Source organism: Colius striatus, chromosome 21 (genome assembly GCF_028858725.1).
Source record: "Colius striatus isolate bColStr4 chromosome 21, bColStr4.1.hap1, whole genome shotgun sequence".
In the NCBI taxonomy this organism is placed as follows: Eukaryota; Metazoa; Chordata; class Aves; order Coliiformes; family Coliidae; genus Colius; species Colius striatus.
The window spans coordinates 3490268-3616178 of NC_084779.1; the positions used below are offsets into that span (position 1 = coordinate 3490268).

At 53.8% G+C, this 125911-nt stretch overlaps 7 protein-coding genes across 11 annotated transcripts; 5 read left to right on the plus strand and 2 right to left on the minus strand.

The window, feature by feature from the left end:
* The first annotated feature begins 241 nt into the window (after window positions 1–241).
* DDI2 (DNA damage inducible 1 homolog 2) lies at window positions 242–28081 on the plus strand. Of its 3 annotated transcripts, XM_062012701.1 has the most exons (10): window positions 243–439; window positions 5962–6091; window positions 7722–7952; window positions 11249–11375; window positions 13380–13507; window positions 14816–14944; window positions 15731–15834; window positions 16895–17084; window positions 21466–21528; window positions 21615–21703. In XM_062012701.1, exons 1-9 carry the CDS (start codon window positions 302–304, stop codon window positions 21480–21482), a joined length of 1194 nt encoding a protein of 397 aa, XP_061868685.1. In that variant the 5' UTR covers window positions 243–301; the 3' UTR covers window positions 21483–21528; window positions 21615–21703. The 3 variants fall into 3 exon arrangements, 2 of the variants coding, with proteins under 2 accessions (XP_061868687.1, XP_061868685.1); XM_062012703.1 differs by lacking the exons at window positions 21466–21528; window positions 21615–21703 and adding an exon at window positions 19357–21449 and having other exon boundaries at window positions 242–439; XR_009820176.1 differs by lacking the exons at window positions 243–439; window positions 5962–6091; window positions 7722–7952; ... (3 more) ...; window positions 15731–15834; window positions 16895–17084 and adding an exon at window positions 27906–28081 and having other exon boundaries at window positions 21615–23914.
* Window positions 28082–33355: 5274 nt separating this feature from the next.
* On the plus strand, window positions 33356–62632 carry PLEKHM2 (pleckstrin homology and RUN domain containing M2). Of its 2 annotated transcripts, XM_062013131.1 has the most exons (20): window positions 33356–33435; window positions 46875–46981; window positions 47224–47333; window positions 48713–48812; window positions 49270–49357; window positions 49788–49974; window positions 52110–52169; window positions 54722–54956; window positions 55991–56755; window positions 57436–57505; window positions 57593–57683; window positions 57948–58012; window positions 58601–58689; window positions 59570–59702; window positions 59787–59977; window positions 60222–60287; window positions 60627–60786; window positions 61523–61702; window positions 61790–61906; window positions 62206–62632. In XM_062013131.1, the coding sequence occupies exons 1-20, from the start codon at window positions 33376–33378 to the stop codon at window positions 62341–62343; spliced, it is 3012 nt and encodes a 1003-aa protein (XP_061869115.1). In that variant the 5' UTR covers window positions 33356–33375; the 3' UTR covers window positions 62344–62632. The 2 variants fall into 2 exon arrangements, with proteins under 2 accessions (XP_061869115.1, XP_061869116.1); XM_062013132.1 differs by lacking the exon at window positions 52110–52169.
* Window positions 62633–64139: 1507 nt separating this feature from the next.
* On the plus strand, window positions 64140–66450 carry SLC25A34 (solute carrier family 25 member 34). The gene is made up of 5 exons (XM_062013256.1): window positions 64140–64616; window positions 65351–65416; window positions 65765–65917; window positions 66002–66136; window positions 66238–66450. The coding sequence occupies exons 1-5, from the start codon at window positions 64140–64142 to the stop codon at window positions 66448–66450; spliced, it is 1044 nt and encodes a 347-aa protein (XP_061869240.1).
* Window positions 66451–66846: 396 nt separating this feature from the next.
* Window positions 66847–73071, plus strand: TMEM82 (transmembrane protein 82). Its single transcript, XM_062013257.1, has 6 exons — window positions 66847–66940; window positions 67034–67106; window positions 67344–67518; window positions 68475–68883; window positions 72719–72906; window positions 73018–73071. The coding sequence occupies exons 1-6, from the start codon at window positions 66862–66864 to the stop codon at window positions 73069–73071; spliced, it is 978 nt and encodes a 325-aa protein (XP_061869241.1). The 5' UTR covers window positions 66847–66861.
* A 6405-nt stretch (window positions 73072–79476) lies between these two features.
* Window positions 79477–96075, plus strand: LOC104556790 (coiled-coil domain-containing protein 30). Its single transcript, XM_062013258.1, has 16 exons — window positions 79477–79546; window positions 81504–81566; window positions 82596–82711; window positions 83475–83582; window positions 83959–84053; window positions 84849–85041; window positions 85505–85600; window positions 86483–86623; window positions 90614–90787; window positions 91518–91727; window positions 92385–92542; window positions 93540–93687; window positions 94231–94352; window positions 94869–95010; window positions 95725–95861; window positions 95949–96075. Exons 3-16 carry the CDS (start codon window positions 82619–82621, stop codon window positions 96073–96075), a joined length of 1944 nt encoding a protein of 647 aa, XP_061869242.1. The 5' UTR covers window positions 79477–79546; window positions 81504–81566; window positions 82596–82618.
* Window positions 96076–106584: 10509 nt separating this feature from the next.
* On the minus strand, window positions 106585–117935 carry PINK1 (PTEN induced kinase 1). Of its 2 annotated transcripts, XM_062013021.1 has the most exons (8): window positions 117607–117935; window positions 114972–115259; window positions 113639–113742; window positions 111759–111941; window positions 110363–110526; window positions 109065–109192; window positions 107758–107988; window positions 106585–107410 (listed from the first exon to the last, which is right to left on the minus strand). In XM_062013021.1, exons 1-8 carry the CDS (start codon window positions 117910–117912, stop codon window positions 107150–107152), a joined length of 1665 nt encoding a protein of 554 aa, XP_061869005.1. In that variant the 5' UTR covers window positions 117913–117935; the 3' UTR covers window positions 106585–107149. The 2 variants fall into 2 exon arrangements, with proteins under 2 accessions (XP_061869005.1, XP_061869006.1); XM_062013022.1 differs by lacking the exon at window positions 114972–115259.
* Window positions 117936–119111: 1176 nt separating this feature from the next.
* On the minus strand, window positions 119112–121895 carry CDA (cytidine deaminase). Its single transcript, XM_010198286.2, has 4 exons — window positions 121683–121895; window positions 120981–121092; window positions 120660–120717; window positions 119112–119935 (listed from the first exon to the last, which is right to left on the minus strand). Exons 1-4 carry the CDS (start codon window positions 121855–121857, stop codon window positions 119822–119824), a joined length of 459 nt encoding a protein of 152 aa, XP_010196588.1. The 5' UTR covers window positions 121858–121895; the 3' UTR covers window positions 119112–119821.
* Window positions 121896–125911: the final 4016 nt, after the last annotated feature.

Sequence of the window (125911 nt, forward strand, 5' to 3'; positions counted from 1 at the left end):
TAGTTGTTCTCCCCCAGCACTGCCAGGTCCCTCTCCCGGCGCTGCCCGGGGGTGTGTGTCTGTCTGCAGGGGGCTGGGGCTCAGCGGCGGCGCTGGGCGCTGGAGACAGAGACGCGCCCCCAGGCACGGGCACAGGCCCCGCCCACAGCGGCGTTGGCCACGCCCCCTCCCGCTCTGATTGGCCGAGCGGCTCTGATTGGCAGCAGGCCCGTGGCTGTGGGGGGGCCGTTTGCGACGGCGGCGCTTGGCGGCCGCGGCGGTTGTCGCGGGGCCGGGGCGGGTGAGGGAGCGGCGGGCGGCCATGCTGCTCACCGTGTTCTGCCTGCGCCGCGACCGCAGCGAGCTCACCTTCTCCCTTCAGGTGGACGCCGACTTCGAACTGCAAAACTTCCGAGCGCTCTGCGAGCTCGAATCCGGGATCCCGGCTGCCGAGAGCCAGGTGAGGCCCTGCCCGCCGCGCTGAGGGCCGGGGGACGGCCCGGTCGTTACCCTCCCGCTGCCCGGGGTTGGGGCCCTGAGGGCTGCGTTGTGTCCCCTTTGGGCCCTCGGCGCGGATCCCGGAGTTCGGGGGTTGTTTCGGGTGGGGATGGTGGAGAAGTCCCTCCCCGCGCTGATCTTTCGGGTTTTTGGGGGAGAAACGCGTCCTTCCCCCCATTAAAACCTTTCTGTTCCCCTGGAGAAAGGACTCTGGATCCATAATGACTCGATCTCTTACCGGGGTCCCTGTGGGAAATGCTCAGTCTCCTCCCTCAGTGGAGCTGAAGGGGGTGCGGGGAAGGGTTGTTAGTGAGTTTTCAGAGAAATTTGGTGTTTCAATAAGGAAGGATTTGGAGGGACAGGACGGGCAGACAGAGAGTGAGGAAGGTGATTGCTCACGATCTCCTCAAACCCCAGGGAACAAGGCCGAAATGTTCAGAAAAGGGTTTATTTATCGTATCAAATCAAATTCCCACCCGGATCTGGAGCAGAAAGGGCAGATTGAGGCTTTTCCCTCCCCGTTTTTGTCGTTTCCCTGCAGGTGTAGGGGTCAGACTATACATCTGCCCAACTCCTCCCAGATCCTCCTGCAGCCCAGATTCAGGACTGGCTTGTAGCGAGTGTGCCAAAACATGAGGTGTGGGGGTGGCTCTGCTCCGTCTGTCCCGGCTTTACTCACCAGTTTGGGTTCGGTCCTGCTTCTTCATAGGGTTTCTTGGTGTGATTTCTTTTGTCTATCAGCAGGGTGAGCTGTTGCTGGACAGGGTGATGGCGGTTCCTTTCCTTGCTGTGGCGTTTTGCTTTAACCTGGGCTTTTGTCAAGCCTTTTATCTTGGGGTGGGAGGTTGAGTTTGAGGAGGGAAGTGGTTCCTAAAGCCAGAGCAGAAATTCAAGGTGAGGTAGATTCTTCTTTAGGGGAAAACCTCTTGATTTTTGGTACATGGAAAGGGAAAACCCACCAAACTTTCCCCCATATATGTGTCACGCTCACCAGCAAAGCATCCAAGTTTGGGGCTGGTGAGAGGGGCAACCTCCATCCCTGGAGCTATTGCAAAGCTGAGGTGCTGAGGGCCATGGGTTAGTGTGGGCTTGGCAGAGTGAGGGGAGTCTTGGCTGGGGGTCCAAGACTTTAAAGAGCTTTTCCAACCAAAATGATTCTCTGACTCTGGGCACACAGTGGCTTCAGTGTCTCCTTGCACATAGAGTGTAAACCCACTGCTGTTTTCCTCCTTGTCACTGTCCTCTGACAGCTCAGGGTCTATTTTAGGGTCTATTTTAAGGTAATGATGGGTCACAGACTTTGCTGTTCATATTTTCCTGGGAGTTCCCTTCTTTTGCAGTTCAGCTGCTGTGGAATTGTGAGGATTTTCCTCAGCCACAGCTCCCAGGGATCAGCACTGTGGGTTTTGTTGCTACCTCTGCTTTCCTTCTGCTCACCCACTTGCCCTTTATCAATCATCTTCCTTCATATGTGTCCAGTTTGGGGCCTCTCTCTACAAGAAGGACATGGAGGTGTTGGAGAGGATCCAGAGGCTGCTACCAAGCTAGGAAAGGATTTGGAGCACGTCTCAGATGAGGAAGGGCTGAGGGATCTGGGGCTGTTGAACCTGGAGAAAAGAAGGCTCAGGGGAGACCTTCTCACTCTCTACAACTACCTGAAAGGACAAAGGCTGGACTCAATGATCTCAAAGGTCTCTTCCAGCCCAGATGACTCTATGTCTCTATGATTTCTTCTGTTGTCTGTGTTTTAGGAGGGTTTTTTTAAACCCCACCACCAAGCATGGGTGCATTTCTGTTTTCTCCCATTTTCAGCTGGATATTTGTTGTTCCTCTACCCCCTGTTTCCACGCAGTGTTTGTGAAGTGTTTTGAGGGACCTTTCAGTGAGGAGAAAGTGACCAAAATGCAAGTTAGTGGTGAAGCAGCCTATGGCATAGCAGGTTTTTGCATGTTTAAACCATCCTTCACAAACAGACAGCATTCCTTGGACCAGACTGGGTGGTTTACTGCTGTTTTGTCATAACTGAGTTGTATATGTTGCATTAAAGGTGTCACATCAGCACAAAAGAGGATGGGTTTAACAGCCAGAGTTGTCCAGGGTGGAGTAAACCACAGCTCTGAGTGGAGGAAGGTTCATCCCAGGCTTATTTTCAACTCTTTGTGCAATTAATCCCGGGTGCTGCTGTTTGGGGTGAGCAGGGAGGAGGGCTATGAGGTCACCAAAGCTAGTGGGGAGGGAGGTGTGAGATAACAGGGATGGCTGCTGGTGTCTGGTGGTGATAAGAGGAGCTGGGTGAGGAGATGGGAAGTAGTTGTGGTTTTTTTGGAGAGTCTTTATTTTTTGTGGACTGTGTTTTTCTGGCAGCACCTTTGATTTCCTGCCCTGGTGAGACCACATCTGGAATATTGTGTCCAGTTCTGGGCCTCTTGGTTCAAGAAGGACAGGGAGAGAGTTCTGTGGCCCTGTGCTGGAGAGAGTTCAGTGCAGGGCCACAGAGATGCTGGAGTGGAGCATCTGCCTTGTGATGAAAGGCTGAGGGAGCTGGGGCTCTGCAGCTTGGAGAAGAGACTGAGGGGTGAGCTCAGTCATGTTACAGATGCATCAAGGGTGGGTGTGAGGAGGCTGGAGCCAGGCTGTGCTCAGTGATGCCAATGACAGGACAAGGGGCAATGGGCACAAGCTGGAACAGAAGAGCTTCCAAAGCAACACAAGGCAGAATTTGTTCCCTGTTGAGGTGAGGGAGCCCTGGCAGGGGCTGCCCAGATGGGCTGTGGAGGCTCCTTCTCTGGAGCCATTCCAACCCAGCTGGATGAGTCCCTGTTTGCCCTGCTCTGGGTGGTGCTGCTCTGGGAGTTGCACTGAGTGAGCTTTCCAGGTCTCTTCCAACCCTTAAGATCCTGTGATTCTGTGAGTTCCTTCATATCTCTTTCTCTGCTTGCTGTGAATCTCCTGTTTCTGGCTGTGCAAAGGAAGGTTTAACGGGTTCTGGGGCTGACTGATGCTCACTGGTCACACCTAATGCTCTCAGTCAGGGTTCCTTGCTCTCTAAGGAGATTTCACCTTGTGGCATCACACAACATCCAACTGTATTAGTGCCTGTGTCACTGCTAGAGTCCCCTCCAGAAGAGCCTGTGCCCAGTACCTAGCTAGCTTACAAAAACATGCTACAATCCAGCCCATGAAAACAGAGCAAAATGCAATCAGCTGGTTTGAACAGACGAGTGGAATGGGCCAAAAGCCTATTAAGCCACAGTGCTAATGGATGGAGAGCGAGTGTCTGGTGCCTAATTCCTAAATCCAATCCCAGCAAGATGACAGAGGTAAAGACCTCACTTAAACTGATTTAACTCATCAGTTCCAGTGTGCCTGTGCAGGGAAAGCGCCATTTGAGCTGGGCAGCTGGGATTTATCACCAGCTTGGCTTCCTCTGCGGGCAGCGGCGTGACTGAGTCAGGCGGGAGGCGTGTGGTAACGTGAGAGGATGCGCTGGGACTCTCCCAGCTCAAACCAACCTTAATTATCTCCCCAGCCATCAGAGTGTAAATAGAGCTTTACAGACAGCCCCATGTTTGCTTTGGAAGGGACTCAGTGTGCTGCCACACTGCTGAAGTGCTTGAGGTGTGTTGGTAATGACTGAGTAGGAAGCTGGTGCTTGTTTTTAATCATGTGTGTTTCTCTGTTTCTTGTGGCTCTGATTGGTGTATCAGCAGTGGGGTGGCAGCAGGAGCAGGGCAGGGATTGTCCCCTGTGCTGGGCCCTGGGGAGGCTGCAGATCCAGGGCTGTGTCAGTGCTGGGCCCCTCACTCACTGCCACAGGGACACTGAGGGGCTGGAGCTGGGAAAGGAGCTGGAGCACAAGGGTGTTGGGGAGGGGCTGAGGGAATGGGGGTGTTGAGCCTGGAGAAGAAGAGGCTGAGGAGAGCCAGCAGCACTCTCTGACACTCCCTGACAGGAGGCTGCAGGGAGCTGGGGGTCAGGCTCTGCTCCCCAGCCATGAATGACAGGACAAGGGCAAATGGGCTGCAGCTGCCCCAGGGGAGGCTGAGGCTGGTGCTGAGGCAGAACTGTTTCCCTGAGAGGGGTGTCAGCCCCTGTGCCAGGCTGCCCAGGGAGCTGGGGGAGTGCCCAGCCCTGGAGGGATCCCAAAGCCGTGGGGCTGAGGTGCTGAGGCTGTGGGTCAGTGCTGGGCTGGGCAGGGTGAGGGGAGGACTGGGACTGCAGCAGCTTCAAGGGCTTTTCCAACCAAAATTATTCTATGTCATAGTGATTTTTGGCCTTTTCTCTCTTGCCTTTTCTTGGCACCTTGGGTAGTGCCTTGCAGACATTAAAATGCTTAGGAATTGGGATGGGTTTTTTGGATCTTTTGAACATGTTGCTTGGGGTAACATCAAGTAAACCCATAGCCTGTCCACACCAGGCCTGCAAACCTTCTCCCACACAGCTCTGCCAGTCCTGACCTGTGGCAGACCTGTTCTTGCTGAACTATCCATTTGCAGACCCAGACAGATGTGGTCTTGCAACACAAAGTGGTAAATGTGAAATTCCATCGTGTGCCTGAGGGGTTTGTGCTGAGTTCTTTGGTCTCTTGCCAGGAGTAGGAGGCTGTTGTCTGCCTCCTCTCCTTGCACTCTGATGAGGGCACAGAAACCTTAACCTTTCACAGATACTGTTTCTGATAACTTTTTGTTCTTATAAACCACATCTTTATTGTGTTTTTCTTGCTTCCTTCTCACGTAGGACATCTGTGGGATTTACAGGTGTCATGGTAATAGAAAGGTTCCCATGGTGATTATTCCTTTTATCTCAATATGGTTTCATGTTTAATCTGCAGACCCCTTGTTAAATCAGATTACCATAGTAGAAAACCATGAGACTTCATGCTTTATAGTGAAAGGGAGTTATTCCCCCAGCATGGGCTGATTTCAGGCTTGGGAGTGGTGTCTGGGTAAGAGTTACACCATTGAAATCATTGAGCTAATCATGGAGATCCCTGTAAAACTGGTTATTCTGGAGAAGTGTGGTGTGGGAGAATGCAGAGATCATAGATATTGGCCCAGATCATCCATGGATCCATCCTGATTGACACTGCCTGCATGTGTGCAGTCAGTCTGTGGTCAAGAGGGACTGACTTGGGGAGTGATAACGCTGAAGAAGACTGCCATGGCTTGTGTAATTGCAGAGAGTGGATTGTGGCAATGTGTGGCTGTGGTGTAAGCTTGCTTTCCTTGGAAAATCTTGGCCTCTAATGAGGAGAGATCAGCCTTTCTCTGTGATGGTGAGAGCAGCTCTGGGTCAGTGCCCAACCTCTTCCTTGTCAGGATCTGTCTGTATCTGAGCTGCTGTGACAATTGCACACCTCCCCTGCTCAGACGGGTCCAGAACATTTTCCTAAAGAACAATAAAACCCACCCCAAAGTAAAGCTAAAAAGCAAGCTGGAAGCTACTTTGTCACGTGAGGTTTTCATCACACTTCTCTCCATGCAGATCGTGTATGCCGAGCGGCCCCTGACTGACAACAACCGATCTTTGGCCTCCTACGGCTTGAAAGATGGAGACGTGGTGATTCTGAGACAGAAAGAAGCTGTGGAGCCACGGCCCTCCATCCGATTCCCAGGTGAGAAGGGGTTTGTGCTGCCTTTGGCTCACAGCCTGCAAAAAATTCTGTGTTCATCAACCACCTGGCTAGGGAAAACACACTGTGAGGGGAGGGCAGTGGGGATGAGCTGAGGGGCTTCTGAAGTTAGCTGAAGGGGTGGTCAATTCATGAATGTGGTTTTTGGAGTTCCAAGGGAGCAAATATCATAGCTTTGGGAAAATATAGAGGAAGTGAGGAAGGGGTTTTTGGTAAAGGTGTGTGTGCTGGCCCAGGCTGCCCAGGGAGGGTGTGGAGGCTCCTTCTCAGGAGGTTTCCAACCCCACCTGGACACGTTCCTGTGCCCCCTGAGCCAGGGGAACCTGCTTTAGCAGGGAGTTGGGCTGGATGAGCTCTGCAGGGCCCTTCCAATCCCACCATTCTGGGATTCTGTGTGAATTGTCACACAAGTGCTGGTTCCCTCCTTCCTTCTGCAGCAATTCCTCACAAATCCTCCCATACAATATCACTGCAAAAGAGGATACCAGTGTCTGTGAAGGGCGTGGGACCGTTGCTCGAGGTCTTCCTCCTGCCTCAGCTGGAGGATGGGCACCTGCAATGCAGAGCTAGAACACTGGTTTGGGGTTGTTTTTTTTCCCCCTTTGCTTTTCTTTTTCCTTTTAATCTAAGAGATTCAGCAGTGCCTTAGAGACACTGGGATTAACCTGGTGATCCCTCTGTGTAGTATTTACATTTGTGACACTGGAAATAACTAGTCTGTGATTCAGTAAGTGCATTTCAGGGGATAAAAAATGGGCCAGATAGAAGGCTGGGCAAGTTACATAAATCCATGCTGGCATTCCTAACCCAGTAACCTGAGCACGTGGCTGTGCCTCTAACATGAGCTGCTGTTCAGGGCATCCTGTCTAATACTGCAGCATTAAGAGCAGCTCATCTGTCTCACAGAATCCCAGCATGGTGGGGGTTGAAAGGGACCTCTAGAAATAATCCAGTCCAAACTCCATGCTAAAGCAGGTTCCCCTGGCTCAGGGGGCACAGGAACGTGTCCAGGTGGGGTTGGAAACCTCCTGAGAAGGAGCCTCCACACCCTCCCTGGGCAGCCTGGGCCAGGGCTCCCTCACCTCAGCACCAAAGGACTTTCTCCTCCCATGTTCCAGTGGAACTTGTTGTGTTCCAGCTTGTGCCCATTACCCCTTGTCATGGACACTATGGAAAAAGCATCACCCCATCCTCTTGACACTCACCCTTTAGGTTCTTAAAATGTTGATGAGGTTCCCCCTCAGGCTTCTCTTTTCCAGGCTGAACAGCCCCAGGGCCCGAAGCCTTTCCTCCTCACACACATATTCCAGCCCCTCAGCATCTTGCTGGCCCTGCACTGGCCTCTCTCCAGCAGTTCCCTGTCTCTCTGCAGCTGGGGAGCCCAGCACTGGCCACAGGACTCCAGCTGAGGCCTCAGCAGGGCAGAGCAGAGGGGCAGCACAACCTCCCTGGCCCTGCTGCCCCCACTCTCCTTGCTGCCCCCAGGCTGCCACTGGCCCCTTGCCCACAAGGGCACTTTTCTGTCTCACCACCAGTTTTCCCACTCTGTTTTTCAGGCAGCATTGTCAACACACAGCACCAACACCTCTCACCTCTTTTTTTCCCCATCAAGGTCTACCCAGGATAGACTTCAGCAGCATTGCTGTCCCTGGCACATCCACTCAGCAGCACCAGGCACCAGCACAGCGTCCTCGTCCGTCTCCTCCCGAAGCACCTTCGTTCCCTCAGGGGTTGGACAACCCAGCCCTGCTGCGGGAGATGCTGCTGGCCAATCCCCACGAGCTCTCGCTGCTCAAGGAGCGCAACCCGCCCTTGGCTGAGGCTTTGCTCAGCGGAGACCTGGGTAAGTGGGGGTTTGAATCTGCAGGAGAGGGGTTTAAATCTGAGCTCAGTTCTAATAAAAGGCAACCACAGGGTGTTAACTACTGGGATGTTCGCTGCCAGCTCGTGATGACATTGGTGGTGACTCATTGATTGATTCAAGAAGGCCAGTGGCATCCTGGGGGCAGCAAGGAGAGTGTGGGCAGCAGGTCACAGGAGGTTCTGCTCCCCCTCTGCTCTGCCCTGCTGAGGCCTTATCTGGAGTCCTGTGGCCAGCTCTGGGCTTCCCAGCTGCAGAGAGACAGGGAACTGCTGGAGAGAGGCCAGTGCAGGGCCAGCAAGATGCTGAGGGGCTGGAACATGTGTGTGAGGAGGAAAGGCTGCAGCCCTGGGGCTGTTCAGCCTGGAGAGGAGAAGCCTGAGCTCAGGGGTAACCTCATCAACACAAGTGTTCAGAAGTGGCTGTCAGAAGGATGAGGCAGCACTTTTTTCTGCTGTCTCCAGTGACAGAACAAGGGGTGATGAACATTAACTGGAACACAACAAGTTCCACTGGAAGACAAAGTCCTTTGGTGCTGAGGTGAGGGAGCCCTGGCCCAGGCTGCCCAGGGAGGGTGTGGAGGCTCCTTCTCAGGAGGTTTCCAACCCCACCTGGACACATTCCTGTGCCCCCTGAGCCAGGGGAACCTGCTGTAGCATGGAGTTTGGACTAGAATATTTCTAGAGGTCCCTTTCAACCCCCACCATGCTGGGATTCTGTGGTGGTGATAAAAGGCACCAGTTGGGACTACTCAAGGCAGAGTTCCTCTCCTTCTAACAAGACCTTTTCTGGCAAGTTGAGACTTTTTGTCTTGCTTGGCTTTAACAAACTCAGTCCCCTACTTGTAAATATCAGATGCACAGATATGTTGAGTTGTTGTGAAGACAAGATGCTGAGTTCACAATTTGTATGCAAAGACTCCATCCCAGAGCCCACTGAGTCCTCAGGAGAGAGCAATAAGCCATAGAGCTCTGTCTGTAATAGCTGGCTGCTGTAGAAGAGGATGTCAGAAAGGGAGAAGAGAAGGAACAAGCAAATAGTCTCTTTAGGGGGCTTTTTCAATAGGAATAGTAAAACGTGGTGTAGTTGATCTCAAAAGCATTCATATATTTTGGGCACAGTTGAAACCTAGCACTGTGTCCTTCACTTCCTCTGCAGGTGAATTGCTGGTGTTGGTCCTTCATTGTTCATGTGTTGACAGCTTTGAACTCTAGTATCCTTTCAGACACAGAGTGATGTTTTGGGCTTCAGCAGATGTGCTTCTGAACCTCCCCAGGACATGTAGTAGGGAAACAAAACCTGTGGTGTTTGGCAAAATGAAGTCTTCCAGCAGGACATTTGTTTTTCCACATTCAAGGTTGCCTCCTAGTGATTTCTCTCTGTCAGAGGAAGCTGGAAGGGAACTTGTGTGGATATTGTCAGCATGTTTCATTCTTTTAATTACAACTTTAGGGCATATCCAGGGTTAAAACCACGTCCTTTATTCTCTTGAGCCTCTTCACAACTCTTGTGAGTGCAGCATCTGTAGTGCAGGAGTTTCTCCCTTTACCTTGACAAGACATGCTGCTCTTGGCACAGAAAATGAGAGGTGAAGCTTCAGACGTTCAGAACTGGCTCATCTGCTGATCTGTCTTGTCTTGTGCCTGTTAAACTTTGACTCAGATGTGCCTTTTTAGTCCCAAAATCGCTGCAGTGGACTGTCAGAAGGAAGTGGTTTGATCTGGTTATGCCCTCATTGCTTGATACAGCTCCTGTTGGTATCTGGGCACAGATCCACTTCAGCTCTGGCTCTGTTGCCCAAATATATGCTGATATGTGCTGTGTGAAGCCTGATTTAAAAAAAACCCACCAAACAAGCAAGTAAACATCCCCAATGCCCTCCTGAACCTGTAGCAGCCTTTGAGCCAGAGAGCTGCTTCATGACAACTGTGTTTCTGGATGCAAACCCACAACCTTCTGTGTTTACAGATCTTCATTTATTGCCAAGTCCTTTTGGGAATGTACATGGTTGCTTCCAAGTAGTAAAAAATAGCCAGAGGCCATCCAAAAAGCAGAGATGTAAAACCCCTGTTCTTCAAGCATGTGGCTAGACCTTGTGAAGCGATTATCCTGCTGGGAACCTCTTAGTTTCAGTGGTAGGCATTCAGCTTCAGGGATCCTGGTGTTTCTGGCTGTGTTGCTTGGGTTTTTGAAGTTCTGTTGTTAGCCTTTTTCTGGCTTACAATTCTGCTTTTGCTCTTTGCTGAATCTACAGGCTGTTACTTTACCAGGGATTGTTGAATGTAAAACACGATGGATTTTTGCAAGCTGTTGTTGTAGATGGGCCATCTTACTGAGAGCTAGGGAACTGCACTTCTGGCTCTGACTCTTCCTCAAAATAGACATGCACTTACAGAATCCCAGCATGGTGGGGGTTGGAAGGGCCCTGCAGAGCTCATCCAGTCCCAGCCCCTGCTCAAGCAGGTTCCCCTGGCTCAGGGGGCACAGGAACGTGTCCAGGTGGGGTTGGAAACCTCCTGAGAAGGAGCCTCCACACCCTCCCTGGGCAGCCTGGGCCAGGGCTTCCTCACCTCAGCACCAAAGGAGCTTCTCCTTTTGTTTAAGTGCAACTTGTTATGTTCCAAATTATGCCCATTACTGCTTGTCCCATAACTGGTCACCACAGAAGAAAGACCAACCCCATCCTCCTTACACTCACCTTTTAGACATTGATCAACACTGATAGAATCTTCCCTCAGCCTTCTCCAGGCTGGACCTGCAGCCTTTCCTCCTGATAAAGATGCTCCAGTCCCCTCAGCATCTTGGGAGCCCTGCACTGGCCTCTGTCCAACAGTTCCTTGTCTCTCTTGAGCCTTCTCATTCCAATTATGCTCTGCAGTCCTGATATCTGCTTTGGGTCTCATTTATCTGCTGCTTTTGCAGCTGAGTTGGGGTTTTTTTGAGCATTATGTAGGCAATTCTTGCTGCAATAGAAGAGATTCCTGTTTCATTTGCAGCTCTTTGTTTTAAATATTGTCTTCATGGGTTTTTCCTTTTTTCTTTCATATAAATATGTGCAAGGGAGTTAAGTTTGGTTGTGCTGAGTTTGGATAGCAGACACAAGGACAAAGAGCTCTGACCAGTTGGTTTGGATCTCAGGGGGTTCCCAAGTTTGCATGTGCTGCTGAACCTACCCCTGAGTGCGTGTTGGCAGAAAAAGATGAGTTTGCTGTGCCAGAACTTGATTTGTAAGAATAATTTCCAGTAAAAAGCATTTCTGTATCCTCCTGTTACTGCAGAGAAATTCACCAGAGTGTTGCTGGAGCAACAGCAAGACCGAGCCCGGCGGGAGCAGGAGAGGATCCGACTCTATTCAGCTGACCCTTTTGATCTTGAGGCACAGGCCAAAATAGAAGAAGACATCAGGTAGCAAACCAAAGTTGCATGGAGGCTTTGGAGGTCTCCAGGGCACTTCTTTCCACAGGCAGCTTCCATCTGTGGTGCGAAGAGTGTGTTTAGACTCTGCCTTAAGACACACGTTTGCTTGCAGGACGATGCTCCGAGCCACCTTTGCACATGGGAGGGTTGGGATCTGGGGAATTGTATCCAATTGAGTGAAGATCATGAGGTGGCAGCACTGGTGGCCATGTGTGAAGTGTCCCAGAGCTGTCTAAGCTGATCTACTCTGAAATAGGAGCCTTTGAGGAAAGCTCTTAGCCAAGATCCTCTTGGGAGGTGGCTCTTGGGTGCCTGGGGCGTGTTTTGAAGCAGAGAGCTGGGCATATGTTAGTCTCTGCTGAACTCTCTGCACAGCAACATGGTGTCACTTCTCCTAGCTGCCTTTGAGGTTTGGTTTTGTGTGCTGCTGATTGCTTTGTATCTCTGGCTGATTCCAGACTCTAGCCATGACTGCTGTCAGGTGTTCTGTAGGTACATGTTCTGCTCATCTTCTAAATGTAATTGTTTTGGGCTGAGGGTTGATTTCTTAAATGGAGTGATAAATCCTTGAGTCAGAACAGGACTGGTGGGTTTTTTTTTTCCCCCCAATAAAGTGTGTTTGTCATAGAGCTTCATAGCTGATCATAACCAAAAGTCCTTTGAAGATGTTGGCGCTGGATGAAGCTGAGCTTGGCAATGCACAGAAACATCTGTAGAGAGCAAGATATTGCTCAGTGGCACAGGAACACTTTCCTTCCTCTGTAGGTGAGGGGACAGATTGAGGTGCTGTGGCCAGGGCTGGTCAGTTGTTAGGGAACATTCTGGGCACCTAGCAGTCTCTAGATTTCACCCCTCTTTTAATTAGATGCACTTAATTAGATGTGCTTTGCCCAGGATGGATTGGAAGCTGCTCCAAACATCATTTGGGGTTTTTTTTAGACACATCTCTGCACTTCAAGGGGAGAAAGTGTCAAGCACAGAGAAAACAAAATAAGAGATTTGACAAGAAAATTGAAGATTAACCATCTAATATCCAATCTAAGCTCGAATAATGCCAGACAGGACAATGTGTGGCTGTTTCAGAGGTGTGTGAAGCAGGATAGGCTGGCAGTAGGGTACCAGGCTGCTTTATCTCCTGAACAAGCCAGGTCTCAGATGCTGTCAGCCATTTTCCTCCCTCACCGAGAAATCATGGTTACCCATCCTGTGGGAAGGCTACCACAGTCCAGAAGATGGATAAGAGTGGAGCTTGAGGCTTTCCTTTACTAAGGATGAAAAGTGAAATGGCATCCAAATTGGAAGCTCTTTTCCCTTTTTGCTAGCTAAAGCTATTTTGGATGCAGTTGCTACAGATACCCATCACATCCAGGATTACTGTAGGGGCTGTCATGGGCTTCTTCAAGAGCATTTATTCTGTAGACTGCAATTTGCAACCAAGGATTTGTGCTCACAGTGGTGTTGTCACTGCTGTTCTGCTCCCCTCTCTCCCTTCCTATGCCTGGAAAAGGAGAGATGCCAGGGAAACGTTGGAGCATTTTCATGTTCAGCTGCTGTGTGGGATTCCAGTGTTGTAGCTACTGGCAACATCTTCATTGTGTACCCTCAGCTCTTTATTTTAGAGTGACTAATAAATACACAGGTTTTTCACTCACAAGCTCTCCAGGTTAACTCTGTGGTGCCAGGTTTCTGTTCAGACAGAAGCTCAGCAGGAGTTGCAGTGTGGGTTAGACAAAGTGTTGAGAAGAGCAGTCTCCATAACTGCTGGGTTGCAACTTGGGGTCTCTGGATTAAGCCAAGATCATTACTAGCAACCCCTCTGTTAGAAGCTTTTGCTCAGCCAAGGAAGCAGTCTTTGTTGTGGCTTAAACACACTGTTTCTAAGGTGAGCTGTAGGAGATGTGGCCACAGGTCTGTGTGGAAGCCAGAGGGATGCTTGTAAGGTTTGCTTGATGGAAAGTCTGATTATTTTTTTCTTCTCTTCATCAAATTCAGGCAACAAAACATTGAAGAAAATATGACAATAGCCATGGAAGAGGCCCCTGAGAGTTTTGGGCAGGTGGTGATGCTGTATATTAACTGCAAAGTCAACGGCCATCCAGTGAAAGCCTTTGTTGACTCAGGTGAGTTGCCTCCTTTCTCGTGCCTTTCTCCACATTCTCCTTTCCCACACTGGGGGGGACAGTAAACACTCCAGAAGTTTTGCCCCAAAATTCATAATAAAGCACTGAATTGCAATGTTCTGAAGCATCAAATGAAAACCTGAGAGCAGCCTGGGCACTGCTTAAAGCAAACAGAGCAAACTGCTGGGAGAAGCAGAGCATGTGAGGGCTCGGACACCCCAGATCCAGGCTCCTGTGAGAATTTCTGGGCTGCAGTGCCAGAAAGGTCACTGCTACATGTGTGTGTCATCTCATTTTACAGAGCAGGGCAGGGATTTCACAGAATCACGGCATGGTGGGGGTTGGAAGGGCCCTGCAGAGCTCCTCCAGCCCAAACCCCTGCTAAAGCAGGTTCTCCTGGCTCAGGGGGCACAGGAACGTGTCCAAGTGGGGTTGGAAACCTCCTGAGAAGGAGCCTCCACACCCTCCCTGGGCAGCCTGGGCCAGGGCTCCCTCACCTCAGCACCAAAGGACTTTCTCCCTGTGTTTGAGTGGAGCAGCTCGTGCTCTTTGTCCTGTCACTGGCTCCCACAGAACAAAACTGGCTTCATCCTCTTAACACTCAGCCTTTAGTTAGGTATCACTATTAATGAGATCCCCTGGAGCTCAGGCTTCTCTCCTCCAGGCTGAACAGCCCCAGGGCTGCAGCCTTTCCTCCTCACACACATGTTCCAGCCCCTCAGCATCTTGCTGGCCCTGCACTGGCCCCTCTGCAGCAGCTCCCTGTCTCTCTGCAGCTGGGGAGCCCAGAACTGGCCACAGGACTCCAGCTGAGGCCTCAGCAGGGCAGAGCAGAGGGGCAGCACAACCTCCCTGGCCCTGCTGCCCACACTGTCCTTGCTGCCCCCAGGCTGCCACTGGCCCCTTGCCCACGAGGGCACATTGTTGTTCATGTTGAGTTTGTTCTCCCCCAGCACTGCCAGGTCTCTGTCCTGGAGCTGCTCTCCAGCAGGTCACCCCCAGCCTCTCCTGGTGCATGGGATTGTTCCTCCCGACTTGTCTTTACTGCTGTGCTTCCTCTCCACAGCCTTTAAGGGAAAGTACTTGGGGTTATTCCAGTCCTGCAGTACTTTCCTGTCAGTGCTGCTCAGTGTGTGTGTGCAATCAGTTCCAGGCAGTGTGCTCTGCAGGAAGCTGTGATGCCCTAATGCAGTTGCCTGATGCAGACAGGTTGGTTTCCCAGCTGCTGAGTGCAAGATCTTAAAACCTTTCCAGGAGAGAATTTGTCTTTGAGCTGTTAGGATTCAACCTGAACTCTGTTGCTGGTAGGTGCCCAGATGACCATCATGAGCCAAGCTTGTGCTGAAAGGTGCAACATCATGAGGCTGGTGGATCGGCGGTGGGCCGGCATCGCCAAAGGCGTGGGCACACAGAAAATCATTGGCAGAGTGCACTTAGGTAAGTGCTGCCATTGTTGGAGGCAGCTTTAGTAGCACTTTGACTGCATTTCCTACAGTCTTGGCACAGAGGAGTGTCTGGTTTAATGCTGTAGTTGTTAGAAACTCTGGAAGAGTCAAGTGCAAGTGCATCTGCAGTGTGTGTGTGTTTGTCTCCTGTCTCCTGGAATGCTTTTTAAATGGGATTCATTTCCTGGAGTGTTTCAGGTGAGGGAATCCTCTGCTCCTGCAGACAGAGAGCATGTGTTTGCTTTGGGTGGAATCCACAGGGCTAATGTCAAATAGTGGGATCTTTCCTGCTTGGGGTGGGACTGTTGGGCAGTGTGAGGTGCTCAGGAAGGACTCTGGTACAGGGCAGTGTTTCGTATTCCTTTGGCAAGGGAAGGTTGTCAGTGTTTTCTACATGGGGTTGTCCTTATTGCCTGAAAAATTGAGTCTTTTCACTGTTGTTGCTTCTTAGGCTTGTGTTGTCAGGAGTGGTATGCAGCTTCTGGAGCTCAGAGGGTTACATAAGCAGTACCTCAGGCTCTAGAGCAGGTCAGCTTGGCAAATAATTCAAATAATAACAATTCAACAAGAATTCCAGCTTCTTGAGACTGAGGCAGAGCTGCTGTCCCTGAGGCTTGTCCAGGGCTTAGGCTTCCTGTAACCAAATCAGGATGTGAGAGCTCTGCTTTCAGATTTGCCCAGCAGGTTTGTGCAGACCTTTCCCAGGAAATGGAAGAGCAGGATGTAGATGTCTTGCTCTGCCTTTGCTGGGTGGTACCATCTCTCCCTTGCATTTCAGCTCAGGTCCAGATTGAAGGGGATTTCCTGGCGTGCTCCTTCTCAATCCTTGAAGAGCAGCCCATGGACATGCTGCTGGGACTGGATATGCTGAAGAGACATCAGGTATCAAAACCTTCTTTTTTAACAGCTCTTCCAAGTTAATTGCAACATAAATGCCTTTCCTGTCAGCTTCTTCAGGTTTTTCTGGGGAGACTTGCTGGTGGATTACCTTCCAGTAAGTTATGGAAGAAGTTACACATGCTATGTACATCTTGGGTAGCTATAGCATGTCTACCTGCTCCCTGAGGTATTTTGCTCTTATCAGAGATGCTCAGGGCTTTCCAGTGCAATGACTTAGTATAAATTGAGTCATAGGGAGCCCTTTGCTGTATAGCTGCTGCTCTTGGCCCACTTTACATAGCTGCTCTGAGCAGTTCCCATTGGAAACAGGAAGAAGGACCTGGGAGTTCTGGTGGGTAATGAACTAAAACATGAGCCAGAAAAATGCCCTCGTGGGCAAGGGGCCAGTGGCATCCTGGGGGCAGCAAGGAGTTTGTGGGCAGCAGGGCCAGGGAGGTTGTGCTGCCCCTCTGCTCTGCCCTGCTGAGGCCTCATCTGGAGTCCTGTGGCCAGTGCTGGGCTCCCCAGCTGCAGAGAGACAGGGAACTGCTGGAGAGAGGCCAGTGCAGGGCCAGCAAGATGCTGAGGGGCTGGAACATGTGTGTGAGGAAGAAAGGCTGCAGCCCTGGGGCTGTTCAGCCTGGAGGAGACTGAGGGGGCCCCCAGTACCTAAAGGGTGGGTGTCAGGAGGGTGGGGTGACACATTTTTCTGTTGTCTCCAGTGCCAGCACAAGGGGTGATGGACAGAAGCTGGAACACAACAAGTTCCACTGGCACAGAAGGAGAAAGTCCTTTGGTGCTGAGGTGAGGGAGCCCTGGCCCAGGCTGCCCAGGGAGGGTGTGGAGGCTCCTTCTCAGGAGGTTTCCAACCCCACCTGGACACATTCCTGTGCCCCCTGAGCCAGGGGAACCTACTTGAGCAGGGGGTTGGGCTGGATGAGCTCTGCAGGGCCCTTCCAACCCCCACCATGCTGTGAATCTATGAAATGGACTGTTGCACCCAGTTTCTCCTTCTCTGAGACCTGACTCTTACACAGGCCCTAATGTCTCTTCTCTCTTTCAGTGTTCCATTGATCTCAAGAAGAACGTGCTAGTGATTGGCACCACTGGCTCTCAGACCACCTTCCTGCCCGAGGGCGAGCTGCCCGAGTGTGCCCGGCTGGCGTACGGGGCCGGGCGGGAAGACCTGCGGCCCGAGGAGATTGCAGACCAGGAGCTGGCAGAAGCAATACAGAAATCTGTAGAGGAAGCAGGTACCAGGAAGATTCCAATCAAAATGTTAATCTGCATCATGTTTCTTTGCTGTGTGTAAGATATTGTCAGCAGTGCCCCTTCTGAGCTCCTAGGAGATCAGCTCCTAGCATCAGCGAGTAAATGGTGGAGAAAAAGGACTTTTCTTGCTTGTAGCCTCTAACTGCACTTCTCTCTTCCTTTCTGTACAGCAAAATCTGTCTGCATGAAGGTATTGAGGAGTGCTTGCTGTTTGATTTGTCCTCTCTTTGCAGCTTCCTTCCCACTCTGGTTTTTTGGCTTTGGAAGGTGTGGAGATCAATGGTTGTCTCTGCACCGATTCACCTGGCTCAAGTTGTAGTGCCCACTGGGGATGTGGTTCAGCTCTGTGGTACCTGAACAGCTTTGGGGAGGCCTCTGCAGAGCCTGTCCTTAACAGGTGCAGCATATCAAAGCAGAGGAGCTGGAATTACAAATCTCAGGACAGAGGTTTATGACAACTATTAGGAGTAGTGGCCATTTCAGTATTTTCTCCATCCAGTGGTGTCTGTGCCCTGGGAAGGGAATTGCTTCTCTTGCTGAAGATTACCATTGCTCCAAATTGCAAAAGCAGCAGCTGAATTCACACCCTGATGTCTATCATGAGCCTTCAATGTGACCTGCAAAGAGGATTTCCATCCTGCCTGTTGGTTCCCTGTGCCCCTGGAATCCATAAGCTGCACAAAAGCAGGCTGCCTGGGCTGGGGAGGGTTTTGGTACCTGCAACATTTAACAGAGGGGAGATTCCAGAATAGCTGGAAGCTGAGCTGTGAGCTAAACTCTCTGAAACTCAAACTTCAGGATATGCTTTTGATTAAAGGAAAGCTTCATTCCTTTTTCCCCTGCTGTTACAGTGAAGCTGTGAATAACTCACCCCGGGCCTCTCCCAGAACTTGCATAGATAACATTTGATGTAGGTGTTTTATTGAGGCTTTTGGGCTGTATTGCTCATTTTTTTTCCTCTAGAAGCACACAGTAAGATTCTGCTTCCTACACATGTGGAAAACTCTTTGTTGGGTCACGTTTAAGCTGATAAAAGTTGATTTCTTCAGCTTTTTTATTGCTGCTTTAAGGCATTAGTGTGCTCATGTTGAACACGGATGTGCAATAACCAGGTTGAACCATATGCTTTATCTCTGTATGTGTGTATACATACACAGAATTACAAAAACAAGTTGCAAGGCACTGAAATGTTTCTTTAACACTTCCCTGTTACTGCTTGATAGTCCATAGAGTGGCTTTCCTGCAAACAGCAAACTTGTTTGCACTTAGGGGACTGCACTTACAGGTTCTTTCTCACCCAATTTTCTTCCATCCTAAGAATATAAAAACCTGGAGAGGAAGGGCTGGCTTTGACAAATGAGCAAGAAATGGTTTGCATGTCTGACTTATAAAGCCAAATTTGAATGCTTATTACCTGAAGTTAATAGCTCCTCCCAGGGAGGGTGTGGAGGCTCCTTCTCTGGAGGGCTTCAAAACCCACCTGGACACCTTCCTGTGTGAGCTGATCTAGGTGGGAGCTGCTTTGGCAGGGGAGTTGGACTGGATGATCTTTAAGGTCCCTTCCACCCCCCACCATTCTGTCATCCTCTGAAGTTGCAGCAAGTAGAGAGAAAGGCAAATGTAGATTTGGCCTTGGCCTCTGTGGAGTTTCTACAGTGCTGGAGGTCGAGACTGGGTGGTTTGAGCTCGTGTCTCTTCACATGACCTGGCACAGGAAATGTGCAGATGTAAATGTCGGTTGTTTTGGGGGTTTCTTCCCGTGAGAATTGTGCCCCTGTGTTGGTTTTTGCAATATCTCTCCATCTGTGATGAGACTTTGCAGACATTGTTTTCACTTAGTCCTGTGCTGAAAAGGTCAAAATCAAAACCAAACCTCTTGGCCCAATGAGTCTTCATGATGAAAGCATTCCAGCCCAGTGCTTTCCAATGCAAAAGGGCTTCAAATGACTCAAATCCAAGCTGCTTATGTACCAAGACAGTTCTAAGAACCCTGGCTTTGCTCAGACCACTCAGCAGTCTGCCATTCTGCAGTGATGCTGAGCCCCAAAGGAATGTGAAGGATTTATGAGAACAGAAAATCCATGTTGTTTACTCACCTGATGCCTGTAGAGCCCCAATCTGCAAAACTAAGGCAGCTCTTGTTTAGATTGCCTCTGTCTTAGACATATGACAAGCCTCTGGCCCACAGGCATTTCTTGGTTGTATCCTAAGATGTCAGAATATTAATAGATACCCTCTTCTTCTCTTCCAAAGCTGACTGCTGCTAGATGGTACCAGCAAAAAGCACGTGGAAGAACAGGAAAATGGAGAGGGAGAGAACATAATGCAGGACCAAGGAAGCTCAGCTCCCTGCAAGGCCTGTGTTCTGTCATACCAACTTGAACTTGTGATGCCCTTTGGTAGCTGGTACGACAGAAATCGCTGCATACCTCTGGAGGCTATTAAAGTTCTCAGTTGGGATGCACCTGGATTATCCTTGAGCTTTATTTAATCCCCCAAAGCTCACTTGAGCGAGCCTCAGGATTCCTGTCAGCTGACACACTGGTGTTTCAACACCTGGGGCAAGGCAGCTGAGGTGGTGGTGGAGTCCTGCTGTGTTTTACCATCATCTACATCCTTTACTTGTCTCTGAGTTTCCTTTTCTGCCAGTACACAGTGTTTGCCATCACCTCTGGGAAACTCTGGTGGTTATGGAGGAATTGCAAACCTGGCAGCAAAACTACAGGTGCCTTTGGAGGAAAGATAGTGCAGATAATTTACCAACCATACAGCTTTATATGTAGACAGCCTCAGTGTAAGGAAAGGCACTGCCACTCAGGCTTTTCTGGATATAGAGAGCAATTGATGATGCACTTTGTGGAGAAGAGTTTGTTCCAGGTGTTAGCTGGATCAATGTCCTTGGTGGGGATGGGATTCAGCTCCTGGAGACACCAAGGGAGGAGGATGACAGTCTTGGAAGGATGATTCTGAGAAGTGCTTGGCAGAATACCAGCTGCTTCCACTGTCTAAATGACTGCAAGTCCCTAATGTGTTTGGCTGATGAGACCCTTATTACCAAACCACTGCATCAAAAGGCAGCTCTGCTTCCTTGCCAAAGGACTGGCTTGGGAGCAGAGAGCATCAACATAATCCTACTGTGGAAACACAAAGATCCCTCTAGTTTTCATCCATATCTTGTGTCACCAGCCCCTTTGCTACCTGATGAATGGTCTGAAAACCTGCAAGGTTTGGTTTTTTCACCCTCTGGTGTTGCCAGGTTGTTGTGGTTGAATTAAGACCAGATGTGCAGCCAGCAGAAAGGATTGTTCTGTGCAGTAGCTGCTGTGTTTTACATCAAAGTGTATCAGTCAGAGGTGTGGTATCACAGCATGTAGGGCACCAGCTCAGTGTAACAGGATAAACAAAGAGCTGAGGTGAAAACAGGCAGATCTCTTCCATGGTGTGGAACTGAAAGGAAATCCTGGCTGTACATGGGCCAGGTTATCTGTCCCTGGGGATCTGTAAAAGGAGAAAGACTTCAGCTATAACAGTGGTATGTACTTAAGACCACTGAGTTTGGAGGCCTCTGGGAAGGGAAAGGGAACTAATGCAACAAGTCAGGCAGCCCAAACACTGGATATCTGACCCTGGACAGAGTAGAGCTTCGATGGCAGAACAGCCACTCTTACAGCAAAGGTCATGTTGGTGTTGTGAGAGCATGAGAGCTGGTACATCAGCAAGATGGGACTATTAGCAAGAGAAATTCACTTATTTAATCTCTTCTGATGACTAAAGCCAGTGTTTGGTGCTACTGACCTGAACTTAATCCTTTCTCTGTGTGGAGAAATCAAACACAGGTTTGACTTCTGGCTCTCTCTTGCTCTGCTTTGCTCTCCCCAGCCTCAGGCAGTAGTTCCTTTGGGGCATTTCTGCCTTTCTCCCTACAATCTTTACATTTCCCTTTTGCAGCAAGCTGCTGTTTGCTCACCTGCTCCTTCCTGGGATGCAATTAGCCATCAGTTCTTGGAGTACAGCCCAAGAATTGTGATGCCCTCTCAGTTTTCATTGCCCTGAAACCTGCCTCCTAAATATCTCCAGCCACACAGAGGACAAACCAGCACTGTGCTAGACTTGTGCTGGATGTTATCAAGCATGGTGTATCTCCTACAGACCACTGCAGCACAGGTAGTACAGAACAGCCTTTAAAATGACCTCCAACAAGGTTCTCTTTGAGCTGACATAAGGAATTTCCCAGGCAGAACTCCTGCTGCCTGCACACTGCCATGCTGGCCGCTTGGGAGGGGAGCAGTGGCTAGAACCATGCATGTGGTGTGCTCTGAGTGCTAACACAAGCTTGGTGTGTTTGTTTCCTAATCCAAACAGAACGTCAGAAGCCTTGATGCATGTAGTGTGTGTTTGCTGCAGCTGGAGTGGGCCACAGACCAGGTATTTATAGCCATTGGTTTGTAAGTTTTTTGCCACTGCAGTGGTTCTCCTGTGTCCTTAACCACTTTCTTTCTATCTTCTATTAGAGAATAGTGACAAAGAAACTACCTCACTGGAAATGCCCTCATTACCAGCTCCTGATGGGTTTCAAAATCCAGTCCAGTCTTCAGGACTAAATTCCAAGATCTGTAATCCCACAAATCAGTTACTTGATCGTTCTGTCTCTGCCCGTGCTTCAATCTGTTCATCCAAGTCCAGCCTCACAGAGCCCATTGATCCCAGAGCTGCCAAGTCTTTTGAGTCTTCAACTGGTTGCCAGATAACCCCAGAAAAAGAACACCCTCTCTTGTTACAGCATCTTTCCAATAATGCTTCCTTGGCAAATAAGGACCCTTCTCCCCAGGCAGGGGAGGGAACCTGTTGCAATCCAACTTGCCTTTCACAGAAGACACTCAGAGAAACATCTGCTGCTGACAGTCTACAGGAATGTAATGCTAAAGAACAAAACCAGTGTGAGGGACATCTGTTGGAAGCAAAAAGTTTGACTGACACTGCTGCCAAACACGGGCAAAATCAAGATGTCTGTCTGTCTGCAGAGCAGGAGCAAAAGCATCAGCTTCCCACAGACCATCAGACATGCAAAGAACCAGAAAAGGAACATCTGGAAGAACAAACTGAGACAACTGCCCCAGAACCTCCTTGCCATGGTGATGGGGTTGAGAAGCCTGTTGTGGAAGAAGCCAGCCAGCCAGCAAATCCTCCTACAGAAAGGAGAGGAGATGGCCAGGAGGAAGCAGGTCTTTCCCATGTGAAAGGGAGTATCCACATGTCAGCATCCCACAGCTGTGTGCACATGGAAACCTTCATGGAAACAGATGTGATTGAGCAATCCATAGCTGAAGGGCACAGCTCAGCAAGTGAAAGAAGTGTATCTGACCAGAACTCAGCTGCTTTTTCCATGGAGGTGGAGTTGCTGAAGTGTGCATCCTCCTCGAGTGCTCTGCTTTCCACTGGTGACACCCCACAGTCTAAAAGTACTGGTGAAACTCCTGCAAAGTGTGACAAATTGTCTGATTTGGTGGCTGAAGACAGCTCTTCCCCCTCCAGCATCCATCAGCTGGATGTGGATCCAGTTAGACCTTCAGAAGAGCCGTGTTTCTCTCTGGCATCAGCTTTGAAGGAGCTTCACAAACTCTTGGTTATCAGTCGCAAAGGAGAAGGTACAATCCTTGCCTCTGAAGAAACCTCTCCGCTTGCAGTGGTTGACAGAGAGCCAGCAGCACAGCAGAAAAGGCTTTCAGGAGATGAGCAGAAAGGTTCAGATCCAGCCAGCCAGGAACAGAGTTGTTCTTTCTGTGAGGTGAGGTCTGAAGGTGGAAGGGCAGAGGGGAACCAACAGCCTTGTGAGGGGAAACAGCCTCGTGATTCTGCTGTGGCAAAGCTGAGCACTGGGCCTGTCAGTGCCATGCAGTCTGCTCCTGGAGAAGGTGCTTTAGAGATTCAGAAGTCTTCAGGTAAGAGTGATTTGCTTGTGGTGAATTCTGCAGCAACATCTGACCAGCAACAGAGCTCTGAGCAGACAGAAGTTTGGGCAGGAGGTTGTCAGAGTCCAAGTGGTCTGATTTCAGAGCAAAACACACCTGTTTCCTCTGCTCCTGCTTTGGATGAAGATGCACCTGGGGCTAATCAGAGCCTCTTCACAGGAGCCCCTGGGAGAAGCAGCAGTTCTGCTCCTGAAGACCCACGGCCATTGGGTGGGTGTGAGGAGCCACTGCTGAGCCCACCAGCTGTCTCCACAGGACTTCCCCATGGTGCTCCTTCACCACCTCCTTTCCCCACAGCTGCTGTCCATCGCATCCTCAGCGCTGGTTTTACCACACAGGAAGCTCTGGAGGCTTTGGAACAAGCAGATGGAAACACAGACCTTGCCCTTCTCATTTTGCTAGCCAAGAGTATCGTTGTTCCTACATAACAACCAAGAGGTAGCTGACTGGGCTGTCTTTCAAAGGACACAGCACCATGTTACACCATAACCTACAAGCAGAATGTTGAGCCAGACTGGAGGGGTTTTAATCCTTTGCAGCCAAAGTAACTTGTCTCTTCTGTTTCACTCATTAGATTTGGCCTTCTAACAGAAATCATCCTAGGCTTGTGTGGACAGAACAAGCTTTTCATGGTGCACACTGGATTCAGATGAATGCTTGGATTTAACTGCACCATGATAGAATAAACTCCAGTGTTAACCAGTAAAAAAAGCAGAAGCCATTCATGTGGCCACCCTGTCCCAGGCAAAGCAGACTGGGAGGTGGATTTGGTTTAGCTCTCCTGTGCTTTGTAACCTGATGTCTGTGACGCTGCTGGAAGCTTGTTAAGGCAGCTGCTGAAGGTATGTCGATGCCCCCAGGTGTGGGAAGCTGTGGAAGGCAAGCTGGAGGGAGGCTGTGGGAGCACAGGGGGGTGTGTGCACGGGGAGGGTCGGTGCCTATTTTTGCCAAACCCTTTTTAAGCTCTTGGGTCAATGTGTTCAAGTTTATGATGTGGGGATAGAAGAAGGGAAGGGATAGAATTTGGTGCTATGTTTTAACTTCTTTGAAGGTGTGCTGGTGTTAACCCCAGATGGGAGGGGGGAATAGGACTATGTGACATTGGTTTTTGTCTAGCCTTGCCCACATCATGTTCCCCCATAGAAAAAGAAAGAAGCTCAACCACTTGAAGGCAAAAAAACCTCAATGCTGAAATTGTTTTACCAAACCAACTGTGTGTTATGGCTCATAGTCCCCCCCCCATGCCTGGGGAAGGGTGAACTGTCAGTGGATGCACTGTGTGTACACCGAGCAGGAGTGTTGGTCAGGAGAAGGAAGAACTCTGCTTTGTGCTGGTCTATGTGGATGTTTGGGGACGATCATCCTGTCAGCTGTGGAGCAGCAAACTGCAGGAAGCCCAGGGTGGCTGGTGGGGTGCTGATAAAATACTTCTCACAGAGCAAAGGGCTCCCCAGTAGGCTTTAGGAAGCAAATGTGCTGATGTGGCTTCTGCACAAGAACCATCACGGCCTTCTGGGAAGTCCCCAGTGAGCAGCCCAGGCGGTGGGGACTCGCCAAGGCTGTGCTCTAGGAAGCTCTGGGGGAAGGAAAACATGAGTGAAACATGAGGCCACGTTTGAAGTAGGAACTTAGTCTCACTCACAACTCTCAGAAGTGGCTCATCTGGAACATTCTGCTTTGAGCCAAGCCTGAAGTGATGGGTCGGTGATGGGTCGGCTGGAAACGTGGTTTTGTTCGTGGCTTTTGTTGTTTGTTCCCATTGTCTCAGGCCTGTGTTCCTGGGGGTTTGTTTTCCCCTCTTAGCAGATTTGCCTGTGTGTGTGCAAGGTTCTTTTTCATGCAGGGTGGCATTGCAAAACGACACAAATTTGGATTCATCTGTGAACTTGCCCCAGTTTGTGATGTCAGTGAGTGGTGGTTGTCAGGTTCCTTAGATCCTTGGGCAGCCAGGACATCCTTCAGGCCTTCCTCTGTGTATCCAGTGGAGCTTTTGTGTGAGCTGTGAAGGCACCAGCTGGGGCTGAGGCTTCCAGAAACCTTTAGTGGGTGTCCCACTGCTTGTGGTGCCAGCAGCAGGCCTTGCGCTGTGCCTGTGTGGGAAGCAGTGCTTGCCTCTTTGAGAGCTCCTTGCCACAGCAGCATCAAGCAATTCAACTGAGGCTCTGTTCAGAATGAGTTACTAAAGCAAGACTACAGCTTTATGATCTTTACTAGGCAGGTAGGCAGTTACCCCTGCTGAAATGTTTCTTAATGTTCTCCTTGGAATAAGCTCCTGAAATCAGTGAATTGTCACTGTAAGGAAAACACTGAGGGGCTGCAGCGTGGCCAGAGCCGGGCACAGAGCTGGGGAAGGGGCTGGAGCACAAGGGGCTGGGGAGGGGCTGAGGGAATGGGGGTGCTGAGCCTGGAGAAGAGGAGGCTGAGGGCAGCCAGCAGCACTCTCTGACACTCCCTGACAGGAGGCTGCAGGGAGCTGGGGGTTGGGCTCTTCTAAGTAAGGAATGACAGGACAAGAGGAAATGGGCTGCAGTTGCCCCAGGAGAGGTTGAGATTAGAGCTGAGGCAGAACTGTTTCCCTGAGAGGGGTGTGAGCCCCTGTGCCAGGCTGCCCAGGGAGCTGGGGGAGATGCTGAGGGCCATGGGTCAGTGCTGGGCTGGGCAGGGTGAGGGGAGGCTGGGACTGCAGCAGCTTCCAGTCTTTTCCAACCAAAATGACTCTATGATTCTAAATCCTGAGGGCAACACTGGGGCTGGTACAGGAGTTACAGTATCATCAGATCTCTGTTTAAAAGCCCTGAGGATATCAGATAGATTTAGACCCATCTGCATCTGGTTCACTCTCAAAAGCAGCAGCAAGAAGGAGGCTCCCAGCTCTGAGATCCAGAGCATCCACAGTCTCAAGGGCCAACTCTGCTCCTGATTCACATCATGGGTCTGGTTGGTCCTGGGACCAAGCCCCCAGCCAGTGCACAGATTCCAGCTGGGGGTTGGCCCTCTGGGATGCACAAGAGCTGAATCTTTGCCCTGAGCCTGCAGATTCATCTCCTGCCAGCTTCTTGAAGCATCAGATGTTGGCCATTCCACGTTCTACCCCTTTGGTATTGTTTCCAGCATCAGTAGCTGATAGCCCAAGTGCTGCTGCTTTGCACCCACTTGGCTACAGGCTCTAGATTTCTGGCCACATTTACTTAGACTGCATATAGAGGAATTCTACTGTAAAAGCTTTAGAGCATCAGCCAATTTGCTTCAGTGCTCAGCTTTTTTCTTTGTCAAATACCAGTTTTGAGATCTGCCCTTCAGCCAAAGCTGTACTGAAGCATTTATCAGTAGTGCTAGAATTTCCTGGGTAGACTCTTTTTGAACTGCTAGAAACAAAGCCTGACCCCTCCCCCAGCTGAGAAATACTGGTCAAAGTTGGTCCAAGCCTGGTGATTTAAATCTCTTGAATGTCAGAGCCTTGCTTTGAGTGAATGGCTTCGTGCTGCTAAGTTAGAGAAGAATCTTTTTAGGAGCAAGATTGATGATGGGAGAAAATTGGGGCAGTGGTGAGTGTTTAAGGTTAAAATAAAATGTAATAGGACATGTGTTTAGTGAATGCTGTCTAAAAGTTGTCTTCTGTTCTAATGTGTGTGTGTGTGTGTCCTCTCCACTGTATGCTCACATCCTTTGCTCAGCTTTTAGCAATCCCATAACTGATCTCTGTGCTTACCTGGCCCACAAAGTGGGAATACTGTTTAAGCAGGGATGGCAGACTCCTACAGCTTGTTGGCTAGAGCAGGGGATAAAGATAACACCAAAAGTTAACAGCCAGAGCTGTTTGGGTTTCCAAGGAGTCCCATCCGCTGGCCTAACGGAAGGCTCTTCACTCCCTTCCCCTTCCTCATTCATCACTGCTCCAACTGCAAAGTGATCTATAGAGAATAAAGCAACACTTGGAAGCAGCTGCCAGTGCCTGTGGGGACCCCTGGGGGTCTGCAGAGGTTTCTGGGTGTTTCCTGGAGCCGCTGCAGTCACGTACCTCACTTTGGGTTTAGAGCCGTGTTCCTTTCCTTAAAGATGCTGAAGGAATTTACTCAGCCTCTCACCCAAGGCATGTCTTGGTACACGAGGCTCTAGAGGTGATTTTTAGTGAAAGATTGATATCTGGAGGTTTCTAGGCACAGATAATTCTGACATGAGGAGGAAATATTTCCAGGAGATGGTCCCTGGCTCGTTTACCTACAGCTGGAGCTGAGCTACGCTGCGTTATCCTGACAATCTGCCTTGTTCAACTCTACATAGACCCCGGTCTCCAGGACTGTTAGCCTTGTACCTCCCAGACATATTCCCTTCTTTCTGTCTTTGTGTCTCCTTCTTGCTGTCTCCTTTCCTCCAAAGTAGCAATATTGAAGTGTACTTGCTTGAATGCTTAATTTCCAGATAAGTTTTCTTTCATAATATACAAGTAAAAGGAAGAGCAGATCCGAGAGGTTTCTTCACCAGACTTGGACTCCTTACCCCAGAATTCAAAGAGGAGAAATCAAGAGGTATTTTTGACTGCCTATTCTTGAAAGTCAGCTTGGGAAATGGGGTCAGTTTCAACATACATCATTCCCTTCTGAAACCTTCAAGAGATTTCTTCCTGCACCGTGTAGACGAGGCTTAGTCCCTGATCCCAAAGTGCCCGATGGCTTTGGGTGACTCTTTGACTGATGCTTCTTTTTATTAGCTTAAAAAGAGTTTTACAAACTCACTTAAGGAACTTGAGGGAATCAATACTCAGGAATCCTAAAGCTTGGTTGCATTTGTGTCATTTACTCTCCTGGGCTGAACATACTGTGGTTGTCCTTGCAGGTTGGCTGAAGGGAGGAGTGGTTGTGTCATCAGAGAATGGGACGTGGTTCTGCCCAAAGTAATACACACTTGATTCTTTTCCTTTTTTTTAATATTGGGGGACTGTTTATCAACAAAATTGATGTTTAAAAAACAAATTTGATATTTAAAGAAAATAAACACTTTATGATAATGTTGCTTGATTGGTCTGTCTGTGTTCCTGAGGTCAGCATCTCCTGTCCTTCGCTGGCCTCCTTCCCCTAAAGCCAAGAGAATTTCCTTCATGTCAATGTTGCCATTTTGAATGGGGAAGAGTAGAACTCTGTGGCTACAATGATTTCATTCTGCAGGGCCTGAGAGCAGGCAGGAGACACTCACATTCCCCTTGGATGGAGATGGGCTGTTCAGTCCTTGAGGCAGGATGTGGAAGAGCATTAGGGCATGATACAAAACGGAGCACTGGGCTGCAGCACCGTCTGCTGGAAACACGAGTGAGGCACTTGTGTCTGCTAGGTAAGTACCTCCCCACCAGCTGGATTAGAGTCACAGACTGGTGGGGGTTGGAAGGGACCTTTAGAGCTCATCCAGTCCAACCCCCCTGCTATAGCAGGTCAACCTAGATCAGGTCACACAGGAACGTGTCCAGGTGGGGTTGGAAACCTCCTGAGAAGGAGCCTCCACACCCTCCCTGGGCAGCCTGGGCCAGGGCTCCCTCACCTCAGCACCAAAGGGATTTCTCCTCCTGTTCCAGTGGAACTTGTTGTGTTCCAGTTTATGTCCATCACCCCTTGTCCTGGCAATAGATACACTAGAAAAAAAGTGCTGCCCCAACCTCCTGACACCCACCAGTGAGATATTTGTAACTATTAATGAGATCCCCCTGAGCTCAGGCTTCTGTTCCCCAGGCTGAACAGCCCCAGGGCTGCAGCCTTTCCTCCTCACACACATGTTCCAGCCCCTCAGCATTTTGCTGGCCCTGCACTGGCCTCTCCCCAGCAGTTCCCTGTCTCTCTGCAGCTGGGGAGCCCAGAACTGGACACAGGACTCCAGATGAGGCCTCAGAGGGGCAGCACAACCTCCTTGGCCCTGCTGCCCACACTCTCCTTGCTGCCCCCAGGCTGCCACTGGCCCCTTGCCCACGAGGCCACGTTGCTGCTCATGTTGAGTTTGTTCTCCCCCAGCACTGCCAGGTCTCTCTCCTGGAGCTGCTCTCCAGCAGGTCACCCCCAGCCTGTGCTGCTGCTGGGCTTGTTCCTCCCCAGCTGCAGGGCTCTGCCCCTGCCCTTGGTGACTCTCAGGAGGTTCCTCCCAGCCTGCCCAGCTCTCACTCACTGGCAGCACAGTCTCTGGTGCATCAGCCAGTGCTCCCAGTGTGGTGCCAGCAGGGAATGTGCTGAGGGTCCCTCTGTCAATGAAGATGTTGAGTCAGACTGGCCCCAGAACCGACTCGGTTGGAACCCCCCTGGCCACAGATGGTTTTCTGTTTCTGGAGCTGGAAGCTAATCTCTTGGGACATCAGAAGCAATGGCATTTACATCCCTGGAAAGCTCATGATGGTTTTGGTTAGAAATCACTTTTTAAAGCCCCATTCTCTCTGTGCTATGTAATAGAGCAGGTTTTGAATGGGGGTGAGTAGAGGATCCTCCTCCTCAAACTTGTGCCATGTCAGCTAACCCCAAGCACCAGTCTTTGTCTCATGGAGCAGGAATTCCTTTTCAGATCCTTTTCAGATGCACTTTCCTCCAGACAAGCACTGAGTTGTTGACTGTTTTACATCTGAGATGCAGAGACCAGTCAGTAAGTACCAAGTGAGATGAGACACTCAACAAGGCAAAGGGTTACAAATCAGTTGCTGTGACAAAGCATTTCCTGGGCAGTGATTTCCTCCTTGTGTGATGCTGGTGTCACTACTGTAGTTAAATTAGGTCATCAAGGCAGGCATTAATTAGGAGGGCATTTTGGACTCTGCTCTTGGAGGGGCAAAGGGGAAGGTTTTAATGTGTGGGCTGCTACTTTGGCTAAAACATTGGTGGTGGTTTCTTCTGCTGGGAGATGATTTGTGGGCTGAGTTCTCTGATTGAAAAATACTTTGAGCATTTCAGCTTTGTCTTTTCTCCTTTATGGTTTTGTTTTGGTTCTGTATACAAGTGCAAATTAGCCACAGCTCTGGCTGTGTTCACATCTGGGGTTGTCCCACTGGGAACTGGAGCATTAGCACTTGGATATCTGCTGCCCCTCTTGTATGGCCAAGAGGGGTTGAGACTCTATGTAAGAAACATAGAGCATGCTGCAAGTTGGTGTCCTGTCCTTGGTTATCCCCTGTAGATACTTGAGGGGTAGGTCAAGGGTTTTTCCACTCTCCACAAAAGTCTAGAGTTTAAAAATGGTAAGTGAAGGAGGTTTTTGAGTAGTGCCATGGGCACAGAGGCTGAGTGAAAGGACTGAACTGGGTGCAGGTGAGCTTCCTGCACCACAACAGCTCAGAGAACGGTCACCAGAAGAAACAAGAGTTGAGCCATCGCTCCAGACCCCTCAGTGCCTCACCTCTCCACAGCCTGGTGCTTTTTACCAGGTGCCTGATGTTGCTTTGCCAAGTGAACCACTTCTTGGGCACGTTTGTCACCAGAATAGGGTTTGGGCAATGCAGCTGGTCAGCCTTTGATTCACTTCAGTGTCACACCAATTATCCTCTACCTCGTCTTTCCCTGGGGGTGAAGTGTAATGGCTCCACGATGACTTCCTTGCCTCTGACAGAGCTTTACTAATTACAAGGTGCTGTCATGATTGCCAATCAAAGCATTGAGTCATTGAGGACATGAGTTGGTGGTTGAAATCCCTCACAACAGCAGCTGCCCAAGGAGTGTCTAGTTTTGAGTCCCTTTGTTACCAAAGGAAGATGGGAAGTGTTTGATTATCATCAGGCTGTGGAAATGGAGGTGCAGGGCCTGCTTTTCACTTACCCTCAGCAGCCTGCAGCTTCTCCCATGTTCTTTCATAACACATATATTCTTTTCCCTGCCTAAATCCTTACAGCTTCCTCCTGATACGTTTCTTGTGTCTCTAATTTCCTTCTGGATCGCTGGCAGCCTTACTGAAGTGCCCTCTGACTGCACTAAGGGATGGATCTTAGCACAGCACCTTGCACTTTGTGCACTTTGCTGCAGATGAAAGACACCTCAGACACCTCACCATGGGTCACCTGCTGGCTCCTCTCTCTGGGGATGACATTCCTCATGCTCATTTGGGGCTGTAAATGCTGAGCAATGAGTTGAAAAGCTCTTGGGGAGAGGGTAGGAAGCAGCTGAGTGTGTGGGGTGAGCTTGTGCAGGGAGAACAGGAGCTGACCTTCAATGCTGGGAGCAGGGAATTTCCTGGATAGATCATCACTGTGTGGTGGGTGCTTAAAGGGATTACAACCAACTTGTTTGACATGGAGTAAAACGAAGACTTGGGGCACTCAAAACATCCAGAACTGTAAGAGACCAGGAAATCTGCTGTCCCATGGGACTGTACAGGTGTGTGTGCTGCATCCAGTGCCTCCAGAGCAAACAAGAATGCAAACATGCCCTTACCTGGTACAGCACAGCTTGTTTCCTTCATACCCTGAGCATGCTCTAAAGGTTTGCCTTCTTCCCCAAGTGCCAAGCCAAGCTCTGGGCCTGGATAGGATCTCACTCAATGCAACGTTTGCTCCTGGGGTGTTGAGAAAAGGGAGTTTTATGGTTTAGCTCAGTTTTAAGCCAAACACTAATGAGCTGTGCTCTCATCCCCTCCCAGGGAGCTTCTCCCACATTTCCCAAAGCTGTTAAACTGGCTGGGCCGTTCCTACAGGGACAGAGCAGGCTCAGCCCGTGCTCTGCCTGTCCTCAGCCCTTCCTTCCCTGCCAGCAGGTTATTTACAGAGGAAGGGGTGGGAAGGACACAGCTGAGGGCTTTCCCTCTTTTAATTGCTTTTGCTTTCAGTTCTGTTTTCAGTGCTGGGGGTTGGATGTTGCAAGGGCAATCTGCCAGCCCTGAGGGACAGCCCCAGAGTCAGGCCCTTTCACCTGAATCTCAGAAGAGGCTTTATTGCTCATTTTCACTTTTCTTTTATCAGCTCCCGTTCCATTCAGCTTTGCACCAACTCCTGCCTCTCTCGTGCTGACAAGTAGGGCTCCTATTTGGGTTTTTTAGGATCTTTGCCTAGCAATGAGAGGTTTGGGCTGTGCTGAGAAGGACCCAGCACTATCTCCCCTCGCTGTACCCAGTGCCTTCTCCCCTCACTGGGTCATGAGCATCCCAAATGCCATCTCCCCTCACACCCCTCACTAGAAGCCAGGGCTGTGATGGGACCAAAAGCCATCTCCATTCTTCTCACTGTCCCCGGTGCCACCTCCCTGCACATCCTCTCACTGTGCCTGGGGCTGTGAGGGATTTGATGCCATCTCCCTTCACCCCCTCACTGTCCCCAGCACCATGTCCCCCCATGTCCCCTTGCAATGCCAACAGTCCTCTCCCCTGGGTCATGAGGGACTCAGTGCCATGTGCCCTCGCTGTCCCCAACACCATCTCCCTTCATGTCCCCTCCTGTCCCCTCACTGTCCCCAGTGCCATCTCTCCTCACATCCCCCCCCATCTCCTCTCACTCTCCCCAACACCATCTCCCCTCGTGTCCCCTCACTGTCCCCAACACCATCTCCCCTCATGTCCCCTCCTGTCCCCTCACTGTCCCTGACACCATCTCCCCTCATGTCTCCTCATGTCCTCTCACTGTCCCCAACACCATCTCTCCTCATGTTTCATGTCCCCTCACTGTCCCCGACACCATCTCCCCTCATATCCCCTCACTGTCCCCAACACCATCTCCCCTCATGTCCCCTCATGTTCCCTCACTGTCCCCAGTGCCATCTCTCCTCACATTCCCCCCCATCTCCCCTCCTGTCCCCTCACTGTCCCCACCGCCGTCCCCCCTCCCGTCCTCTCAGTGTCTCGGGAGGGCCCCAGCGCCATCAGCCCTCGTCGCCTTCCCGTCTCCTTGCCGCTTCCCTCGCCCGAGCCCCGGCCGCGGGGCCCCGGCGCGGCCTCCCCCGGCCCAGGCGCCGCTCGGGGCGGGAGGCGGCGGCCCGGCGGGGCGGTCCCGGTGCCGCTGCCGGGGGCGGGCGGCGCCGTTCCCCCTCCCTCCCGCCTGACCTCAGTTCCTGCCCGAGCGCGGTGCCCGTCGCGAGTCCGGCCCCGCTCCGCTCCGGCCTCCTTCCCGCGGGGCCCCGCTTTGCCTCCGCGCCCGGCGCGGGGAGGGGGGGCCCGGCGCGGCCATGGCGCGCTGAGCGCCGGCGGAGGCCGCCACCCCACAGCCGGCGGGCCGGGCCGGGGCCGGGCCGGGGCAGGCGGCAGCACGGAGCCGGCCGGCGGGGGGCGGCGGGGCGGCGAGCGGGCCCGGCGGCCGGGCCGGCACTCGGCCTCCGCCGGGCGGGCGCGGCGGCGGGCGGCGGCGGGGACGGCGGGCGGCGGCGCCATGGAGCCCGCGGAGGTGAAGGACCGCATCCTGGAGAACATCTCGCTCTCCGTCAAGAAGGTGGGGAGCGGGGAGGCCGGGGTGGCCTGGAGACGTCCGTCCTCCCCGGCTCCGGCAGCGATGTGGGGCTGGGGACAGCCTTCTGTCGGGGCTGTGGGCCTGGGGACAGCCCTGGGGACAGCCCTGGGGACCTCCTGTGCTGTGGCTGTGGGTCTGGGACAGCCCTGGAGACCACCTGTGCTGTGGCTGTGGGTCAGGAGACAGCCCTGGAGACCTCCTGTGTGGTGGCTGTGGGTCTGGGGACAGCCCTGGAGACCACCTGTGCTGTGGTCGTGGGTCTGGGGACAGCCCTGGGGACCTCCTGTGCTGTGGGTCTGGGGACAGCCCTGGAGACCTCCTGTGTGGTGGCTGTGGGTCTGGGGCAGCCCTGGAGACCTCCTGTGTGGTGGCTGTGGGTCTGGGGCAGCCCTGGAGACCTCCTGTGTGGTGGCTGTGGGTCTGGGGACAGCTGTGGGGACTCATCTGCCCTGAGGTGTCCCAGGGGACGGCCTCTGCCCGAATTGTGGGGCTGAAGAGACCCCACAGACATCACCATCAGAGATGTGGGGCTGAGGGACAGTCCCTGAGGATCCCCTCCATACCTAAGGTAGGGGACTAGGGACAATCCAGGACTCTTGGGGACAGGAGTATGGGGTTAAGGACACCCTGCTTCTGCCAGAGGCAGGTGACACCCTCAGAGATTCCTCTGTGTGGATTTGGGGATGTCCCTAGAGACCCTCAGCGCTGGAGATGTGAGATTGGGGGAATCCCTTTGGGACACCCCAGAGGCACCTCTGGGGGTTTGGGGTCACTCTGTCCCACTGCCAAAGGGACACTGCCAGGGTCACCCCCAGGAAGCTGGTTGGGGTATGATATGCTGAGGTTCCTCCTTTACAAAGGGTTTCTTTCTGAGGGGATGGTGGTGGGATCCCATTTCCCAGGGCTGTTCACTGGGGGAACCTGGATGAGTCCTGTGTGAAACCCTTCAGGCAGGTCTATGCTGAGGGTTGGTTGTGCCCTGCTCTGAGCCCTCAAAACGAGCACTCTGAAGGCACACCCCATCCTACCTCATCTTTCACCTTGTCCCTCTGCCTGCCCCTCAGTTCCCCTCACTCCTCAGCACCTGCTGCTAGTGAGAGTGTTTCTTTAAGCCCATCTCTTTGGTGGGCAGCATCTGCATGCTGGCACGAGGGGGACTCCTGTGCTGGAGTCTGGGGTGGTCTCAGGGCTCAGCTGTGATGGGGCCACGTGTCCTGCCTGGTCCACGTGTGAGCATGTTGGAGAAAGAACACAAGCTGTGTTTGAAATGGTAAAGGAAGTCTTGTCTCAGTCGTCATCCCCAGTCTGGGGGGAAGGGAGGCTTTCTGGACTCACATTTCTCCAGTTCTCACTGTGTGCTGCCTGATGGAGTTTTCCTGTGGTCTGCATTGTGCCCTGACAATGATTCATCTGAGAAAACGTGTCTTACAAAGACCATCACGAGTGAATTCCTGGCACTGTTAAGGAAGGGATGGCCTGACATTGCCTCTGGGACACAGGATGGACATGCAAAGCTCTCCCAGGCTTTCTGTTTTCTCTGGTCTCTCACCTTTGCTGGCTTCTAAAAATTCAGGCTCCTCATTTAACTCCCTGGAAGTGAGTGGATGTTCCCCCTGCTCCAGACTCTTACAGTGCTCTGCAGTGCTGCTGCCTCAGTTTCCCCACATGCATAAGGATATTTCACCTCTCACACAGGATTTGTTGGATGTCATTTCTTTGTGTTCAGAAAATCCTTGGAGGATCTCTGTTGGAAATGCTGTCAAATCAACGTGGTGATGATGGTTCCAGTTGTTATAGTACCTGAACAGGACTTGTCAGCTACAGCTCTGCCATCACACCACTGTCTGGACCAGCCTCAATCTCTGCCTTGCTCCAGCAGCTTCACTGGGATGTGTTGGGATTTTTCAGTCCTGTTTCTTCTGCTTTCTTGTTTGGAGCTCAGGGGAATGTAGGAACCTAAGTGAGACTTCAGGCTGATGGATTCATTGATACCATCCCAGCAAAACCAAACTCAGCACTGGCACACCCCTGCTTATTACCCCCAGGATGCAATTTCCCTTCCTCGGGGATGTCTCACCCCTTCAACCATGGAGCTGCTCATTTCTCCCAGCACTTCTCTCTCAGCCTCCCCTGATGTTTCTCCTTTCCCTGTGTTAGTGGGAAGAGTAAACTGCAGAAGTAGGGAGAGTTAAGGGAGTGGGTGCACCTTTCCCACACCCTGATTGCATGCATCATCCTCCTCCCCTTACCTTTGGATCCATCTTAACTAACTCCTCACTGGGATTGTGTCATGGGGTGTGGAGGAGTTTGCCAAGTGTCTCACCTCTGATTTCCAAAGCTGTGTAGGTTGTTTGCTTTCATTATCATTGCAGGTTTGACTTCCAGAGTTGGAGGGTTTGGATGGGTTTGCTCCAGGTTCCTTTTCAGCCAGATGATGATAGGTTTTGTGTTCTCAGCTTCAGACCCAAAAGAAGAGTTTGTGGACTCTCAGCAGTCGGTGGGCTGCGAGTCAGATGTTGTTTTAGAAGAGAGATAGGACTAAACCCTGCCTTGAGACTGGGTCAACTGGGAAGTGCCACCATTGAAGGCTGAGGTGCCTGGTTCTGATGTTAAACTTTGAGCAGCAACAGCAGGAAAAATGCCTCACTTTCACTGAGTGGCCCAGGGAGAACCATCCAGATGCTTGTCACCTTCCTTCTGCCTCAGATGGGGAAGGCAACAAGCAGCAGCACAGCCCTGGGCAGGGTTTCTGCCACAGAGACCTGTGGCTGTGACTTTACCTGCCTGTGACTTCATTTTCTCCAGGGTGCTTCTAAATGTCAGGAGTGGGGAATTCAGAGCACAAGCAGTGGATAAGTTGTGCATCAGGTGCTTCAGTTCCAAGTGAACCTCTCAAGACTCAGAGAACAGGGCTGTTTGTCCTTATTTTCCTGGAAGTGTGTGAGGGATGGAGTGCAGCTAGAGAAGAAGGGAGGGCTGCAAACCTGCTTGGTTGTATGACAAACCTGTGGCATTCTCTGTGTGATACCCAAGAGCCAGATCTGAACCTTCTTGTACTTCACGTTGTACCTCAGAGATCAGCTTTGCTGTTGACTGCAGAGATGTGAGGTCAGAGGTGTGAGATCAGAGGTGTGAGACCAGGCCTCACATACAAAGACAGAAGCAAAACATCTAATTTAAAAGAAGTGACCATCTCCAGCTGGAGAGGGATGTCAAGAGGTGTCTGCTCTTGGTGCCTTCAGGAGAGGTTGTCAGAGCTCAGCACTGAGCTGAGGCTCTGCTTCCCATTCCAGCAGGTGTCCAAGGGAATTGTGAGCATGGTGTTGATTTCCCCATCTCCAGTTTGTCCTCTCTGTCCCTCCTGGGAGATGTAAATTCATCCAGAGGGCAATGCTTTCTGCATCAGAGCTTGTTTCTTCTGTCTCTTGACCATTTCTTTCCCACCTCCCTCACCCTGCTTTCTGCTGTGCTCCAGCACAAATTACTGTGCAAATTGATGCTTAACTCTGTTTTTTTTTAAGAATTGGGGCTTTTTTGAGGCAGAAGAGATGAGCATCTTATGGCTCAGTGGGCAGTCACCCCTTTCTGTGCATCCTCTCTCAATGGGGTGCACACTCCAGCACTTGCTTCCTTCCAGGAGACATCACTGCACGTGGCAGCAGTGGGATGAGAGCTGTGTCCTGCTGCCTCCCAGTTGAACTCTTGCTGTGATAAGCACGTTAAAAATGCCAACAGCTTTATGTCCATCTCTGTCCAACCATTTCCTGCTAGCTAGAAGCTATCCCAGGTGACCTGCTCCACGCTGAAGCTGGTTGTGTAGATGTTTTGTAGCCTCTTGTTGGATTTCTGTGCCCTCCTGACTGTGGCAGTGGGTTAAGGAGAGATTGAGTGCTGTCCTGCCTGGGATTAGGTGTTGAAAAAGCAAACTCCTTAGACAACACTTACTGTTGGCTATTCCAGGAGCTAAACTTGATACCAGAAAAGAGATCAGCATCCAGGATTTTGGGACTGCCCTCTGTTTTTCAGGCTTTCCTGCTGCCTTTGAAGCACACCCCTTCCCATGAGCTCCAGAGGAGCTGATCCCTGGTGCATGTCAATCAGGTGGAGCGATGTTTTTTGCCCATGTTGCAGGAGTTGTTGCCAAAAGCTCTGGCTCTGCTCTGTTTATGCATGGCTTTGGGAAGGTTTCCACTTCCCCTCCAGTGAATCAATGCTGTGCCTTTTCTGCTTGGCTCTGGATCAGAGTTTTAGCCCTGTACCATTGAAATGCCTTTGGAGTCTCCCAGGTTCCTCCAGCTCTGCCTTGCAACATCTCTGCTTCTGCATGACAAGGGAGGGGAAATTTGGAGGTGACTTAATGCCTCCATGTCCTGGAGAGGAGCAGGTAGTGCTGCAGTGGAGTGTCCCTCCTCAAATCACACAGGGAACGTGCTTGTCTGTGCCTGGCTGCATTTCTTTAGCCCAGCTGCCATGACACAGAGGTAGCAATCCTGGAGATACAAAACCAGCCCAATAGTGACTTGCCTTCTGCTTCCTGTTGAGGGGCACCTCACTGGCTCTCAAGACCACAGGGGTTTTTATCTCTGCAAGGGTGTTTCCTCCTGCTCATGCTTGCTGCAGGGATTGACGTGGGTACATACACCCTGCTCCCCTTGGCAGTCTTGGCACGGCCCTTGGCCCTGTGTACCAGCTTTGCCAGCTGCCAGAAGCCTGGGGCTGAAGCTCCCAGCAGTCTCACAGAGCTCCCAAGCGTGGTGTGAAGACACAAGGTGCTCAGGTGTTTTAAGAAGCCTATGAATGCTTGCAACACCAAGGCTCTGCGTTGTGATGGCTGTGCCACTGTTAGATGAGGGAACAAGGCTGTTTGATGTGGTCCTGCTGAGAGTGCAGCTGTGTATTTCTTGGGCTGACTATTTCAAGGCTTATCTCTTTGGAAATTGCTGTTGCTTCATCCTGGCACAGGTATGGTGATGGTATGAGGTTCATCATGAAAAGGGAATGGATGCTGCAGGCAGCTAAACTGATGTTTGACTCTATACATTCCTCAAAGTCAGTCAGGATCTGCTAGTGGACAAGGCTACAGCAGCCTTCAGGGGAGAAAAAGTATCCCATTTGTTTCCCTGCCACTAACACCTACCATTCTCTGGGAGACCTTGTACCATTTCACTGGGAGAGCAGCTGTTTTAGGAGGCTGAATCTTGGCAGTGAGTTTTGCACAAGGAACTGAAGCAATGCCTCAGAGCCTCTCTGCCTCTGATTGCACAATCAGGGTGGCTGTTTCTTCAGCTCTTCCTACTTCTGATATCCTAGTCCAAGAAGAAACAACTGTGGGCCAAAGGACCTGGTTGATGGAAGAGGTTCAAGGCAGCAAATGCAGGAGCAGCACTGTCACTACGATGTGCAGGACACAAGCACCCTACATTTGCTTCGGTTTTGGTGTGTTTACCAACGGGACTTCTTTGTTTTCCCCTGCTCCATGTGCTCTGCTCACCCTGACAAGCAAGAAGATGCCCCCTGGGGCTTGCAAGTCAGTGTCACTGCTGGAAAAAAGTCCTTTCTGTGGCTCAGCCCTGCATGGGTCCAGCCTGCTGCAAGGTTTGCTGCTTAGAAATGACAAAGAAAAGCTCTGAAGAGCCTGGGGGATGTGGGAGCTGAGGAGCACACGTGTCCCACAAAGTACCAACCCTGCTGCTGCTGGATTGCAAATGCTTCAAAGCTCTGCCTTTCCAGCCATGGAGCAGCTTTGCTGTAGGTTTCAGCTTCATCCACCTCCTGAGCAGTATCCTTTTCTCTCCAGGCTGCTCCAATGGCACTTGTGGTCCTTTCCACGTGCTGCTGTAGTTCATTGTGACAGCCACAAGGCCCAGGTGAGGTGTACTGAGTGCAGGGTGCTTCTTGTCAGAAATGTGGGGTCAGGTCACATAATGCAACCTCCAAAACATCCTACTAGAGCTCAAGTGTACAAGAGAGAGTGATGCCCCTGCCATCAAGTTCAGCCTGCTTTTGTGGATGGTAGAGAAGATGAGGAGTTTTCCAGGCAGAGTAGTTCAGCCTCCTCATTATCTGTTTGCTGTTGAGTGTTTGTAGTCTCCTGAGCAGATATGAGAGTGATGGTTGCTTATCTGCTGACCTATCTGTCCTGTCTCCATGGCCTCTCCCTTTGGTGTTGAGCTTGGGGCAAGGTCAGTCACCTGCCACCTTTGTTTTGGTGCTCCCTGCACCCCCAGGCCTGCTCCTCAGTGTGCTCAGCTCCAGCTGCAGCCCCACGCTGAGCCCCAACACTCAGACCTGCCTCTTCATCACCATTTATACAATCCCATTGTTAGGCAACTTTGCAAAGCTGCATTCCCAGGAAATGGTGTGGGTTTGCTGTTGCTGCAGAGGGTTATTCTGGCTGTGCAATCTGCTAGGTAACAGCTTCATCCAGTCCTGCAGCGTGATGGAAAAGCCAAGTGCTGGGAGCAAGCGTGGGAAAGGTTTGGAATCTACCAAAGGGTTTGGATCTCCAGCTGCCTGCCCTGATGGCTCACCAAGTGCTGCCCTCAAAGAAAGCCACCTACTTGATAGCTTGGAGAGGTTGTCTTTCCAGCTGGTGGGGGAAATGGTGAGAAGACAGGAATTGAGGGAGGAAAAGCCTGCTGCAGTTACTGTCATGTTCTGCCTGTTATGTGGTACTTCTTTTGTTTTGCATCCCTGCAGCTGGGGAAAACCCCTCTCCAGCCATGTGGGAAAGAGAGTTTGAAGCATCTCTCACCTTCCCCATGCAATAAGCACAGTGCTCAGGGAGCTGGAGGAATGCATGGGCTGTTGGCTTTCCCTTTGCCCTGTGTGTCCTGCCAGGGAAATACCAAGCAGCACAAGGGAAATGAACTTGATGTCAGAAGTGACAACATCTGCAGGGCAGGTTCTACAGAGGGGAGATGGAGACTGGGATGGGTTTTGGGCAGGTCAGGAGAGTGGGTCTCAATATTTCTGTAAGGTTTTACAGACACTGGAGGGGTTTAAAGGAGCACCACAAGAATGACTGGGCTTAGAGAAAGGGCTTTGCAGCCTCCCTGGTTGCTTGTTGGCATGAGCACAGGAGCTCTGCAAATGAGGCTGGAAAGCTTCATGCAATTAGCAGGTTATAAAATGGTGTAAGGAATGGCCTTTCTCATGCATGGCAGTGTGCAGGGTGTGGTGTGTCACTGCAGGGGAAAAATCATCATGCTGTGATTGACAAACAGCAATTAAATGCTTCTCCTTCAGTGGGGATGGGGTGGGATTGAGCACAAACTCTGTTCTCCCCTTGTGCAAACCTCTGCTCCCTTCACACAAACACCCTTCTGCTCTGGCTCTGCTTTCTCCTCAAGTGTGTTTAACCCCACAGCCTCGAGTGTTTGGGCTCTGGAGGAGGTTTTATAACCAGTTCACCAAAGCAGGGGTTTGTCCCAGGCTGCTGTGAGGCTGGTGCTCTGCTGCAGTGGGGCTGCAGAGTGGTGTCAGGGGATGCTGGGGATGCCTTCTGCGTGCCACCCTGCTGCCTTGGGCCACAGGAATGTCTATAAATAGCCCTGGGTCAGGGCTCAAGGCATTCACTGTGTGCCACATGAGTCCTCTGTCTGAGACAGCCTTCAGCCCTTCCTTATGGTTTTGGTGAACAGAGGAGACAAGGAAATGCATCGAGATGCAGCAAGGAGAGTGTGGGCAGCAGGGCCAGGGAGGTTGTGCTGCCCCTCTGCTCTGCCCTGCTGAGGCCTCAGCTGGAGTCCTGTGGCCAGTGCTGGGCTCCCCAGCTGCAGAGAGACAGGGAACTGCTGGAGAGAGGCCAGTGCAGGGCCAGCAAGATGCTGAGGGGCTGCAGCATGTGTGTGAGGAGGAAAGGCTGCAGCCCTGAGGCTGTTCAGCCTGGGGAAGAGAAGCCTGAGCTCAGGGGGATCTCATTAATATTGGCAAGTACCTAAATGATGGGTGTCAGGAGGTTGGGGCAGCACTTTTTGCTGTTGTCTCCAGTGCCAGCACAAGGGGTGATGGACATGAGCTGGAACACAACAAGTTCCACTGGCACAGGAGGAGAAAGTCCTTTGGTGCTGAGGTGAGGGAGCCCTGGCCCAGGCTGCCCAGGGAGGGTGTGGAGGCTCCTTCTCAGGAGGTTTCCAACCCCACCTGGACACGTTCCTGTGCCCCCTGAGCCAGGGGAACCTGCTGTAGCAGGGGCTGGGGCTGGATGAGCTCTGCAGGGCCCTTCCAGCCCCCAGCACTCTGTGATCCTATGTAAAAAACCACCTCTGCAGTAAACCAGTGACCAGTGTTGTGGTCAGTTCATGCTTTTTACCCTGGTTCTTGCCTCCTTCCTGGCTCTCTGCCCAGGTATGTGAGGGAGCTGCTTTGTGGATGCTTCAGCAAAGCTTGGTCATCACCTCCCAGACAGGTCTGTCTGCCATGCCACAGTGAGTGAGAGATTGCTCTCTAATGATTCATTAGTGTTTTGTAGCAACTGACAGGAGAGAATTAAACCCTCCACAGAAATGCCATTTTGTTCAGGGCACTGCCACATCCCTCCTGCCTCTGCTGCACCATCAGGCTCAGGTGCTGGGATCACCTTGGTCTGTGCCTCAGCCCCAAGATGCTTGTGGTCATATCTGCAGCAGATTGTCAGCCAGGTGGATCCTGGAGCAGGCCAGTGGGCCTTTGAGCAAATGAAGCAACTGCATTTTGTTCCCCAGCTGGGAAAGCTCTTCCCTCCCTGTGAGCTTCCACCTTTCTTCCCAAGCTGCAAACACCTCCCCATCAGCTTTTGCAAGCCTCAGCCTTTCCCCAGGCTCACCCAAGGCATGACCCCACCCAGGAGATCCCAAAGCTTGTTCTGTCTTGTTTCCTCCCTGCACAGGTGGTAGCTCAGTGAGGATTTGCCTGGCTGATCTCTTTTCTTTCAGGGCTTGTTGTGCTCCAGCACACCAGACCCATCCTTTCCTCGGGGCTCTCAGCCCTTGGCTGTGTTTGTTTTGGACAGAGGCTGGAAATGGCACCTGCAGCAGCATCCAGGGGAGGTGGTGACACATCTTTGTCCCTGTGGGTTGGAGTGAGCCCTTCATTCAGCTCCTAAAACACTGGAACTCAGTGAGTGAACCCAAATCTGAAAGTGCTGAGTGTAGGTTTCCTGCTCACAGGGTCCCACGTGCCTCAGGCTGACGTTGACCCCGTGACTCTGAGCAAAGCACAGTCACACCAGCTCATCCTCTGGCTCCTGATGTTGCAGAGAGACAGACAAGAGCTTTTTCTGGGGTAGATTTTTCTCTGGCCATTGCTATGGGACTGTGTTTTCCAACAGCCTCCCCAGGAGGAGGGTGCAGAGCAGGGGTAGCTGGTTTGTGTGGAGCAGGAGGCTTGCAGAGCAGTTAAATGTGACAACAGGTCTTAATATAACACAGAACAAGCCCTTCAAAAGCTGGATCCCTTCGTAGGGGGGAAGATTTGGCTTTTCTAGGGAAGGGAGGTGTTGAGACAAGTGCTGTTTGCTAGTGGTTTGCATCCTGTGGTGATGGGAGCAGGTTGCTCTGTGTTAGCAGTGGGGAGGGCTGGGACTGGCCACAGGAGAGACTGACAAAGATCTGTGTTATTTTTGGAGAAGGAAGGGAAGAAAAAAGAGGAAGTGCTTCTATTTGCTCATCTCTTGCACTGCCTGGACTTGGAGTCTCTGTCATGGGTTATTCCTCCAGTCAAGGGCACAGACAGGCTCCAAGTTGCCTCTGAGATGACCCCCCCGAGCTGTGTGTGCAGAGCTGCCTGCATGGCTCCTTGCTTTTACCTGGTAAGCTCATACAAGGCCTGGTTGCTTTGCTTTTCCCCTAGCTGTGTCTCATACCTGCATTTCTTCAAGGGAGCACAGAGCTTGCAGAAGCATCCTGGGCAGGGAACTCCAGCTCTCTGCAGAGGCAACAACCTCGTTCTGATGAGCTGGGTATTTCTGCCTTCAAATCCTGGCTCACGTCCCTTATGGTGCTTCCTGCCTCAGTTTCTCCAAAAACAGGCTCTTCTAGTCCCAGGCAGCTCCTGGAGAACATCCCCTGTGGCTCCAGCTATCCATTGCCAGAGGGACAGGGCTCCAAATCAGGACTTTGCTTCTTCCTTCAGTGTCCTCACTGCAGGAGTGAGCTTAAATAGTTCCCAAAGTCGTTCTGGAAGAGTGGGATTTTAGGCCATTCTTCTCCCTTCTTGGATCTGGGCTGGCTGTTGATAGTGTGTGTGTTCTGCCTCCCAAAACTGGGTAAGAACTGGTGAGCTGAAATGCTTTGGGTCTCACCTGGGTGTCTGTACATCACCAGAACACCCACAGGTGGCTCTGCAAACAAAGCTTTCCTTCCCAGGGGATTTACCTTCTGGAGTAGATGAGACAGGGCCAGGCTGAACTGCACTCTGCCACTGGGGAGGGGATTTGGCTGTGATTCTTTGGGCTCAGCAGTTCTTTCCCATGTCAGGGCTGGGACCAGCTCCTTGCAGGAACATGCCTGGCTCTCCTATATTGCCTCAGAGCTCTAGGGAGGCTCAAGGTCTTCAGGACAGGAGAGTGTTGGAGATATAGATATATAGATTTATATATCAAGAGGGTTGCTTGGAACAGTTCCCTAGAGGCTGTGACATGTTCTCTCTCCCCCTTGATAACTTTTACATCACAGAGTCTCAAGGGCTGGAAGGGACCTGCAAAGCTCATCCAGTGCAACCCCCCTGCCAGAGCAGCACCACCCAGAGCAGGGCACACAGGGACTCATCCAGCTGGGTTGGGATGTCTCCAGAGAAGGAGCCTCCACAGCCCATCTGGGCAGCCCCTGCCAGGGCTCCCTCACCTCAACAGGGAACAAATTCTCCCTTGTGTTGCTTTGGAACCTCTTCTGTTCCAGCTTGTGCCTGTTGCCCCTTGTTCTGTCACTGGCATCACTGAGCACAGCCTGGCTCCAGCCTGGTTGTTTTTTAAAGGTGCTTCTCCAGCTCTAGTAACAATTCAGGAAGAGAAAACAGTTTCTAGGGACAGAAAAAACCCAACAAGAGCCATGCTGTCAAGTTTCTGGATGTTTAAATCTACCACCTAACCAGTGAGGCTTGGCAAAGGCTGACTGTGTCACCAAAATAATGCTGGCATGTGTTTTGGCAACGTGTTGTCGTGGCTCAGCTGAACCCTGCTCACTCACCACCAGCCAGCCCAAATAAACGTGGCACACAGAGCTGGGATTACATCCTGGCTGAGTAATCTCCCTGTCTGAATGCCAACTATGTGTGAGACAGGGACCTAAATAGATCTGTAAGCTCCAGGGCCAGGAGGAGGCCGGTGGGTCAGCTGGGCAGGGCCAGAGGATTTGGGTGTAAGGGGATTTCTGGGCTTTCTAGTGAGTAGTTTTGCAGAAGCAGAAAAGCAGTTGATGCTGTGTCAAGGTTCTGAGGGCTCCCAGCATAGAATCAGAATAGTTTTGGCTTGAAAGAGACCTTTAAGCCCATGGAGTGCAGCCTCTGTCCCAGCCCTATCACCCACCAGCCCATTGCCCTCAGTGCAACACCCACCCAGCTCTGAAACCCCTCCAGCAGCTCCCTGGGCAGCCCCTTCCAATGCCTGACAGCCCTGGCACCAAAGACATTCCTCACATCCAGCCTCAACCTCCCCTGGGGCAACTTGAGGCTGTTCCCTCTTGTTCTATTGCTTGTTACTGGGAGAACAGACCCACCCCCACCTCACTGCAGGTTCCTTTCAGGTAGTTATAGGGAGAGGTCTCCCCTGAGCCTGCTTTTCTCCAGGCTCAACAGCCCCAGATCCCTCATCTGAGCCCTTCCTCATCTGAGTTGTGCTCCAAATCCTTTCCTAGCTTGGTATCCACCTCTGGATCCTCTCCAGCATCTCCATGTCCTTGTAGAGAGGGGCCCAAACCTGGACACAGTATTGGAGATGCAGCCTCAGCAAAGCCCAGAACAGGGTAAAAGTGAGCAGAGCACGAGGCCAGCCCTGGCTTCAGAGCTAATTTGCAGCTGCCAACGAGTTACCTGAGGATGAGTCAAGCTGTGCTGAGTTTTAGGATCTGTCCTCGTGCCAGTGGAGGCAGGTGGCTCAGGGTTAATTGAACTGCCTTAGTCCCACATGCACATGCCTGCATCAGCTCTCAGCTGCCTGGCAGCAGTGCCAGCATGGCTGTGGTTAGTCAAGCTGTCTGGAACAAGAAAACCTCTGTCTCACGTGCTGCAGGAGTTGAGGATCCTGCACTAGGAGCCTCTTTTGTACCTGGAAGCAACATCTCTTCCCCAACCAGGGGGAAGACTGAGGAGGGGATTCATCCCTTCCCCATCTGGAAGTCTTCTCTTTCCCAAGAGAAGACTGAGGAGGGGATTCATCCTTGGCAAAGCCACAAACAGAGCCCAGAGCTCTGGTTTCTTTCTGTTCTGGACAGCTTTGTGCTGTCTGTGCTGCTGCAGAGGAGCCACCAGCACCCTGCTGTAGTGGAGGCTGTGCAGGAGGAGGCTGTGCAGCACAACCTGCCTGCTCAGCACACAGCTAGGAGTGGTGGATGTCCACACTGGCATGTCTCTGAGATGTGGACAAAGCTTCCCTGGGAGTTACTGCCTTTAGGGTAGTCTTAAAAGCAGTTGCTACACTCTCTAAGTAACCTGCAGATTAAACAAAAGCGATTTAATGCTGACTGGGAGTGGTTTGGCTTCTCCATCTGCCTCCACTGTGGGCTGTGGAAGGGCATTTCACACAGTCACAGAATGGTGGGGGCAGGAAGGGACATCTAGGGTTCATCTAGTCCAAACTCCATGCTAAAGCAGGTTCCCCTGGCTCAGGGGGCACAGGAACGTGTCCAGGTGGGGTTGGAAACCTCCTGAGCAGGAGCCTCCACACCCTCCCTGGGCAGCCTGGGCCAGGGCTCCCTCACCTCAGCACCAAAGGACTTTCTCCTTGGGTTTAAGTGGCTCTTGTTGTGTTCGAGCTTGTGCCCATAAACTCTTGTCCTGGCACTTGAGACAACGGCAAGAAGTGCTGCCCCATCCTTCTGACAGCCACTTTTAAACACTTGTGTTGCTGAGATCCCCCTGAGCTCAGGCTTGGGTTCCCCAGGCTGAACAGCCCCAGGGCTGCAGCCTTTCCTCCTCACACACATGTTCCAGCCCCTCAGCATCTTGCTGGCCCTGCACTGGCCTCTCTGCAGCAGTTCCCTGTCTCTCTGCAGCTGGGGAGCCCAGCACTGGCCACAGGACTCCAGCTGAGGCCTCAGCAGGGCAGAGCAGAGGGGCAGCACAACCTCCCTGGCCCTGCTGCCCACACTCTCCTTGCTGCCCCCAGGCTGCCACTGGCCCCTTGCCCACGAGGGCACGTTGCTGCTCATGTTGGGTTTGTTCTCCCCCAGCACCCTCAGGTCCCTCTCCACAGAGCTCTTTCAGCCATCCTGTGTTCTTTTTTGTAGCTGCAGAGCTATTTTGCTGCCTGTGAAGATGAGACACCGGCCATCAGAAACCACGACAAGGTGCTGCAGCGGCTCTGCGAACATCTAGACCACGCTCTGCTCTATGGGTGAGCATGGAGCCTGTCTCTGGGCTGCTTGTCCTAGAATCCCAGGATGGAGGGGGTGGGAAAGGCCCTGCCAAAGCTCATCCAGCTCAACCCCCTGCCAAAGCAGGTTCCCCTAGATCAGGTCACACAGGAACATGCTTGTAGCCTGTAGCCTCAGCATAAGGAAGCCATCTAGGCAGTAATTGGGATGGAGGTAACAAAGCTCTTGCTTAACCTTCTTCTGGCTTGCTTTCTTCTCCCAGCTTGCAAGATCTTTCATCAGGCTACTGGGTGCTGGTTGTTCACTTCACCCGCCGGGAAGCCATCAAGCAGATCGAAGTGCTTCAGCATGTGGCCACCAACCTGGGGCGCAGTGAGTATCACAGGCACTGCCCACACTCGAGGGCAAACCTTGGCTTGGGGACAGCCTGAGGCACAGGCAGGTTGTGCTGCTTGTGTTTGAGAGCTGGGGCTGCATCAGACTGAGGGAGCCAGCAGGGTGATGGGAACCCTGTAATCTTGAATTATGGTTGTTAAAGCCCTTGGAGCTGCTGCAGTGCCAGCCCTGCCCTCACCCTGCCCAGCCCAGCACTGACCCACAGCCTCAGCACCTCAGCTCCAGGGCTTTGGGATCCCTCCAGGGCTGGGCACTGCCCCAGCTCCCTGGGCAGCCTGGCACAGGGCTCACACCCCTCTCAGGGAAACAGTTCTGCCTCAGCTCCAGCCTCAACCTCCCCTGGGCCAACTGCAGCCCATTTGCCCTTGTCCTGTCATTCATGGCTGGGGAGCAGAGCCCGACCCCCAGCTCCCTGCAGCCTCCTGGCAGGGAGTGTCAGAGAGTGCTGCTGGCTGCCCTCAGCCTCCTCTTCTCCAGGCTCAACACCCCCATTCCCTCAGCCCCTCCCCAGCCCCTTGTGCTCCAGCCCCTTCCCCAGCTCTGTACCCGGCTCTGGCCACGCTGCAGCCCCTCAGTGTCCCTGTGGCAGTGAGTGAGGGGCCCAGCACTGACACAGCCCTGGAGCTGCAGCCTGCCCAGGGCCCAGCACAGGGGGACAAGTCATTGCACCATGCCTCAGGATCAGGTGTTGGCTCTGCTTGTGCTGCCCTGAACTCAAAGCAATGTGCTGTGCTCTGGGGAAGGGTTTCTGGCACACAGGAGGCTTTGCCTCTCTCACCTTCAATTCATCTCACTGTAGCTGTTTGCTTGATGCTGCTTCTCCCCTGCTCTGAGGTGTCTGTAGCAGATGTCTGGGACCATCAAGGCTGATTTTGATGCAAGACAGTGCCCAGTGACCTCCTCTCTGCCTGATTAACCCAGCACCCTCCATCCCCCAAGCCCTGTACCGGTGAGAGCGGAGCATCCTCTCTCTGCACCAGCACTTGTATGATACCCAAACTGCACCTGTGCTGAATTAGAATGATTCTCCATCTCTCCTGTCTCCTCATCCCTCCTGGAACTACTGGCAGGGCTTCCATCTTGCTAGAGAGACACAGTTATGTGTCAGCTTCTCAACCAACTACCACACAGCCTCTTATTCCCACTCCAAATCACAAACCTGCCCCTTCCATCTCCCACTGGTTTTTCCCCCCCCCCAAAGATTTCCCCAACAACTGGTTGCTCCTTGGAATGACACAAATGTGAATGAAAGACCTGATGTGTTTGAACTGATCTGTGATCATTTCTGGGCTGATTTTGCTTCTCATGGTTTTCTCCCCTCTCCCCTGATAAACCTCTCTGCTGTTTGTTTCCAGGCCGAGCGTGGCTGTACCTAGCCCTCAATGAAAACTCCTTGGAGAGCTATTTGAGGCTGTTTCAGGAGAACCTCAGCCTGCTGCACAAGTACTATGTCAAGTGAGTATCCCAGCTTAGCTGGGCATTGATTGTCATCCCTTCCTGTCAGAAGCCAGCCCTAATTTGCCAGTGGGGAACAAGCAATTCATCAGGGTCTAATTTTTCCCTTGTGTGTTCTGCATGATCAATTTAAAGGTCCTAAATGTGGACCATTCCCCTGCCATGTTTCCCAAGAAGCTGCAGAGCTCTTGTCCAAGGACTCAGCTCCAGTGGATGATTGGAAATGTGGCTACAGCTCACTTCAGGAAGAGGATCCCTGACTGCTCTGAGCCACACACATCTGCCCTGAAAGTTCTGCCATTGCACTTAGGAGGCAAACAGCAGCCTCACAGCTCTGGGGCCATTTATACAAGCAGTTTGGAGACATGCCACCAAGAACACAGAAGGGTGCTTGTAGTTGTTCCTTCTTTTTTTCCCCCCCTATCTCTAAAGCTCTTGTGTTTTGCCCATGCTGCAGGAACGCCCTGGTTTGCAGTCACGATCATCTGACCTTGTTCTTGACGCTGGTGTCAGGGCTGGAGTTCATCCGCTTTGACTTGGATCTGGTGAGTGTTTGATCTGTTTCTCAGGCCTCTGGGAGAGCAGGGAGAGTCCTGAGGGTCACAGGTCTGCTGCTTGGTCCTGAGTGTACCTTCTTGTTAGCCTTCCAGTTGGAAATGTGAAGCTCCTGCTTTTAGGACAGGCTTGGGATTGGAGTCTTTGGAGATCCAGCAGCAGGGTTTATTCCCATGGCTTGGTTATTCCTCTGCATGGTTCAGAAGAGGAACGAGGCAGGTGCTGGGCAGATGGATGGGGATAAAGGAGTTGAGCTCTGCAAGTGTGGTTGGTGGTAGGAAATGCTGATTGGCCCTTGGCATTGCACTGGAGCCACCAGCTTTCCTCTGGAAGGCAGGAAAGACATTCAAGGACATTTCCACTGCTCTCTGTGTGTTGGTGACTCAGAGCCTGCCTCACCCCACACTCTTTTCTCTGCAGGATGCTCCTTACCTGGATCTGGCCCCTTACATGCCTGATTACTACAAGCCTCAGTACCTGCTGGACTTTGAGGAGCGCCTGCCCAGCTCCATGCACGGCTCCGACAGCCTCTCCCTCAACTCCTTCAACTCAGTCACTTCCACCAACCTGGAGTGGGATGACAGTGCCATTGCTCCATCCAGTGAAGGTCAGTGGTTTTTCACAGACAGGAAGAGCCCAGCAGTTAGCCTGTGAGTCTCTCTTGTCTTGCCTTGGGAGGTGCTGGGACCAGGAGAGGGATTTTCCCTGTTAGTCACCTCAGGCCACGTTTCCATCCCTGTGAGTGAAAGGTTGTGTCTGTATCTGAATGTGGGGTGCAGGGGTGCAGAGGAAACTTTTTGACTGGACAAGGGGTGATGGAAAGAATCTGCAACACAAAAAGTTCCATTTAAACATAAGGAGAAACTCTTTCAGTGCTGAGGTGAGGGAGCCCTGGCCCAGGCTGCCCAGGGAGGGTGTGGAGGCTCCTTCCTTGGAGGCTTCCAAACCCCCCTGGACACGTTCCTGTGTGACCTGATCTAGGTGGGAGCTGCTTCTGCAGGGGGTTGGGCTGAATGATCCCTAAAGGTCCCTTCCAGCCCCCACCACTCTGTGATTCTCTGCTCATTTTGCAGTCACATATGCCAGAGGTGGTGGGGAATTGTTGTCAGAGGCTTTTCTCTCTGTGGTCTCAGAGGTGCTGTTTTTAACTCTTGATGCACTTTCACTTGAATAAACTGAGAAGTTTTCCTACTCACCCTCTTAGTGCTGTCAGAGAGGGGTGGATGTTGTTCCTGATGAACTGAGAGTACATGTACCTTGTGCCTGCCCCCCTAACCCACTGCAGGCTGGGGCAGGGAGCTCTTCTCCTGCATGAAGCATGTTCACCTGAAGGAGCAGCTCCCCTGCTGCTGTTCCTAATTCAATAGATGTTGTCCCTGTTCCTTTATTTGGTGTCTGTTGGAACAAAGCAAGATGAGAGGATTCTGGAATAGATGATGTGTGCTGTTAATGGGGTACAGAGAGTTCCACACTGAGTCTGCAGACACACAGATTCCCTCTGAGACAAGGGTCCACCAGTTGCCTTTATGTCTAAGGTAGAAGCTGCAGCCATTAAAGATGCTGAGAAGAAACAGCCCCAGGTGGGTGTTGGCATAGTTTTATCAGAGGCCTTTGAAGCACAGCACTGGTTGGGGCTCACCTGTGACATCCACACTCGTGCTGTAAGCATGGAAAGGTTTGCTTCTGGGGACTTTGCTTATGCCAGAGCTCCAGCATCACAGGTCAGTTGGAGACAGCACAAGTTGCTTATCAATAAAAGTCACAGGAAGAAGCTTCTTGGTACCCAGAGGTTTGGCACAAGCAGCTGTTTTGGTGCTTGCTGCACTCCCTGGGCTTTTCCTCCTATTCCCTGCTCAGCAGAACACACTGTGGTGCCAACACATCTCCTGCCTGTCCCTGTCACCTGGGCAGGAGGTGTCACTTGGTTTTGGCCATGCTCTCCAGCCTGTCTGGAGGATGGGAGCTTGGCACTCAAAGAGGTGAGGGGTTTGAAGTAGAGACCCAGGAGATTTTGGAGCTGGAATTTGATGTTGGCATTGTGGCAAGCCCTTGTGATCTGTGTCTCAGTTTCCCCATGCAAAAGAGGTTTGGGGGTGATGTAGAAATGCCATCCCCTCTTGCAGGCCCAGGCTGGTGGAGGTGGCTGAGCCCAGGGGGACAGGCATTGCTGCAATCCACCTTCAGTAACTGTTTCACTTCAGTAGCTGTTTCAGTGACTGTTTCACTGCTCCTCATTTCAGCAGGAGCATCTCCCTTCCCTGGGGGTGTAGGTGGAGCAGGGTGTTCTAGGATCACAGGTTTTTCCCTTTGATCAGACCCTTGGCTTTGCAAGCAGCACAGTATCTGTGGCAGCTAAGTGTAAAGTGGGGAAACTGAGGCACAGAGTGATTGAATTGCTTCCCAGAGCAGATCCTGGTGAGCCACACAAGCCCTGGATGACACCCACTGTTTTGTTTCTGGTTTAGCTTTCCAGCAGCTTTGCATGTTGGGGTGTTTGCCCTTCCCTGGACCCACTGCAGCTCCCTTCAGCAGCCACCCAGCAGGAGCAGCTGTTGGTGCAGCTGGTTGCCATTTGCATCCACGTTCCTTAACTGGTTTTCATGTGCATTTCAGATACCATTGCAAGATTGTTTTGTTTCCCTCCTTTCCCACCTCCCTCCCCAGATCCCCTTCATGCTCTCCCCTTCTTCCCTCCCCACTACTTGTGTTTCTAATCCTGAGTTTTATCCCTCATTTTTGTAGATTATGATTTTGGAGATGTCTTTCCAGCAATGCAGACCATGCCCAGCAGAGACTGGGAAGGTGGGACACACTCATCTGTTACATTTTGGTTTTCTCTCTGCATTGCTGCCACCTGAAGCTTGCTGCATGTTTCCTGGGTCATTTCTTTAACACCACAGCTTGATGGAATTCAGTAGAGGCAGAAAGGAGCAGAAAAGTTCCCCCAAGGTGTGGGAGGTTGGCTGCCTTGGCTGTGAGACCATGTGTAAAGCTTTCCCCAGCTCCTGGTGTATCCTCACCCTCACCTGGATGTGTGATCCTGGAGCAGAGGGACACTTTCCTGCCTCTGGTGATGCCTCTGTGGCTTGGAGGTGTGCCTGACTGCTCTGTGGCAGCTCAGTAGGTGAGGGACTGGGTTATAAAGGAGCTTTTATAGCAAGTTACAAGATAAAAGTGGCAAAATCACCCCCCTGTGAAGCTGTCAGGGGCTCAGTGGGTGGCCAAAAGGAGCCAGCTCACCTCAGGCTGCACCAGATCTCCTCCTTGGGGTAAAGCAACAGTGTGAAAAACTGATCCACCTTCACTGAGTTCCTGAAAGCCCTGAAAAACAGCTGAGCTGATCTTGCTTCCTTTCATGTGGGGCCTTCTGGGGAGGTTTTGTTTGCCCTGGACCCTTCTCTCCTGTGTCCAGACACCTCTGTTGAAGCCACAACACCCAGCACATGGCTGTGAGCACTTTGGCACTTCTGCTTGGCTTTTTATTGTGCCACTTTTAAACCCAACTCATCAGCTGTGTCTGAGCTTTTATGTCCAAGAGCATGGGCCCATTTTAGAGGGATTTGTTTCTCCTTCCTCCATGTGCAGTCCCTGTGTGCAGCCTTTGCACATCACAGGAGTAGGAGACCTCTCTGCTTCACCCCCAGAGGAGATACAACCCCTGCTCTGTCCTTTGCAGCTAAAAGCTGGATGGAGCCTTGGATCTGAACTGCCTTGGCCAAGGACCACCTGAGTACTGGGGGAAATTCTACCTGAATTCCATGTGGATTTGCTCTTGGGCTCTTACACTCCCTCTCTTCTTTCTTACCCCACACACACACAGATGGTTTGATGTGTCCCTCAAGCTTGAGCATACAGTGAGTGCACAAACCACACTGCCAAACCCAACACCCAGTGAGCAACTTCACCATGGGTGTTGGGTGCAGGCTGAGGGAAGCCAGGGGGTGCTGGGGTGCACACACATGTGCAGCTCTCAGAGGCAAAGCAGTGCTGGTGGGAAGGTTTCATCTAAGCTTAGCTTGCTTGATTCCTTGCTGGCTGTTTGTGCAAAGAACAAGAGGTTAAAGAGAGTCAGGGCAATTCCCTGTTTCCATTCAGCAAATGCATTTTTGGGGGTAAAACCCCTGTATTTTGGACAAAGATTGTGTTGTCTCAACAGAAGCAGCAGGGTTTAGGGGAAAGAAGAGTGACATTTGTTTTGGTGATGCAGGCTGGAAGCCTGGGGCTGAAATAGCTTTCAAACATTAGCTTTTCCCTTTAATGTGGGCCTTAAAAATGCCTCTGGTTTCCTTCCCCTGGCAGAGCTTGTGCCTTGCACGTGGCTCAGAGGGTGTTTCCTCAGGAGCAAAGCAGTGTTTGAAACCAGCCATCACAAAACCTGCCCTTTATTCGATGTTTGGGGGTTTTTCTTTGTAAGAGGTTTAATTTTCCTCCTCAAAACCTTCCCCCCTCCCCCCAGAATCAGTCTGCTAGGGCTGTGGTTTCCTTCAGGGGTGTCCTGGCCTAGCAAGAGGTTTCTGTCTGGCTTTGGGATGTAGGGTGCTGGAGAAGAGCAGGGCATGAGTAACCTTCCTTCAATCATGACCTTGTGGATGGGTAACTCAAAGCATGACTCCTGTAGCCCTTCTCCCTCTGCTCCTTTTCCATCTGAAGACTAACATGGGCCAAGCTGGTTGTGCTACCACCTGTCTGTGCAGCTTGGGAGCCCAGAGAATGCTGTGTGTGTGCCCCACACACATGTGGGACTTGTGCCAGTGGAGAAAAGCAGCAGCTGGCAGGGGCTGCCCAGATGGGCTGTGGAGGCTCCTGCTCTGGAGACATTCCAACCCAGCTGGATGAGTCCCTGTGTGCCCTGCTCTAGGTGGTGCTGCTCTGGCAGGGGGGTTGCACTGGATGAGCTTTCCAGGTCCCTCCCAACCATTAAGATCCAGTGATTCTGGTTCCTCTCTCACAGAGGAGAGGCCAGAAGGCAGGGCAGCAGCCTCATTGAGCTCCCTGTCATCTTGCTAAGGAGCACCATGACCCCCCCTAGACCCTTCAAGTTCCTTCCCAAAGACACTCCCTCAACTTCTTAGCCAAGCTGCTGGCTCCTGGGTGAGTGAGCTGCTCCTCCCAGGTGCTGTGTGAGTGGCAGGGGGTGTGGAATGATGGGCAATGCCAGGGCACACGCTGGCCTCTCTGTCCCTCCTCATCTGCTGCCTGCAGCAACCTCTAAAGCTGAGCTGGGCTCATGCTGCTGCTGCCTGGGAGCAACACAGTAGTGCCCTGAGCCCCACAGCACGCAGCTTTGCTTGATTTGATGGGATCCAGCTGCCTGAGCTGATGTTAATGCCACTCTTCCCTCCTTGTCTTTCCAGATGGAGACCTGACGGACACGCTCAGCTGCCCGCGCTCCACCGCCTCCGAGGCCAACGGCAGCAAAGCCTCTGTGAAGAGCCCAACCCAGCGCTACAACCCCTTCAACGAGGAGAAAGCTGATGTGCCATCCTCCATCGAGACCACCCCAGTGCACACAGCTGCTCAGGACAAGGCTGAAGCCACCCCTGAAGGAACAGACCAGTCTGAGAGCTGCACGGAGCTGGAGGTCATCAGGTAGGACAGAGCTGCCCGGCCTGGGAACGTGGCCCTGAGTGGCATCTGTCACCTGAGGGGTGATGATCTGCCACCCCTTTCACACTGGGTTTATACCTCCAGACACCAATTGATGCTCTCAGTGGAGTTTAGTGCCTCTGTAGAGCTACAGCCTGGCTCAACTTTGCCCTTTGCCCAGCAGTCTGTATCAGAGAGCCTGGAGGATGCCTCTTTGGAGCTTTGTCCAGCTGGTGGCAGCTTTGCAGCGACTCTGGGACTCAGATTCCCTCTCCTGTGCTTCCTCTTGTTTGTCAAGGAGCTGTGGCTAAACCTGTTGAGGGAGATGCCTCAGCAGACCTGTGTTTGACTCTCCCAGAGGAGATCCCCAGGGGTTCCTCAGAGCCCTTAACCCAGACAAAGAGCTCAAGGCTCTGTCTGCTCACACCCAGGGCTGGGGACACCCCAAAAGCAGCCCAGCAGGCCTGGGCTTTGTTCTCAGCCCCTGTTTTTCCTGGGAGGAGCAGAGGAGCTGGGTTATGTCCCTCTGGTAGACACATGGGCAGCACCACATTCACTTCCCAAGCAAGAGTGACGTGGCAGCAGTTTGGGTGCCATGAGAACAACTTCCAAAGCTGTCACCCTCGTGTGCTCTTGGGCTGGAGGGGGTTTATACCTGCAGACACCAATCCTCCAGACACTTCAGCCTGCATTCCCCTCTTTTGGCAGGCAGGGACACATCATCCCCACATCCTCTTGCAACCTTCTCCCTCCCCAGCATCTTGCACTCACACAGGGGTTTCTGTGGTCCCCTTTGCAGCCAAGGGAAGCTCAAGACACTGCACCCAGCAGCTGCTGCCTCTGTTCTCTTTGGGCTAGGTAGGAAGCAGTGTCTGTACCCTGCTTTTTCTTCTGATGGAGGCTCTTTGTGGCCACACACCGAGTGACATTCTTGATACAAGGATTTCTCTGCAATAGGGAAAGGAGAGTTGTTGGGGAAGGGTGGAACCCCTTCTAAGCAGGCACAGTCACATCTCTGTTGCTCTCTCCTCACACAGGTTAGCTAAGAAGAAGAAAACAGGCAAGAAGAAGAAAGTGAAGGCTGAAGAGCTGGTGACCAACCCCGTGCCTGTGGTACCAGACAGCCAACAGCTCAGCGGGGACAGCGGCGTGAACGGGCTGAGCGACAGAGACGAAGCACCCAGAGCCGAGGCTCCCATGGGCCCAGAGGAGCAGGAGAGGGGCTGTGAGTGCCCTGCCCTGGGCCACGTGGCTTTACACATCCCTGAGCTGAAGGACACATCCATGGAGAGCGTTGGGCAGCCTCTGAGCAAGGTGATGGACAGACTCAACCATCAGCTGGAGCCCGGCGGCTGGAGCAGCCCCCACGAGCCCCCCGGGCGGTCCTTTCGGCCCGGCACGCCAGGGGAGGCCGCAGATGGATCGTCCTCTGGCGACTTTAGTGAGGGGATTTCAGCCCCCATGGACTTCTACCGCTTTACCATCGAGAGTCCAAACGCTGCTGCACCAGGTGGTGGCCACCATGACCCTCCAGGGCCTGGCCAACCGCCGCATGTTTCTGGTAGCACAGAGGTTGCTGAAGAAGAAGAAAACGGAGCAGGAGAAACAGTTGGGGCAGTAGAGGAGTGTGGGAAAAGGGCAAGTGATGAAGCTCAAACTGGCCAGACTGATGCTTCCAACACTCAGGATCTTGGAGAGGTGAAGAAGGAGCAGCCCAGCCCTTCCCTGAGCAGTGCTGAGGACTCTGGTGTGGAGGAAGGGCAGGGCAGCCCTTCAGAGCTGACCCATCCCTCTGAGTTCAGGTGAGAATGAGAGAATCAGGATGGCAGGGGATGGAATCACAGGATGACTAGGGTTGGATGACCTCTAGAGATCATCTAGAAGGGAGCTTTAGAGCTCATCCAGCCCAACCCCAATGCCAAAGCAGCTCCCACCTAGATTAGGTCACACAGGAGCGTGTCCAGGTGGGGTTTGAAGCCCTCCAAGGAAGGAGCCTCCACACCCTCCCTGGGCAGCCTGGGCCAGGGCTCCCTCAGCTCAGCACCAAAGGAGCTTCTCCTTGGGTTTAAATGGAACTTGTTGTGTCCCAGCTTCATCCCATCACCCCTTGTCCTGGCACTGGATACAATAGAAGAAAGTGCTGCCCTAACCTCCTGACCCCCACCATTGAGATGCTTGTAAATATTAATGAGATCCCATATGAATATTCAGGAGCTCACAGTCAGGCTGGGTTTGCTCATCAGGGAGAGCATCTTCCAAACCCTCCTGAGCTCAGGCTGCCACTTTTCCCTCTGTCCTCGGTTTGGGAGGCAAAGACCATCCTTTTCCAGGATGAAAACGAACCACAAGGCTCAGGAGGAGAAGGTTTTAGGGGGTCAAGAGGTGCCCAAATCATGGATAAGTTCAATAAAGAAGGAAATGGCCCTTCCTGGGCTCAGCCAGCCCCCTTCCTGTGGCCATCCTCTCCCATCTCTCTTCCCAGGGTGGACAACAACCATCTCCTCCTGCTGATGATCCATGTCTTTCGGGAGAACGAGGAGCAGTTGTTCAGGGTAAGGTGGCTGCTGTCTCATCTCCTGCCAAGCACCAGCTCAGGCAGCAGCAGCCACAGGCTCAGAGCTCTTTCCCCCTCCACACAGATGATCCGAATGAGCACAGGGCACATGGAGGGGAACCTGCAGCTCATCTACGTCCTGCTGACAGACTGCTACGTGTACCTGATCCGCAAAGGTATCCCATCCCCAAACAGCCCCTGTGCTCAGCTGCAGGGAGGGAGGCTTGCTGGGTCCCCAAATCCCTTATCCCTACATTAGGACACTGTAGCTCTCCCTGCCAGCTCCTGCCAGTCCCTTCTTCTCCCCCGGGGCAGTGGCAGTCACAGTAGGGAGCTCGAGTTGTCCCCCAAGGGTTTGCAGGTCTGTTTTTGCCCCAGATCCAAGCAGCACTGGGGCCTTGTGCCCTGCCCTCATGTGTGTGTGTATGTGTGTGTGCCAGGGGCAGCAGAGAAGCCATACATGGTGGAGGAGGCTGTGTCCTATAACGAGCTGGATTACATCTCGGTGAGTGCAGCCTGGGGCAGGTCATAGAATCACAGAACCCCAGCGTGGTGGGGGTGGGAAGGGCCCTGCAGAGCTCATTCAGCCCCAGCTCCTGCTAAAGCAGCTTTCCCTGGCTCAGGGGGCACAGGAACATGCCCAGGTGGGGTTGGAAACCTCCAGAGAAGGAGCCTCCACACCCTCCCTGGGCAGCCTGGGCCAGGGCTCCCTCACCTCAGCACCAAAGGACTTTCTGCTCCTGTGCCAGTGGCACTTGTTGTGTCAGCCCTCCTGGGGGGAGCAGGAGGTGAGGTTGGGGGTCTGTCCTCATGTCTCCAGCTGAAGGGGTGTTGGAAGCATCACAATGAGGTGTCTTTGTGGGGTGCTCTGTCCATGGGGAGCATTTTGGCCAGTGAATCTTTGAGGCTGGGAGAGTTTGAAGCAGCCCCCTCCCTGCTGCCACCTCTGTGGGTTGCTCAGCTTGTTCGTATCTTCACATGGGCAGCAGAGCAAGCACTGACCTTCTCCCCTGGGACCAGAGGCCAGGTTCAGCCCTGCTTTGTTACCTCTTGCCCCCTGCCCAGCTCCCTGACCCAGTCCTCTGTGGCACAGGTCGGGCTGGATCAGCAGACGGTGACCCTGGTGTGCACCAATCGGAGGAAGCAGTTCCTGCTCGACACCGCAGACGTGGCTCTCACCGAGTAAGCAGCGACCAGCTGGTGAGCTGGGGCTTTCCTCCCGGGGTGCAGGACCTCTGCATGGCACCTTGGCCTCCTGGTGTCACCTGGGGAGGACACAAGACCATGGTGACAACCCTTCACATCAAAATCCTGCCACCAGTGAGGGTTTGGGAGCTGATGGCACGGGCTGAACCCTGCAGGCAGCTGGAAAGGCCTTGAGCATGGATAAGCTTCAAGACAGCTCAGGGTGACAGCCTCAGGGCTTTCAGCAACTCCACATCCTTCCTGTCACTTGGGATGAGTAGGGGCAAGGGCTTGAGTTTCAAGGCATGTCCTTGGGCCTCTCTGTGTATTGGCACCTCAGGGAGGTGACCCCTGTTAGGGCCTGGATAGGATCTGTGTGGGGATGGGTGTCACAGAGTCTCAAGGGCTGGAAGGGACCTGGAAAGCTCATCCAGTGCAACTCCCCTGCCAGAGCAGCACCACCTAGAGCAGGGCACACAGGGACTCATCCAGCTGGGTTGGAATGTCTCCAGAGGAGCCTCCACAGCCCATCTGGGCAGCCCCTGCCAGGGCTCCCTCACCTCAACAGGGAACAAATTCTTCCTTGTGTTGCTTTGGACCCTCTTCATTGGCCATCACTGAGCACAGCCTGGCTGCATCCTCCTGACAGCCACCCTTTATGGGTTTGTAAACATTCATGAGGTCACCCCTCACCTTCCTGGAGCTCAGCCTTTGCAACCTCCCTTCACCTTTGATCTTTGGGTTGATTTTGAGCCCTTTTGGTGTGAAAGACCAGAAACCCACACTGAAAGAAACCCCCTTTGGCATCAGAGAGCGTGAAGGAGGTGAGGGGCTGTTTGCCCTGGCTTCATCACAGATGTCTTGTCTCCCTGCCAAGGTTCTTCCTGGTGTCCTTGAAGTCAGCCATGATCAAGGGGTGCCGGGAGCCCCCCTACCCCAGTATCCTCACTGATGCCACCATGGAGAAACTGGCACTAGCAAAGTTCGTGGCTCAGGAGTCCAAATGTGAGGTGAGTTTGGATCTGGTGAGTTTGGATCTCTCAGGCTGACAGGACACTCCACCCCATTGACTCCTCCCTGCCTGACTCTGACAGGCCTGTGATGTGGTTGTGCATTTCTATGGCCTGGTGCACTGGGAGGATCCCATGGAGGAGGCGCTGGGACCCGCCAGCACCAGCTGCTCCTCGGCAGAAAACGCTGTCACCAAGGATGGAATCCTGCACTACAAGGCAGGGACCTCCTACCTGGGCAAGGAGCAGTGGAAGACCTGCTTTGTGGTGCTCAGGTGGGTGCTGGGGCTGTGGCTGGGGACAAGGGTCAGCCTGGACTTGTCAGAGGAGGTGCTGGGACCGGTTTGCTGCTTGGGACATGGAGAGGACCCATCTTGTCACCTGGGAGGTGGCTTCCCAGGGCTGTGTGGGTGGAGGGCAGGGCAGGAGGGGCTGTGGCACCAAAGGCAGAGGGTGTTTGAGCAGTTGCTGGTGCTGGGCTGACTCTGTTACCATCTCTCTCCTCTTCCCCAATGGCAGCAATGGCATCTTGTACCAGTACCCAGACCGCACCGACGTCACCCCTCTGCTCTCCATCAACATGGGGTAAGTGCTGTAGGGTGAAGCAGAGGCATCTGGGCATCAGAACCAACCTGAGATGCTGAGGGAGGTGTTTCTGGGCAGCTCATGATCCAGGACTCTCTGTTTGCTCCTGGCTGGTGACAGCTGCCCATTTGCCTTGGCTCAGGTGCTTGGGCTGGTTTCCTCCACACTGAGCAACCCTCTGCACTCAGCTCCGTGCAGAGACAGAGACAGGGCATGTCCCAGATGGGAACAGAGCGTTTGTGGGTGGGAAGGGGTGACACACAGCACAGGGAGGGCAGGTGGAGGCTGTTTCCAGGCCACTCCATGCAGCTGATGTCCATCCTCCCCCCTCTCTCCCAGCGGTGAGCAGTGTGGGGGATGCCGGCGCTCCAACACCACCGACCGGCCCCACTCCTTCCAGGTGATCCTGACGGACCGGCCCTCGCTGGAGCTGAGCGCTGACAACGAGGAGGACATGGCAGACTGGATGCAGTACTTCTGCCAGGCTGTCTCCAAAGGGGTGAGCCAGGGACAGGCCTCCAGGCCTGGGTACATCAACCCCCTGAGCCTCCTTCACCCGCAGCCCCTTGGGGCACAGCTGCCATGGAAGCACAGAGTCGTTTCGGTTGTTAAAGCCCCTGAAGCTGCTGCAGTGCCAGCCCTGCCCTCACCCTGCCCAGCCCAGCACTGACCCACAGCCTCAGCACCTCAGCTCCACGCCTTTGGGATCCCTCCAGGGCTGGGCACTGCCCCAGCTCCCTGGGCAGCCTGGCACAGGGGCTGACACCCCTCTCAGGGAAACAGTTCTGCCTCAGCTCCAGCCTCAACCTCCCCTGGGGCAGCTGCAGCCCATTTGCCCTTGTCCTGTCATTCATGGCTGGGGAGCAGAGCCCGACCCCCAGCTCCCTGCAGCCTCCTGGCAGGGAGTGTCAGAGAGTGCTGCTGGCTGCCCTCAGCCTCCTCTTCTCCAGGCTCAGCACCCCCATTCCCTCAGCCCCTCCCCAGCCCCTTGTGCTCCAGCCCCTTCCCCAGCTCTGTGCCCGGCTCTGGCCACGCTGCAGCCCCTCAGTGTCCCTGTGGCAGTGAGTGAGGGGCCCAGCACTGACACAGCCCTCGAGGTGTGGAAGCAGTGATGTGTGGCAGGGATGGAGCAGGCAATTTACTTCCAAGCCAGGAGAGTTTCCCCATGGGGCACCTCATGCAGACAGAGCTCCTTGATGCCACATTTGAACCCCCCCTTTCCCCAACCCTTGCAGGTGATCCCCCAGGGTGTTGCCCCTACGCCTTGTGTCCCCTGTTGCCTCGTGCTAACGGATGACAAGGCCTTCACCTGCCATGAGGATTGCCAGACAAGCTTCTTTCGCTCTCTGGGCACTGTGGAGCTGACAGACATCACTGCCATCTCCACAGAGGCTGGGAAGGAGTACTGCATCCTGGTGAGCCTGGTGCTTTGGGACTGGCTGACCTCTGGGGCTGGGCAAGGAGCACAGTGGGAACACTCAACCTCTCTCTTGGTGTTTTAGGAGTTTGCTCAGGACAGCAAACAGTTCCTGCCCCCCTGGCTCCTCTATTTTAGTTGCACTACAGAACTGGAGAGGTTCCTCTCGGCACTGAACGCCGCGTGGAGGAACATCTACCAGGTGAGTGTGGAAGGGCTGTGTGGCTGGATGATGTGTGGAAGGTGAGGGAGGAAGGGCAAACAGGGCCCACCAAGGCAGGCAGGGGTGGATTTTTCCCTGCAGGGTGAACCCACAAAGGGCAGGAGAGCCCTGCAGCTCCTCCATGTCCTTACAACCACATTTGGGCCGGGGTAGCCCCATCGCCCCGTGTTTCTGACACAAAGCGACTTTCCCCTCTGCTTTTGAAGCCCTTCCACGAGCCAGGCCAGAAGCAGCAGCTGTTGTTCATTCCCCTGCTGAGTACCCTGGGTGTGTTTCAGGTTGATCTCCTGCACAAGACCATTCTGGATGCTGCCATCAAGAAGAAATGCGCAGATGCCCAGAGCCTGATGGACAGCGCGTGGCAGCGCAGCGACAGCCTCTGCCGCGGCCGGGCAGAGCGGGACCCCTGGTGTTAACCCTGGCTGGGAGGGGGAAAGGACAGCTCACAGGAGCCCATGGTTTTGGAGAACAAGCCCTGGATCTGGCTGCTTTCTCCCCAAAGCCTCCTGCCATGGCTCAGTCCCCAGCAGGAAGGCACAGCCCATCCCCACCACGGCAGAGACCACGCAGCGCCTTTGGGGGAGCAGCCCAACGCTTTGCCACGCTGGAGGCCAGACCCAGCTCAGCTGCTTTCCCTGTTCCTCCTCCTCATCGAGCTGCCATGGGGCAGAATAATTTGCCTTTCATGAAATAATATCCCAGTGGTGAGGGAGAGGGTGGGAGGGGGGTGGGCTGGGGCTGAGCATCCCCCCGTAGCGGGGGAAAGCAGGACTGAGGAGCTGTTCCCTTCAGAGCAGGGGTGGGGGGCAGAGGGGTGAGGCAGGAAGGCTGAAGGGCTCCTGTGCATGTTTGCTCTTTGCTAATACAATCACCTGGTACTGCACTGCTTCACCTCCTCCTGCTTGGGAGATCTCACCTGGAGCCTCTGGACATCACCCAAAGCACCTCTGGGCCTTTTGAGGCTGAAGGCAGAAGGAGCAGGGCCACAGATTTGGGCTTCCATCGCCCAGCGTGGTGGCAGAAGGTGACAGAAGGCTGGTGGCAGTTTGGATGCTCCTCCCTGTGTTGCTGAGGAGAGGAGAGATGGAGCCCCACGTTCTCCAGGTGTCCCAAGGGATGTCATCACGTGGCTGCCACCAAACACATCCCCATCTTCTCCCCTCACCGTGTCTGAGGCCAGGGAGGACTCGTTGCCCTCTGCAGCCCTGTGGGGCACAACCCCAGCTCTTCAATAATAACAATCCCCAGCCCTTCTCCTGTAATATATGTTCAAGGGGCCTTTTTTGGGGAGGAAAACGTGTGGGACTGAGTGTATATGTGTATACATCTGCTTCCTTTCCCCCTCCCCAAATAAACCTTCATTGGTAACTCAGATTTAGCCCAGGTTCCAGGCCTGGGGGTTGCTCATTCATCTTCTCCCCTCCTCCTGCCCCATGATGTTGGAGCTTTGCTTTGGGGCAAGGAGGTGGAGATAGGGAGGCTGGACAAAGATAGGGTGAGGAGAGAAGGGAGGAGAGAGGCAGGGTCAGGGCTTCAACCCTGAGTTACCCGAGCTACTCCCAGTCTAGACAAGGAATAAACAGCCACCTGCCTTCCCCAGTGACCCTCCCTCAGCTTTTGGGGTCAAAGGGGGGGTGTGGGGGGAGAAAGAGCTTTGGGGTGGGGAGTTTGGGGGCTTGGCCAGCTGTAACCCCAGATCCCAAGGGCTCACTATGCAGCCCTAAAAGTAGGGATCTAAGTGGGGGTGGAGGGTGGACAGTGATAGTGGACAGTGATTGTTGGCCTGTGAAGCTCCCATTTCAAAGCATTTTGGGGACCCTGAGAGGGGCTGGCAAGGGGAGAAAGGGGTGACACCCCCCCCTGAGCTGCAAGCACAGGAGTTAACCAGTCCTCACGTCTCAGGGTGTGTGCAGGGGGCTGCGTGGGACCCCAGACCCATCCTTCCTTACCTTTCAGTCCCATTTAACCCCGGTTTGGGTTTGTTTTTTGGGGGGGGGATGGGGGGAAGGTCTTTTTTCCCCCATTTACACCGAGGCACCGCATCACATGGGGTTTGGGGAACAACCCCCTTCCTTGACCTTTGCCCCATATCCCCCAGATTTGGGGGCGGCTGTGCGGGGGGGGTGTGTGTTTTGCGGGAGGCGGTGCTTGCTTTGCCTTTCTGCAGGAGGCGGAGCGGGAGCCGGGGCCGTCCCCGCGGGCAGGTCGCTGCATGGCGGCGGGAGCCGGGGTCCCCGCACCCCTCCCCGCACCCCTCCCCGACTTCCCTCCCCCTTCCCCAAACCCCCCCCGCGTCTCCGAGGCTTCCCCGAGCGGGGGCGTCCCTCCGCTGGTGGATTTGGCGCTGGGGGCCGCGGCGGGCTGCCTGGCTTGTGTCCTCACCAACCCGCTGGAGGTGGTGAAGACGCGGCTGCAGCTGCAGGGGGAGCTGCAGCCCCCCGGCGCCCACCCGCGGCCGTACCGCGGCGTGCTGCGCGCCCTGGCCGCCGTGCGCCGCGCCGACGGGCTGCGGGGGCTGCAGAAGGGGCTGGCCGCCGGGCTCCTCTACCAGGGGCTGATGAACGGGGTCCGCTTCTCTTGCTACTCCTGCGCTGAGGACGCCGGCTGGACCGGGTATCCCGGCGGGACCGTGGCTGCCGGAGCCGTGGCTGGGGCCGTGGGAGCTTTCGTGGGCAGTCCCGCGTACCTGGTGAGTGACGGGGATGTGTGTGTGTGTGTGTGTGTGTGTGTGATTTAGGGAGACTCACCCCATGCTAAAAGCTTTCTGCAACCCGGAGCTTGCAGCATCTCAGTGCATCCCCCCCAGCACCCAGCACCACCCTTTGCACCCCTAAAACCCTGTTCTAAGTTCACCCTTTGCACCCCTAAAACCCTGTTCTAAGTTCACCCTTTACACCCCTAAAACCCTGTTCTAAGTTCACCCTTTACACCCCTAAAACCCTGTTCTAAGTTCACCCTTTGCACCCCTAAAACCCTGTTCTAAGTTCACCCTTTACACCCCTAAAACCCTGTTCTAAGTTCACCCTTTGCACCCCTAAAACCCTGTTCTAAGTTCACCCTTTGCACCTCTAAAACCCTGTTCTAAGTTCACCCCCCCAACCTCCCCTTCCCCCCAAACCCCCTCTGCTGGAAACCTCAGCAGAGAAACCCCTCCTCAGGAAACTGGAGTGTGTCCCCCTTCCCCTTCATTTTTGAGGTCTTCCCCCTGGTTTTGGGGGTGCAGAGCTCAAAAGGTGGAGGGCTGCATGGACAGAGGAGCCCTTTGCCCTGAGGTGCTGGTGATGGGGAGGAAATGGGGTTCAGAGTGCTGAAGGTGCTGCTTGGCAACACGTCTGAGCAACCTCACGTCTGCTCTATCCCCCTCCTCCAAAAGCTGAGGGAATCAGGGGGGAATTGTCACCCAGCATTGTGTCCCCATCCCAGGTTAAGACTCACCTCCAAGCCCAGACTCTGGGGGCCGTGGCTGTGGGCCACCAGCACAACCACAAGGTGAGTGGGGAGAGGGTGATGGGAAGGGAGGGGGCCAGGATCCAGCAGCACCTCAGCCACACACACACTGGGACAGGGACAATGCTATTTTGGCCACTGGGTATTTAAAGCTGCTGTTTGGCAGCTCAGCCCTGGGTAGATGCTATAAATAACAGCACAAGGACAAGGAGGGGGAACGATGGGGACGTGGTGACGGGGACACGGAGCCGTGACGATGGATCCAGACACCCCGTGGGACACAGCACCCACCTGGAGCCACGGCAGCTTCGTGCCAGGGGAGGGTTTCCCCCCCATGGGGGGAATTTGCTTACACCAGTCCCGTTTCCCCTGCATTTCTTTCTTTCCCAGAGCATCTGTGGGGCTTTCAGGAGCATCTACCAGCAGCACGGCGTGGCGGGGCTGTGGCGGGGGGTGACGGGCGCCGTGCCCCGCGTGGCAGTGGGCTCAGCCGCCCAGCTCGCCACCTTCTCCTCTGCCAAGGACTGGGTCTGCCAGCACCAGGTGAGGAGGAGGGGGGAACACCTATGGCACCCCCTCCCCCTTTATAGTGAGGGGGAAAGAGGTGACAGCCGGCGCTTCCCGCAGTGGTTTGGGGAGGGCAGCTGGGCTGCGGTGCTGGCGGGGGGCATGGTGAGCGGCGTGGCCGTGGCACTGACCATGACGCCCTTGGATGTGGTCAGCACCCGTCTCTACAACCAGCCTGTGGAAGCTGATGGCACGGTAAGGCCGTTTGGAAGGGGGGGAAGGACAGAAGGGGAGGGGAGGGGTCCCTCCCGGGATGGCATCGGGCAGGGGTGCGCAGCCGGCTCCTCTCTCTCCAGGGCAAGCTCTACCGGGGTTTAGTGGATTGCATCCTGCAGATCTCCAGCAGAGAGGGGCTGCTGGCTTTGTACAAGGGCATCGGTGCCGTCTACCTCCGCCTCGGGCCTCACACCGTCCTCAGCCTCTTCTTTTGGGATGAGCTCAGGAAGCTGGTGCGGCCCCAGCAGCCCCCTGGCTCCGGGGACGGGCTCCTGGCCCTGCACCGCTCTTAATAAAGGGGCTTCTCTGTTGCTGCCGTTGTTTCGGGGTCCTTGGGGTGGTGTAAAGGAGGTGGGGAGGGGGATGTGGTGGGACCTGAAATGCTGTTTTGCATTGGGCTGGGGAGGATCAGGGTGATGCTGAGGCAGGGGGGTTAAAGGTGCTGGTGATCCCTGAGCTCTGCCGTATGCAGCCCATCACTGCATCTATCCCTTGCCCACCCTAATTTTCTCCTCCATGGGGCAGCTGGAGCCCTGGCCAGAGGAGCCGAGCTGCAGCTGGAGCCCTGGCCAGAGGAGCTGAGCTCCAGCTGCCATCACTTGCCCTGGTAATGATTTACTAGCCCAGGGGGGGCCGCTCCCAGCCTCCGCCCCACGGACCTTGGAGCTGAGGCCTGGCTGGGCTGTGGCTCCTCTCCACTGCAAATGTTCTCTCTGGGGTCCTGGTTGCCGGCATTGCCCGGGCTGGCATGGGGCTGGGCACTGCTGGATGCCCTCCTGCAAGGTGAGAGCCCTCAGGGGTGGTGTGGGGAGGGCTTGGGGACAACCCGGGGGGGACACACACCAGTGACCACCCACTGCTGCCTTTTCCCCACAGGGCTGGTGGGCGCCTGCGCCGTCTCTGTGCTCTGCAGCCTCATGAAGGTTTATCTCTACATCCAGTGCCTGAAGTAAGCACCAGCCCCTCTGCCCCTTCCCAGTGGGTTTTGGTTTGGGGGCTCACTTTTGGGATCTAACTATTGGGGGGGGAGGTTGATGATGGGGGGGGGGGTCTCAGCACCCACAAGTGCTGGCTGTGACCTGTGTAGAGGCTGCAAGGGGGGACTCTCAGACTGTCACCCCGTGCTGGGGGGGGTGGCAGAGGGGGAAGGGTCCATCCTGCCTGGCTGAGCACCCCCTGTCTGCAGCAGCCCCTCGATGCAGGCGCAGCGGCGGGCGCTGGGCGCGCAGTGGCGGGTGCTGGAGCCGCTGCAGGCTGCGGTGCTGGCGGCGCTGCTGGCGCTGGTGGGCTCACGTGTGGCTGCGCTGGTGGTGCTGGAGTTCTCCCTCAGAGCCGTCTCCACTGCCCTCTCCTTCAGCAAGGTGAGAGCAGGAGGGGAAACTGAGGCACGGGATGGGGGGATTTGTAGCCTGTGTGAGGAGGTTGAGGGTGGCTGGTGTGGAGGATGTTGCTTTGCCTTTGGCAGCTGCAGCCTGCTTGCAGCGTCTGTGGGGTTACAGGGAGGCTGCAGCACAGAGGAAGCCCTGCATGGCTCTGCAGCTGTGCAGCCAGCAGCAATGAGCTGGGGAAGGGGCTGGAGCACTGAGATGAACTGAGGGTGAGAGAGGCAAAGCCTCCTGTGTGCCAGAAACCCTTCCCCAGAGTACAGCACATTGCTTTGAGTTCAGGGCAGCACAAGCAGAGCCAACACCTGATCCTGAGGCATGGTGCAATGACTTGTCCCCGTGTGCTGGGCCCTGGGCAGGCTGCAGCTCCAGGGCTGTGTCAGTGCTGGGCCCCTCACTCACTGCCACAGGGACACTGAGGGGCTGCAGCGTGGCCAGAGCCGGGCACAGAGCTGGGGAAGGGGCTGGAGCACAAGGGGCTGGGGAGGGGCTGAGGGAATGGGGGTGTTGAGGCTGGAGAAGAGGAGGCTGAGGGCAGCCAGCAGCACTCTCTGACACTCCCTGACAGGAGGCTGCAGGGAGCTGGGGGTCGGGCTCTGCTCCCCAGCCATGAATGACAGGACAAGGGCAAATGGGCTGCAGTTGCCCCAGGGGAGGTTGAGGCTGGAGCTGAGGCAGAACTGTTTCCCTGAGAGGGGTGTGAGCCCCTGTGCCAGGCTGCCCAGGGAGCTGGGGCAGTGCCCAGCCCTGGAGGGATCCCAGAGGCGTGGGGCTGAGGTGCTGAGGGCTGTGGGTCAGTGCTGGGCTGGGCAGGGTGAGGGCAGGGCTGGGACTGCAGCAGCTTCAGAGGCTTTTCCAACTGTCATGTTTCTATCATCCCCTCGCTGCTCTGCAGCCTCTGCAGCCGCTAACGGCGCCGTCCCCTCTCGCAGGGCACCCACAGCAGTCAGCTCTACCTGCTGTGCCAGTACTCTCTGGGCTGTGGGGTGTCCTGCAGCCTCAGCTTCTTGCTGGAAGAAGCTCCCCACAGGACCTACAACCTGCTGCTGGCCGTGGGGCTGGCGGGGCTGTTGGCTACCTACAGCCGGCGCTTGGCTCACCACGTGTGCACCTTGTACGAGCTGCACAGCCGGGCGCGGTACTGCGGCGTCTGCATCCTCCTCCTCACCTCTGCCCACCTCATCCCACGCCTGCTCCGACACGCTCTGGCCGTGGCCTTTGCTGTGGCTGACCTGGCTGCCATCACCCTCATCAACCGAGACTTTCTGTCCACGGCGGAGGCCGTTCGCTTCTGGACACCGCTCACCATCTGCTACACGCTGCTGGTCGTCTACATGCAAGGTGAGAGGCACCCTGAGGGACACAGAGGGACACAGAGGGACACAGAGGGACACAGAGTCACACATCACAGCATCTCAAGGGTTGGAAGGGACCTGCAAAGCTCATCCAGTGCAACCCCCTGCCAGAGCAGCACCACCTAGAGCAGGGCACACAGGGACTCATCCAGCTGGGTTGGGATGTCTCCAGAGAAGGAGCCTCCACAGCCCATCTGGGCAGCCCCTGCCAGGGCTCCCTCACCTCAACAGGGAACAAATTCTGCCTTGTGTTGCTTTGGAACCTCTTCTGTTCCAGCTTGTGCCCGTTGCCCCTTGTCCTGTCATTGGCCATCCCTGAGCACAGCCTGGCTCCAGCCTCCTCACACCCACCCTTGATGCATTTGGAACATGATGGAACTGCCCCTTGTCCTGTCTTTGGCCACCACAGAGCAGAGCCTGAGGCACAGAAGTGCCCACCAGATGCCACTCCATCCATCTGGAGTGCCTGTCCTTCAGATGGAAGGGTTGGGGGAAGGAAAGCAGGAGGAAACAGGGCTGAGCCTCCTGCAGAGTCAGAAAGTCAGAGCAACACAGCACAACCTGTGCTGTCCCTCCAGGTCTGCTGCCCCTCTCAGGCCACGAGTCACAGGGATGTGTTAAAAGCCATGTCAGAAAAGGAAGAATTGCCTTTCCCTCTGCAACAGGCTTCAAATGCAGAAGGTGAGACTGAGGTTGGATGCTGGAAGCCACAGGGTGAAGCCTCCTTAGAGAGCAAGGAACCCTGACTGAGAGCATTAGGTGTGACCAGCGAGCATCAGTCAGCCCCAGAACCCATTAAACCTTCCTTTGCACAGCCAGAAACAGGAGATTCACAGCAAGCAGGGGAAGAGATGTGAAGGGATTCACTGAGCACAGCCTGGCTCCAGCCTCCTCACACCCACCCTTGATGGATTTTAACATGAATGAGCTCACCCCTCAGTCTCTTCTCCAAGCTGCAGAGCCCCAGCTCCCTCAGCCTTTCAGCACAAGGCAGATGCTCCACTCCAGCATCTCTGTGGCCCTGCACTGAGCTCTCTCCAGCAGCTCCCTGTCCTTCTGCAACTGAGGTGCCCAGAACTGGGCACAAGGAGAGTGGGACCAAACCCCAGTTAGTGGGGTGGGATCTTTTTTTAGGAGGATTTGTCCCAATATGGGGCATCCTGGGAGTGTACAAGAGACCCTCAGGGCATCCTGGGGATGTACAGAGTGCCCATGGGGCATCCTGGGGGTGTGCAGGGGGCACATGGCACATCCTGTGGGGTCTTTAGGGGGAGATATATATACACACATATATATGTTGAACAGAAACATGTTCCAAATCCATCTGGATGTGTTCCTGTGGGACTTGACTATGGGAAACCTGCTTTGGCAGGAGGTTGCACTGGTATCTAGAGGTCTTCTCCAGCCCCTGTCATTCTCTATGAGGCACTCTAGGGTTATATGGGGCAGTGTGGGTCATCCTGGGGCTGGGTGGGTGTATAGGGGATATCCTGGGGTTGTGTAGGGGATCTATGGTACATTCTGGGGGTATATGGGGCGGTATGGCTCATCCTGAAGCTGTGTTGGGATTACAGAGGGCATCCTGGGGTTGTGTAGGGGATATGTGGTATATCCTGGGGGTATATGGGGCAGTGTGGCTCGTCTGAGGTTGTGTAGGGGGTATATGGTATGTCCTGGGGTTATATGGGGCAGTGTGGCTCATCCTGAGGCTGTTATGGGTGTATAGGGGATATCCTGGGGTGATGTGGGTGATATATGGTATATGGGGCAGTGTGGGGCATCCTGGGGCTGGCTGGGAATATAGCAGACATCCTGAGGCTTGAGTAGGGGTTATATGGTACCTTCTGGGGATGTATGGGACAGCATGGGGCACCTGGGACTGTGTTGGGAGTATAGGGGACATCCTGGGGTTATGGGGGGTGGTATATGGGGCAGTGTGGGCCATCCTGAAGCTGTATTGGGAGCACAGGGGACATCCTGGGGTTGTGCAGGGGATCCATGGGTCAGTGTGGGGCATCCTGGGGCTGTGCAGGGGATCTATGGGGCAGTGTGGGGCATCCTGGGGTTGTGCAGGGGATCTATGGGTCAGTGTGGAGCATCCTGGGGTTGTGCAGGGGATCTATGGGGCAGTGTGGGGCATCCTGGGGTTGTGCAGGGGATCTGTGGGTCAGTGTGGGGCATCCTGGGGTTGTGCAGGGGATCTATGGGGCAGTGTGGGGCATCCTGGGGTTGTGCAGGGGATCTGTGGGGCAGTGTGGGGCATCCTGGGGTTGTGCAGGGGATATATGGGGCAGTGTGGGGCATCCTGGGGTTGTGCAGGGGATCTATGGGGCAGTGTGGGGCATCCTGGGGTTGTGCAGGGGATCTATGGGGCAGTGTGGGGCATCCTGGGGTTGTGCAGGGGATCTATGGGGCAGTGTGGGGCATCCTGGGGTTGTGCAGGGGATCCATGGGTCAGTGTGGGGCATCCTGGGGTTGTGCAGGGGATCTGTGGGTCAGTGTGGGGCATCCTGGGGTTGTGCAGGGGATCTGTGGGTCAGTGTGGGGCATCCTGGGGTTGTGCAGGGGATATATGGGGCAGTGTGGGGCATCCTGGGGTTGTGCAGGGGATCTATGGGGCAGTGTGGGGCATCCTGGGGTTGTGCAGGGGATCTGTGGGTCAGTGTGGGGCATCCTGGGGTTGTGCAGGGGATATATGGGGCAGTGTGGGGCATCCTGGGGCTGTGCAGGGGATCTGTGGGGCAGTGTGGGGCATCCTGGGGTTGTGCAGGGGATCTGTGGGGCAGTGTGGGGCATCCTGGGGTTGTGCAGGGGATATATGGGGCAGTGTGGGGCATCCTGGGGCTGTGCAGGGGATCTGTGGGTCAGTGTGGAGCATCCTGGGGCTGTGCAGGGGATCTATGGGTCAGTGTGGGGCATCCTGGGGCTGTGCAGGGGATATATGGGTCAGTGTGGGGGATCCTGGGGCTGTGCAGGGGATCTATGGGTCAGTGTGGGGCATCCTGGGGTTGTGCAGGGGATCCATGGGGCAGTGTGGAGCATCCTGGGGCTGTGCAGGGGATCTATGGGGCAGTGTGGGGCATCCTGGGGTTGTGCAGGGGATCTGTGGGGCAGTGTGGAGCATCCTGGGGTTGTGCAGGGGATCTGTGGGGCAGTGTGGAGCATCCTGGGGTTGTGCAGGGGATCTGTGGGGCAGTGTGGAGCATCCTGGGGTTGTGCAGGGGATCTGTGGGGCAGTGTGGGGCATCCTGTGGTTGTGTAGGGGATATATGGGGCAGTGTGGGGCATCCTGGGGCTGTGCAGGGGATCTATGGGTCAGTGTGGGGCATCCTGGGGTTGTGCAGGGGATCTGTGGGTCAGTGTGGGGCATCCTGGGGTTGTGCAGGGGATCTGTGGGTCAGTGTGGGGCATCCTGGGGCTGTGCAGGGGATCTGTGGGTCAGTGTGGGGCATCCTGGGGTTGTGCAGGGGATCTGTGGGTCAGTGTGGGGCATCCTGGGGCTGTGCAGGGGATCTGTGGGTCAGTGTGGGGCATCCTGGGGTTGTGCAGGGGATCTATGGGGCATGCTGGGGCTGTATTGGGAGCACAGGGAGCATCCTGGGGCTGTGCAGGGGATCTGTGGGTCAGTGTGGGGCATGCTGGGGCCGGCTGGGAGCACACAGGTCATGCTGGGGGCTGTGGGGCATGCTGGGGCTGTACCAGGGTATATGTGGCACACCCTGGGAGCAGATGGGGCGTCCTGGAGCTGGATTAGGGGTGCAGGGGGCACCCTGGTGCCAGCCCCTCAGCCTGGGGCCTCTCCCCACGCCGTGTGGTGCCAGAGGAGCGGCGGCAGAGCGCGGGCGGGCGAGCGGCGTGCCACACCGTGCTGGTGCGGATGGGCGGCCTCTTCATCCTCCTCCTCACCGTGGGCCGCTGGGCTGACGTCCTGCACGTCCTCATCTCGCTGCTGGGGGAGCTGTGGTGTCTGCTCTGTACCAGTGTCCTGCTGGAGGTGTGCTGGAGGCAGGTGAGGCAGGACTCGCCCCCCCCCAGCCGTGGCTGCTGTGGTGATGGGGGATAAGCCCCGAGGCCACGGTGAGGGGCTTGTCTGCTTCTCTTCTTTCTGCATCTCCCACAGGATTTCACTCAAGTGGAGGGACACTTGGCATCAGGATCAGAGGAGGCTTCCTGACAAGCTGGGATGTGGGACCAGGCTTGCACAAACTCTGGGTGGCTTCACCAGGCTCCCCGAAATGTGGGCTGCCCTGAAATCCTCCCTGTCACTCGTCCCCCCTGGGGATGAAGGCAAGAAGGGTCGAGCCACAGGGTTGAAGGGGGTTGAGGGTGATGCTTGTGCAGTCCCTTGTGTTTTGGGGGGACCCCATGAGGGTGGGGAGTTGCTCCCTGGGTCCCTCCAGGGATGTGGGATGCTGCTGGATGTCCTTGGTGGCTGCATCAGGGCAGGGCTGTGAGCTCATCAATCTTGGGAAATAAAGGGTTTTTGCAGCAAGAATCCATGGGCAGAGCAAGCTGGGGTCGTCTTGTGCCACAAGGGGGCTCAGGGATGGACATGGTGCAGCTTTTTGGGGGAGGAGGGAGGTTTGATTCCTCTCCAGGGAGAAAAAGCGAGGCATGGAGGATGTGCCACTGCAGCTGAGAGATGCCTCTCACACCTCAGTGGGCTGCAACCTGCCTCTTGCCAGGCCATGGGGCAACAGGCCCTGTGCAGGAGGCTGTGATTTGGGGAGGGGGGCACTGGCAGCTGCAACCCCCAGCCCTGGGAGAGCAGCAGGAGAGGGGCTGGGGTAGTGTGGGGCCATCCTGGAGCTGGTGTAGAGGAATGCACATGTTGCTTTGCAAGCTGCAGCCAGCAGCAATGAACTGGGGAAGGGGCTGGAGCACAAGGGGCTGGGGAGGGGCTGAGGGAATGGGGGTGCTGAGCCTGGAGAAGAGGAGGCTGAGGGCAGCCAGCAGCACTCTCTGACACTCCCTGACAGGACGCTGCAGGGAGCTGGGGGTCGGGCTCTGCTCCCCAGCCATGAATGACAGGACAAGGGGAAATGGGCTGCAGCTGCCCCAGGGGAGGTTGAGGCTGGAGCTGAGGCAGAACTGTTTCCCTGAGAGGGGTGTGAGCCCCTGTGCCAGGCTGCCCAGGGAGCTGGGGCAGTGCCCAGCCCTGGAGGGATCCCAAAGCCGTGGGGCTGAGGTGCTGAGGCTGTGGGTCAGTGCTGGGCTGGGCAGGGTGAGGGCAGGGCTGGCACTGCAGCAGCCCCAAGCTCTGGCTGCCGTTAAGGGCCGTTTGTGCCTCGCTGGAGCTGGGGTCGTGTCACCCCCCCGGGCCCTGACGGCGCCGGGACCGGGGCGGCGGAGCCCGGCTGTGGCCGCCAGGGGGCGCCGGGATGGCCCCTGGATGGCCCCTGGATGGCCCCTGGATGGCTCTGGGATGGGTCCGGGATGGGTCCGGGATGGGTCCGGGATGGGTCCGGGATGGGTCTGGGATGGCTCCGGGATGGGTCCGGGATGGGTCTGGGATGGCCCCTGGATGGCTCTGGGATGGGTCCGGGATGGGTCCGGGATGGCCCCGGGATGGCCCCGGGATGGGACTGGGATGGGTCTGGGATGGGTCTGGGATGGGACTGGGATGGGTCTGGGATGGCTCTGGGATGGCTCTGGGATGGGACTGAGGTGGCTCCGGGATGGGTCTGGGATGGCCCTGGGATGGGTCTGGGATGGGTCTGGGATGGCCCCGGGATGGGTCTGGGATGGCTCTGGGATGGCCCCGGGATGGGTCTGGGATGGCTCCGGGATGGGTCTGGGATGGGTCTGGGATGGGTCTGGGATGGGTCTGAGGTGGCTCTGGGATGGGTCTGGGATGGGTCTGGGATGGCTCCGGGATGGGTCTGAGGCAGCTCCAGGATGGGTCTGAGGCAGCTCCAGGATGGGTCTGAGGTTGCTCCTGGCCAGAGGCCGTTTGGTGCTGTTTGTGTCACAGCCCCACGGTGTGTCCATGACGGGGACTCCTCCGGTCCCGGCTGCTGAGCCGCGTTCCCACCCGAGTCAGGGAACTTGCCCTTGGCTCTGGTGTAGACCAAGCCCAGGCTCTGTCCAACAGCTGTGAAGGACAGGGCTGTTTGTGGTGCTGGTTCCAAACGTGTCCTGTGCACTTACTCTGTTCAAACCGCGTCATTTCACTGTGGAGTCTCCTCTGGACACATTCCAGCCCAGCTGGACGAGTTCCTGCCTGACTTACCCAGGGGCTGCTGCCCTGGCAGGGGGGTTGCACTGGATGAGCTCTCCAGGTCCCTTCCAACCCTTAAGATCCTGTGACTGTGTGATTTACTTTCCTCTCAGCCCCTGGAATCACTTCTGCTAAAGGCAAATCTATTTGCCCAGCTTTAGGCTTTGATTTTCTTCAGTCATCTCAGCCTTTGCTATGCTTCTTTCTTCCATGATTCTTACCTCCTCCTGTGGTGTGCATTGTCCTGGGCCTGAGGTAAAACTGGGGCTGACAGCACAGCTCCAGCAGCTTCTTTGTTGTGCAGCTTTAGGTAGCAGATAGAGGAGTGTGGGGAGATGTTGCAGCTTTGAGGCTCTGTTCAGTTTTGGCCAGACTTTGGCTGGATCAGCTCAGTTTTGGCCAGGCTTTGGCTGGTTCAGCTCAGTTTTGGCTGGTTCAGCTCAGTTTTGGCTTTCCTGTTCATTTTTGGCCAGACTTTGGCTGGATCAGCTCAGTTTTGGCCAGGCTTTGGCTGGTTCAGCTCAGTTTTGGCTGGTTCAGCTCAGTTTTGGCTGGTTCAGCTCAGTTTTGCCTTTCCTATTCAGTTTTGGCCAGGCTTTGGCTGGTTCAGCTCAGTTTTGGCTTTCCTGTTCAGTTCTGGCCAGGCTTTGGCTGGTTCAGCTCAGTTTTGGCTGGTTCAGTTCAGTTTTGGCCAGGCTTTGGCTGGCTCAGCTCAGTTTTGGCTGGCTCAGCTCAGTTTTGGCTGGCTCAGCTCAGTTTTGGCTGGTTCAGCTCAGTTTTAGCTTTCCTGTTCAATTTTGGCCAGGCTTTGGCTGGTTCAGCTCAGTTTTAGCTTTCCTGATGAGTTTTGGCCAGGCTTTGGCTGATTCAACTCAGTTTTGGCTTTCCTGTTCAGTTCTGGCCAGGCTGCAGGTTTCAGGGAGCACCTCTGACAGACTTTTTGAGATGGGTGTGAACCGTGTTGCACTGATTTAGTGGCTGGTTCCTCTCTCACCTTCCCCACACGGTGGCAGACGAAGGACAGAAACGTCCCCATCTCGCCTTTGCCTTTGTTTGCTGGCCCCTCTCTGTTGCTTTGGACTTGTTCCGGGTTTCTGAAGGATTCCTGTGGCTGTTGAGCAACGCTGAACACTCGAGCAGCAACACAGAGCCGTGGCCATTACCCTGGTGCGTTGCCAAGGAGCCACCTCCGGGCTGCTGTTGTGGTTCTGCCGTGCTTTGGGTGTTTTCTGTGCAGCTTGCTGGGGGAGTTTGCCTCGGGCTCTCACTTGCCAGGCTTTGGTTTTTAAGGCTCGTTCCTGCTTTGCTGTTGGCATGAGCTGGGATGTGCATTGGTGCTCAGTGAGGTGGGCAGGGGTGAAGGCTGGGCTCCCCCAGGCTCCCCTCTGCAGTGAGGGATTGCAGCCCTGCTGGGGTTTGGCATGCTCATAGATTACCTTTTTGCTTTGCAGGCCAGCTTCTTCACTAAGAAAACCACTGGCTGTCTCTAGAGAGGATGAATGTGCCTGTGCTTCAGCTGCTGCTCCTTCCCAGAGATGTCTGTCAGACCTTTGCTTGCTCCAGGTCTCTCATGTACCTCTGCTGCAGGGTTTGATGCTGCATTGCTGTGTCTGTTCCTGTCTGCTTTTCATCAGGGTTTGTACAAGCCCCCTGAGATGGCTCCTGAGCCCTGTGGGGTGTAGGACAGGCTGAAGGTCTTGAGGTAGTTCCCACTCTCTTAGTTTTGCAGGGCAACTGGTTGTCTTTAGTAGGAACAAGATGATAACTAATGGTGCTGGAGAAGGATGTTGTGGAAAGACCTTGTTCAACAATAAACATGGGCAAGGCAAGAGGATGGTGGTAGAGAGCTTTTGGGAGGCTTGAAATGATAATGAGTTCAGATTGGAAAGGGCTGACCTGCAAATGATGAGGTGGAGGTGTGTGGGATCTGTGCTGGTCTTGCTTGTAGTGGGAGTTCTGCCTTTGGGTAGCTGAAAGATGAGGAAGGGGCAAAGATCCAGGTGAATGAAGCAGATGACTTTGGTGGGCTCTCAGGGCTGAGCACACTTCTTCTTCCAAAAGCATCCACAGAGGCCAGAAGCTCTGCTTGGTCTGAGGATCTCTGCCAGCATTTCAACCTGCTAAAAGCTATTTCTGATGACAAAGAGCAAGCTTTTGCTTCCACGTGTGTTTCTTGCCTGGAATGGGCTCGAAGGGTTGCTGCAGAGAGCAGCCACTGCTGGTTTGATGTTGGGCTATTGATCTGAGCTTGGGTACAACTGCCCTGAGAGAAATGTTTCCTTTCCTCGAGGCAGTTCATAATCCATTGCTATGGTTTCTGTCAGATGTGCTGTGGTGTTTGTGGAGGGCAGGTCGATTGCTACCAAAGGCTTCTCTGAAAAACAAACGTGCTGGCAGCAAAACCCAACTGCTCAGGGCTTGGCTTGTTTAAAAAGTGAAACAAAACAGGACAAATGTGTGGCCTGAGCTTGGTTATTATAACAATAACCAAGGATGTGCTGCTCAAATGTACCCAAGGTGGAGGGGAGGGTGCAGATTCCGTGCTGGGTGTGAGGATACCAGTGAACTGCTGATTTCTGAGGAGCTCCCTGGGGTTAAGACACCTCTGCAAACACAAAAGTGGCTGCCAAGGAAGCCAGAGCAGAGATGGCACAGGTGAGAGGTGCTAGTGGGAACCTGTGGGTGCTCTGGTGTGATGTTGATGGGTTGAATGTGTTGAAGGTGTTTGAGAGGCTCTTAAGGAAACAGTGGGCTTTTACTAGCAGGGGATCTGTGCTGTGGTGACAGACCTACTCCATCCTCCCAAATCCTCCCAAATCCTCTTTCTCTTCAGCTTGTGGAAAACTTCTAGGCTTTGTTACCCCAAACTACACTGGATAGGTGTGGGGAAGTACTTGCAAGTACAACCATTGGTGCAGGAGCCACAACCATTGGTGTAGGAGCCACCACAGGAGTTCAGAGCCAGAGGTCCTAACGAGAGGTGATTGTCCTGGGTTCTGGCCATGAAGGAGGAGCAGCTTTCAGCTCATTTCAGATGGGATTTGGCCAAGCTGTGGGGGAACTGCAAGGCAAGTTGGAGGCAAGGGGAACTTTTCAGTTGAGTATGAGCTGTGGGCTCTTCATAATGCATATGGAGCTGGTTTTAAGCTGCAAAAGGCAATATTGTGCTCTGCTTCACAGAGGGAAGCTGCAAGTCAACCACGTTTGACCTCTTCACTGAACAAGCTGTAATTGATAACCAGGGGGGAAGGTGAATGGGAAACTGGGGCGTGTTTTCCATCCCTAAGGCTCAACAGAGCTGGCTGCAAAACACAGAGTGGAAATATGTGATTGATTTGAGCCTTAGGATGTGGTTGCAGCAGATCCCCTGTTAAATCCAGTGTGTGGAAGTGAGGAAGAGCATTGTCCAGAGCTATGAATGCATCCTCTGGAAGAGGAATATTTGCTCTGCTTAACTCCAGGTGTGTAACTCTGGCCCTCTAAGGAGAAGAGGGTGAATATCCCTTCTTCCTCCATACAACCCCCACAACTCCTCCCAGTTCCCCTCCTGCAGCACTGGGGAACGCTTATAATCTGATTTGGGCTAGAAACTGGGAGCAGGGTTTGGTGGTTTGCTTTTTAATGTGAATTCCATGGGGAACTAACAAGCTGTTGGATGCAATCCAAGCCTTGCCAGCCTGACCACACAGGCAGGCTAAAGGTTCCTCACTTTCTCCTGGCAGAGAAATTTCCAACCATGGAAACATGAAGCTCTCTCTAACAAGTGTTTGTTGCACAAACACCACAGTGCCTGGCCATGGACTGGCTCCTCTTGCAAATGGCATTGTAATCTCTTTACCTTGGGGGCCAGTAGAGCCTTCCTAGCTATAATTTTGGGAGAAATAGCGAAGAGTTGGCAGATTAATCCTAAAAGGATTGTTTTAATGCTTTAATCCTACAGGAGACCATCAAAGAAGTTGTTTGTGTTACCAGCATCCACCTTTAGCCTGGGTTTCTGGCTGGTTTTGGAGGAATGGGTCAGGAACATTGTTCAGGGAGTGATTTCTAAGGCCATGTGTTAAGAACTGTGTGCCATGGGGTGCCATTCCTCTGCCTGCACTTCAGGCCCTTGTTAGTTCCTCTCTGTGCTCTTCCTTTATCACATGGGGTCCAGCACCCTGATCTTCACCTGGGCTGTGCATGGTGCACCAGGCATTGCTGTGATCACTGCTGTGAGATCCAGAGCTACCTCCCTACCAAACAGTGAAGGGGCTGGAGCACAAGTCCTTTGAGGAGTGGCTGAGGAACTGAGCTGGAGAGAGAACAAGATGCTGTGCAGGAGCTGGATGAGATGTGGATGAAGCCACACAGAGGCTACTGCTGGCCTGGGAATTGATCCAGTGGTTGACAGACAAGCTGGAAGCACAAGGATGGGAGCAGAGCAAAACTGGTAAGTGCTTCTCTTGTGCCTACATGCCAGTCCTGATCACTGGCCCTTCATTTAGCCCAGCTCTGCTTAGTGTAAGCCTTGGACTTCTCAGCCAGGAGAGTTGGAGGCAGGCTGCCCTGTGTCCTCTCTTCTTGATGGGTGGGAAAATCAGTGTCAGATGTTAGCCTGGTACCTAGGAGATGGGAGTGCAGTCCTTACTAGTCCCAAATCAATGAATTCTGAGTGGAGGAAGCTGAGATGTGGGGTTTTCTGATCAGCAGCAGGGTCTTGACAGAATTCCTCTCCCTGACTCACATACAGGGAGGGATTCATACCCTGGGAGGGATGGAGAGGAATTGATACCTTGGTGCAGGACCTGTTAGCCAGTTCTCATAACCAGGGCTCATCAGCAGTCTCTAAGAGACTTGATTAGTTCCTATCACTGCTAATATTTGCTAATTAAAATAAGTGCTGATGACCAGCCCTGAAGTGTGACCTTTTTGGGGTTTTTTTTAAACAGTGACTAAAAAGAAACAGATTTCTGGAGGGAAAGCAAAGTACTTGCTAAAGCTCCTCTTAGAGGGGTCACTAAAGCTCCTCTTAGAGGGGTCACTAAAGCTCCTCTTAGAGGGGTCCCTAAAGCTCCTCTTAGAGGGGTCACTAAAGCCAGGTGTTTGCTGCTGCCTCCTACAGCAGATTTCCTGGGCAAAACACTGTTTTCTGGATACTTTTTCTCTGGGTTATTTACTTTGTGGCAAAACAATTTGGGGCTGTTTAGTCTGGAGAAGATTGGGGGGGTTCTCATTCATATTTACAAATATCTCACTGGTGGATGTCAGGAGGTTGGGGCAGCACTTTTTGTCTGTTGTATCCAGTGCCAGGACAAGGGGTGATGGACATAAAGTGCAACACAACAAGTTCCACTGGAAGACAAGGAGCAAGTCCTTTGGTGCTGAGGTGAGGGAGCCCTGGCCCAGGCTGCCCAGGGAGGGTGTGGAGGCTCCTTCTCAGGAGGTTTCCAACCCCACCTGGACACGTTCCTGTGCCCCCTGAGCCAGGGGAACCTGCTTCAGCAGGGGCTGGGGCTGGATGAGCTCTGCAGGGCCCTTCCAACCCCAGCACTCTGATTCTATGAAAACCTGAGATGCAGAATTGCAGTGGAGAGCAGCAAATTGTGATGAGATGGCACTTTCCTGCCCCATGTGCCTTTGTGGAGACTTGAGTCAGCTGGTACCACCTGGGCAGGGTTCCTGTGTGAATCTCAGGACCTGATGCTGACCTCACAGCTCATACCCAACACTCAGACCTGGCTAAAGCTTCCAGCCAACCTCCAAACCCATCCTTTACAGCCCTTTTAAATCACAGTGAGCACTCTGCAGGCATCTGCTTTGTGTATTGATTGACACACGTGCATCCCTGGGGGTGGAGCCAGCACTGTGTTGCAGCCTCCAAAGAGGTCACAGCTGGGCTGCAGCATGCAGCTCCTCTCAGGAGGATCCTAACCTGTGAGGGGTCTTTTATAACCTTCTAAAGTAGCAAATGAATATGAGGCTTTGCAAACTGTGAGTAAGGCTTTCCTGCTTGTTACCTGATGTGGTTTGTTATGCTGTGAGTCTCAGTGTGCAACACCAGTGTTCTAACATCTCAGTGACTTCCCTGGTGCTGTGTGTCTGTGTCTCCTCCTGATGAGCTCCAGAGCCAATTGCTCTGGAGAGAAATTGATTGTCTAATACAAACCTAAAAGGAAATGTCTGATCTTCAGTAAAACTCCACTTAGAGAGTGTATTTTGCTTCAATGAGAGCTTGCAGCTGCTTGCTTGCTCTTTGGTGATTAGAGGCTTTAAGTGATGTGTCTCTCTGCTGCTGCAACTTGGTTTTCTTTCATTTCCCCCCAGCTCTGTGTTGAACAAAATGCATTCAATATTGCAGAGTTTCTTGTTCAGAAGCCTACAAAACTCTCTCTCTGTTATCCTTGTAGACTCAGCCTCGTGGTCAGCACCTGAAAGCTGGGAGGAAGGGGTGGATGAATGCAGCAGGAGTGGTAAGTCACGCTCATTCCAAGCAGAGCAGAGCCAAAATGTTACCAAGACTTTCTGCTGTGGTCAACAGGCTTTTCAGCTAAATAAACCCTTTGGCAGAAGCTGTTCCTTGCCTTTTCATCTTCAATGGCAAAACTGAAAACCCAGTATCAAAATCCTTCTGGGAAACAGGGGGTTGGGGCTGTGGGTTGGGTTTTGTTTGGGGGTGTTTTGGGGTGGGGTTTTTTTGGACAGATTGAGATTTTCTTCTTTGCAAGTCAAGTTTAAGCTGAAATTCCCTGACCCACTGTTGAGCAGGAGAGGGGAGAACCTTTGCTTACCTTTTGCAGAAGGCAAACAGTCTGCTCACTGGTTTTCATTGAGATTAGGATGTGTACAGGCACAGTTCTGCCAGTTGGTTCTTTGAATACATCTTCTCCTGCTTTGTGTGCTTGAGACACTAGATGCTCTGTGTTTCTGGATTCAGGCACAAAGGGTTGGTGCACAGCCTCACTTGTTACTGTCCTGGCCACTTGATAAAGGCTAATGCTGGCACAACCATGGAATGATAGAATGGTAGTGGTTGGGAGGGACCTTTAGAGATCATCCATCCAACCCCCTCACTGAGACACAGTCTGAGTTCATGGATCTGCTTGCAGCAAGTGATGAACTCTGTGATGAAAATCAGGAGTGTGGCTGCCTGGGTTTGTCAAAGCCTGCCCTAACTTTGTGAAGCCTCTATCTAAATACCTGAGGTGAGACACTTGTCATGATCTGGAGGTAAACTGAATCCCTGGAATAACTATGGAGAGACTGCTGTGCTCCTCTAACAAGCACAGCACTGCTATTGAACCTGGATGTTCAGGAACCTCTGCTACTTAGAATGTGTTCCCATGCAAGTGGGGAGCTGTCCTGTCTGCTGTGACACACACCCCCACAGCTCTGCACAAGGACAGTGCCATTTCAGAAACCTTATTCCCTCTGATAGCCCCTCTCTCAGCTTGGTCAAGGTCCAGATTGCTCTTGGTGACCTGCTTTTTGGTTCTGGACAGACAGGACTGAGCCACAGAGGGCCATGGAGCACAACAGCAGAGTGGACAAGGAAATTCTGGCACTGAGAGCACGAGTCCAAATGCTTGACTTGGAAAGAAAAGCGTTCCTTGATCTGGTGAGTCCCCATCTCCTGCTCTGCTGTGGCACCAACGAGCCTCTGCAAAGCTGACACTCATGGGCTGGCTCCAGCCATATTCAGCCTTACTCCTTGACTTGCCTCTCTGTTTCCCCTCTCTTTTCTATAGCAAGTCTTTCCAGAGTTGTGTTTCTGATGTTTTACAGAATCCTTGAGGTTGGAAAAGCTCTTGAAGCTCATTGAGTCCAACTGTTCCCACCACTAACCCCTGGCCCTCAGCCCCACAGCTCCATCCTTTGGGATCTCTCCAGGGATGGGGACTCCACCATGGCCCTGGGCAGCCTGGCACAGAGGCTCACACCCCTCTCAGGGAAGAAATTGCTCCAGTCTCCAACCTAAACCTCCCCTGGGGAAACTTGAGGCTGTTTCACCTTGTCCTGGTAGCTCAGAAGCACAGACTGTCACCACTCCCAGCCACAGCCTCCTGGCAGGGAGTGTCAGAGAGTGCTGCTGGCTGCCCTCAGCCTCCTCTTCTCCAGCCTCAACACCCCCATTCCCTCAGCCCCTCCCCAGCCCCTTGTGCTCCAGCCCCTTCCCCAGCTCTGTGCCCGGCTCTGGCCACGCTGCAGCCCCTCAGTGTCCCTGTGGCAGTGAGTGAGGGGCCCAGCACTGACACAGCCCTGGAGCTGCAGCCTGCCCAGGGCCCAGCACAGGGCACAATCCCTGCCCTGCTCCTGCTGCCACCCCACTGCTGAGCCCAGCCAGCTGCCCCTGGCAAAAGCATGTGCTTTCCTTTTGTAAGGCTGAAAAGCTCGAGGAGGAGATCTGTGGGTATCACAAGGGTGAGAAACAAGAACTTCCACTGTCTGCACCAGCTGAGGCTGAAGAAGTTGCTGCATCCTCACTTCAGGTATTGATTCAAGGGCTCTTTCCTTGCCATTCTCTAGAGCCAGCTGAGCAAACAGCCCTTCCTCTGCATTTCAGCCCCATGCTCTAAGTGAAGATACCTGACTCGTGCAGAAACATCCTGTGGTGTGGGCTTTGTGCTGGGCATGGCAGATATGCTGAGGTGCAGAACACACCTAAGCCAATACCCACCAGTGCCTTCCTATTATTATGGGTCTTGAGAGAGTTTCTCCTATGGCCAGTAGATTATCTGATGTAGATGATGTAGCTCATGCTTTCTGGTTGTCTTGTGTACTTATGGCAGAGCAGGGTAGCTTTGGAATCACTTTGTGCTAAGTTTTCAGTCTTAGTCATGTGCTAACTTCTCATTTTCTCTTGAGACCCAGGCTGCAAAGGATGAAGGACACAGCATGGCAGGCCAAGCTGCCTCAGATGGAGGAGATGGATATCAGGGTAGTGAAGTGCTTCATACCAGGTGAGCAGTGTAGAAATCACCTGTTGTGTTTTCATGGTGGCTTACCCAGTGCTCTGGTTGCTGCTGTTCTGTCTTGCAAGGTGCATTTAAGCATTGGATTCTTTAGAATACCCTCTGGTACTTTGTTCCTCTGCTCCCACATCAGCAAGCTGGGGGGTAATGCAGTCCTGAGTGTGTCTGTAGCCCCTGGTACCAAGAGTGTGGGCTGTGTTCTGCCACTTGCTCCAGTTTGTTGCTTTCCTAAAAGAACAGGCTTTGGCTTTTTTGTCTCTCTGCACACAAAAGTGTTGTTTTTGGAGCTGTTTTGCTGCTGGGAAGGTTTCTCTGACTTTGGTTGCTGTCCAAGTGTCTACAAGACACATGGCTTTCAAACTTAAAGATGTAAACAAGGATCTTTAAGGGAAGACAGAGCTTTGCTCTCCTGTGGCCAGCTCAGGAAACTGCTGCACCTCTTCTAGCAGCTTCAAGAAAGGGATTCTGATCCCATCCTTCTCATCCTTTTATCCTTTCAAATGCCCAAGCCTCTCCCCCTCCCTCAAGCAGCTGAATGAGCCATTGCCTGGCTGCTGTTATCATCCTTGTGCCTGCCCAGTTTCCTCCCAGACCTTCCTCAATGCCTGCATAGAGCCTCCCACCACTAACTCCCCACCTGAGTAAGAGCAGGCACAGCTGGATGGAAGAGTCAAAGTGAGTGGGACACAAAGATTCCCCAGCAAAACCCATGTTGGCTTTTCCTCCCCATCAGCAAGTGCTTTGGATGTGTGGCAGTGTGTTTATGAAGCTTTTGGTGTGCAGGTGCCAAGAGGTGGTGGAAAACACAGAGGGCAGGAATTCACAGCTCCTTCCCAAGCTGCAAGAGCTGGAGCAGGAGCACAAGGATTTGAATGAGTGCAATGAAGAGCTGGAAGCAGTTCTGGGAGAGACACAGATTGAAAGCCAGCAGGAGGAGGAACAGTTGGAGAGTGAGGTGGAGGGACTTCACCAGAAAGTATGTAAGAAATAGAAGCAATGTGGTTTGGGTTTGTTTCATTCTAGCTGCTTCTCTCTCTGCATATTGCTTAGTAAAATAAGATGATGCTTGACCTAAACCTGCCACTTTGTCTGACAAGAAATACAACTAACAAACCCTGCTGGTTTCCAAAAAGAGGGGGAAAGAAGGGGAAAAATCCAGCAGTAAGTGATGCTTTCTTGGAGAGTCACTCTGTCAGAGCAGTGGTGACTTTTGCAGCTCCTGTCCCCACTTCTTGGTGCTTGGGGGTATCTCCTGCACTCTCAGGAGTGAGATCAGGCAACAGTCCCATCCTGTGACACCCATTCTGTATGTGTGGGCTGTGCACCCTTCCAGTCCTTGGCTGAGATGAAGTAAAACCTCTCTGGCTTTCAGCTGTTGTGTGTTTAGTACTGGTGGTGAGCATTGGTTTGCTCTCAACTTGTGCCTTGTCTATGTTAAGATCACAAGTTTAGAAACAGAGTTCCTCGAAGAGCAGAAGAACAAACATGAAACGAGTGGGGAAGAGCAGACGTCTGCAGCACGGGAGGTGCAAGAGGTAAGACTTTGCCTTGGGGAGGGAACTGTTTTGCTTGTAAATGAGTGGAGCTCCTCCTGTGAATGCTCTTTATCGCCATCTTCTGAGGGTTTGCAGCCCACCTGCTTCAGCAAGACAGAGGAGTGGAAAACAAGGATCAAGCCAACATGATCTGCATTGGCAGCTCGTGTCTCTTCCCAGATTGTCTTGCCTCAGCACTGCAAGCTGAGCAGGAGGCTGACTCCTCGGTCAGGGTGAAGGTGCTTGATCCTTGTTGAAGCTTTAGTGAAGCCTGAGGAGTTCAGAGATACATTTACAGGGCTGGTTTTTGGGCTGGCTTTGCTGTACATCTCTTACTTGCCAGCCAGACCATTGTGTGTATAAGCCAGACAGAGTGACCTGCAGGAGGATGGAGCCAGGCTCTTCCCAGTGATGCTCAAGAGGCAATGGGTATAAGCTGGAACAGAAGAGGTTCCAAAGCAACACAAGGCAGAATTTGTTCCCTGCTGAGGTGAGGGAGCCCTGGCAGGGGCTGCCCAGATGGGCTGTGGAGGCTCCTTCTCTGGAGACATTCCAACCCAGCTGGATGAGTTCCTGTGTGCCCTGCTCTGGGTGCTGCTGCTCTGGCAGGGGGGGTTGTACTGGATGAGCTTTGCAGGTCCCTTCCAACCCTTCAGATTCTCTGACTGTGATCCTGTGACCTTCCCAAGGCACCTGGGTCAGGTGCAGGCTCCAGGCTTTCAGAGACAACCTGCCAGCCCTGCCTATAAGGTGCAGGAATCCTGCTGGCAACTTTGGAGAACCATTGTTGTCCTTGTTTCCTAGAAGACACCCTGTCTGCAATTTGTTCTCTTGAAAGAATAAACAATGCTGTAGAATAACTCTCCATTTTGCTTGTCCCAGATGTTGGAAAGCTGTCAGGAAGCAACAGAGAAACTGGGAAGTCACCTGGGAGAGAGGAGAGAATGGCCAAAGCAACTGACAGCTGAGCTTGAAGTGTTGCCAGAGGACCTGAAGGCTGAGAAGGTGGCATTGGGCAGCCAGGTACACAGAGCTCTGCAGCAGGACTCCCCCCAGGAGGCAGTTGCCTTTTGTGACTCCATAAAACATCCCAGATGCCCTCCAAGTGCATTGCTTGACTTCTCTTGGTGTGTTTCTTCAGCCTCAAAGCTTCTTTGGCAGGAGAATGAATGGAACTGTCTCTAATTTGCTTCTCTTTGCAGTGAATCCTTGGAGGGCTGAGTGAAAAGTTGTTTGTTTAGGTATTTTTAGGTTATTTATGACCATAAGGCTCATGACCATGAGCCTTCAGCTGTGCATGTCAGCAACACAGCAGGGTACTTGCAGATTTGAGCCAAAACCTCCCTGCAGAGCAACATCACTGTTGCCCATGAGCAGGTTTGCTCTTCTGAGGTCAGTCACTGCCTAGTTCTGAATCTGTGAGCTCCCTTTAGCAGCTTGCTGGGATCCTGGCATACCCTGAAGGCCTCAGCACGCTTTGCTTGAGGCAATGTAACTACTGGGTAGACTTCTGGTGGGTTTATCTCTGCTGGGAGTCACTGGGGCTCTTGTCTTCCATCTGAGCCATAGAAGAGAGAGGGAGAGGATGTCATGCCAGCAAAATTGCACCAAGGCTGGTGCAGGCATAGGCAGGACAGGGGCTGAAAATTAGGCCAAAAGTTTAGGAGAGCTGCAGACTGTTGCCTGCATCAGGCAGACAAGGGGGACCTGAGGCAGTTTGGGCAAGGGGGGTTGAAATTTGTTACAAACCCTTTGGTTTTCTAACCCTTTGAGAGGCTCTAAACCAGCTGTGAGTCACATCACTCCCTTGAAGCAAAGCAAAAAGCAATGAAAGCCCTGAACTGTTGTGACAACCACATACACAGGGGTGTTACTGGAGGAACAGTGGCATCTAGAGGACAGGACTTTCATAGTGCTGCTTGGCAACTAAGTCATGTGTTAAAAGCTTGGGATGCAGACCAAGCCTTGCTGAAGAGGTTTAGCAAGGGGCTGGAAATCAGTGTGTGCACATGAACAAGAATTGTCTGACTTGGGGGATGATGGGGAAAAGGGGAAGAGCCACTGTCTAACCTTTGCATCCCAGTAGCTCAATGTCCCCATGGCCCAGGGATCTTTTAATCAAGGTCCTGCATCCCAGTGAGTTTGGTTGTTATTGAACCACTCCTTGGCTGGGAGTTTCACCCAAGGAGAGGGACTCTTCTTCCATCAGAGAGGTTATGGAACCAAATCCAATGGCCTGTGTTAAACTGTAACAGTCTTTAACCCAGGGGACTTTGCATGTGTTTGGTGGCATTCCTGACTTCACAAATGTGTTCATTTCCTTTTGCTGGTGCTGCTGTGCTGGGATGAATCATTTACTAGCAGAGTCTTTTGTGTTAACAACCCCTGTAGTGCTGCTCGTGGCAAAAAGGGACCCAGCAGCTTCCTTAAGTGGCCATTGCCTTGCTAAGACTTTGGTGAATAAGCATTTCCCTTCATCACCTCATCCCCAGACAGGAGTAAACCTTTCTTTTTACTGCAGCCATTCTGGATTCTGAATAGCATAAATGAGAGGAGGCTGCTTCTCTTGCAGGGTGGGCAGTACTTAAACTAACCCAATCCCCAAAAGCTTCTGTTGTGGGCTTGAGCTCCCTGGTGCTCAGCTGCCAGCAGCTGCTGATGTGCATCCTGCTGTGCATGTCAGTTGTTCCTGGAGGGAGGTGTCAGCAGGCATCAGGGTTGTAAATGAAGCTCTCACAGGTCCTCTGACTCCCCCTTTTCAGCAGATCAATTCAACTTTGGAGTTGCAGCCTCCATGCTCAGGCTCTCATAGGTAAGTAAAAGCTTGGATCCAATCCAGTACAGTTACAGTCAGCTCAGTGGCTTGCATTTAACTAGGCACTGAGATAAGGAAGCCCAGGAGAAGGCAGGCAAGTTACCTCAAAGGGACAAAGAATTGGATGGAGACAAGGGAGGCCTGAGCCTGTGTATCCATGCAGTGAGGCATTGTGCAAGTGCTCTGCTGCTTGTGAGCACAGACTGGCTCACGTGTGTTTCCTCAGCCAGCACTAAACCTGCCCAGAACTGATCCTTTGGACACACATTTGTTTGTGGGTCAGTGGCCAGGGGAGAATGAACCTTGCTCAGAACTTCTAGAGCCAGCATTAGATCCTCTTTGGAGCCTGTTGAGGCTCTTGTTTCACTGGGCTCTCGTATCTCAAGCTTTTTCTCTTGGATGTCTACAGTTATTTCTCTCCTTTACTGTTTCTCCTTCAAGTTCTGAACTACCAGAAAGCAACAAGGAGAGGGAAGAGCTAGAAAAGCAACTAAAAAGAGGGCAATGGACAGTTGTTGCTGGAAGAAATTGCCCAGCTAAAGCAAGAGCTCCTGACTATGTGGGAGCAGGGCAACAGGACATTTGCAGAGGCTTTGAGGATGGATCAAGGCATATTGCAGAGAGAGAACAGGTTTCTCATGCCACAGAGCTCTGCAGGCACTATAGATGGGAACCTTAAACAGGTATGGGCAGCTTTACCACCTGCACTGTACTTTTCATGCTAGTTTAGTGGCAAAACCTAATTAAAGTGGACTGGAAGCCTGCCCTGTAGCTGGCAAGCAGAGGGGAGATGAGGCTGACTGCTTTCCTTGGGGGGAAATGCAGAATTACCAGAACCAACCAGACCAGAAGCAGAAAACAGGGCTCCTCCTCAGTGACCTCCTGAGATCCCTTCTCTCCTGACACCTCAGCATTGCACCATTTGGTTGCTCAGTACCTGGTGTACAATGAGCCATTTGAACACAGAGCTGAGACACCATTTGTTGCCTGTTTGCCCAGAGATGGTGCTTGGTGGTCACTGCATAAAGCCAGCACACCCCAGCAGTGCCTCAGTGCCTCCTGAGCATTAGCATAGCCTATATTCTAATGCATGTGCATTATTACTTCATTTAGTGACTGGTTTGGACTCCTTCACCCAGCATACAGTGAGGACACTGCTTAGTTTGCTTCCTCCACCCTCTTCTTTAGGGTCTGGGGTATAAGTTGGGTAGGTGGTCCATGAGTTGGTGGTCTCAATCTCCTGCCACCTTTACCTTTCCCCCAGTGATAGAATCATAGAATCATTTTGGCTGGGAGAGATCTGTAAGCCCCTGGAGCCCAGCCTCTGTCCCAGCCCTGTCACCCACCAGCCCATTGCCCTCAGTGCAACACCCACCCTGCTCTGAAACCCCTCCAGGGACGGTGACTCCAGCAGCTCCCTGGGCAGCCCCTTCCAATGCCTGACAGCCCTGGCACCAAAGACATTCCTCCTCACATCCAGCCTCAACCTCCCCTGGGGCAACTTGAGGCTGTTTCCTCTTGTTCTATTGCTTGTTACTGGGGAGAACAGACCACAGCCTTTCCTTCATCCAACAGTTGCTGCAGATCTTTGCTGACTTTGTGCTCTTAGGCACCATCCAGCCTTTGGCCCTTCTGAGACAGGAGGTTCCCTCATCAGTCTCTGATCTCTGGAGGACATGTAGCCAGGTCCACATAAGGAAGCTCTTGACTCATCCCAGCCTAAGCAGTGTTACTATATCCTAGGAATTAACCCTTTCCTCTAACCCCCAGAGCCTGTTGCACAAGACACTTGGCTCCTTGTCCTTGCTTAAAGGAAAAATCCATCCTATAAAGTACATTTATGTCTGTTCCTGTACCACTCCCAGGACTCACCTGGTTCCTGCCACCTCTGGGACTTGTGGCTGGATGTGCTGCTCCTGCTTAGCTGCCTTTGTGACACTCTGGCACAGAAGTGGGTGCTTTTGTCTGACAGGTTACTTTTCACAGGGGTTTGTTCCCTCATCCAGGTTATTGCATCTTCTCCCTCAGCCTCAAGAGCTGTATCAGAGTCTCTGAGGGCAGGGAGCAGAGCAGTGTGTGTGGGCAGGACATGGTGTGATGTCCCTTCATCAATACCCTTAAATCTTACTGGCACCCTTGTTAAATACCAGCCTTTCTTTGCTTTCTGTGTAACCTTTGTCATGTTGCTGTCCCTGCAGAGTCTGTCCCAGGAGAGATTCCAGCAGCAGGAGGAAAAGATGCAGCAGCTGCGTCAGGACCTGCGGCGTGTTCAGAACTTGTGCAGCTCAGCTGAGAGGGAGCTGAGATATGAAAGGGAGAAGAATAATGACTTACAGAAGCAAAATCTCCTGCTCCAACAGGAATGCACCAAGGTAGGAAGTTCTGGGCCCCTCAGTTGCAGAAGGACAGGGAGCTGCTGGAGAGAGCTCAGTGCAGGGCCACAGAGATGCTGGAGTGGAGCATCTGCCTTGTGCTGAAAGGCTGAGGGAGCTGGGGCTCTGCAGCTTGGAGGAGACTGAGGGGTGAGCTCAGTCATGTTACAAATGCATCAAGGGTGGGTGTGAGGAGGCTGGAGCCAGGCTGTGCTCAGTGATGCCAGTGACAGGACAAGGGGCAACAGGTACAAGCTGGAACAGAAGAGGTTCTAAAGCAACACAAGGGAGAATTTGTTCCCTGTTGAGGTGAGGGAGCACTGGCAGGGGCTGCCCAGATGGGCTGTGGAGGCTCCTTCTCTGGAGACATTCCAACCCAGCTGGATGAGTCCCTGTGTGCCCTGCTCTGGGTGGTGCTGCTCTGGCAGGGGGTTGCACTGGATGAGCTCTCCAGGTCCCTTCCAACCCTTCAGATTCTCTGACTGTGATTCCACAAGCTATGAGAGGTCTGAGGTGCTGCTGTTACACAGGCTGGATGTGCTTTACATCTGCCCATGCAGATGGTCTCTCAAGCTCTGCCTCAGGACCTGCAGTGCCTGCAAATAAAACATGCTGTACTTCATCTCTCTTCTTGTTCACTCTCTGCTAATCCCATTGGCCATTTCTTGATGGAGATGTTTCAAATGATGGACCTTGAAGGGCAAACTCTGTTTCTTCTTTTGAAACTCAGGTGAAAGCTGAGCTGAAGCAAGCCCAGGCAAAGCTCTTGGACACAACTGAAACATGCTCCTCTCTCTCAGCACAGTGGGAAAACAGTCAGGAAAAGGTCAAAGAACTTGAGCAAGAGCTCTTGAAGTGCTCCCAGGCAGATGAAGTGCACAGCAGTCTGCAAGAGAAACTTGCACAGGAGAAATCCAAAGTGTGTGAGGCACAAAGAAAGGTAACTCACCAGCATGAGCTAAGGTAACGAGAGGAATGCTTGCAGCAGCTCCATGCAACTGTAGTTCAGAGACAAGAAGCACTCTGTTTGGTTCCCTGGAGTCACTTTTGCAGTCACTTGGCTAAAGATTTGAAGGAAAATATCTGTCATTAGTGGGACTATAACCAGGACAACAGAAGCCAAATGTGATGGTTTGGCTCTTGCCTCTGAAGCTCAATATCTCTGAAGATCCTGGTGGTGTTTTGACTGGGCTGTGGCAGGTGCAGGCAGCTCCCATCACCTTGTGCTGAGGGGATTTGCTGCTCTGTGCTTGTCTGGTAAAATGCAATAGGTTGTGTTTGTGTGGCATCCTTCTGCCATGTTCCTGCACTACTCATGGGATTTGCCTTTGAAGTGGGCAGGATGAAGCTGGGTGCAAAAAAGGGTCGTTGCTAATTGCTGCCATAGTGTCTCATCCAAAACCTGGGAGCTGTTGGGGAGGTTTGGCTTTTAATGCACTTAGACACAAAGGCCTACAGAAGTACTTTTGAGTAGAAGCAAGCAAATCATTCATTCCCATGACTCAGAGACTTGAGTGATCAAAGGCATCTGAATTCCTTGGGTTCAGATACTGGCCTAGAAATCCAGCAAGTTTAATCTGTCCCATTTCAATCCCAGATCTCAAAACTCCAGCAAAAACTGAAGGACTCCCAGCAGCAGCTCCTGCTGGCAGAGACCTGTGTTTCAGACAAGAAGCTCCTGGAAGAGGAAATGAAAGAGATCAGGGAAAATGAAGCTCGTGTGCAGCAAGAATTTCATGAGGAGCAGCTGCAGAGGTACCCAGAGCTGGGTGAGACCTGTGCTGTGTGTGGAGGAGTGTGCCAGCAAATGCCACTGTGCTGGCCTGCAGCTCAAAGCTTTTTGTACTCCTTTGTAACCCTTTCAGTGCTGGGCCCTGGGGAGGCTGCAGCTCCAGGGCTGTGTCAGTGCTGGGCCCCTCACTCACTGCCACAGGGACACTGAGGGGCTGCAGCTCCAGGGCTGTGTCAGTGCTGGGCCCTCACTCACTGCCACAGGGACACTGAGGGGCTGCAGCGTGGCCAGAGCCGGGCACAGAGCTGGGGAAGGGGCTGGAGCACAAGGGGCTGGGGAGGGGCTGAGGGAATGGGGGTGTTGAGCCTGGAGAAGAGGAGGCTGAGGGCAGCCAGCAGCACTCTCTGACACTCCCTGACAGCAGGCTGCAGGGAGCTGGGGGTCGGGCTCTGCTCCCCAGCCATGAATGACAGGACAAGGGCAAATGTGCTGCAGCTGCCCCAGGGGAGGTTGAGGCTGGAGCTGAGGCAGAACTGTTTCCCTGAGAGGGTTTAGCAGAATCTCAGCTTTCCCTTCCCTTGGCCTTCAGACTGTCATCAGTCCACCCAGAGGGGTGTCACCCCTGTGCCAGGCTGCCCAGGGAGCTGGGGCAGTGCCCAGCCCTGGAGGGATCCCAAAGGCCTGGAGCTGAGGTGCTGAGGCTGTGGGTCAGTGCTGGGCTGGGCAGGGTGAGGGCAGGGCTGGCACTGCAGCAGCTTCAAGGGCTTTGCCAACCCAAATGATTTGTGACTCTTGTGCAGCTGGGGCTGATGATCCCAGGTGTATCAGGGGCCCTTTCACACTCCATTGGGCCATGAGGACAGTCACCAGTACTTGTTCCTTTCTGCTCCCAGTGCTGGCCAGGGCAGGTGCACAGCAGCATGGTGGTGCTTTTAGATGACACCATCTTTGAATTCCCAGAGGCACATGAGGGTTTGGCCTCCCTGGGGGTGTCTCATTGTCACACCAACCCTGTCTTAGGAAGCTCCTGGAGCAGCAGGTGGAGGAGCTGAGGGAGCAGCTCCGGCATTCGCGGGAGACGGAGGCGTCGCTGGCCAAGATGCACATGGAGCTGCAGGCCAAGACCCTGCATGTCCTAGAGGATGAGAGGAAAACTGACTCAAGCAAGGTGAGCTGCAGCAGGGCTCTGAGTTCTCATCACCCAAGAGGATGCTGTGCTGGTGGCTGACTCCAGAGCACACCAGTGAGCTCCAGGGGAAGCGGGGCCGTGCCGCTGTGACAGCTCTACCTGGGAACTGTTGGAATAGGGTCGAATCCAGGCAGGTGCTGAGCCCTTGCAGGTCCCACTGATTTAAGCAGGAGCTGGAGGAAAAGCACCATCCCATCTTGTGTAGGTTTCTTTCTGTGAGGGCAGAGAAAGAGGATTGGGAGAGGGGAAGAGGTTGTCCCCTTTTGTTGCAGGGCATGGAGCTTTCTACAGGCAGGTTTTGGCAGTGCCTGCAGCCTGGGGGTGCATTTGCCTCCCTCTGCTCTCCTCATGGAGGCTCCAGCCCCCCAGCACCTCCCCTTTCTTAGGGGGCAGAACAGATGGGTGTTATCTGTTGTGGGAACAGCTGGGATTTATGAGCAAGAAGCTTCGGGGAGCAGCCTGAAAGGAGGCAGAGAGACCCCTGGGGACACAGCCCCTCAATTAAACACTGATGTTTTCCAGCACCTCCAGTGTCAGAAGGAGAAGCAGAAGCTCTCAGAGCAGCTCTCACTGCTGAAGGAGGAAAAGAAAGCCCTTTGTGAGGAAAGTGTCCGTCTCCTGAACGAGAAGGAGCTGTGTGTCAGGTAATGACTGAAGCAGCAGGTGATGTGTAGGCACAGGGAAAAACCTCCCCTGGCATTGCCATGGATGGGACCCTTCTTGTGTCTCCTGTTTGAGCTGTTTAGCACCGAGAGATCTGCCTCTGCCTGCAATTAGAGTCCACGTTGGTCTCAAGCTACCTCAGGGGAGGTTGAGGTTGGAGCTGAGGCAGAACTGTTTCCCTGAGAGGGGTGTGAGCCCCTGTGCCAGGCTGCCCAGGGAGCTGGGGCAGTGCCCAGCCCTGGAGGGATCCCAAAGCCCTGGAGCTGAGGTGCTGAGGCTGTGGGTCAGTGCTGGGCTGGGCAGGGTGAGGGGAGGGAGTGGACTCAATCACCTTAAAGGGCTTTTCCAACCTCAACAACTCTGTGATTCTGGGTCAGTTTTGGGTCAGTCCATTTCCACTTGGCTGACATGTAACAATCAATACAGGACATGTCCTGCTTTGATCCTGAGCCTGAACACAGAAGCATTTCCCAGCCTCTGTCCCTCTGTGTCCTCAGGAAATACAACGAAATGCAGCTCCGCCACAAGCAGAAGATCCACAGAGCCAAGGAGACCTTTATCCAGGAGGTGAAACAAAGGCAGAGCAGGATTAAGCAGCTTGAAAATGAGCTCAGCATCTCCAAGCTCCAAGTGGAAAAGGTGAGAGGACACAGCAAGGGCTCATCTCACAAGGGAAAGCTGGGGAGCAGGGCTGTGGCACATCTACAGGAGCCATCCCTGCTTCCAAAGAGAAATGTGGTTCAGGAAAGGAGGAGATGAGCTTTGGGAGCAGCTGGTTTGCAGGCAAGAGGATCACACTGTTATACCACAGTTGGAGCATGAGGAGCTCTGCCCTGGGAAAACAGCTGCAGTGCCAAGGGGCTCCAGCCCAGTCTTGGAGGAACAAAAAGCCAACAGGGAATTCCTGGCTCAGGTTTACCCTTGAGGGGAACCCAAGCCCTCAGATCTCCTTCAGACACTGCCTAAGCTCCAAGTCCTTTGGCCTCAGAAATATTACTGCTGGGAACAGACTCAAAAGCCTCTTTTTGGGTGTTACATCATGGGTGGGGAACAGTCTCTTTCCCAAAGCTACCAGCAACAGGACAAGAGCAAATGGCCTCAAGCTGTACCAGGGGAGGTTTGGATGGGAGACTGGGAATGATTCCTTCCCCAAAAGGGTTGCCAAGCCTTGGCACAGGCTGCCCAGGGCTGGGCTGGAGTCTCCACCCCTAGAGATGTTCAGAAGGCCATGGTTCAGGTTAGTGCTGGGCTGGGCAGCGTGAGGAGAGGGACTGGACTCAATCATAAAGGTCTTTTCCAGCTGTAATGATTCCATAAGTGCTGGTGGTTCTTCCCTCCTGCTTCATTGCTCAGGGGAACGTGCTGATGGCCCAGATCACTGCTGAGAATGAGAAGTTACTGCAGGAGAGCAGCCAGCTCCTCCAGAAGATCTCTGACCTAGAGGAGAGCTCTTGGAGCAGCCAGTCTACAATTGCCATCCTGCAGAGCAGGTAAAGCACTTAGTGCTGCCCCACACCTCTGCAAAAGTGGCTGGAAGGAAAAGAACTCGTGCCTTGTGTAACTTGTGACCTGTTCAGAGTGAAGATCCTGGATGAGGAGAACCTGAGGCTGCACAAGAGCAAACTCCAGCTCTCCAGCCACGTGCCCAGCTCCCAGTTTGTGCCCAGCAGTGTCCACACTCCCACTGCTGAGGTGAGGCTCTGAGAGGGCTTGGTCTCAGCACACAGCTGATGTCTCCTGCCAACAGGGTTGGTTGGTGTTTGTAGCTGCAGCTGAGGGTGCTGGAGAAGAGCTGAATGGCTGCTTGGGTTGGGATGGAAGGAGACACCAACACACAGGGGATTGCAACAGCTGAGGGAGGGAGTGTGAGGAGCTGGAAGCTCAGTGCACTGGCCACATCAGCTCCATCAGATCTCTTTGCCAAGGACAGATTGAGAGTTGTTAAAAGATCTTAAAGTTTACCCTTCAAATGAGGAGCAATAACCCAGAGCAGGGTGGTTTGGAGTGTGTTAACTCCTGTGAGCCAAGGAAACCTCAGCCCAAGCTGACCCATCAGATCCAAGATCCCTACAAACTCATTGACCAAGTCAATGGAGAACTTGGAGGGAGCAAAGAGAGAAAAAAGCCAAAGATGGTGTTTCAACAGCTCTTCAAAAAACCCCACTTGGCTTTGGAAGTTTATTGGGACACTTGGAAATCAGGAAGGAAGGCAGTGTGGTTGGAGATGAGCTGTTGGGGATGAAAGAGCAGTTTGGGGCCTGGCAGAAAGAGCTGTTTGTGTGTTTCCACTGGGGTTATTTCTCTCTGCTTCACCTGGGCTGGTTGAGTTGTTTGGTTATTCAAATTCAAAGCCCAAATCTATGGTTGGTACCTGTGTGGGGCTGGAGTTTGTGGGGTGAATGTGAGTGGAGCTGGGGATACTTTGAAGAGCAAGACTGTGTGTTGAAATCTGAGGTGTTTCTCTGTCTGACAGTCCCTGTTCCTCCCTCCAGGACTCCAGGAGTGTTCACTTCTCCAAATGCCAACTCCAGAGTAAGGTGTTGCCATCTCCCTGCACCAGGTACTGTGGGGTGAAAGGAGGCAAGAAATGCCTCCCTGCTTGTGCTGAGGGGCTGCTTTGGCTGCTCCACCCTGTGCTCTCAACTCCAAGGGTCTTTTTGGGCTTTTGTTGACCAAATAGGGAAAATGATATTAAATGACTCTGACACTAATGAGATGGAGAAGGAATGTTTCCAAACCATGTCAGGGAACACAGTGGGATTTAGAAAACCAGCCAGTGCCCAGTGGCTTTGGAGGAGTGTCATTGCACATGAGGTTCAGAGGAACAGAATTCAGGTGTAGAGTCTGGCATGTGGGAAAGAACAACCCCATGGACCAGCAGAGGCTGGGGAATGAACTGTTAGAGAGTAGGACAGGAGAAAGGGAGCTGGGGGTGCTGGTGGGCAGCAGGATGAGCCTGAGCCAGCAATGTGCCTCGTGGGCAAGAGGCCAATGGCAGCCTGGGCTGGGTTAGAAGGGCTGTGGGCAGTAGGTCAGAGAGGTTCTGCTGCCCCTCTGCTCTGCCCTTGTGAGACCACATCTGGGATATTGTGCCCAGCTCTGGGCCTCTCAGTTGCAGAAGGACAGGGAGCTGCTGGAGAGAGTTCAGTGCAGGGCCACAGAGATGCTGGAGTGGAGCATCTGCCTTGTGCTGAAAGGCTGAGGGAGCTGGGGCTCTGCAGCTTGGAGAAGAGACTGAGGGCTGAGCTCATTCATGTTACAAATGCATCAAGGGTGGGTGTGAGGAGGCTGGAACCAGGCTGTGCTCAGGGATGCCAATGACAGGACAAGGGGCAACGGGCACAAGCTGGAACAGAAGAGGTTCCAAAGAAACACAAGGGAAAACTTCTTCCCTGTTGAGGTGAGGGAGCCCTGGCAGGGGCTGCCCAGATGGGCTGTGGAGGCTCCTTCTCTGGAGACATCCCAACCCAGCTGGATGAGTCCCTGTGTGCCCTGCTCTAGGTGGTGCTGCTCTGGCAGGGGGGTTGCACTGGATGAGCTTTCCAGGTTCCTCCCAGCCCTTGAGATTCTGTGACTCTGTGACCTGGACTTTATGCTCTTAGGGGTCTTTTCCAACCAAAATGATTCTATGACCCATGGCCTAGGCTCTTTCTCCACTGGGGTAGCCAAGAGCACCATGATTGGTGCCCAAAACAGGCAAAGGGAGAGGAGGAGAGACAGTGACTTTGGCCTCTGCTTGCCAGAAACCCAGCAGAGGGGGTTTGGTCACGGCCTCTGGGTGCTATGGAGGGTGCTGGGCAGGCTGTGGGGTAGAGCAGGGCCGTCAGCTGCTTGGTTTGGAGGAAGAACATCAGAGCCTTAGCCCACCAACCACAGCTGCTGCCTGTGCTGGGGGAGTGCTGGGGCTGTGCAGGTGGCAGAGGGTCAGGAGTTACAGAATGACTCCAGAGAGGAAACTTGTTTTCAGCTTCCCACCAGGAGAAGCTCCAGACTCTGCCAGCACCCACCAGGCCACGCAGGACACGAAGCCTGAAGCTGAAAGCCACGACTCATCCTTTTGTTTATCCCCCTCTCAGCCTTCTGAGATTGGGTACTTGAATGTAGCTTCTCCTGGAGACACCACAGCCTCCCAGCTGCAGGAGGAGAGTCAGAGCATCAGTGCTGACAACTTCTAAAGGAGGAAAGATGTCTGTAACTCTTGTCTGGTGGAGCACAAGGATTTGGGCTCCCGTTGCTGTGGGATGACAAGGACTGCAGGAGGACAAGTGCCAGATGGACTGACCTGGTGATTTCTGTCATACATTTCAACTACAGGATTTAACTGCTGCTTCTTTCCACTTGCCCAGTTGTAAATGTGTCTGTGTGTGACCCCAGATTCACCTGGAGGATGGAATTGGTAGATTAAACTCAGTCAAATGCAAGAGGTGAGGTAAAGCATATCTTCCCTTAAACCCTGACTCCTTGTGCACTCCAAACCTAGCAGCTTGGGAAATAAAGCTCAGAGAAGTTCCCTTCCACCATCTGGCTGCTTTTCTCCTTTCCTTTCAATGGGTCAACAAGGTTAAATGCCAAAGGTCCTGCACCTGGGCTGGGGCAAAGGCCTCTTGTGCTTCCCCAGAGCTGTGCTGGCCAGAGGCTGCTCTGCTGAGCGCACCCAGCTCCCAGGCAGGGGAGGTGCTGGGAGAGCAGAGGCCTTGCAGAGGCTGCAGGGAGGTGGGAGCCAGGCAGAGGTGGCTTTGGAGCCACGTGTGTGCATGGGGAGAGGTTCTGAGCACATGGCCCTTGACAACCTGCCTGTGGCCCTGGCCCTGCCGTGTGAGGTCACAGCCGCCCTCAGCACCCGTGTGCTCAGCCCCGGGCTGCTGCACTGGCCCTGCACACACAGGCCTGGCTGGGGCTGCTGCAGCCCCTTCCCACACAGCATGCAGAGACTCAGGCACCTCCTGAGGACACCCAGGCCAACAGTGGAGCCCCTGTCCTCTGACAGCAGCCCTCAGCTCCAGCCTGGGGGCCCTGCCAAGCATCCAGAGCTGACATGGGTGACCAAAAGCTCTGGGACACAGGTGGGTGAAACACAGAACCTTCCCTGCAGGGATCTCCCTTGTGCTGATGCAGTGTAAGATCTTCCCCCTGAGTGGTATCTAACATGGAGATGTGGGAGCCTCTTTTATCAGCAGCCAGGCCTCTGGTGCTCATGTGAAATGCTGCCAGCAGCTGCCCTTGGAGCTGGTTTCCTGAGTTCTGTCCCTTTGTGTCCTTCAACTCTGAGCAGGCAGATGCAGGGTCAGCATCAGCCTCATGCCATGTGAACTGGGGAGCTCAGCAGACATCACAAACAGCCAAGGCAGATGGGTGTGAGCCTTGGCTCTGTCAGCAAAGTAATGTGTGTGTGGAGAACCTGGAGATGGAAGAAAGCAACCAGAGCTTGTCTCAGGAGCTGAGCAAATGCAAAAGAGGAGTGAAGATGCTGGAGAGGGAAGTGAAGCCACTGGAAAGAGGCCCCTTGGAAAAGACATTGGCTGTAGATGTGAGAGAAGGAAAATTACATGAGGGCCAGAGGCAGGGAAAGGAGTGTTGTGCTCAACACCTTGGAAATGATCAGGAGACAAAAGATGACATCAAGGAGACAAAAGAGCTGCTGGGACAACTGCTCCAGCTCCAAAGCCAAAACCTTGCCCTCCAGCAGCAGACCAGGAGAGCCCAAGAACAGCAGGTGAGGCTGAGAGCTGTGGGGAGCACTGAGCAGTGTCCTGCTGCTGCAGCTGGGACTGCAGAGGGCTCTGACAAGCCCTGAGCCAGGCTCATACCCCTAGAGCTGTGTGTCTGGATCTACCAGCACCCAGCAGGCCTGTGCAAAGCCTCTGCTGCTGTCCCACACCACAGCCTTGTCCTGCAGAGACACCATTGCTTGGGGGAGGCAGAGTTCCACAAGGAACAGCATTTCTGGGTTCCCCACATGGCTGTGGAAGCAGCTTTGCTCTTTTGAGACTCCTCTCTGTTCTGACACCACCCAAGAGCTGTGGCCATGATGTGCCAGCCCAAGCCACACTCCCAAATCTCTTAGACATCTCTCTCCTCAGGCCAATTGTTTTCATGCTGCTGTCATCTCCTGTTTTGAGCTGGTTCCCTAAGTTTTGGCTGTTTCTGTCCCTGAACTCTGAACAGGCAGATGCTGTCAGAGCCCAAACACCCATGGAAAGGTCAGCATCAGCCTCATCTGACATCAGCTCTGCAAATACCCAAGTACCAGGAACAGCCAAGGCAGGAGCATTCCTGACAAAAAGCAGCCACAGCCTGAGTGTGCATGAGCACAGGTCTCATGGGACTGGGATGAGCTTGCCTGAGGAGCTGAGGAAAGCCAAGGGCAAAGAGAAAATGCTGGCAGAGGGAGTGCAGGAACTGAAGGGAACCCTGTCAGAGAAGATATTGGCTTTGGAAATGACAGAAGGAGAATTACATGAGGCCCAAAAGCAAGCAAAGCAGTGGCATGCTCAATACCTTAAAGAAGCTCAACAGAGAAAAGAGGCCATGAAGAAAGCAGAAGAGATGCAGGAACAACTGTCCCAGCTCCAAAGCCACAACGCTGCCCTCTGTCAGCAGCTCAGAGCTGAGCAGACCTGGAGAGCCCAAGAACAGCAGGTAAGTGGTGCCTTTAGAGCTGAGCCTGAGAAAGCAGGAGAAGAGCTGTGGGGAGCAGTTGGAACTGCAGAAGGTTCTGGTAAGCCTTGAGACATGTTTATATAGCTACATGTGTATGTCTGTGCACAGCCAGGTGTTGTCTGGCTGCCTGTGTGCCCTGTACAGCCCCAGCTGAGCTGTGCAGTCCCCCCATACCCCCAGACACAGAGGTGGTGACACAGTCCTGGTGCCATCTGGGGCTGCCCCAGCTTCAACAAGCCCCTCACAGGCACAAAGGGTCCTTCACATCAGCAACAGCTTGAGGCTGCTGCAGTGCCAGCCCTGCCCTCACCCTGCCCAGCCCAGCACTGACCCACAGCCTCAGCACCTCAGCTCCACGCCTTTGGGATCCCTCCAGGGCTGGGCACTCCCCCAGCTCCCTGGGCAGCCTGGCACAGGGGCTCACACCCCTCTCAGGGAAACAGTTCTGCCTCAGCTCCAGCCTCAACCTCCCCTGGGGCAGCTGCAGCCCATTGCCCCTTGTCCTGTCACTCATGGCTGGGGAGCAGAGCCCGACCCCCAGCTCCCTGCAGCCTCCTGGCAGGGAGTGTCAGAGAGTGCTGCTGGCTGCCCTCAGCCTCCTCTTCTCCAGGCTCAACACCCCCATTCCCTCAGCCCCTCCCCAGCCCCTTGTGCTCCAGCCCCTTCCCCAGCTCTGGTAATTGGCTGGATGGTTGGCTGCAGGTCTTTGAGTGCCATGGCTCAATGTGTGGGGGGAGGCCACTGGTGAGGGGTGTCCCTCAGGGCTCTGTCTGGGCACCAGTGTTATGTAACATCCCTCTCAGGGACGTGGGGAGCAGCACTGGCTGCAGCTGGGTGCCACCAAGCACAGAGGGCTGTCAGGAGGGAAGGGATGCCAGGCAGGTGATGGATTTCTTCTTTCTTAGAGAATAGTGAAAAAGCTGCAACAAGAGCTGGCTGATGCTGCCAAAAAGCAGTTCACAGCACAAGGTTCACTCCAGACTTCTACAAGACAGTGTGACTATCTGAAGAAAGTGAACTCCCAGCTGGAAGAGGACTTGTACAAGGCTAAGGCTGAGGTACACACACAGCCTGTGAACCTGGCAGTTCACAGAGACACAGAGAGCTGTTGTTACCCTTCAGGGACCAGAGGAGAAGACATGGGAACACACAGGGAATTGCCTGAGGATGTTAACATCATTTTTCAGAGGCAGCTTTTAGCTCCTTTCCCCTCCCTGCCTCCTCCCCTCTCACCCTGAGGAACCCAGCTGGCTCTTTGGGGAGCTCATTTAAGGCTGAGGGGCAAAGCAGTGGGTTGGGGCAGCATCCTGGGGGCACAGCACAAAGCAGCTTTGCTCTTTTGAGACTCCTCCCTGCTCTGACACCCTCCAAGAGCTGTGGCCATGCTGTGACAGCACAAGCCACGTGCTCCCAAGTACCTCCTGGCTCAGTCACGTTCCTTGCAAGGTTTGTTTCTGCACAAAGATGGATTCCAGCTCCCTGGTAGAGCTGAACTGGGGGAAGGAAAGTATCCTTTTGCTTGCCTTTGCCTTGTAAGCCAGGCTTCCCTCTAGGGAAGGCTTTGAGCCTCTTGTGTCCTGGCAGTGCCCTCCCCAGGCACCAGCACAGGGCTGCAGGTGAGCATGAGCGTGGTGGAAGCTAAACACAAACTCAGTGGCTCACAGCTGTGACCTCCATCCCCACACTGGGCTGGGTTTCACATTGATGGTTGATCCCTGTGCCTAAAGCAGACTGTTCCTGTCCCACACAGGTTCGTGACCTCTCTGCAAAGCTGGAGCTGGAGTCCCAGAGGTGTCTGCAGCTCTCAGCTGTAAATCAGGAGCTGGAACAGTTGGTGGCTCCTCTGAGACATGACCTGGGGACTCCCAGGATGGACCATGGCAGAACAGGGCTTTGTGGAGGAGAATGTGAGCAGCCAGTGCGACAAGAGAGGAGACAGAAACAATGTCTCTGTGCATTTATAGAGGTCAGTTTCCATTTCTATCTGTAAAGTCACTTAAGTTGTTAAAGCCCTTGAAGCTGCTGCAGTGCCAGCCCTGCCCTCACCCTGCCCAGCCCAGCACTGACCCACAGCCCTCAGCACCTCAGCTCCATCCTTTGGGATCCCTCCAGGGCTGGGCACTGCCCCAGCTCCCTGGGCAGCCTGGCACAGGGGCTGACACCCCTCTCAGGGAAACAGTTCTGCCTCAGCTCCAACCTCACCCTCCCCTGGGGCAACTGCAGCCCATTGCCCCTTGTCCTGTCACTCATTCCTGGAAAGATCACTCATTGTGGTTGTGCCCATGGTTTGAGGTGATTCCTGTCTCTGTGAGGTTTGTGGGCTTGACTGTTGTGTGGGGGAGCTGGGGAGCTGCCAAAGGCTGCATCAGAGTCCTTGAGTGTGGGTACCATGGGACCTGTGTGCCTGAAAACCTGCAGCCTCTTCCTCCTCCCTGTCCCTGCAGCACTGTGAGCTGTTTAATCCTTGCTTCCCTATGAGCATGTCACACAGAGCAGGTTTTTGGGGAGGGGGGGACACTATCTTTTCCTCCCTGTTTCTTTTCAGGAGCAGGCAGCTGCTCAAGCCAGAATACACAAAATACACAGTGCTGTCACCTGTTGGAAAAAAAGCCTGGACTACAGAATGAGAATGATGGAATTGAGCCTGGAGAGAATGCAGAGCATGAGGAAGGCAAGGACAATGCAGGAGGAGAGCCCAGGGAGCCTGCAGGAGGAGGGCACACTGCAACTGGCACCTGCAGGAGAAAGCTCCAACAAGCATCCAGGGGAGGGCCTGGGAAGAAGCTGCTTTGCAGAGGAACCACACAAGTAGGTCCAAATATTTTCTGGCTTTCCCCCACTCTAATACAAAAGGATCCTTTTGATTGAGGCTTTTCCACCCCATGTGCCTTTGCTGGGGCTGGTCAGCAGGATGTGTGTGTCCTGGCACAAGCAAGAGCAGCCCTTGGGCTCTGCCTCCACAGAGGCTTCTCTTCTCTTTGCTGAGCCTGAAGCAACAAAACTCATCAGGCCTGTGGGGGAGGATGCTTTATAGCTTCTGTGGAGAGTTGTTTCCACCTCTTCTTCCTGCATTGCTGGTGGAAAAGAGGAGCTGTATTTGTGCTGCTGTTCTGCTCCAAGCCAGGACACACAAGAGGCAGAGGGGACAGAAGAGGAGCCTGTGAGGCCAAACCCCTCTATTCATCTGCCCTTAGGAAGGTGCATCTTCAGGCTGAGTTTACACTGGGAGGAGGGAAAGACCCAGGAGTCCCTGCTGCCTTCTGGGAGAGGTGCTGCAGAGACAGAGTGTTTGGGAGCTGCAGGAGCAGGACATTTGGATGGCTCAGAGCTCTCTGTTCCTACATCCAACTGTGTACTGTCACCCTTGGGGAACAGCTTTGTGCCAAGATGAGTAACAATCCTTCTTGCATGCTCCTGTTTTCCTCACAGGACTAATGAGATACTAGCAGAAGCCATTGCACTTAACAAGGCCCTGGAGATCACAGGCTGTCTGGTGGCAGAGCAGGGGATGGAGCAGGAACCCATCAGGTGCAGTGAGCAGCTCCAGATGGGACCCTTCAGCCATCAGGTGGATCAGGAGTGGCTTTTGCCTGTGGGTGTCTGTGTCATTTCTATGTAATTCCTGGCTGGGTGAAACTAGGGGGAAGAAGCTCCTTGCTTATCCTGCTCAGCATAAAGCAGGTCTGAGGTGGAAACCCACACAGAAGTATGAACCTGGTTCTTGACCATGTTCCTCTCAAGTCCCAAGGTGCAAAACCTCCCAGGGGCTTTTGGGGCCTTGTCTGAATACAGTTCACATAGAACTTACCCTGCCAAAGCACTTTCCTTCTGTGTACCTCTGCCCAGGAAGGATGGAACTGAGCTGTGCTGGGAGATTCCCTCAGCCTGGCTTCAGCAGAGCAGCTCTGCCTGTTCCAGGAGGGAGGAGGAAGAGACCTGAGAAGAAGGGAGGGCTGGGGGGAGGTGGTTTAAGATTCAGTTTTTATTCCTCCTTTCCCATTTCTCCCCAAGTTGAGTCTGTTTGATGCCAACTGCTGGGTGACCTCCCTGTCCTTAACTCATGATGAGCATCTCATCACCTTTCTCTCTCTCCCCTGTCCAGTTTAGGGAGGGAGCAACAGAATGACTTGGGGGGCACCTGGCACCCAACTCCACTGCTTGGGGAAAGTGATTCAGCTGAAGCTTTGCATTCCCTCCCCTATTTGTTGCCAGATGAAAGGAAGCCATGGCAGCCAGACCACAGCAGCCCTTCCTAGGTGACTAACATTAAACTGTACTGTCCTGGAACCTGTCATCTCAGAGTGGACACACTAATTAAGGAGAGGCATCCTTAACTGAACAACCTTCATTCTAACCCTAAAAATCACACCCCTCAGGCCAAAAAGAGCCCCTGCCACATTGTACTTGGTGCATTATGCAACTGGGCTTTGCCAAAGCACCCAGAATGCTGAAGCAGCATAGAAATGGCTTGTTCAGGAAAGGCAACAGGAAAAAAGTGTGACCTCAGCAGAACCACAGAGGGACAACAAGCAGGCAAACAAGAAGCAGGACCAGGGTTGAAGACCCAGAGGTGCTGCTGCAGGATAAGCATTTGAGGCTGTTTCTGAGGGCAGAGGGATGGAATGAGATGATTTCCAGGAGAAGCAAGTGTCCAGTGTCTGGAATTAACCAGCACAGAACAAACCTGGGTTGGTCTAATAGAGATAAGCTGGAAATCAGATGAAATCCAATGAATGACAGCTAATCAGATGGCTCTGGCTCCCCATTCTGCTCCCTGTTGTGTAGTGAGTGGAAGAGGGAGGAAAAAATCAAGGAGGAGAAAGGGTGCTGCACACAGCTGCTCTGGGATGGGCTATCTGTGTATCCCACAGCCACTGCTGCAAGGACAAGGAACAACTCAGCATGTCAGCAAGCTGCTTGTGCTCAGCTAAACCAAAGTGGGGAGCAGCAGAGAGGTCAGAGCACAGATCTACTCCTGTAGAGTCTGGGGAACTGTCCCCACTGCTAGAGCTGGGGCACAGAGCTCACAGCACACACATACACACACACACAAGGCAGCCACCCCAGCTGCAGCCACCCTCTGAGAGCTCAGTCTCTAAGCAAAAGCAGCAGCAGCTTTGCTTAGGGTCAGGTCAAGACTTAAAAGTTTGTTTTCTGGCATTTTCTCCCCAAAGAGCTGCTCTGTCACAGTTTCCCAGGCCCTGTGCTCTGTGCTGAGCTTTCCTTCCAGCCCTGCCAGTGGGATTTTATGATCTTTATTGTGCAGAAGCATAAGTAACTTTCTCCCCTCTCACAGACATGAAATCAACCACGTTTCCATGAACACCACAGCTGCTGCTGCTCCCTGTCATCCCCCACTCAAGGCATCCTCCTTCCCTGCCCAACAGAAACAACTGGTGAAGGAGAAGAGCTTCTAAACTGAGCAGACACTGCTGCTCAGCCCCACTGCCTTTGCAGGACTAAGTGGAGATGGTTTGACTCAGCCAACCAGCTCTGACCATACAAGGACAAGAAGGAGGAGACAAACCCAAGTGGGTTTTGAGCTCAATGTACTTCCACTTTTCTGCCTAGAACCAGGCAGCTCTTTAATGGTGCAAGTGAGCAGCTCCTGCCATTAGCAGGCAGCAGCTCCCTCAGAGGCTTTTAGGCTGTTGTTTTACAGCAGGAGCCAGCAGTGGCTGCAGAGGAATAGCATCTTAATATCCCAAAGAAAAGAAGTTTCCCTTTGCCAGTTTGGCTTTCTCAGTGTATAGTTTGATGCTCTCATGTGAAGAGCCTTCTCCCACACCCCCATCCTCTTCTGCAAGGGAACTTGCTTCATTCAACACAGGACCCTAAAGTCAGGAATTCCCAAATGGGAACAAAACCAACCCCATCCCTCAGGACACCTGCAAGGCCCACACACCCTCCCCCCAAGGGAGTAAAGAGGCAAGAGCATTTCCTTTAGCAGGGAGAGTAAAGCAGTGCAGACTAATGCTTGCTAGGGTTAAACTCCACCTCCTTAAAGGCAGGTCTCAGCTTTTGCTCTCCAAAGCACTGCCAGGATTGCAGGCAGACACAAAAGACTGTTAGAAAGTGATGCTGAGCTATGCCCTGGTCATGCCCCAGCCAGTCCCTTTCACCCAGCCTGGCTTCTCCAGGCCAACAAGAGGAATATTGCTGCCCAGAGGTCTTCAAACTCAAGGTTTGCCAGGAAGCACATCTTCATTTTGGTTTCTACCCGGCTTTTATCCAGCAGGCCCTCCATGAGCAGAGCAGATGCAGACTGGCAGAGCAGCCAGGAGATCATCTGGTCAGGCTTCAGGGTCTTGGATGCTAGAACACTCTCACCCCAGAGACTCAGGTGAAGCACATTAGCAGCCACTCTAGCAGAAAGCCTCTGCAAAAGGAAGAAGAGGGAAGATGAACTGATCCTCCTCAACGTGCCTCACATCACTAGCAAGGAGCATGGAGGCTGCCAAAAGTCCTCTAAGGTCCCTCCCAAAGGCTCTCTGTGACTATAAATATCAATCAGCTGAATGTAAAACCCTCAGGTCAAGGTCCAGTCCCAACCACAAACACCTGCTGCAACCTCTGAGCTCTTCAGTGCCACATGTTGAGAGGCAACTTGTGTTCAAGCCAGCCCTGAGTTCTGCATTGCAGCCCAGAGCCCTTCAGGGCAACAGATCTACAAACAATACTCCCCAAGAGCAGGCAGCCCACTGCAGCAAGACAAAGGTTTCTTACCTTCTTGGGATCCCTCACAAGGAGCATCTTTACCACTTGCTTCACCTCCAGGGGCACATGCTGGGGCAGGCTGGGCAGCTGGGCCTCACTGTAACTTCTGCTTTCCAGGCTCCCTTGGCCATAGAAAGGATTGGCCAGGCCAAAGATTTCATAGGCCATTGTTCCAACAGCCCAAGCATCAGCTTTACTGTAGTTGATGACTGTGTTTGGCCCAGCTGAGGCTGTGCTCACCTGTCACAGAGATGGAGATGTTCAGACAAACAGCTCTGAGTGTGGCCAGTGTTGCTAACAACTGCTTCAAGGGTCATGCTGGCACTGCTGGAATAATCTCTGCTGTAACTAAACCCTATGGGCTTGCTCTAAGGCCTCTGGCACTGCTCAGCTCACCAAGACACTGGCAGGGGGTTTGGTCACTGTGCCTGGGCTTTGGTTGTAGCCTGAGGGCCAATTCTTGTGGTCATTTTGGACAGAGAGGAGAAATGTGGGTGACCACGTGGCACTTAAGCAGTGCAAGGCAAGGGGCTCTTGCTGAAGCACACAGGGAAGGGGTGTCTTTGCTATTGTTTCAGAGAACCAGGAAGGAACTGTCATTAATTCTGCAGCCACCTTAGAATCAGACAATTGTTTTGGGTGGGAAAAAGCCCTTTAAGCTCATTGAGCCCTAACACTGACCCCACACTGCCAAGCCCATGACTTTAGCCAAAGGCTACTGTCACAGCACAAGGACTGGTGGGTCAACTTCTTCACTAGCTACAAAGAATGAGGCCTGAAGAGCAAACACTCAGAGGGGTGTCAGCCCCTGTGCCAGGCTGCCCAGGGAGCTAGAGGAGTGCCCAGCCCTGGAGGGATCCCAAAGCCATGGAGCTGAGGTGCTGAGGGCTGTGGGTCAGTGCTGGGCTGGGCAGGGTGAGGGCAGGGCTGGGACTGCAGCAGCTCCAAGGGCTTTAACAACCAAAATGACTCTACAGTTCTATGCTGCAGGGTGAGATTAGTTATGCAGTAACCAGCTGTGGTACTGTCTTGCATGAGCAAGTTCAGCCATCAAGCAGGAACAGGTAGAAAATGCTCAATGACAGTGGCTTTCAGTGGGTCTCACTGCCAACACACACCAGCAGAGACCACTTGAGTGTGTGCACATGGGGCAGGCTCAGGGACAAACCATCTGCACCCATCCCCTCCACTGCTTCCAGACCTTATCCCACCCTATTGTCAAGTTCTTGTCACAGCCTGAACCACAGCTGGGGCTGAAACTCTTCTGTCCCCACAGCAGGACAAGCCCCACAAACCATTACTAGAGGGGGATTTACCTCAGGGGCCATGAGAGCGCTGTTGCCACCTCGATCCATGCCACTGCTGGTGAAAGGCAATCTCAGGCCAAGGTGTTCATCTGCCAGACAGCACCCAAAGTCTGTGATCACCAGCCAGGGGCAGCCAGCTGTGAAAGACACCAGAGGCAGTGATGGCTTTGGCAGGAGCTGGCTCTATTAGACCCCCACATCACACAGACAGCAGAGACAGACTTCTGGAGCAGCCTCAATATCCCCAGGGACCAGCACAACCAACACACTGTTTCCACAGAATCCCAGGGTGATGGGAAGGGCCCTGCAGAGCTCATCCAGCCCCAGCCCCTGCTCAAGTAGGTTCCCCTGGCTCAGGGACATGTCCAGGTGGGGTTGGAAACCTCCTGAGAAGGAGCCTCCACACCCTCCCTGGGCAGCCTGGGCCAGGGCTCCCTCACCTCAGCACCAAAGGACTTTCTCCTCCTGTGCCAGTGGAACTTGCTGTGTTCCAGTTTATGTCCATCACCCCTTGTCCTGGCACTGGGCACTACAGAGAAAGTGTCACCCCATCCCCTTGACATCTACCTTTCACATACTTGTCAGTATTAATGAGGTTCCCCTGAGCTCAGGCTTCTCTTCCCCAGGCTGAACAGCCCCAGGGCTGCAGCCTTTCCTCCTCACACACATGTTGCAGCCCCTCAGCATCTTGCTGGCCCTGCACTGGCCTCTCTCCAGCAGTTCCCTGTCTCTCTGCAGCTGGGGAGCCCAGCACTGGCCACAGGACTCCAGATGAGGCCTCAGCAGGGCAGAGCAGAGGGGCAGCACAACCTCCCTGGCCCTGCTGCCCACACTCTCCTTGCTGCCCCCAGGCTGCCACTGGCCCCTTGCCCACGAGGCCACGTTGCTGCTCATGTTGAGTTTGTTCTCCCCCAGCACTGCCAGGTCTCTGTCCTGGAGCTGCTCTCCAGCAGGTCACCCCCAGCCTGTGCTGCTCATGGGCTTGTTCCTCCCCAGCTGCAGGACTCTGCCCTTGGTGCCCCTCAGCAGGTTCCTCTGTGCCCAACTCTCAGCCTGCCCAGCTCTCAGGGACTGGAAGCTCAGCCTCTGGGGAATCAGCCAGTGCTCCCAGTTTGGTGCCAGCAGGGAACTTGCTGAGGGTCCCTCTGTCCCCTCATCCAAGTCATTGATGATGATATTGAGTCAGACTGGCCCCAGAACTGACCCTTGTTGAACCCCCACTGGCCACAGGCCTCCAACTCCAACTGTGTGCCTTCCATCACTTGTGTGTGTGACTTAACAGGTTCATTTACCCTCAGTCTACATACCAGAATCAAATTCAACCAGGATGTTGTCAGACTTCAGGTCTCTGTGTGCTATTCCATGTTGAACCAGATGATCCACACCTTCCAGGAGCTGCAACATCATCATTGTGCAGAGCCACACATCCGGGCTGTTCTCCCTCAGGTACTGGCACAGCGTGCAGGGGTAACTGCTCACAACAATACCAAGCTCTCAGTTAGCATCCTGGAAGCTTATCACTTGCAATTCAACCTCAGTGCTGGCTGGCTGGGGATCCAGCAAACCTGCATGTGCCAAATTCTCCCTGACCTTCCAGCATCTCAGCCTCAACCTCTCTGCTGGTCTCAAATCACAGGATCACAGCATGGTGGGGGTTGGAAGGGACCTTTAGAGCTCATCCAGTCCAACCCCCTGCAGAAGCAGCTCCCACCTAGATCAGGTCACACAGGAACGTGTCCAGGTGGGTCTTGAAGAGCTCCAAGGAAGGAGCCTCCACACCCTCCCTGGGCAGCCTGGGCCAGGGCTCCCTCACTGAAACACTGAAACAGTTTTCCCTTATGTTTCAATGGACCTTTTTGTGTTCCAGTTTATGTCCATCAGCCCCTGTCCTGTTACTGGGCACTACAGAAAGAAAGTGCTGCCCCAACCTCCTGACACCCACCATTGAGATACTTGTAACTATTAATGAGATCCCCCCTCAGTCTCCTTTTCTCTAGACTAAAACCCTCTCTTTTGCATCAGCATTTGGTGCTTTTGCCTGAGTTTGAGGACTCCAAAGAAATGAAGCCTGTTAAACAAGGGCTCCAGGCACCCAGTGGTCATTCTTACAGGGTTTGGTTGTAGTGTGAAGGGGGTAGATGAATAACAAAGATCTTAGAAGCAAAACAAGGAGGTGTGCTACTCAGGAGACAACATCAGATTCTTGAGATGGAGAGGAGACAGAGCATTTCTCCAGACTCAGGAAGACAAAAGAGTGAGAGACAGAAGGTGCCTGTATGTCAGTGCCAAGTTGAAACCAAAACCCAACTAAGAAGGCCAGAGATGCACTAAGACCCCTCATTGCTGATTCCACCCTGACTCCAGCAGCGTGTTCAGACTAAGGGTGTAGCTCAGACTTAGGAGGGCAGACAGATGAGGACAAGCTCCACACTACTTAGGAGGGCAGACAGATGAGGACAAGCTCCACACTTCTGACTTTAATTTGGGGTAATCACTCAAAAGAACAGCTTGTCTTCATTGCTGAGCATGACTTAAAACCTCAAGGACTTGGAACAGATCTCCAGAGGCGTTTCCAAGAGTGTGCTCTGCTTCTCTGGCAGCAGCCCAGGCCAAAGCTTTGCAAGGACTGGTGGAGCAGCAGAACACACAGTCCCACAGCATGACAAAAAGTCTGAGCCACAGAACATCCTTCTTTCTACCTACCTCTTCATCACCAAGAAGAGAGTGCGGCTGCGACCGATCCCTCTGGGATTCAGGCTCACAGGTAGAACATCAGGATACTCTGTGAAGGCTCCAGGCAGCAAAGGGACAGAGGAGGTGAAAGCTCTCAGCACCTGGATTATGTTTGGATGAGGCTGCAACTTCTTCCTCCCAGGGACTGGTTTTCTGTATAGAGAAAACAGACTGCATTGGTTTTCTGCTCAGTTCTGATTTATCACTGACACCTCTTGTTATTTCTGGAACCACTTTTCCCAAAAGCACAGAATTTAAGGGCTGGAAGGGACCTGGGAAGCTCATCCAGTGCAATCCCCCTGCCAGAGCAGCACCACCTAGAGTAGGGCACATAGGAACCATCCAGCTGGGTTTTGAAGACCTGCAGAGCAGCCTCCACACCTTCCCTGGGCAGCCTGAGCCAGGGCTCCCTCACCTCAACCTGATACAGTTTTCCCTTATGTTTCAATGGACCTTTTTGTGTTCCAGTTTATGTCCATCAGCCCCTGTCCTGTTACTGGGCACTACAGAAAGAAAGTGCTGCCCCAACCTCCTGACACCCACCACTGAGAAATTTTTAACTATTAATGAGGTTCCCCTGAGCTCAGGCTTCTGTTCCCCAGGCTGAACAGCCCCAGGGCTGCAGCCTTTCCTCCTCACACACATGTTCCAGCCCCTCAGCATCTTGCTGGCCCTGCACTGGCCTCTCTCCAGCAGTTCCCTGTCTCTCTGCAGCTGGGGAGCCCAGAACTGGCCACAGGACTCCAGATGAGGCCTCCCCAGGGCAGAGCAGAACCTCCCTGCTGCCCACACTCTTCTTAATACATCCCAGAGCTTCTATTTGATGGGGCTCACCGCAATGCAAGGCAGGTTACCTGGCTGGACCTGCAGATCTCTCTCCACTCTCATCCCCTGAATGCCCAACGCCCCTGGGGCTGCCCTGTTACCCTCAGCTAGTGACACACCACGTGACATTCATGATTCACTTGTACTGGCAGCTGAGATGTATTTGAGGTTTCAGTCAGACAATCCAGACTGTGGACTCCAGTGTTTCAAACCAAACAGAAAAGACACATCTTTTAACAAAACAACTGGAGATAATTTCAAGGTTTCCCCCCCAGTTTCCCTCCTTGGTGCTGTTTGTTCCTCACTCAAGTGAAAGAGCAGGAACTGAGTCATCTTCCATTTCCTTTCTCATGAGAGAACTGGGACAATTTCCACCTCCTTGCCCAGAATCCATTTTACAATCAAACCACTTCTAAACCAGTAGAGTCCATTTGTTGGATGTTTAATACAGTCAAAACAATGGCAGGTGTGTGCTTCTGTCACTGAAAAGCACCACAAGCCCACTGAAATGATGTTTAAACAGAAGCAGCTCCTCTCAGCCACCAAAACATTTTACACATGGGGAAACTAAGGCTGGCCCCAGGGCTGGCAGGACTCCAACTGGTCCCCAGTTACCAGTGTACCCTTGTGATGCCCTCTGGACTACACTATCCAAGCCAGAATAGTCTTGGTGTGAGTGTTTCCCCACACAGCAACTCCTCAGAGGAAACAAGGCTGTGTTAAATCACTATTTGAACAGCAGTGTGGCTGTGTGGTTTCCTAACTGCACTGCTGAAAAGTGCCCAAGGCAGCCAGCAGCCTGTCCCTGGGTGATGTCTGAGGTGTGAGGCACTTCCACAGGCACTCTCAGTCAGACAGAACATCCACACACATCTCCCAGGGCATTAACAATCCCATCACTTTGCTTTTGGCTGCTTTCAGGAAGTAGCAGAGAAACATCTGGTCATGTCCTTAACAGTACAGATGTGCTGCACAATTAACTGCTGGCACCTGAGAACTGCTCCCACAACCCATGACAACTGTACCTGTGTCCAGAGACAGCTCCATATTCTCCAGCTAAGGCAACTCCTGTGGCTGGCACCAGCTCCCTGCCCATGGCACTGAGGATGGCTTCACTTGATGAACTATCCTGCAACAGCAATTAACAGCAATTAACACACCACATGGGGTTAAGCTCCAAACAAACCCAGCCTCAACACAGCCCTGACAGCAGATAATCCTGATGCTGGCACTGTATCTGGAGCTACAACTGAGACTGAAGGGACTGCCCTCCTTTGAGGAAGGCAATTAATCACTGAAAGAACTTCCTCAGGGACATGGAAAGGCCTTTACCTGCAGAAAGAAATCCATTTCCAAAGCCTCCTCAACAGCTGGACCTCTGAGCTGTACATTAACACACTCTTTTAACCTTAAAATCTGTCTGGAAAAGCCCCCAGGTAAATGCCAGGGTCCTTCCAGAGCCCACAGGGTTTCAGATGCTGGCATTTTGGAAGACTCTTTCAGAATATCCACTTGTCACATCAAGTGTCACAAAAGCTCTGTGAAAGCCTGTGAAAAGCCATGGCAAAGATACCTTTTAAATGTGGAACAGCTGCACTGCAGGGCTGGATCACCAGAGAGGCACCTGGGCTGGGAAACACTAGCACAGATGGCCTCAAGTTGCCCCAGGGGAGGTTGAGGCTGGAGCTGGGGCAGAACTGTTTCCCTGAGAGGGGTGTCAGCCCCTGTGCCAGGCTGCCCAGGGAGCTGGGGCAGTGCCCAGCCCTGGAGGGATCCCAAAGCCCTGGAGCTGAGGTGCTGAGGGCCAGGGGTCAGTGCTGGGCTGGGTGAGGGGAGGGGGTGGACTCCATCAGCTTAAAGGGCTTTTCCACCAAAACGATTCTATGATTCTACAATCTCACCCCACTTCATGGCAAGGGGACCCAGCCTCCTTCCAAATATCCCCTCCATAACCAACAACTCCAGCACCACCATTAGCTCTCAATGCTGCTTCCAGAGGTATGTGGATTGCTAATTATCTCACTCTGGGACCACTCACTAACAATCCACATCTCCAACATCTCCTATCAACACAGGAGATTTGATACAGGCTGCCCAGGGAGGGTGTGGAAGCTCCTTCCTTGGAGCTCTTCAAGACCCACCTGGACACGTTCCTGTGTGACCTGATCTAGGTGGGAGCTGCTTCTGCAGGGATGCTGGGCTGGATGAGCTCTGCAGGTCCCTTCCAACCCCCACCAGTCTGTGATCCTGTGACACCACTCATCAAGCACCACATAATTAGCACTTTCAACACTGGGGAGTTCAAACCCTTCAGCCAGAGTCAGTGATAGAGAAGAAGATGAAGAACTGACTCCTTACCGAAATGTTCCACATCATTTTGATAGCTAATGGAAAAGCCTCTTGGGGTTTCACTACAGCCTCCTCTTCAGCTGCCTGGGAAGCTGAGCTGTGATCCTGCTGCATCACTGGCCCCTGCCCCACACACCTCTGAGGATGGTGAGAGGAAGAGATAGCTGCTTCATACACAGCAGCGTTGCAGCCCTTCCCCAGGGGCTGGCCGATGAGATATTCCTCCAGCTTGAAGCCCTGCCAGCGGAAGGAGCTCAGAGGATCTTTCTGTGGCTTGTTCTTTCCCACAAACACTGTCTGAAAGGAGTAAAGAAAGACAAACCCCACTCAGTTATCCAAGATATCCCAAGGAAGGAAGAACTCCTGCGCTGTTTCACTGCTATTACACAGCCCCTTGGGTTGGTCCAACCTGAAAGCCACAACCAGGCTTTAAACCATTAGGCTCAGGTCACTGCAACCACTTGGGAAAGCAATTTGCAGGCCCTATTGTTTTGTCTGAAACAAATTAACCCTAAAACAAGTCTTGACCAAAGGTTCCCTCCTCCTGGAGACCCATAGGAAGCAAAGGAATACAGAGGAGGAGTCATTTGCTAATCTAGAACATAAAGGTGCCTTGCAAACTAAAAGATATGTACTGTCCCACTTTTCTCCCCCTCCATAAATGAGCCAGGCAAAGAGCACTGAAAAGAAAACCCAAGATAAGAGCCAGAAAAACAAGGCCCTGAGCTTTTGAGGCACCCAAGTACAAGGGTTGGTTAGTTCAAGGAAGAGTCAGTCAGAGAAAGCTGGGGGAGGAAAACAAGAGGGGTGAGAAAACAAAGCACAGGAGGGCTGGTGGGGAGCTGAACCACTGTGCTGGTACTCCTCCAGGTCTGAGGTGTCCCAGCTGTCACCTGGATGGACATAAACCACAGCACTTCTCCATGAGCTACAGCCCCACGTGCTACTGGCTGTCTTCAGGACGTGTCCCTGTGGCAAAGGGACACAGGGACAGTGGAAGGGAGAAGACAGCAAATGTAACCACCCAGGTAGGGCAAGGGGGGAAAGGGCAGCCTGAGAAAGCTCAGGGAAAGGCAGAACCTCCATGGGAATGTGTCTGTCTGCAGTCAGCAGGGCAGGGGATGGCTCCTGGCACCAAAGGGCTATTTTTACTCACATTCAGTGCTGCTTGTCCCCAGTGTCCTGCCAGCATGGCCTGGCACTGCCTTATGCAGCCCTCACCTGTCCCAGGGACAGACTGTGGGGCTCAACACCCCATTACCAGAGCTCTGACCCCCTCTCTTTGTGAGGGGATGGAGTGAGGGTCTCCCTACACTGAGGACCCCCCTACAAGGGCAGTGAGGGGCTGCTGAGAGGCTTCCCCAGCACCTCATTTTTGGGGAGGAATCTGCGAGGCTGCCCACTGCAGTCCCTGCTTTGGCGATGTGCCTGAGAGGGGCTTGTAGCAGCCCTCCCCTCCCTGGGAGATGAACCTGAGGGGCTCCCCAAATCAAGGAACTCCCTTCCCCTTCATCAGGGGTGTCTGAGGGCTTCCCACTCCAGTGACCCCAATCCCCTTCATGAGGGGTGTCTGAGGGGCTTCCCACACCAGTGACCCCAATCCCCTTCATCAAGGGTGTCTGAGGGGCTTCCCACACCAGTGACCCCAATCCCCTTCATCAGGGGTGTCTGAGGGGCTTCCCACACCAGTGACCCCAATCCCCTTCATCAGGGGTGTCTGAGGGGCTTCCACACCAGTGACCCCAATCCCCTTCATCAGGGGTGTCTGAGGGGCTTCCACACCAGTGACCCCAATCCCCTTCATCAGGGGTGTCTGAGGGGCTTCCCACACCAGTGACCCCAATCCCCTTCATCAGGGGTGTCTGAGGGGCTTCCACACCAGTGACCCCAATCCCCTTCATCAGGGGTATCTGAGGGGCTTCCACACCAGTGACCCCAATCCCCATCATCAGGGGTGTCTGAGGGGCTTCCCACACCAGTGACCCCAATCCCCTTCATCAGGGGTGTCTGAGGGGCTTCCACACCAGTGACCCCAATCCCCTTCATCAGGGGTGTCTGAGGGGCTTCCACACCAGTGACCCCAATCCCCTTCATCAGGGGTGTCTGAGGGGCTTCCCACACCAGTGACCCCAATCCCCTTCATCAGGGGTGACTGAGGGGCTTCCACACCAGTGACCCCAATCCCCTTCATGAGGGGTGTCTGAGGGGCTTCCCACATAGTGACCCCCCAATCCCCTTCATCAGGGGTGTCTGAGGGGCTTCCCACACCAGTGACCCCAATCCCCTTCATCAGGGGTGTCTGAGGGGCTTCCACACCAGTGACCCCAATCCCCTTCATCAGGGGTGTCTGAGGGGCTTCCACACCAGTGACCCCAATCCCCTTCATCAGGGGTGACTGAGGGGCTTCCACACCAGTGACCCCAATCCCCTTCATGAGGGGTGTCTGAGGGGCTTCCCACATAGTGACCCCCCAATCCCCTTCATCAGGGGTGACTGAGGGGCTTCCACACCAGTGACCCCAATCCCCTTCATGAGGGGTGTCTGAGGCGTTTCCACACCAAGGACAGCCCCTCTCCCCCTTCTTCTCGCGGCTGCCCGCGGGGCTCCCCAGAAGGCAGCCGTGGGGTCCCGCAGCCCCCCGCACCTGGATGTGCCGACACGCCGCCTCGGCCCGTCGCTGCTCCTCCAGGCGCGGCTCCACCAGCCCCAGCGCCATGACCAGCGCCAGGCAGGCCCCGCCACGGCCCCGCCGCGCCACGGCCGCCAGCCCCTCGGCCGGGCCGCGCAGGAGGAGGCTGCGGACGGCCGGCAGCCAGGACAGCCAGGGCCGCCATGGCGAGGGCGGCGGAGCGGGCCGGGGGTCGGGCCGGGGGTCGAGGCGCGGGACGCGGAGAGGGCGGTAGCGCGGCAGCAGCCGCAGGGCCCGGGCCAGCAGCAGCCGGACCGCCATGGCCGCCGCGTCTGCGCAACCAGCGGCGCGGCTCCGGCAGGCGGAGCCATGGCGCGGCGTCACCCGCACGGCACGGCACGGCACGGCACGGCACGGCACGGCACGGCACGGCACGGCACGGCACGGCACGGCACGGCACGGCACGGCACACAGCCTGGGACACAGCCCGGGACACTGCCCAGCATGGCACGGCACAGCCCGGCACGGCACGGCGGGGCTGGCATCGACACGGCACGGGACACGGCACGGGACACAGCCCGGGACACTGCCCAGCACGGCACGGCACACAGCCCGGGACACTGCCTGGCACGGCACGGCACACAGCCCGGGACACTGCCTGGCACGGCACGGCACGGCATGGCACGGCACGGCACGGCACACAGCCCGGGACACTGCCTGGCACGGCACGGCACGGGACACAGCTCGGGACACGGCACGGCACGTCACGGCACGGAGGGGCTGGCGTCGGCACGGCACGGCACGGCATGGCACACAGCCCGGGACACTGCCCAGCACGGCACGGGACGGCTGTGCCGGCATCGGCACGGCATGGAACGAGACACAGACCAGGACAAAGCAAGGCACAGCCCGGGACGATGCCGGGTACAGCCTGGGGCACAGCCAGGCACAGCCCGGCATGGCCCGGGGCACAGTCCGGGGCAATGCAGAGCACAGCCCGGGGCACAGCCAGACACAGCCCGGGTCAATGCAGAGCACAGCCGGGACACAGCCAGGCACAGCCCGGGTCAATGCAGAGCACAGCCGGGACACAGCCAGGCACAGCCCGGGGCACAGCCAGACACAGCCCGGGGCAATACAGAGCACAGCCCGGGACACAGCCAGGCACAGTCTGCAGCAAGGATCGGGCAGGGCACAGCCCTGGGTATGGCTTGTGCCCAGCCAGGGCACAGACCTGTGTAATGCAGGTGACAGCCCAGGTCAGGGCTGGGTTTACCTTGTGCATGGTACAGGCCATGGAGGAGGGCACAGACAGGTAGGCAGCAGGGCAGAGGGCACGGCCCCGGCAGAGCAGTGCCGTGGGCACAGCCACAGAAGAGCCCAAAACCTGGGACACAGCCAGGACACAGCATGGGGCAGAGCCCTGCTCTGGGCACAGCCTGTGCATGGGAGGGCACAGAGTGTCCTGGTGGTGTCCTGCCCCCTGGTTCATCATTTGCTGCAATCACAGGAGACAAAGCCAGGACTAGGAGGGGGTTTATTGTTAATTTGCTTGGCCATAGGCAGTAATGCCCAACCCAGAGCTGGTGTGGAAAGGCAATGCCTTTGATTTTCATTGTGTGTCAAATTAACAGCACAGTCAGCAAACAGCTTCACCCTGGAGACACAAAAGTCTCCAGAAGCCCCCAGAAACTGCTCTCCCTCTTCATCCCTACACACATCATAAAAGCAAGAAAAACAGGATGGAGAGAACCAAGTAAAGGATGTGATGAGTGTGGTAAGTGTCACTTAATCCAAATTGGCTTGTTCATAACTGTTAGGGCTGATGGAGCCTTTCCTTTTTGCTTTCACTTCTTTCAAGCTGAAAAGAATCAAGTGTTTTCCCCAGCTAAGATTCAGCATTATTCAGGAGCAGCTTCTGTACCAACAAGCCTGAGTCTGAGCCATGCATCAAACCCTTCTCTGCCTGGGAGCTTCCCCCTTGACTACAGCAATATCTGGACACTTTCTTTTTCTAATAACAAGGAAATTCTACCATTTGATTTTGCCATTTCCCTGGGGTGAGGTGAGGCCAGCACCTGTGAATCAGCACTGAATCACAAGATGAGTGAGAGGAACGGGGTAACTTCATGCTATAAATGCATTTCCCATTGCAGAGTCCCCAAAAAGCTTCTTACACATTGGGGAAATTGGGGGAAAAAACCATCCTCCTCTGCTGCTGAAGGGCTGCTCACACCTTCTTCAGGTCCTCAGGGCCAAAGGACAGTGGCAGTAGCTCCTCCAGCCTCTTGACAATGTAGGTGCCATCTGCTTTGGTCAGGTAGATGTCCCAGTCCGTGCCAAACTGGAGAAGAAGAGAAGTTAGAAGTGCCCAATGCAAAAGCTGTGCTTCTTAGGTTACTCAGATAATCCCCTTTTTATGGCCAGGTTCACAGGGAGCACCCCCTTTTATTACATGTGTTTTGGGGCAGCTTGTAGTGGGTGTGGGATGGTAGTGATTTTCCACAGCAGCTCTTGCAGCTTTTCAGCATCACCTCCCCCTAAAGGCTGTTTTGAGCTCAGATCCTGCATTTTTACCTTGCCAGGGTGAGCCCTGGTGCCTCTAAGTCTACCCAGGTCAGCCTTCAGGCCAAGCCCCACAACCCATTAAATATTAACCACCCAAAAAATGGGCTGCATGTGCTGGAAGGGGAGAACAGGAGAGGCTCCACAGAGACCTCAGCTTTTGCAGCAAAACTTCTGTTTTCAGGTTTGCCAGAGCCAGGGTGACAGTTCTGGGGCCAGATTCTGCACCTGGCAGCTCCTGGAAGGAATCAGCTCCCCCTGGGGAGGGCAAGTTAATGGATTACCAGTGGGCACCAGCTCCTGTGGGACAGGGAGGAATATCCCTTTCCCAGTGGATGGTGCAGCTTGAGGAAGCTGGAGATGACCATGGGGTTGGGGATGGGGAGCTGCAACCTCTCTGCTCTGCACCTCTGGGTGTTTTGGAGGGGATCAGGAGATGCCTGGGGTCAGGGGATGATGCCTTGGGGGTCAGGAAAGATGGGAGCCCACACACAAGCTGTCACCTCTCTCATCACTTGTCTGCAGCCGCCACAGGGCACGATGAAGTGGTCTCCCATGTCACTGCCAAAGGAGACAGGGCACAGAGCTCAGTCTGGTGGTCAGAAGCAAGGGAGGAAGGTCTTCAGAAGACCTTCATGCACCAATAAACACAGAGCCACAGCAGATTTTCCCCTCCAGTTCCTCAGAGAAAACCACAACCCCACACAGAAAGCTGCCTCTGCCCAGGCTGCTGTGGCACGAGCTGGGCCTTGGGCACACTGGGGGTTCTCCCACTGCCCTCCTCAGCCTGTCCCTTGCCATGCTGCCTCTCACTGTGCCCTTACCTGGTGATGGCCATGGCCTTGAAGCTGGTGTGCCCCTCAGAGATGGCTTTCTGGATGGCAGTGCGCTCAGCACACACCCCCAGGGTGTAGCAGGCGTTCTCCACGTTGCACCCTGCAGGGAAACCCCAGTCACAGAATCTCAGGGGCTGGAAGGGACCTGCAAAGCTCACCCAGTGCAACCCCCCTGCCAGAGCAGCACCACCTAGAGCAGGGCACACAGGGACTCATCCAGCTGGGTTGGAATGTCTCCAGAGAAGGAGCCTCCACAGCCCATCTGGGCAGCCCCTGCCAGGGCTCCCTCACCTCAACAGGGAACAAATTCTTCCTTGTGTTGCTTTGGAACATCTTCTGTCCCAGCTTGTCCCCATTGCCCTATCACTGCCCATCACTGACAATTACAGTGGGGTTTTAAAGCAAACTGCCAAGAAAAGCCATTTCCCACAGGCCCCAGCTGACCCAGGGCTCTCACCAAACACACTCCCCACTTCCCTGATTGCTTTCCCGTTGTTTCCCATCCGCTGTGATCTTTGGCTTCGCTGTGCCATGGCGGCTGCCAACAGGCAGCTGGGAACCAGGAGGCGACCAGCACCCGGTGCCAACCCCTCTGTACCCCCTCCCCGTGCACCACCAAAGGCTTGCAGGGAGAAACCACCCTCCTAGAAAAAAACCCCAAAGGGGAGGGTCGCACAAGCCCTGGCTTACCAGAGAAGATCTCCCCGCTGGCAGTGAGCAGAGCTGCGCCCACCGGGAAGCGGCTGTAAGGGCAATACGCGCAGCTTTTGGCTTCCCGGCTCCGGCGCAGCAAGAGCTGCAGACGCTCGCCTTGGGGCCAGCCCGGGGAGCCAGCGGGGACCGGCCGCTGCCTGTCACCCTCCATGCCTGCACCCGCCTGCCCTGATCTCGCTGACGCTGCGGTTAAATATTTCCTGGCATGGAAAACAAGTTGGCCAGCCCCGCCGGGAGAACGCCCTGGAGTGCGGGTGAGCTCTGGGGAGCATCCCGTATCCCTGTCCCGTATCCCTGTCCCGTATCCCTGCCCCAAACACTCTTCCTCCCCACTCCCCAGTTTCTCCTTGGTTTTGGTGGGTTTATTTTTACCTCCTTTCTCTCTCATTTCTCAGTGGTTTGAGGTTGGGGTGGGTTTCCTCCCCCGCCACCAGTTGCAAACTCGTTGCACAGCTCCATGGGAAAATGTGTTTAAATCACTCCTGGGGGAGGAGGAGGGGAGAGGAACGACAGCTCCTGATGGGTTGAGATCAAAAGAAAGAAATGAAAGGGATTGGAAACAGAAAGAATAAAAATGACACCTCACATTTCCCCGGGTCATTTAACTACTGGAAAGCTGGGTGAAGGCAGAGGTGACAAAAGCCCGTTTTGGGATGCCCTCGTTGCTGCTCAAGCCCAAATTCAGTGGGGTGAAGGGCTCCTGGGATGTTGTGCTGGTCAGAGAATTGCTCTTGAATGCACAGAATGCCAGAGTTATTCAAGCTATCTCTTTTTTCCCCCTTGCTGGAGGAGCTCAGTGTCTCATTTCCTGGCTGTAAGGATGGGTGTTGCAGCTCCCCCTCCCCCTAATTCACTTATCTTTGGGCTTTTTGTCCAGTTTGATGGATTTGGGGAGGATTTTGACCTTCCCCACCACTTTGCAGGCTCAACTGTTGACAGGCCATGACACTACTCAGTCACTGCTGACAGGCCATGACAGGCTGGGACATGGCACCTGAATTGGCAGCAGCCTCTTGGTGTGGTGAAACTGCTGAGAGCCAGGAATGGAGTGTGGGGCAGTGAGAGGACCACAGGCACCCCAGGAAATTAAACCCAGCATGCTGAGATCAATATTGTCCCAGGGAGAACTGGGTGACCCATCTTCCTCTCCCTCTGCAGGTGTTTGTTCACCCTGGAACCTAATGATGACAGCTACTTGCAAGAGCAGTGAGGCAAGGAAGTTGGAGGGGAGGGATTGGCAGCCCTGGATCAGCTCAGAGACCTTTATTTCATCTTCTGAAGCATAAATCCTGGTTGGTTTCCCATCTAAAACGAGCCTCAGACTCTCCTGTGCCCCCCAACCCAGAATGTGGCACCATTGCCCCAGAATTTGGGAGCACACCCCTCCAAATAACATGGAGTCTATAAATAAACAAGGATTTAAGCCTGCCCTCTTGATATGAACACTGAGTGATTCAAAGAGAGTCCTTACCTCTATCAATAAGGGCAAGAGCAGAAATAACAAGGGAAGGAGGCTGTTTGTGGATGGAAACCTTCTTAATCTGCACTAATTCACTAATTGCCAACTCTCCCAAACCATCCTCACAGAGCACAAAGCCTGAGCTGCAACAAAAAGCCAAAATCCACACAAACTCCTGTGTTTTTGTTGTTGTTCTTTTGGCTGCAAAAGCCAAGGAGGCTGCAGCAGGGAGAGGAGCAGGGCCGGCTGCAAAGCTGCTATTTTAAGGTTGCAGTTGCTTCATTCAAACCATAGAAAAGCTGGGAAGCCGCTGGGAAATGGCTTCCCCCTCCCTGCAACACCCCACTTGGGTTCTCATAGAATCACAGAATGCTGGGGGTTGGAAGGGGACTGTAGAGATCATCCAGTTCCCTGCCAAAGCAGCTCCCACCTAGATCAGGTCACACAGGGATGTGTCCAGGGAGGTTGGAAACCTCCTGAGAAGGAGCCTCCACACCCTCCCTGGGCAGCCTGGGCCAGGGCTCCCTCACCTCAGCACCAAAGGACTTTCTCCTTTCCATGTTCCCTTGTCCTGGCACTGAGAACTACAGAAAAAAGTGTTGTCCCAGCCTCCTGACACCCACCATTTAGGCTTCTGTTCCCCAGGCTGAACAGCCCCAGGGCTGCAGCCTTTCCTCCTCACACACATGTTCCAGCCCCTCAGCATCTTGCTGGCCCTGCACTGGCCTCTCTCCAGCAGTTCCCCGTCTCTCTGCAGCTGGGGAGCCCAGCACTGGCCACAGGACTCCAGATGAGGCCTCAGCAGGGCAGAGCAGAGGGGCAGCACAACCTCCCTGGCCCTGCTGCCCACACTCTCTTGCTGCCCCCAGGCTGCCACTGGCCCCTTGCCCACGAGGGCACATGCTGCTCATGTTGAGTTTGTTCTCCCCCAGCACTGCCAGGTCTCTGTCCTGGAGCTGCTCTCCAGCAGGTCACCCCCAGCCTGTGCTGCTCATGGGCTTGTTCCTCCCCAGCTGCAGGACTCTGCCCTTGGTGCCCCTCAGCAGGTTCCTCTGTACCCAAAATGGGAGGCATGTGCTGTTATTTCACACCTTTCTCTGCCTCATTTATCAATCCCAAGGTCAGAGCATCTTTGTGGGTGCCTCAGTCCAGGAAGACTCTGCTGCAAGAAGCTCCAAGATGGTTGAAACAAAAAAAAAGCTGAAAATTAGAGTTTGAGACCAAGGAGCTGAACTCTGAACAGCCTCAGATTCCATTACAGGGCTGAAATCTCACAGACAGCCCAAAAAATCCCCTCAGGCTGCACCGTGGGGAAACAGCATTTCATTTTTCTTGGTGAGAAGCCATCCCAGGGCCTCAGCTGGGTGTTAAAAGCAACAGGTTAAAAGCCAAAAGCTCAGCCCCAGAGCAGCAGAAAGGTTGGAAATAATGGGAGGAAAATGGGAGAAAAATCTGTGAATCCCACCACTACCTCTTGCAACACCCAGGCTTGGGGAAAATAAAGCCAGTTCTTTCCTAGTGGCAAAGTCAGGATTTGATATTTCACCCTCCCAAAAATCATCCTCCCAGGGCCTCAGCTGGGTGTTAAAAGCAACAGGTTAAAACCCAAAAGCTCAGCCCAAGAGGAGAGACTTGGAAATAATCGGGGGGGAAATGGCTTTTCTGGGGAAAAACACCCCTGCATAGAAAAATCTGTGAAGCCTGGCACCTCCCCCTTGGGTTTGGGGAGAAAAAAATCCCTCTTTGCTAGTGACAGGGTCAGGAGCTGCCATCCGACCCTCCCCAAAATCCCCCTCCCCGGGCTCCTGCCTTCTTTGCCCCCAAGCAGGTGGGCTCTGGCTGCTCCACGGGGAGCTGGGAGGTGGGGGAAGTGGCTTTAATTTTATTGATATCTCTTCTTTTCCCGGCCGTGAAGCGAACGCGCGTCCGGCAGCGCGCACGGCAGCGGGGGGGAGCGAGTCCGGCGGCGGCGGCGGCGGCGGCAGCGGCGGCGGCTCCTCGGGGCCGGTGCGACCGCGGCGTTGCGGGGAGGTGGGACAGTCCACGGTGACAGAGAGACCCGCATCCACGGGGAGAGACCCGCATCCACAGGGAGAACCGCATCCACGGGGAGAACCGCATCCACGGGGAGAACCGCATCCACAGGGAGAACCGCATCCACGGGGAGAGAGACCCGCATCCACGGGGAGAACCGCATCCACGGGGAGAACCGCATCCACAGGGAGAACCGCATCCACGGGGAGAGAGACCCGCATCCACGGGGGGAGAGACGCGCATCCACGGATAAAGCTGCATCCACGGAGAGAGTGAACTGCATCCACGGAGAGAGCGGCATCTACGGGGAGAGGGAACCGCATCCAGGGGGAGAGTGAACTGCATCCACTGGGAGAGAGACCCGCATCCACGGGGAGAGGGAACTGTATCCACGGGGAGAGGGAACCGTATCCACGGGGAGAGAGACCCGCATCCAGGGAGAGAGAGACCCGCATCCACGGGGAGAGACACCCGCATCCACGGGGAGAGCCGCAGCCGCCGCCGCTCCCGCAGCAAGCGCGGGCGGCAGCCGGAGCTCGGCGGATCTTCATCGCAGACACAGCTCCGCATCCCCCGCGGGCAGCGCATTGACATCCCGCCGTGCTGGGGTAGGGGCTTTTCCCCCCTCCCCGCCACTACCCCACCGGACATCTCTCCCCACCCCACCCCCGCCCCCCAACCAGTTTTAGGGTGCGGGGTGGAGGTGGAGGGG

What these genes read in the sequence shown, in the direction of transcription:
- CDA (XM_010198286.2), bottom strand. Translation starts at nt 121,857, where the DNA reads ATGGAGGGTGACAGGCAGCGGCCGGTCCCCGCTGGCTCCCCGGGCTGG. An exon ending in AAGGCCATGGCCATCACCAG is followed by an intron (nt 120,718 to 120,980) that starts GTAAGGGCACAG and finishes CTCCTTTGGCAG; the next exon opens with TGACATGGGAGACCACTTCA. An exon ending in GCAGACAAGTGATGAGAGAG is followed by an intron (nt 119,936 to 120,659) that starts GTGACAGCTTGT and finishes CTTCTTCTCCAG; the next exon opens with TTTGGCACGGACTGGGACAT.
- PINK1 (XM_062013021.1), bottom strand. Translation starts at nt 117,912, where the DNA reads ATGGCGGTCCGGCTGCTGCTGGCCCGGGCCCTGCGGCTGCTGCCGCGC. An exon ending in GCGCTCTCATGGCCCCTGAG is followed by an intron (nt 107,989 to 109,064) that starts GTAAATCCCCCT and finishes TCTCTGTGACAG; the next exon opens with GTGAGCACAGCCTCAGCTGG. An exon ending in TTGTGAGGGATCCCAAGAAG is followed by an intron (nt 107,411 to 107,757) that starts GTAAGAAACCTT and finishes TTCCTTTTGCAG; the next exon opens with AGGCTTTCTGCTAGAGTGGC.
- DDI2 (XM_062012701.1), top strand. Translation starts at nt 302, where the DNA reads ATGCTGCTCACCGTGTTCTGCCTGCGCCGCGACCGCAGCGAGCTCACC. An exon ending in GAAAGCCTTTGTTGACTCAG is followed by an intron (nt 13,508 to 14,815) that starts GTGAGTTGCCTC and finishes TGTTGCTGGTAG; the next exon opens with GTGCCCAGATGACCATCATG. An exon ending in CATTGGCAGAGTGCACTTAG is followed by an intron (nt 14,945 to 15,730) that starts GTAAGTGCTGCC and finishes CTTGCATTTCAG; the next exon opens with CTCAGGTCCAGATTGAAGGG.
- PLEKHM2 (XM_062013131.1), top strand. Translation starts at nt 33,376, where the DNA reads ATGGAGCCCGCGGAGGTGAAGGACCGCATCCTGGAGAACATCTCGCTC. An exon ending in GACCACGCTCTGCTCTATGG is followed by an intron (nt 46,982 to 47,223) that starts GTGAGCATGGAG and finishes TTCTTCTCCCAG; the next exon opens with CTTGCAAGATCTTTCATCAG. An exon ending in CGTGTACCTGATCCGCAAAG is followed by an intron (nt 57,684 to 57,947) that starts GTATCCCATCCC and finishes TGTGTGTGCCAG; the next exon opens with GGGCAGCAGAGAAGCCATAC.
- TMEM82 (XM_062013257.1), top strand. Translation starts at nt 66,862, where the DNA reads ATGTTCTCTCTGGGGTCCTGGTTGCCGGCATTGCCCGGGCTGGCATGG. An exon ending in CTGCCCTCTCCTTCAGCAAG is followed by an intron (nt 67,519 to 68,474) that starts GTGAGAGCAGGA and finishes CCCCTCTCGCAG; the next exon opens with GGCACCCACAGCAGTCAGCT. An exon ending in GCTGGTCGTCTACATGCAAG is followed by an intron (nt 68,884 to 72,718) that starts GTGAGAGGCACC and finishes GTGTGGTGCCAG; the next exon opens with AGGAGCGGCGGCAGAGCGCG.
- SLC25A34 (XM_062013256.1), top strand. Translation starts at nt 64,140, where the DNA reads ATGGCGGCGGGAGCCGGGGTCCCCGCACCCCTCCCCGCACCCCTCCCC. An exon ending in ACTGGGTCTGCCAGCACCAG is followed by an intron (nt 65,918 to 66,001) that starts GTGAGGAGGAGG and finishes CGCTTCCCGCAG; the next exon opens with TGGTTTGGGGAGGGCAGCTG. An exon ending in CTGTGGAAGCTGATGGCACG is followed by an intron (nt 66,137 to 66,237) that starts GTAAGGCCGTTT and finishes CTCTCTCTCCAG; the next exon opens with GGCAAGCTCTACCGGGGTTT.
- LOC104556790 (XM_062013258.1), top strand. Translation starts at nt 82,619, where the DNA reads ATGGAGCACAACAGCAGAGTGGACAAGGAAATTCTGGCACTGAGAGCA. An exon ending in GAAAAGCGTTCCTTGATCTG is followed by an intron (nt 82,712 to 83,474) that starts GTGAGTCCCCAT and finishes TCCTTTTGTAAG; the next exon opens with GCTGAAAAGCTCGAGGAGGA. An exon ending in CATGAGGAGCAGCTGCAGAG is followed by an intron (nt 92,543 to 93,539) that starts GTACCCAGAGCT and finishes ACCCTGTCTTAG; the next exon opens with GAAGCTCCTGGAGCAGCAGG.